At 44.8% G+C, this 107,701-nt stretch overlaps 5 protein-coding genes and 1 pseudogene across 16 annotated transcripts in view; 4 read left to right on the top strand and 2 right to left on the bottom strand.

Moving 5' to 3' along the window:
• The first annotated feature begins 7,936 nt into the window (after nucleotides 1–7,936).
• RAD54L (RAD54 like) lies at nucleotides 7,937–33,584 on the top strand. Of its 2 annotated transcripts, XM_058717546.1 has the most exons (18): nucleotides 7,937–8,737; nucleotides 8,843–8,929; nucleotides 10,181–10,300; nucleotides 15,908–15,968; nucleotides 16,690–16,825; nucleotides 17,272–17,341; nucleotides 17,441–17,729; nucleotides 17,934–18,058; nucleotides 23,387–23,537; nucleotides 26,685–26,811; nucleotides 28,019–28,093; nucleotides 28,225–28,355; nucleotides 28,889–28,999; nucleotides 29,151–29,274; nucleotides 29,624–29,702; nucleotides 30,005–30,184; nucleotides 32,918–33,081; nucleotides 33,178–33,584. In XM_058717546.1, exons 1-18 carry the CDS (start codon nucleotides 8,735–8,737, stop codon nucleotides 33,386–33,388), a joined length of 2,244 nt encoding a protein of 747 aa, XP_058573529.1. In that variant the 5' UTR covers nucleotides 7,937–8,734; the 3' UTR covers nucleotides 33,389–33,584. The 2 variants fall into 2 exon arrangements, with proteins under 2 accessions (XP_058573529.1, XP_058573530.1); XM_058717547.1 differs by lacking the exons at nucleotides 7,937–8,737; nucleotides 8,843–8,929; nucleotides 16,690–16,825 and having other exon boundaries at nucleotides 10,285–10,300.
• Nucleotides 33,507–53,201, bottom strand: LRRC41 (leucine rich repeat containing 41). 2 transcript variants are annotated; one of them, XM_058717543.1, is made up of 10 exons: nucleotides 52,782–53,201; nucleotides 48,612–48,698; nucleotides 47,643–47,713; nucleotides 39,049–40,192; nucleotides 36,124–36,384; nucleotides 35,443–35,607; nucleotides 35,255–35,353; nucleotides 34,595–34,717; nucleotides 34,298–34,373; nucleotides 33,507–34,204 (listed from the first exon to the last, which is right to left on the bottom strand). In XM_058717543.1, the coding sequence occupies exons 1-10, from the start codon at nucleotides 52,978–52,980 to the stop codon at nucleotides 33,985–33,987; spliced, it is 2,445 nt and encodes an 814-aa protein (XP_058573526.1). In that variant the 5' UTR covers nucleotides 52,981–53,201; the 3' UTR covers nucleotides 33,507–33,984. The 2 variants fall into 2 exon arrangements, with proteins under 2 accessions (XP_058573526.1, XP_058573528.1); XM_058717545.1 differs by lacking the exon at nucleotides 52,782–53,201 and adding an exon at nucleotides 51,572–52,375.
• A 117-nt stretch (nucleotides 53,202–53,318) lies between these two features.
• Nucleotides 53,319–61,218, top strand: LOC131504792 (cytochrome b-c1 complex subunit 6, mitochondrial). 2 transcript variants are annotated; one of them, XM_058717549.1, is made up of 5 exons: nucleotides 53,365–53,477; nucleotides 57,024–57,050; nucleotides 57,535–57,682; nucleotides 57,790–57,951; nucleotides 61,003–61,218. In XM_058717549.1, the coding sequence occupies exons 3-5, from the start codon at nucleotides 57,620–57,622 to the stop codon at nucleotides 61,033–61,035; spliced, it is 258 nt and encodes an 85-aa protein (XP_058573532.1). In that variant the 5' UTR covers nucleotides 53,365–53,477; nucleotides 57,024–57,050; nucleotides 57,535–57,619; the 3' UTR covers nucleotides 61,036–61,218. The 2 variants fall into 2 exon arrangements, with proteins under 2 accessions (XP_058573531.1, XP_058573532.1); XM_058717548.1 differs by lacking the exon at nucleotides 57,535–57,682 and having other exon boundaries at nucleotides 53,319–53,477.
• Nucleotides 61,219–73,376: 12,158 nt separating this feature from the next.
• NSUN4 (NOP2/Sun RNA methyltransferase 4) lies at nucleotides 73,377–89,318 on the top strand. Of its 9 annotated transcripts, none has more exons than XM_058717540.1 (7): nucleotides 73,533–73,631; nucleotides 77,179–77,315; nucleotides 77,851–78,194; nucleotides 82,399–82,553; nucleotides 85,782–85,942; nucleotides 87,126–87,250; nucleotides 87,838–89,318. In XM_058717540.1, exons 3-7 carry the CDS (start codon nucleotides 77,905–77,907, stop codon nucleotides 88,112–88,114), a joined length of 1,008 nt encoding a protein of 335 aa, XP_058573523.1. In that variant the 5' UTR covers nucleotides 73,533–73,631; nucleotides 77,179–77,315; nucleotides 77,851–77,904; the 3' UTR covers nucleotides 88,115–89,318. The 9 variants fall into 9 exon arrangements, with proteins under 9 accessions (XP_058573518.1, XP_058573523.1, XP_058573517.1 ...); XM_058717538.1 differs by lacking the exon at nucleotides 73,533–73,631 and adding an exon at nucleotides 74,629–74,743 and having other exon boundaries at nucleotides 76,495–77,315; XM_058717537.1 differs by lacking the exon at nucleotides 73,533–73,631 and adding an exon at nucleotides 74,632–74,743 and having other exon boundaries at nucleotides 76,291–77,315.
• Nucleotides 89,319–102,212: 12,894 nt separating this feature from the next.
• Nucleotides 102,213–107,701, top strand: part of FAAH (fatty acid amide hydrolase) — a 20,603-nt gene continuing 15,114 nt past the window's right edge. The window contains exon 1 of the mRNA XM_058717532.1: nucleotides 102,213–102,698. Coding sequence (XP_058573515.1) covers nucleotides 102,504–102,698 — 195 coding nt within the window. The 5' untranslated portion in view covers nucleotides 102,213–102,503. The remainder of the gene's footprint in view (nucleotides 102,699–107,701) is intronic.
• On the bottom strand, nucleotides 106,696–107,523 carry LOC131503678 (large ribosomal subunit protein eL8-like; annotated as a pseudogene).

The following is a 107,701-nucleotide window of genomic DNA, read 5'->3' as shown; positions in this document are numbered from 1 at the left end:
ACTGGGGGAGGGGCAGAGAGAACGGAGAGAGGATCCCAAGCGGGCTCTGCACTGTCAGCTTGGAGCCTGATGCAGGGATTGAACTCACAAACCATGAGATCCTAAGCCAAAATCCAGAGTCAGACACTTAACTGACTGAGCCACCCAGGCACCCCTTGGGGAGGTTTTTATTAACTGACTTGTGAGTCACATTTCCTGTTTCTTTATATGTTTACTATTTTTTGTTGGATGCTGGGCACTAGGAATGATATGTTTTAGAATTCTGAATTCTGTTATGTTCCTTTGAAGAATGGTTTTTGTTTTATCAGGAAGCTAACGTGGCTAGACTTTGACTCCAAATTTTGTCTCCAGCAGTGGACAAAAGCTGAAATCCTCACCCCGTCTGAAATGTTGAGAGAATTAAAAACATTTGACAGACATGAAGTGAGCAAATGCTGATGGAAAGGTGGCACTGATAGACTTGCTTGACACAGGATTGCAAGAAACCTTCAATTTGTAAAAAACCCAGTATTTACCAAGTGCAGTAAAGTGTAGCTCAATAAAATGAGGTATGCCTATGTAGTTGGAGACTTTAATACCATTCTCTAACAGAACTAGACAGAAAATGGGCAAAAATATTAGAAATAATAATATTGTCAACTAACAGGATCTAATGGACATGGCATAACAATCCACCAAACAACATTGAAATATACGTTATTTTAGGGGCACACACTGAACATATACCAAGACATGTCCTGGGCCATAAAACAAATTTCAATAACAAAAAAAAATTGAAATCATATTGAGTGTATTCTCTAGTCATGGTGGAATCACTAGAAATCAGTAACAGATAACAAAATTTATTAATACTTGGAACTAAACACATTTCTAAATAATCTATTGGCCAAAGAGGAAGTTTCAAGGAAAAAAATATATTGAATGGAATGAAAATGAAAATACAAAATATCAAAATTTGTGGGACACGGCTACAGCAGTGTGGAGAGGGAAAGTTATGGCATACATTAAAATGTTTTTTAAGTAGGCTCCATGCCCAATGTGGGGCTTGAACTCGTGATCCCTAGATCAAGAGTCACATGCTTTACTGCCTGAGCCATCCAGGTACTCCTGGATACATTAGAAAAGAGGAAAAGTCTCAAATCAATACACTTCTACCTCAAGCATCTAGAAAAAGAAGAGCAAAATAACCCAATGAAGGCAGAAGTAAGAAATAATAAAGACAAGAACAGAAAACAGTATAGTTGAAAACTGATTAACAGGTCTTAATTTATAAAGGTGACTGATAATACAGAGAAGTCAATGCCACTAAAAGAAAAGTTTAATGTTACTATTCATAATTCCCATAGAACAAGAAGCACAGCTCATCATTTAGGACCATGGGGGGAAGCACCAGTGTCAATCAGAGGCAGAAAGGAGCAAAGGGAAGGAATAGGCCATAGTCTTCACTGGAGTTTCCATGGAAATGTAGGGCACGTTGGGGTAAATAGTTAAGGATTGGTTAATTTGAATAATTCTGGTGGGCTCTAGGGCATAAGAGCTGCCTCTGGTTGTCTGGTACCTGGCCCCAGTTGATTTAGGGTAGGGCAAATATTGGTTTGATGTGTGGTTAAATAAAGGAAGTGGTTGGGGGTATAGACTTGGGATTACGGTTTGTAATATGATTTTCACATGCCTGTGAAAGCTGGATTGCAGAGGCGATGTAAACTTTGGTCATTAGTTTGGCCCTGTGATTAAAGGGTGCCAAAAAAACAAATGCAGAATCTAAGTAAACACAGAACAAAAACAGAAATAGAGAAAATCAATTAAACAAAGAGTTGGTTCTTTGAAAAGATCAATAAAATTGATAAATCTCCAGCAAGACTTATGAAGAACAAAAAGAGAAGACACAAATTAATAATATTAGGGATGAAACAGGGAATATCACTATACACCCTGTAGACATAAAAAACACAGTAAGGGTATACCACAAACAACTCTACACACATAAAGTCAACAACTTAAACAAAATGGACCAATTCCTCGAAAAATACAAACTACCACAATTTATTCAATGTGAAATAGAGAATTTGAATAGTCCCTGGTGCGCCTGGGTGGTTCAGTTGGTTGAGCATCCAACTTCGGCTCAGGTCATGATTTCACAGTCCGTGGGTTCAAGCTCCCCATTGGGCTTTGCACTGATAGTACAGAGCCTGCTTCAGAATCTCTGTGTCCCTCTCTCTCTGCTCTTCCCCTGCTCATGCTCTCTCTCTCTCTCTCTCAAAAATAAACATTAAAAAAATTAATTGAGTAATCCAATAACTATTAAGGAAATTTAGTTCATAACTTAAAAACTCGCGTAAAAGAAATCCCCAGGTACAGATGGTTTCACTAAAGAATTCCACCAAACATTTAAAGAAGAATTAACACCAATTCTACACAATTTCTTCTACAAAATAGAAGAGAAGGGAACAGTTCTCAATTCATTTTATAAAGTTAGTATTACCCTTATACCAAAACCAGACAAAAACAGTACAAAAAAAGACACACCACAGACTCATATCCTTCATGAATATAGATGTAAAAGTCCTTAAGAAAATATTAGCAAATAGAATTCAATAATATATAAAAAGAATTTTACATTATGACAGAATTGATTTCAGGGATGCAAGTCCAGTTCAATATTCGAAAATCACCATATTAACAGTTTAAAAAGAAAAATCACGATTGTATTAATTAACACAGAAAAAGAACTTGACAAAGTTCAAAAGCCATTCATTATAAAACCTCAAATAGGAATAGAGGGGTACTTTTCAACTTGTTAAAAAGCATCAACAAAAACATAATGGTCAAAGATTGTTTTAAGTTGGGAACAAGACAAGGATGTCTTCTTTGACCACTCTTACTCAACATGGTGCTGGAAGTTCTAAGCCAGTGCAATAAGGCCAGAAAAGGAACTAAAAGGCATACACACTAGAAAGAGAAATAAAACTGTCCCTGTGTGTAGATGACAAGATTGTCCATGTGAAAATCCCAAGGAATCTACAAAAAACCTAGAACAAGTAAGTTCATCAAGGTCACAGAATATAAAATAAACACAAAAAACCAACTGCATTTTGGGGCACCTGGCTGGCTCAACTGGTAGAGAATGCAACTCTTGATCTTGGGGTTGTGAGTTTGAGCCCCACATTGGGTGTAGAGATTACTTTTAAAAAAGTTAGGGTGCCTGGGTGGTTCAATTGGTTGAGTGTCCAACTCTGGATCTCAGCTCAGGTCTTGATCTCAGAGTCATGAGTTTAAAGCCCATGCTGGGCATGGAACCTACTTAAAAAAAAAAAGAAAAAAGTCAATATACTAGCTATGCCCACATAGCTACTGAAAATAAAAATATAATATTGTTTACAATTAAGAGAAAAAAGAAAGAAATACTTAGGTGTAAATGTGAAAAAACATGTACAAGGTGTGTGTATACTGAAAATGACACAATGCTGATGAATGAAAAAAAGAACATCTGTATAAACGGAGAGATATACCTTGTTCGTGGATTAGTAGCTTCAACCCAGTAAAGATGTCAATTCTCCACAAACTGATACATGGATTTAATTAAATTCCTATCAAAATCATAGCAAGATTTTTTTGTAAACATTGACAAGACTATTTTCAAATTTATATGGAAAGGCAAAGGAACTAGAATAGCCGACATAGCTTTGAAAAAGAAAATAAAATGAGAGGAAGAAATCTACTCAGTTTCAATACTTACATACACCTACAGTAATGAAGACTGTGAAGGGGTACCTGGGTGGCTTAGTCAGTTGAGCGTCCGACTTCGGCTCAGGTCATGATCTTGCACTTGGTGAGTTTGAGCCCTGTGTCAGGCTCTGTGTTGACAGCTTGGAGCCTGGAGCCTGCTTCAGATTATGTGTCTCCCTCTCTGTCTGCCCCTCCCCCGCTCATACTCTGTCTCTCAAAAATGAATAAACGTTAAAAAAAAAATTAAAGGGGCGCCTGGGTGGCGCAGTCGGTTAAGCGTCCGACTTCAGCCAGGTCACGATCTCGCGGTCCATGAGTTCGAGCCCCGCGTCAGGCTCTGGGCTGATGGCTCGGAGCCTGGAGCCTGTTTCCGCTTCTGTGTCTCCCTCTCTCTCTGCCCCTCCCCCGTTCATGCTCTGTCTCTCTCTGTCCCAAAAATAAATAAAAAATGTTGAAAAAAAAAAAAATTAAAAAAAAAAAAAGACTGTACAGTGTTGGTGGAGGGTTAGACACATAGATCAATGGAATGGAATAAAGATCCCAGAAACATACCACACAAATATCCACAATTGATTTGTGGCAAAGGGGCAAAAGCAACTCAGTGGAGGAAAGATAGACTTTTCTTTTTTTTTAATTTTTAAATGTTTATTATTTTTGAGAGACAGAGAGCAAGCAGGGAAGGGGCAGAGAAAGAGGGAGACATAGAATCGGAAGCAGGCTCCATCCAGGCTCTGAGCTGCCAGCACAGAGCCCGATGTGCCCCAGACTTTTCTTTCTTTAAAAAAAAAAAGGGGGGCGCCTGGGTGGCTCAGTCGGTTAAGCAGCCGACTTCGGCTCAGGTCATGATTTCACGGTCCGTGAGTTCGAGCCTCGCTTCGAGCTCTGTGCTGACAGATCAGAGCATGGAGCCTGTTTCAGATTCTGTGTCTCCCTCTCTCTGACCCTCCCCTGTTCATGCTCTGTCTCTCTCTCTCAAAAATAAATAAACGTTGGGGCGCCTGGGTAGCTCAGTCGGTTAAGCGTCCGACTTCGGCTCGGGTCATGATCTTGCAGTCTGTGAGTTCGAGCCCCGCGTCGGGCTCTGTGCTGACAGCTCAGAGCCTGGAGCCTGCTTCACATTCTGTGTCTCCCTCTCTCTCTGCCCCCTCCCTGCTCATGCTGTGTCTCTCTCTGTCTCAAAAATAAATAAACATTAAAAAAAAATAATAATAAATAAATAAATAAATAAACGTTAAAAAAATTAATTAATTAAAAAAATGTTTTTTAATGCTTATTTATTTTTGAGAGAGATAGAGCGCGAGCAGGGGAGGGCAGAGAGAGAGGGAGACATAGAATCCGAAGCAGGTTCCGGGCTCTGAGCCATGTGCACAGAGCCCAACATGGGGCCTGAACACACGAATCACGAGACATGATCAGAGCTGAAGTCAGATGCTTAACCGACTGAACCACCCAGGCACCCCAAGACAGACTTTTTAACAAATGGTTATTGAAGTAAATTTCTAGGCCCAAGTTGGAGCCAATCCTGCCCAGGGTGCCAGATCAGCAAACAGAAACTTAGATAACTTTCATGTCCCTGTAAATGCTCTGCTTGACCAGAAACACAGTACATCCACTCAGCCAATCTCTAAACACCAAGCCAACTCTGGGCTCTATACTTATTTCCTTGTTCCTTCCCACCCCAAATAAGTTTCACTATGTTACCCCAGCCAATCAGATATTTTATATTTTTCTCTTCCTTGTTCTTTAGTCTTTATCCTATAAATGCTTCCTGCCTTCTGTCCCATTTCACAGTTCTCCAAATGGAGACTGTCCACTTCATGAAGTATTAAATTAAGTTTGTTTGTATCACCTAAATCGTCTTCTTTAATGATTTTTTTTTTTTTTAACATGGTACTGGAGCAATTGAACATCCATAGGCAAAACAGTGGATTTGTACCTAAATGTTACGTTATAAAAAAGCAATTCAAAGTGGATTACATATTTGAATGTAAAATATAAAACTATAAAACCTTTAGGAAAAACATAGGAGAAAAATCTATGGTTAGATCTAGGGTTAGACAAAATGTTCTCAGACTTAACACCAAAATCATGATCCATAAAAGGAAAAATTGATAAATTATACTGTGTCAAAGTTAAAAATGCTTGTTCTGTGATAGATTCTGTTAAGAGGATTAAAAAAAAAAAGCTACAGAATGGGAGAAAATACTTGCAAACCACATATCTGACAAAGGACTAGAACATATAAAACATGCTCAAAACACAACATTAAAAAACAAAGAATCCAATTAGAAAATGGGCAAAACATATGAGATATTTCACTGAAGAGGATATACGGATGTCAAATAAGCCCATGTAAAGATGTTCAATATTATGAGCAATTAGGGAAATGCAAATTAAAATCACAAGATATTACTTCACACCTATCAGAATCGCTAAAGTAAAAAATAATAACAGGGTGCCTGGATGGCTCAGTCGCTTAAGCCACCCACTCTTGATTTCTGTCCAGGTCATGATCTCATGGTTAGTGGGTTTAAGCCCCTCATTGGGGGTCTGTTGACAGCGTGGAACCCTCTTGGGATCTTGTCTTGAGATTCCCTTTCTCTCTCAAAATGAATAAATAAATTTAAAACAAATCAGTAAAGGGGTACCTGGGTGACCGAATCGGTTGAGCTTCCAACTCTTCCGCTGGAGTAATGATCTCTTAGTTCATGGGTTTGAACCCCAGATCTGGCTCTGTGCTAATGGTGCAGAGCCTGCTTGGGATTCTCTCTCTCTCTCCCTCTCTCTGCCCCTCTCCCATGTGCATGCGTTCCCTCTCAAAATAAATAAATAAACTTTAAAAAATCAGTGAGTAAAACATTATTGCCCTCCACCGCCCAAATAGTAAAATTATCATCAGAGGCAGATTTACCATCAAGCTAAAGGTAAGCTTAGACCCTTAGACTCCTGTCTGCATAGCCTCTGGGAGTGCTGGAAGTTACTAGAGATTTGTAACCAGTGTTCTAACTAGGAAGAAACCAGACTGCAACAGGAAGCATTTCTAATTGCCTAAAGAGGTTTCAGAAGAAAGGGACCCACATTTCCAAGATTCCATAATTGGGTATTTTTTCCTTTATTCTCAGTAAATATTAATATGTGTACCTAATTTTAACGTGTGCCTAATTTTAGAGGGTCTCAACAAGTACTTACAAAAGCTTTAGGCCCCACAAAACCTGGCTCTGACCCTCCTTAGCATGGTGGCTAAGAACAATGACTCTGGAGCCACACACTACGTATGTGGCTTTAGACAAGTTACTGGTTTCTCCGCACCTGTTTTCTTCACCTATAAAATGGGGGCAATAATAAACCTATCTCATAGTAATGAGCATTAATTGAATTATATGTAAGAAGCTTGGAAGTGCTTGTAGTAAATGTTATGTATACCCTTATTATAATTAGTGAGTACCTAGGTTGTGCCTGGCACTGTGTTTTTATTTACTTTTAAAGATGTTATTTTATTTATTTTTAAAGTAGGCTCCACACCCACCCACACTCCGGGGATCGAACTGAACCCGGAGATGGAGTCTCACACTCCACCAAAAGAGACCGCCAGGCGCCCTCTGTGTTGAGTACTTTCAACACTAATTTACTTAATTCTCAGAATAAGATACAGAACATAGTATCTTCTCAGGGGAAGATACTAATAGAAAAAAAAAAAAAAGAAAGAAAAAAAAAGATACTAATAGAATGCACATTTTAGATGTGCAGAAACTGAAGTTTTGAGAGATTGAATCATTAAGTCTCTGGGATCAGGCCTGATTCCAAGAACCACACTTCCACCAACTTGATTTTGCCTAGCAAAGAAACAGCTTCCTTCAAGAAACCCCGGACCAAACAAATTACTTCCCCTGAGGGCTCTATCACTGCGGAGTAGACCTGGTGATAGGTAGTCCCGGCCGAGTGACTATCCCCATCCAGAGAGTGGGCGAGATCTGATTCCGACCCTGGACCACAACTCCAGGTCCAGCACCGGGGAAGTGCAGACACGTGCCGTCTTTCATAATACCCAGCCTTCTGCCGACAGGGGGCAACTCCTCCGCAGTCCAGTCTGATGCAAATGTCACTTTATTTGCCTGCAAGCCCCGCTTGCTCCGCCCACCTCGCCCAACTGCGCACTTCACTGTTGGCCCCGCCCGTCATCCCTAAGTCCCACCTCCTAGCAGGTCGGTTTAGTCGGCTCTCCGGAGGAGTCTCGGCCCATCGGTGACCACAGCACTAGGCCCACCCCCTTCCTGGGGCCGCGAGCGCCGAACTCCTCGAACGCAGCCAATGGGTGATGCGGCGGCAGCACCGCGGGAGGTTCGATTCACTGGGCCTGGCGCGTCCGGAGAGTCGCGGCGGCTGTTAACGCGCGCTTTGCGAAGAGGGAAGTTAAGCCGGACTCCCTGGGCCCGGATTTACTTCTGCGGCTCTTTCCAGCTCTTCCTGGGATTCCCCTCCCAAGCCTGGGTGTTTTACTTGTTCTGCCTGGACCCCTGCTCGACCTCCCCTAGTCCTGGCCTGGCTTCCGCGCTCCAGACCTGGGAAAAACCCCTCCGCACTCGAGCGCCTAGCCCTCCCCAGGCCTCAGCTTTTCACCCCAGCCCCTTTCCCCTGGCCTGTGATTACTTTTCCCCCTCAACTACTGCCTGCCATCACGTCCGCTTGGACCATTATCCCAACTCTGCCGAATCTGGCACTCCCATCTGCCTCCTCCCTCTATCCCAGACTTTTGCTCACCTTTCCTTGGATACTTCCTCTTTGGCCTGCTCTCCCGCCTTGGCTAACTGGCGACCGACACTCTCACAGTTTGGGCTCAAACTCCAGCCCCTGGCTGGATTCCCTCCATCCACACGCCCTCTTTAATTAGCTCATGCTTTCAATAATACAGCAGCCCGCTTTAATCCGCCCTGCTTCTGCATTCTCAGCTGTTGGGTGCCTTTGATATTTGGCTGATGGGTACTTGACATTTTATGATCCTGAGTCCAGGATGGTAAGTATGGGCATAAGGGAGACTGTGGGGAGCCTTGTGTCTGGGTCTAGTGGACTCAGGCTGCAGGATCTCTGGAGATGCTCAGTTTGCATTTTCCCCTTACAGAGGAAGAGCTTAGCTCCTAGCCAGTTGGCCAAGAGAAAACCGGAAGGCAGACCTGGTGATGAGGAAGATTGGCAGCCTAGGACAGTGGTGAGTACTCTACCCCACAGGGGTATAGGACAGGTGGGATGCAGGACTCTTTGGACAGAAAGGAATCCTGGACTTGGTTTCTGGGGTTACACGGAATGAAGCTGGTCACCTCCAGAAACCTCTTCGGTAAACTTTTAATGAGTGCTTACTTTGCATCATGAGGCATTGAACAAGATAAAATCTTTGTTCTCAAGGTGCTTACTAAAAGCTAACATAGCCTCAATTTTTCTGATAGAAAAGGATATTTCAAAGCCAAAGAGTTGGGCTTGGGTTGGGCCTTTTGGCTTCCTTGGGGGAAAAAATGGCTCCCCATTAGCAACTAGCTGCCTGCTTTTTTTTCCTCTTTGTCCCCTGCCCAATATCACAGAATAGTAGAATACTATAGGGCCTGCCTTAGGGTCCTGAGCTCACTTGGGCTTAGATCAGAGGAGTGGTGCCCTTCTGGTCCCTCCTAATACTCAAGTACAGTTTGATTTTGGTCTGGGTCCTGTGCTCTGTTGCCTGCTTTTGAGGCTTTCTGGGGTTGGCTGTGGGCAGGACCTATATAAATAAAAATCAACAGGATAATGTAGCATGTATTTCAGAGATAGAGAGGAGTTAAAGAAGGGCTTGGCCACTGGAACTTTGGAGGAAGGGATTAGCTAAGGAAGGTCTAGAAGACAATTTTGGGCAGGGGCTGTATGTGAGAGGGGAAGAGACCCGGTGTTTGTTTCAGGTGTGTCTCGTAGGATCATTGAAAGTTCAAGTACTTTTGGCAAGCTGCTACAGGCTTGCCTGATAGTTCCATGGGGTCTTGCTCTGTAGTTGCACCATTGCTGGTGTGTAGGAGGCTCCTCTACCTGTGAGGGACAAGGCTGCCCCTTGTTACTCACATGGGTCTCAGACTTGAATTTGGGGCGGCACTTCGTTGCAGCTGGGTCATAAATGTTTGCGGCTGGTTGCTACTAAAAAATGCTTTCAGTGCTAGTGTCCTCACTGCCTTGGTGTGGGCTGACTGGCTCACTTCATTCACTTCATCCAGTACCCTTCTTCAGATTGGACAAATTCTGTAACGTCATTAACCTAAGGTTTTCTCACCTGCTAAATGAGTATAATAAATATTTATCATAGGATTACTGTGAAGATGATACACGATAATACATGTAAAGAGTTTAGCACAGTGCCTGGCATTTAATAAGTGTGTTAAATGTAGTTGTCATTTTGGTAAACTCTGTGGTCTTCCAGATTTCACCTTTCCCAATACTCTTCTAGACTCCCAAGAAACAGAAATCCAACAGTGGGACCCAGAGCAAAGAGTGTTTCCTGTCGCCTTTTCGGAAACCTTTGACTCAACTAACGAATCGACCACCCAGTCTGGACAGTAGTCAACATGTAAGTCAGAATTGCTACCTGCTGGTAAATGTGTGTGCCCTGTGGGGGCACCTTTCTTGCTTTGTCTAGGGAGGCTTCTACTGTGGGTCCACCCACAGCCTCGAGGGCCTGGAAGAGTCCTGGCCTCTTGCCTTCTGAGATATGTTCCTGACTTGGAATCTCCCCTTGTTTAGAGCTATTTGGGCACCAGATCTCAGGTGGCTCAGATTCCTGAGGAAAGGGAAGGCCATGGCAGGGTATTGGAACCACGATCCCCATGCCAGCTCAGTCTCTCACTCAGCCTAACTTACAGGTTTCACGTGTTTCCTATAGTAAAATCAAATGTAATCTTTACTATGACAGGTTCTGGACATTATCTCATGTAACTCATTTTTTAAGATGAGGAAACAGTCTCAGAGGGATTAAATAATGTGTCCCAAATTACAATTGCAGAGTAGTCAGAGCTGCTTAGTTTCACCAAAGCTTTTTCCACCAAACTTTCTGAGGACTGTTGTATTGAGCTCTGGCCTGGACCTCCAAAAATGTTTGGAATTTCTTAAGTGAATAAGTAATAAAGGTGTCTTTTATTATTCATAAAAAACCCTTTCAGCTACACCTGAGTTTATGTTAATGAGATTTCATTTGTAAAGTGCCTAACCTTGATGGCTGCTTGCTAAGGGAACCAACCCACCAGTGGCCAATGTTTAATCAGTCATGCCTATGTAATGAAGCCTCCATAAAACCCCAAACGGTCATGGTTTGGAGAGCTTACGAATAGGTGAACAGGAACTCATCCATGTGCCAGGAAGTGGCACATCCCAAACTCCAGAGGGACAGAAGCTCCTGTGTGCAGGACCCTTCCAGACCTTGCTCTATATCTTCTGGCTGTTCATATCCTTTATTTTATTAAAAACATTTTTTTTAACGTTTGCTTATTTTTGAGAGAGTGTGCTCACACGAGCCGTGGAGGGGCAGAGAGAGAGAGAGGGAGACACAGAATCCAAAGCAGGCTCCAGGCTCTGAGCTGTCAGCACAGAGCTCGTCTCGGGGCTCAAACTCACGAACTGAACCATGAGACCATGACCTGAGCGGAAGTTGGATGCTTAACCAACTGAGCCACCCAGACGCCCCTGTTCATGTCCTTTAATAGCCTTTGTGATAAACTGGTAATCTAATGGGTAAACTTAGTTCCTGAGTTCTGTGAGCCACTCTAGAAAATGAATTAAACTCCAGGAGGGGGCTGGGACCCTCTGATCTAGAGCTTGTTGGTCAGAAGCACAGGGAGCAACCTGGGTTTCGGATTGGTGTCTAAAGTGGTGGGGAGAGGCAGGCTTGTGAGACTGAGCCCTAACGTGTGGGATCTGATGCTATCTCCAGGTAGGTAGTGTCAGAAATGAGTTAAATTATAGGACACCCAGGTGGTGCTGAATAATTTCTTGTATATAGAAAACACATCTGGTGTCAAGTGAAGTACTGTGGTAGAATGGGGGAGACATACAGGAGTGTGTTTTTCCTTTACAGGGACGTTTTGGAGGAAAAATGGGAATATATAGTGGACATTAGTTATTTGTGCGTTCAGCAAACATTTTAAAACATATGCATATAACATGTGAGATAAAAAAACACCTGTGAACCCGCCATCCTGCACTAAAACATCAAAGTCATAATCCCTTTTCCCATCCTGAGAGGTAACCCCTATCCTGAATTATCTTCATCATCCCTTGCTTTTGTGATAGTTATGTGTATATAATTCACTAAATAATACATTGTTTAATGGTTTACTGAGCCGTTAAAAATGGTGTGTAGTTCTCTGGGACTTTTTTTTTTTTTCTTTTAATTTTTAAAAATTTTTAAATATTTTTTTTTAATTTAGATTCAAGTTAGTTAACGTATAGTATTGGTTTCAGGAGTAGAATTTAGTGATTCATCACTTACATGCAACACCCAGTGCTCGTCCCAAAAAGTGCCCTCTTTAATGCCCATCACCCATTTAGTCCATCCCCCCACCCAGCACCCAGCCAGCAACCCTCAGTTCTCTAGTTTTAACAGTCTCTTACGGTTTGCCTCCCTGTCTGTTTTAATCTTATTTTTCCTTCTCTTCCTATGGGACTCTTCATTCAGGATTCATTCAAGTTGTCCTATGTAAGCATATGACATAAGTGCAGGTGTAGTGGGAGTATACAACAGGCGTCTAACCACCTGGAGGTTGGTGAAGACTTGAATCTGAGGGGTAGGACGATTAGGTTGAGTCCTCAAGGATATGAGGAGTCAGCCAGGTGAAGAGAGTGGGGAGTGTTCTAGGTGTGTTCTAAAGGCAAAAGTGCCTCAGGCCCAGAAAAATCTTACAGTGCAGCCCTGGGGATGAGCACTTAGATGTGATGTGTTTTGAAGTCTGATAGGATATCTAGGTTTGGGGATAGTTGCAAGTATAGGTAGGTGTGGAGCCTAAGAGGAAGCTGGGGACTGGGAATAGATTTGGGATCCTTAGCATAGAGATGATACTTGACACCTCCAAAGTGTATTGGAGTGTCACAGTGAGTGTGCATTCAGGAGCTGAGAGACAAACCCTGAGCCCTGAGAAACACTGACTTTTAAGGGGGTTAAGCAGAGAAAGAAGAGCTTATTAGGGGGCTGAGCATGAGGTTTTAGGTCCTGACCTAGAGGTCAGAATAGTAGGAGAGTGGTGTCATGGAATTCAAAGGCAGAGAATATTTGAGAAGAAGGAGTGGCCAGCTTTGTCTTCTACCAACATAAGGATAGGGACATGTCCACTGGAATTAAGGTCATGTAGGCCATTGGTGATCTTGGCCAGTCATTTCAGAGGAGTAGAAATGGCAGAAGATACGAAGAGTGGAAGATTAGAAAAGGGAGGCAGACAATTTGTAGCAGTTTGAAAGGGAGGAGATAAGAGGTCAAAGGAATTTTTGTTTTTAAGATAGTTAAGCATGTTTTGAACGCTGGTGGGAAAGTGGTAGTAGAGAGGGAGAGGCTGAGATACAGGAAAGATCTAGCAGAACTGATTGAGTGAATCTCTCTGGAAGAGGGAAGCTTTGACCTTGGTGGGAAGGAGGGATACTCTTCCTCTTCTATCAGAAGGAAGGGATGGTGTGAATTTTCAGTAACTAAATAAAGTGAGAGCATGCTCTCTCCCCTGCCTCTGTCAGTCTTACCAGACCAGATTTTCTGAAGCAGGCCATTGCAAGTCTTACAGGCTGTACCCTCGTGTTTTTGGCCAGGGATGCTCATGCTAGGGATGCTCATGCTAGTTGTACAAACTTGCAGTTCTCCCTGCGGACTCTATGGTTACTGGGTTTTATTGAAAGTCTTGCTTTTCAAATCTGTGCATAAGTTTTTGGCTACCCTGAGCCTCAAATCTAGCCTTCTGTATTGAACATATTGAAAAGAAGATTTCAGTTTTTTGGGGGTGCCTGGCTGGCCCAGTCAGTGGAGTGTGAGAATCTTAATATTGGGGTTGTAGTTTCATGCCCCACATTGGGACATTGAGTGTAGAGATTACTTTTAAAAAATCTTTTTTATTTCATGTCATGTCATGTCATGTCATGTCATGTCATGTCATTTCTTCTTAGGGGGAGGTGCAAGTGAGTGAGGGGCAGAAAGAGAGAATCCCACAAGGGGCAGAGAGAGGGAGAGAAGCAGGGCTTGTGCTCACCCAAAGTGGGGCTCATGCTCACCCGAAGCGGGGCTTGAGCTCACCCATTGTGGGACTTAAAAAAATTCTTAGAGGAGTCTGGGTGGCTCAGTTGGTTAAGCATCTAACTTCGACTCAGGTCATGATCTCGCAGTTTGTGGGTTCAAGCCCCATGTTAGGTTCGGTGCTGACAGCTCAGAGCCTAGAGCCTGCTTTGGATTCTGTGTCTCTCCTCTCTCTGCCCCTCCCCTGCTTGCACTCTGGCTCTCAAAAATAAATGTAAAAAAAAATAAATAATTTTTAAAAAATCTTTGAAAAAATTCAGTTTTAGAATTGAAGCTAAATTAGAAAGGAAAGTAGAGTCCATCTCCTTTCTTTTCCTCTCCTTTGAAGAGTAACTTTTTGATAGCATTGTTCATATATGTTTCTCATTATCATTGCTATTCATAATTATAATAAGCATAGTCAATATGCTTATTATAGTCAATAAAAGATTTTATTCAGCTGCAAAGAAATATGCAATTAACAGAGAATTTGGGCCTTCCTCCAACCTTCCCTTGTCATGTTATTTAATGTGATGAAGTTCAGTTCTCCACATTCTTTTTCTATCTTCCAGTAGATTGTCAAATGTGTTCATTACATTTTTCCTATTTAAAGTACACTGAGTTTCTAGAAATTTATGATCAGTATAGCAGTGGGTCAGAATAAAAAGGTAAAAAATTTCAGGGCAAGACAGGTGTGCTTTTTTCCCTATTAAACCTTTTTGTTTGAGGGGAGTATTTTTCATTATTTCTTTTTCCACTAATGTATTACCCATTAAAACTACTGTGAGGGGTTCTGTTTTTTCTCTTTGCTATCTTGGGTTTTAGCTCTTGCTTTGTTGAGGTTCACAGGCCATTGTAATTCCCCAGAGGGCTCAGGGACATTACACACACACACACACACACACACACACACACCCACACACACACACACACACACACACACACACACACACACCCACCCACCCCAGAACTTTAATGGGAGTTGTCAGAGTTGGCTCAGGGGCTGGTGCTATGGACTCCCCTACCTTCTCTCCTGCCCCAGCCTGACGTGGGTCTTGAACTCATGAACTGTGAGATCACCACCTCAGCCTAAACCAAGAGTTGGATGCTTAACCAACTGAGCCACCCAGGCACCCCTCTGGTATTTTCTCCTTAAGGTGCTGCACCCTAGGGAATATTTAATTGTCCTCACTGACATGGCCTTTCATGAGCGAATGGGTCTAAGCCTTGTGGTTGATTGAGGTTGGTTACTTGCCAGTGGCACTCTCCTCTCCCTGAGTATTTGTGGAATCTTATGTAAAGTCTCAAAGATGAAAGCTGTTGTATAAAACCTAATAACCTAATAAGGAACACATGTCCTTATGTTTTTTTTTTTCTTTTAAGTTTTTATTTATTTTAAGAGAGAGCACATGCATGTAATCTGGGTAGAGACAGACAGAAAATCCCAAGCAGGCCCTGTGCTGACCAGGGGTAGGGTGGGGTGGGGGAGCTCAGTCTTATGGACCATGAGATCATGACTTGAGCCGAAATCCAGAGTCGGACGCTTAGGTGCTCAGGTGCCTAGGTGGCTCAGTTGGTTAAGCTTCAGACTTCAGCTTAGGTCATGATCTCCTGGTCCTTGAGTTCCAGCCTGCATCAGGCTCTCTGCTGACAACTCAGAGCCTGGAGCCTGCTTTGGATTCTGTGTCTCTCTCTCTGCCCTTTCCCCATGTGCACTGTCTCTCAAAATAAATAAGCATTAAAAAAGTCAGACGCTTAACTAACTGAGCCACCCATATGCCCCTCCTTATGTTCTAAATGCATCTGAGTGAGATGTAATCAAAATATAATACTCTGAATGTATTTATTATCTTTAAATTTTAGACTGCATTTGTAGAAATATTATCCCCAAACCTCACCAATCAGTCCTGAATCCCTGTTTCTTTTTCTTTTTAGGAAGCCTTTATTCGAAGCATTTTGTCAAAACCTTTTAAAATTCCCATTCCAAATTATCAAGGTAAAAATAGAGACTTTTCTATCTTTTGAATCAATCATGTGCAAATGTATGATGAAATGAATAGAGGAAAACCTCTCCTTCTGTAATACATGCTTACTTTGGAATTGAAGATGCCAGCCCAGTGGTGTCTGTGTATGGAATGGCTACAGAGGCTTGCATGAAGGCTGTATTTGATAGTTTGAGCAAGGGCTGCCACACCTGACTGCCCCTCATCTCCTTGGTGGGGATGTGCCTGTGCTCAGGAATCTCCTGGTGGGCCCAGGTGGTTGACGGGCCCAGGCTTCATTCAGTCTGAGTAATTTCAGTAGCATCTTGTGTCTGAGGTTGGCTGTGTCTGAGACCTGGGTTCTACAGCGTTTTCCCTGACCTTTGTAGAGCATATTATTGTGCTAAAACTGGGACTGGAGAGGGAGGAGGCCAACTTTCAAGAGCCCTCCATCTTGAAAGGCCCTTTGGGTTCCACACCTTTCTAGGATTGACTTGAGATGAACAAGACCCAACCCTCCAGAAGTTTATAGTTAAATGGAAGAAACAAAATGGGGAAAAACTGATCTGAAGCAGGTTGGGATAATGGTTAGGTAGAGGTGCCCCGCTGGGTTTGGAGAGGTTCTGGGAGAGAGAAGGTCATATGCAAGCTTAAAGGTCATATGAAAGATAGGTATTTAAGCTAGGCGTGCTGATCTCAATATAGAGCCCCAGGTGACAGATTGTTGGTTTCTAGGTCCTCTGGGCTCTCGTGCATTGGGCCTCAAAAGGGCTGGGGTCCGCCGGGCCCTCCATGACCCCTTGGAAGAAGGTGCCTTGGTTCTGTATGAGCCTCCCCCTCTGAGCGCCCACGACCAGCTGAAGCTTGACAAGTATGTGCATTGGTATTTCTTGAACAGGTTTGGTTTTCTGTTAAGTGCACATACCTGGGAGGGCAGAGGGAATTTTGGTGTGACTTTTTTTTTTTTTCCCCCTTGGGATTGGCATGCTTTCAGAGTGCTGTCATGACCACTGCATCATCTAGAGAGTGGGTAGGTGGGGAAGGAGAGTGTGTGGGGAAGAGCTTGTGGGCATGTCCAGTTGGTGGGGGTTCCTCACCCTTCCTGCCAAGCTTGCTCAAGGGAGCAGGAGGGATTGATGAGCCCTCTCCTCACCTTCTAACTCCTGGAGCAAAATTTTGCTATGGTTTGATTATCAGGCTAAGAAGGTCTTCTCTTAGGCAGCTGCCTCTGGCCTCTGGATCAGCAGGACACAACTTCCTGAGGGTGTGGCCTTGCACATGTCTGAGCACTATATTTTCTTTGCTGTGTTTTCTCAGGGAAAAACTCCCTGTCCATGTGGTTGTTGATCCCATTCTCAGTAAGGTCTTACGGCCCCATCAGAGAGAGGTAAGGGGAGCTGGGGTAAAGAGGTATGGGATGGGAGGCTGTCATCCCTGGGGCTGCAGCAGTGTGGATCAAAGTGGCCTGAATGCTGTTGTTCCCCAGGGAGTAAAGTTTCTGTGGGAGTGTGTCACCAGTCGGCGCATCCCTGGCAGCCACGGCTGTATCATGGCTGATGAGATGGGTCTGGGCAAGACGCTGCAGTGCATCACGTTGATGTGGACGCTTTTGCGCCAGAGTCCAGAGTGCAAACCGGAAATTGACAAGGCAGTGGTGGTGTCACCCTCCAGCCTAGTGAAGAACTGGTACAATGAAGTTGGGAAATGGCTTGCAGGGAGGATCCAACCTCTGGCCATTGATGGAGGCTCTAAGGACGAGATAGACCAAAAACTGGGTATGGAGCCTAACTCTTCCATAGAGCTTGCTCGCTTCTTGTGTGTATGCTCACTGATGGCCAGCAGGTTGAGGGCACTGAGGGGGTGGAAGAGAATTCCATGGAAAATAATTGAAGTAGTTTCAGGCTAAATTAAAGAACCGTGAAACTTTTTTTGTTTAAGGTATTCTAAGATTTGTTCCCTTGACCTGTTTTCTGTTGTAGAAGGATTCATGAACCAGCGTGGAGCCCGAGTGCCTTCTCCCATCCTTATCATTTCCTATGAGACATTCCGCCTTCATGTTGGAATCCTTCAGAAAGGGAATGTTGGACTGGTCATCTGTGATGAGGTACTTGCCTCTCAGCAGTCTGGGTGGTAGGAGGAAGTGTTGAAATCTCCTAATAACTGCCATCCAAAGGCTGTGCCAGTCACCAGGGAATATTAAGGACAGAGCTTGTTGCCTTAGAGGACGCAAGTGCGAGGGAGAGCCTTTGATACCAGCCTGCCAAAAGGGATTAAGCAGTGCTTGGAACTTGAGGAGGGTGAGGTACTGTGGGCTGTTTGATTGCTTCCAGTCAGTATTCTTAGACTGAAGAAGGACTTTGAAGGATGAGAGAGATTTGGATAGGTGGAGACAGACTGTGTAGTGTTTAAGGGAACAGGTTCTGGAGTCAGACTAGTTTTGTTTGTTTGTTTGTTTTTTAATATTTATTTTTGAGAGAGAGAGAGACATGGAGTGTGAGTGGGGGGAGGGGCAGAGAGAGAGAGGGAGACACAGAATCTGAAGTGGGCTCCAGACTCTGAGGGGTCAGCACAGAGCCTGATGTGGGGCTCCAGCCCACAAGCTGTGAGATCATGACCTGAGCCAAAGTCAGACACTTAACCGGCTGAGCCATCCAGGCACCCCAAGAGTCAGACTTGTTTTCAAATTCTAGCTCTTCTGCTTACCAGTAAAATGACATCGGACAAGTTACTTAACCACCCGAGCCTTTATTTTCACATCAGTAAAATGGGCTTATAATATTTGTTTCATGGGTTATTGTGAGGGTTAAATGAGGTAAATGAGGGAAAGGTCTTACCAAGTGCCTGGTATGTCCTAAGACTTTGGTAAAGGTCATAGAACTCTGTTTTTTATTCTAGGCTGGGGGAATGCATATGAACAGAAGCACAGAGGTAGGAAAGTCCAGTGTGGACAGTCCATACACCTTACACCAGTCCATATTGACTCGCTGGGACAGAGGGAAATATGGCAGTAGTTACTTACTAGCCTTTTCCACCACTATGCATGAATGGTGGTAATGATGCTACTACTTAGAAAGGAATGAGGGTGGTGGGAGCTTCCCAGTATAAAGAATTTTCCAGGGGCACCTGGGTAGCTCATTCAGTTAAGAGTCCAACTCTTGGTTTCCGCTCAGGTCATGATCTCATGGTTTGTGGGTTTGAGCCCCACGTTGGGCTCTGCGCTGACAGTGCAGAGCCTGCTTAAGATTCTCTCTCTCCCTCTCTCTGCCCCTCGCCCCTGCTCGCGCTTTCAAGGTCTCTCTCAAAATAAACTTAAAATATGAATTTTCCAGGTTTTCAGGGTGCTTGGCTACCCTGAGGCTGCTACCATTATTTGTACCTCTTGGGAAGAATTAAGGCCACCTTGCACACCCCTGGGTCTTTAGTGGAGATGTGGCTGAAAGACTTGGCCCCCATTTGTCAACTGATTGGGAAGCTTGACTGTGCTCTGGGAATTGTAGGTTATTAGCTCAGTATCCGAGGGACTTTTGGGACAGGACAGAGAAGAAAGGCTTACTTTTGGGATGCCATGCTTGCTACTTATAAGCTCTTTCCCAATTAGGCTTTTTCCTTAATAAAGAGTTAGTCATTGTTGGGCAAGTGTGCCAACTTCTGATACCTTGATGGGCTGTTCTTGTAAGAGTAAAGGATATAGGAGGTTGAGGTAGGGTATATGTGTGATAAACCCTATGAAGCTCAGGGTCCTAGCCCATCTGGATTTTATTCTGCTCTGTAGTGTTTCTTTTCTTTCTCATTCTCTCTTGTTTTCTGAGCTGACTCTGCAGGGCAGAAGGGACCAGGCTGCTGCTTGTCACACTTAGCATCCTGGCCTGCCTTTTTACTCATCTACCTTTTATTTGTCAGCAGTTTGTCAATTGTCAGAGACCTGAGGAAGCCAGTCCTGGAAGACTGCCTACTCTAGGAGGAGTTTGTCGTGTTCATACCCACAACTTCCTTCTAGCTGATGGGTCTTTCTGGAACACAGAAGTGCTGCGTAATAACTCTGTGTACAAAATCTTTGATCCCTCACAGTAACCTGAGCTAGGCAGGGCAAGTCAGAAGACATGGGGTCAGCCTTGGTGTTGCCACTTGTAAGCACAATGCAGAAGAGACTGCTCAGAGACTCAATGACTTCTGTACAGTGGATGGCACAGGGTATACCTGAAAGGGACACGATCCTGATCAAGAGAGATCTATGGAAGCATTTTGGAAAGTGTATGAATAGGTGAGGGATCGACATCATTGTCATCTCCGTTTTGGAGGTTAGGAGTGCAGTGACTTGCCTAGGGTTTCCCCTGTGAGGACCTAGTGAGCTGGGACTTGAATTCAGGCCTGGGGTTTTAAGACCGGGCTCTTATCCCTTACTGCCTTGGATATAATCCAAAATGTGGTATAGGAAGCTTGGCTTAGGTATGGAAAGACTGGCCCTTTTGTCTTTAAAAAGGATAAACGGAGAACTCTGCCAGAATAGAAATTCAGCAGCAGCTTATTAATAAGAGCTCTGACAGCTTTTCATCTGGCCAAATATTTGATTTGCTGAGATGCCAGAGTTTGGGTCTTATTTTTATTATTTTTTTAAAATTTTATTTTTAAGCAATCTCTAACACGGGAGCTCAAACTGAGGACTCTGAGATCAAGAAGAGTAGCATACTCTTCCGACTGAGCCAGCCAGGCAACCCAGAGAGTTTGGGTTTTAAATCTGTGGGTGATGGTAGGAGGAGCTGGGTCTGGAGCTGGGGTGTTCCCATAGGGAGCTGGTATTGGCTTTCACTTCCACAGAGACCCACAGGGATAGTGTGTCAGCCCAGTTCATTTGTTGGATTATTTATTAAGTGCCTGTCATGCATCAGGCCCTGGGAATCCCATTGATATCTGCCCTCAGGGAGCTTCAGTTTAGAGGGACCCAATTGTTGACCCCTATTTCCCTAGGGTATTTTTTGGGTTTTTCTGTTTGTTAAAAAAAATTTTTTTTTAATGTTTATTTTTGAGAGAGAGAGAGACAGAGCACAAGCAGGAGAAGGGCAGAGAGAGAGGGAGACAAGAATCCAACGCAGGCTCCAGGCTCTGAGCTGTCAGCACAGAGCCCTACGTGGGTCTTGAACTCAAGAACCGCAAGATCATGACATAAGCCAAAGTTTAACGTTTAACTGACTGAGCCACCCAGGTGCCCTTCCCTGGGGTCTTTTGGGGAATTTCCTCACAAGCTTCAAGTTTTATTTCCCTCTTTGACTCCAAAGTCTCAGCCTTCTGTTTTCAGGACTAGTGCTTGGAGTCTCTAATCATTTTTTATTTTTTTGTTTGTTTTGGATGTCTTAAAAATTATTTTAATTGAAATGTAATTGACATGACATTGTATTAGTCTTAGGTATACAACATCCAGTCATTTTTTTTTTTTTTTTAACGTTTATTTTTATTTTTGAGATAGAGAGACGGAGCATGAATGGGGGAGGGTCAGAGAGAGGGAGACACAGAATCCGAAACAGGCTCCAGGCTCTGAGCTGTCAGCACAGAGCCCGACGCGGGGCTCGAACTCACGGACCGCGAGATCATGACCTGAGCCGAAGTCGGCCGCTTAACCGACTAAGCCACCCAGGCGCCCCCATCCAGTCGTTTTTAAAGATTTAAAATTCTATGTCTAATTCTTCTTTAATAGCAACGTTGGTTATTCTTTCATTTAACAAACATTTACTGAGCAGTTCTCTGTGGGGGACTCTGTCATGTACACCAAGTTATATAAAGGCAAATCTGACATGGTCTCTGTTTTAAGAAGTTCCTGTCTAGGTGAGGAGATTGAGTACATACAGTAGAGTATGATTAGTACTCTGTGTAGCAGTAGACGAGAGGCAGAGTAGTACAGTGCCCAGATTTTGGAATCACACAGACCTGAGTTCAAATCCTAGTTCTGCTACTTCCTTAAAAAATTTTTTTTTAATGTTTATTCATTTTTGAAAGACAGAGAGCACAAGCAGGGGTGAGGCAGAGAGGGAGGGGGCACAGAATCCGAAGCAGGCTGCAGGCTCCGAGCTGCCAGCACAGAGCCCGACGTGGGGCTCGAACTTATGAACCGCGAGATCATGACCTGAGCCGAAGTCAGACACTCCACCGACTGAGCCACCCAGGCACCCCCTAGTTCTGCTACTTTTTACCAGTGTGGGATTTTGGTGTGTTCACCTTTCTGAACTTCATTTTCTCTAAAATAGGTATTACAATTCCCACTCATCTAATTGTTATCTGGATTATAGAAGAGAATATACAGGAAGTGCTGCTTATTAGTCCAGTGCCTGGCACTTGGAAAAGATTTAGTAAACAGCTATTATATACAGAGTGCCATAGGAGCATGGAAGTGGGAGACACCAACAGCTTGGGGTCAGTGAGGAGGGCTTTGCATCGGAGGTGACATTCAGGAATTTGCCTGTGGGAGAGAATTCTGGGCAGAGGAATGGCATGGGCAAAGAGACCTAAGGAACTCCAACATTAGGAGTGAGGAGGAGTTATGGCTTCCTGGACTAAGACGAGCTGTGAAGACTTGTCACAGAAGTTAGCTGGGGTCTTGCTGAGAAGTGCTAAACTAATGAGCTTGGACTTGATCCTAGACACAGGAGGGTCAGTAGAGGGTCTGTGTTTAATTTCATCGTACAAGGCTATCCAGAGGGAGCATGCTGACTTGTTTGTCCATTCTTTCATTGGTGGTTGCATTTGGGGCTGAAATGGGGACTGTGGATAGAACGGGCACAGGCTTGATCTTGCCCATGTGGTTCTTGGGGAAAGAGGGAAGATGATAGGGTCCTTTACCACTTCCTTGAAAAGGGCTTAAAAGAGAGAAGTAACAGGGTGTGTATGAAGGATGGGTGACGAATTGGGGACGAGATACAAAAGGAGGAAGAGAGGCTCTTAGGATTCTGCAGGGAGCGGGAAGGAGGAGCCTGGGCCAAGTCCAGAGGGACTTGGACTCTGACAACCCAGACATGGCCTGTAAACCAATCCAGAAAGCATCTGGCTCAGGAGGTGTTCTGGGTTGGTTTGGCTAGTGGGAAGGGAGGATTCCCTGAAAGCATGGGTCACTAATGTGGCTGAATGTCTCTGAAGAGGATAGGCAGGCTGCTAGGGCTCTGGAGGTTAGGGCAGGGAAAAGGAGGTGAGGTAATAATCCAGGGAATAGTTCTTTTATGGATGTAACACGAGTGGTCTGGAAACTGAAGGTCTATCTCTTGAACATGACATTTCTCCGTAAGCAAGAGGTAGGTTCTCATTCTTGCTGTGCCCTGCCCAGTTCCTAAGGCCCTAGAACCTGTAATGTTTGATTCCTCTTTCCTCTTTTCCTGTCTACACAAGACTTTGCTATCATTAGGGATGCCTTATCATGCCCAGGCCTAAATGAGAATTAATTTCCTTGCAGGGACACAGACTTAAGAACTCTGAGAATCAGACTTACCAGGCCCTGGACAGCTTGAACACCAGCCGGCGGGTGCTTATCTCTGGGACCCCCATCCAGAATGATCTCCTTGAGTATTTCAGCTTGGTACATTTTGTTAATTCGGGCATTCTAGGTAAGATTCCAGCCTTGTCTGCTACATTGGAGAGGAGCCTTGCCTTGGCCTTGGGAGTATAACTCTAGCTGAAGAGAGAAAGGAGAGAATGCTAGTTATAACATGTGGGTCACTAGTCACTCTTGTAGGAAGGCTTCTCTTGTCAGGGAGTAGCAAAGCCATTGGGAGACCGTGGTTCTGCTGAACAGCTCAGCAAGGACCACTGTAGCCATTTTTCCAGTACAGAGGTAGCAGGGGCTGTGCACAGTATGGTGTCACTATGAGCTGGGGGTGGAAACACTACCCCTAGGCATTTTTGCTCATTGCATTGTAGCTGCCTCATGAGAGCTTTGGCCTCAGAACAGACTGTCTTGGGCTGTTTTGTTTTGTTTTAAACTACTTTTTAGTGTACAGTTCAGTGTCCTGAAATATACTTACATTGTTGTGCAAATATCACCACCATCCATCTCCAGAACTTTTTTCATCTTTCAGAACTGAAACTCTACCCATTAAATAATAACTCCCCATGTCCCATCCTCCCTCACCTCCCAGCCTCTGGAAACCACAGGTGGACAGTTCTTGCGCTTAAATATCTATGGGAGGATGTCTTAGTGCCACCTCAACTTGCTGTTGCTCAGGAAGATGGCTTTAAGCAAGAACCAGCTAAGCAGTAGAATTTTCATGTGAACACATTTGTGTAACCACTATCAGATCAATTACTGCCACCATCTCAGCAGCACCCACTTCTAATCATTATTCTCACCTTTTCCCCCAAAAATCTCTTCTGACTCAAGATTGGTTTGTCCTATTTTTGAACTTTTGTAAATGGAATAATACAGTATTCCTTGGCATCTAGTTTCTTTTTGTTCATTATGTTTGTGAGATCAATCCATGTTGTGCAGTAGTTTGTTTTCTTGTTTGTGTATTTCATTTTCATGAATATACCAGGCTTTATCTGTTCTGTTGGACAGTTGAGTTTCCAGTTTTTTATTCTTTTGAATAATGATGTAAACATTTTTGTACATGTCTTTACCTGAGCATAGTATGCATTTCTGTTGTGTACATATGCATTCTCTGTCCTATGAGTGGAATTTCTGGGGTATGCATGTGTTTAGTTAATGTGTTATGCATGTATTCAGCTCTAGTAGATACTCTGGCTTTCTTTCCAAAGTGTGCCAGAAGTGTATGAGAATTCTAGTGTCTCTACATGAGGGGTCAGTAAATTTTTTCTTAAAGGGATAGGTAGTATTTTAGGTTTGCAGGCCTGTCTCTGTTACAACTACTCAATTCATACTGTAGTATGAAAGCAGCCATAAAGTATAAATGAATGGGCATGGTTGTGTTCTAATAAAACTTTATTTACAGAAACATGTGGCTGACCCATGGCTGTAGTTAGCTCACCTCTACTCTAGACCATGACTAATATTTATCTTAAGAAAAATTTTTTCTGCCCTCCCTGCCCTCACCATGGACTTGTCAGGGCACTGATGAGCCGAACTTCAGGGCCACATGGGGGCCAGTCTGTGATGCACTCTGAGGGGAGGGGCCTCGTGCCTGCATTGAACCCGGTGAGGGCCCTGGCGGCTGACGCGTTTGTCTCCTGTTTGTAAAGCTCAGGTGTCTCTCGAGTCGTTGCACCAGGCAAGGAGAAAAATTAAAGATTTGGGGTCCCCCCCCAATTTTTTTTTAATTTTAGTAATTCTAGTGGGTGTTTACTGATACCTTATTGTGTTTACCTGATGTTTAATAAAGTTGAATACCTTTTAATATGTTTATTGGCCATTTAGAGATCTCATATGTGAGATAACCTGCCCTTTTTATTCCTGGCCAAAAGAAAACTCTGTACCCATTAAACAAGTATTCCCTATCTCTCCTTAACCTCAAACTCTGGCAACCACCAATCTTCTTTCTATCTCTATGAATTTGTCTATTCTGGACAGTTCATATAAATGGAATTCTACAATATGTTACCTTTTGTGTTGATTTCTTTTACTTAGTATAATATTTCAGCTGCATTGTAGCACGTATCATACATGCTACTTCATCTCTTATGAGCAGCATATAGATGGGCTTTAAAAAAAAAAAAAAGCCCGGTCTGACAATTGTATGGTCTTTTAATTGGATTATTTGGTCCATTTATATATAATGTAATTAGTTATATATTTGAGTTTTAACCTATTTGGCCTTTCAAGTCTCCACTGCTTTGGTTAGCTTTCTGATCCTTTCAAACAGAAATTGCCTATAATTTGTTCAGCTTTGTTCTTGGCAGGAAGGTGGTCTGTAACAAAGCAGTCTGTCATTATTGGCAGTGGGATAATCATTCTGTTTTTTTTTTTTTTTTTTAATTAAAAATTTTAATACAGTTCTAATCAGTGTGCCAGGTTCATTTCAGCTCCTTCACTGCCAGACCTGGGGGTAGGGATTGCTTCAGTTTCTCTGCTTTTTTTTTTTTTTTTTTTTTTTTTTTGTGATGACCAAGCTGCATGAAACTTTCACCTTCACATTATCCTTATGTTTTCCTTATGTTTTCAATTTTTTTAAGAAGGAAGTTGATATAGTATTTTTTTTTGTTTTGTTTTTTGTTTATTTTTGAGAGAGTGCCAGAGGGGCAAAGAGGGAGACACGGACTCTGAAGGAGGCTCCAGGCTCTGAGCTGTCCACACAGAGTCCCATGAAGGGCTTGAACCCCTGAACCATGAGATCATGACCTGAGCTGAAGTTGGAAGCTTAACCAACTGAGCCATCCAGGCACCCTTTTTTTTTTTTTTCCCTTAAGAAAGAGAATCCCATGAGGGGCAGAGAGGGAGAGGGAGAGAGAGAGAAGCAGGGTTTGAGCTCACCCAAAGTGGCACTCGAGTTCACCTAATGTAGAACTCAAACTCACAAACTGTGACATCATGACCTGAGCTGAAGTCAGGTGCTTAATGACTGAGTCACCCAAGCGCCCTTACGTTTCTTGATCTTGGCAGATTTGGCATCCTTTCATTTGGCTGTGAGCAAAAAGTCCTTGATTTCTTCAATTTTGTGAGGCCTGGCTAGGAGGGGTGCAGGGGAACACATGGCAAAAAGAGCAAGTGGCTAGAAGTGGGATGTAAAAGAGCGAGACTCCACTTTTTTTTTTTTTTTTTTTAATGTAGTACTTTATTTTTCCCTTCTCTCTTGTCTTAGGAACTGCCCATGAGTTCAAGAAGCATTTTGAGTTGCCAATTTTGAAGAGTCGAGATGCAGCTGCCAGTGAGGCTGACAGGCAGCTAGGAGAAGAGCGGCTACGGGAGCTCACCAGCATTGTGAATAGGTAATGGCGGGGTGGGTGCTGGGCTAGGCAGCAGCACCTTTTTTTTTTTTTTAAAGTGTTTATTTTGAGAGAGAGAGAGGGAGAGACAGAATCCCAGGCAGGTTCTGCATTGTCAGCACAGAGCCCAACGCGGGGCTCAGACTCATGAACCATGAGATCATGACCTGGGCCAAGACCGAGAGTTGGACACTTAACCTACTGAGCCACCCAGGTGCCCCAGCAGCACCTTTCTTTGGGATTTTCCCCCAAGTTAGGTCATCAGAATTGCCTACTAAACTATCCAAGTCCAATCCTTTGGTGCTTTGGCCCATGAGGCTGGGAAGGGAGTGGGATCTGTGCCCTGACTATAGCCACTGAATAAATGGAGAGGTCTTGCAAGCCAAGTTCCTGCTTTCTTCCTGGCCTGGGCCCTGTGGTCTGGCTTTGGGCTGCTTAGCATCCTGCTGAGGAAGCTCTTCTCTCATGCTGGTCTCCCTGAACAGAATATCCCTTGGAGCATTGTTAATACTTCAGAAGCTTCCTGTCAGTCAGTCTTAGACCTAAAGCACCAGGCTTCCCTTCTCAGACCCCATAGTCTTCTGTGACAGGTAGAAATAGATCTGACTGATGGGTGTGGCTCCCAGACTAAGAGGGCTTTTCCATAGGGTCCACATAATCCAAAAGGCAAGTACATTCTAGATTCCCTGTTGTAGGTAATACACTTGATTTATATCCTGGAGTCCCGCCCTCTCTCCCTCCCAATTTTTGATGGCAGGAAGGAGAGTCACTATATTCTTAGGAGCTGCTCCTTAGGTGTCTGATCCCTGTCCTTCCTGGTCGGCCAGGAGGTATGGGCTTAATTTCATTGAACCTTGGGCCATGTGGTATTTGGGCAAGTGCAAGTAGAAACTCCTCTAAGGACTTGGTGGTTTGCAGCTTCCTTCTCCTGTCTGAGCACTAGGCTTAATGGAAGATCTTGGCCTTCTCTTGAAGACTAGCTAAACTTTTGAAGAGGAAGAGTTGTCACTGTAAGCTAGACTGTTCGAAAGAGTCTCTTTTCCCATGACTGAGACCCTGATAAAGATTTCTTTGCCATAGAGCTGATGTGTCTCTGACATTTGATTCTACAAAAGAGACAGTCTTTTGGGTTCTTTGGGTGGTAGCTTTTATTCTAGTAGTTAGCAGGGCATTTTTACCAGCCTTTTGCCTTTTTATCTTCTCTCCCCAGGTGCCTGATACGGAGGACCTCTGATATCCTTTCTAAATATCTGCCTGTGAAAATTGAGCAGGTGGTTTGTTGTAGGTACTGAACTCAACTGAGGGATGTAGAGTGTGTAAAAACTCAGCCCTTGAGGCATGGCTGGGCTCTCACAGTATTCTTAGGGCAGAGGTGTCGTCCAGCCTTTCCCACTAACCCAGCTACCCTTTTTTCAGGCTGACATCCCTTCAGACTGAGTTATACAAGAAGTTTCTGAGACAGGCCAAGCCAGCAGAAGAGTTGCGTGAGGGCAAGATGAGTGTGTCTTCCCTTTCTTCCATCACCTTGCTAAAGAAGCTTTGTAATCGTGAGTTGGGTCCATGTCCTGGGGTCCCCTGAGAGAGTAAGCAAGGAAGGCTAGGCTCCTGTAAGGTCCAGCCACCTTGACCAAAACTTGTCTAGAGTCCTCATAAAGGCCACCTGTGATTCCAGCCCTCCCCAAGGCATGAACCCTACATTTTGTACTCCGTACCAGAACCTTTGCTTTGGAAAATTTTGCTTACCCTTTGCCCAGCCCATGCTTGATGCTTGGGAGTATATGGGACTTGTGAGTATATGGGAGTATGCATGCACACCTGTGCATATAGGATGTTGGACAGGAGGAAAAATAACAAATCTTGCCCTCTGTGGTGTAGTTCCCTTCTTGCTGGGAGAACACACTAGTAAGCAAGGTGGTCCTAGATGGAACTGTCTGCAAACTGGGAATTGGGACCTGGTAAGTCTGGCGCTGAGGAAGGTCTGCTGGGTAGGCTTCTAGAGGAGATTCCAATGAGCATCGAAGTGGAAACTGGAAAGCACTGTAGCTGGCATTTTGGGTTTTGTTTTTGTTGTTGTTTTCAGATCCAGCTCTAATCTATGACAAGTGTGTGGAAGAGGAGGGTGGCTTTGAAGGTGCCTTGGAAATATTCCCCCCTGGTTATAGCTCCAAGGCTCTAGAGCCCCAGCTATCAGGTAAGCCAGTCTTTGGGCTCCTCTGGGAGGAAAGGTGGGAAATTGTCTCTTTGTGCTAGATGTATCCTTGCCTCAAGGCATGATATCGAAAGTAAGAATACTGGGCCATGGGGATGGCCTGTTGGGAGCTAATGGTTGATGATTTCCCCAGGTAAGATGCTGGTCCTTGATTACATTCTGGCAGTGACCCGAAGCCGCAGCAGTGACAAAGTAGTGCTGGTGTCCAATTACACTCAGACATTGGACCTCTTTGAGAAGCTCTGCCGGGCCCGAAGGTAGGGAAGAGTCAAATCAGTTTGCCAAAGGAGTGCCTCCCCTACCGTCCCCCTAGGAAGAGTAGATGGTAGGTGTTCTGATTGGTGGATATGGGCAAGAAATGGGTGCAGGGGGGACTTCCCAGAAAATATGTTCTTTTACTGTGATGATCCTGTCTCCATCTCCAAGCAGAATAGCCCCTGGCCCTTCAGGTACTTCCAGAGGACTAGCCCTTAGTCCCCTGCCTCTCCCTTTGGGAGTTTAGGCCCTCAGGCTCTACATGTGTAGCCTCAAGCCTGGTTAGTTCAAGTCCTTCAGTAGCAAGCCTCTGCTTCCTTCTTGGGTTTTGATGTTTGAATTCCCCTTCAGGTACTTGTATGTCCGCTTGGATGGCACAATGTCCATTAAGAAGCGAGCCAAGATTGTAGAGCGCTTCAACAATCCATTGGTAAATGTACAGCCCCTGTTTCCATACTACCAATGCAGTAACATCAGAATCACTGGTTGATAGAGAAACTAGATGGGTGCTCTGCTTTAGGGTCTCTCTCTCTCTCTGTCTCCCTCCGCCCTTGGTGGGTGTGGTGGAATTAGCCTGGTTGGTGATGGTGGGGCTGGGAAATTGGTAGGCAAATTGGTGGTCCTCACAGCATAAGAGTACAGATGTATGAGAGAGAGAACTGTTGGCTGGACTGAATAGGATTCCAGTTCAGGCTGCAAGAGGTTCTTTTCTCCTGCTTCCTTTCTTTCCAGAGCCCTGACTTTGTCTTCATGCTGAGCAGCAAAGCTGGGGGTTGTGGCCTCAATCTCATTGGAGCAAACCGACTGGTCATGTTTGACCCTGACTGGAACCCAGCTAATGATGAACAAGCCATGGCCCGGGTCTGGCGTGATGGTCAAAAGAAGACCTGCTACATCTATCGCCTGCTGTCTGTAAGGATGGTGACAGTGGTCAGAGTAGGGGTGGGTCATGAAAAAGACCTTTAGGACCATCTTGGGTTTTTTCTCAGTACCTGTTTTGCCTCTGCCTCTAGCAGTGGCCAATCTATGGGCTTAGCCAGACCCTTGTATTTTTCTGTTCTTTCTCCCTCTCTCCACCCCATTCCTTCAAAACCTATGCCTCCTGATACCTGTTCAGTGGTTGACAAACTCCCCTGTGGCCTCATCTCTTCACAGGACACCTGCTTTCCCTCATACTTTGATTTCTACTGTGCACTTGACTTGTAATCTTCTCATACTCCATGTGTCCCCTGGGACTAAGAAGTAGTATTGGCATTCTCCCAAGTTCTCAGTGATCAATCATACAGACTGTAGTTCTCTTTTAAAGCTCATGTTCTCTGACTTGACTACTCTCTTTTCTTCCTTGTCACTGTCATCTACCCTATGCTAGTTTCCTAATTCATTGATGACTTTGGATACCAGCCTAGTCTAGTCCTTCATTTCTTCCCCAAATTCAGTTATCATCTTGACTTCAAGGACTATGCAGTTATCTAGCACTCCGGCTTCCATGTTTCCTTGACCTCATCTCTAATGACCAGTTCAACTCCTTCCCATTTAGTTACTCCCAAGGCCACACTCTGGAACTTTAGTAATACCAAAACTATACACAGTACCCAAAACTATCATTCTATTCTCAACTTCCTGTCCTTCCAGTTTTCTCGTATCTCCTATATCTGCTTTAGCCTAAATGTCCCTAGTACCTCACCTTTCCCCCAGTCTGGCTTCACTTCTCTTTGTTTGGCCTGATTCCTACTGTGCATCCTTTCAGTCACTCTTTCTGTAATACTCCAGTTGGATCACTACAACTGTTCTCAAGTTCTGCACCAGATAAAATTTGCGGGTGTAGATTAGCACTACCACAAATTCACATATTCCATTTTGGGCTGGGCTGTATCTTGTTTCTTTCAACAGCCACTTCAAGCCTTCACCACTTCCCTCAAGTTTCTTACCTAACCCTGTCTCTCATTCTTTTTGCAGAGACCTTGTCTTCTGCTTCACAGAAAAAAATGTAGGCTACCAGGCTTGAGTTCTCTTACCTGTCTTTTGTGTATCTCTAGACCTGCTCTTCCCTTCCCATCTCAGAGGAAGATAATTTCCTTTTTTGAGCTTCATCATTCCAGCTCTGCCCTGGATTGTTTTCCTTCTTTCTTAGTTGATTAAGGTCTCTCTTATTTACCTAAGTCTATAAACATGCTGAGGTAGCTCTCACCATTTAACTCTCTGTCCTATTGTAGCCACTACCTTGGGTTACTTTCCATGTGTTCACCGTCACATTTTTCCAAAGCCTACAGATTAACTTCACTTCCTCATCTTCTATTCACTCTTCAGACCGCTTTTGAACTTGCTTTTGAATGTAATATTGGCTTCCTAATTGCCAGAACAAGAAACTCTTGATTTTTCCTCTGTGTATCTGACACTGTTGACTACTAGTCTTTAAAATTCTATTCTCTTTGGAAATTCCACTCTGGTTTTCCTATCTGTGTGATTACCTACACTCATTATATTGACAAATCTCTAAATGTTTAGCCAAGATCTCTTACCTGAGTTTTAGACCCATATTTCCATCACCTATTGTACATTTCCGCTTGTATGTCTCATGAACACTTTAGATGCAAGGTGACTAAATTCATTTCCTTTCTGAATTTTGTCATTTAATGGCTCCATTATCCAACGAACCCAAATCTGGGTATCATCCTACTGGACCATTCCCTGTCTCCTAACAACAAATCACTATTTGTCTTCTGGCAATTTCCTTATCTAACCTTCCTCTTTACCCTGTGCTAAAGTCACAGTTCTCTTTCACTTGGATACTGCAGCAGCTTCCTAATGCTTTACCTTTGGTCTTAACCTGTTCTTCACATATTGCTTCCAGAATGAACTTTCCAAAAATCCTGATTTTGCTTTTCATCACTTGCAGGATAAGGCCAAGCTCTTTCAGCCTGGCATCCATATTTCTCCAGTATGGCCTCTGCTGACTTACTCAGTCCCAGCTTTTACTATACTCCCACCATCCTCAAGACAGGCTCAACTCAGTCCTCCAGTAGGCCAGGCTTATGCCTTTGTCCTATGTGGGGCCTACGAGCTTTCCTTCTCTCTTCCCTTGTAAACCATCTATTCATTTTTTATGATTCAACTCAAGGATCATCTTTACTTCAAGCTTTTCATCACTTTCCCCCTCTACTACCCCTCTTGTGGGCCCTTGGGAATCCTATGCAGGTTTCTGTTATTGTGCCAATTAGTTTATGTGTCTCTCCCAGAAGCCTAGGAGTTCAGGAATAAGGATCATATTTAATTCTTCTTTGTATCCTAGTGTTGGCACAGAGCCAGGCATAGGATACCCAAATGATATTTGTTGAGTGTGAGAGGCCTGGGCTTGGTGTGGAGGTCTGGTGAAGCTGCTGCAAACCTCAGCTCACTCTGAAAGAATTTAGCCAAGACATGAAACCCTCCATTCGTACAGAAAATATCCTGGGTGAGCAGTGGCTACAAGTCATGTTCCCAAGAGACAGACTGAGAAAATGGGCTCAGCTGATGTGTTGCTATAGGACTTTTACTTCTCATTCATTTCCCCTTCTCTTGGGTGGCTATAGTTTCAACCCCTGGGTATTCCTGCCCCCTATGTTTGGGAATGACTTAGCTGTACATCCTTGGGCACCCCCACCCCAGGCAGGAACCATTGAGGAGAAGATCTTTCAGCGCCAGAGCCACAAGAAGGCACTGAGCAGCTGTGTGGTGGATGAGGAACAGGATGTGGAGCGGCACTTCTCTCTCGGCGAGTTGAAGGAGCTGTTTACCCTGGATGAGGCTAGCCTCAGTGACACACATGACAGGTGGGTGGGGTGCCCTTGCTGGCCATTACTTCTGAACTCCCTGCACAGCATGGAGACGGGCTCTATAGTTACCACGGCTCTGTCCTCTGCCCCCAGGTTGCGCTGCTGCCGCTGTGTCAACAATCACCAGGTCCGGCCACCCCCTGATGGTTCTGACTGCACCTCAGACCTGGCTCAGTGGAACCATAACACTGATAAACGGGGGCTTAAGGATGAGGTACTCCAGGCCGCCTGGGATGCTGCCTCCACAGCCATCACGTTCGTCTTCCACCAGCAGTCTCATGAGGAGCAGCGGGGTCTCCACTGATAACCAGCTGGTCTGGGTGTAGCTGTTAGAGGAAGGAGACAGGGAAAGGGGGCTCCTTGCCCCATAGGACCCTACTGAATTTTGTTCTCTGGGACAAAAATCATCAAGGAGGGCTGCATGATGTTTGCCCAAAGTTTATTTTATAAGAAAAACTTTTTTGGTTAAAAAAAAGAAAGGAATAAAGGTATGAAAGGGACTGAGGCTTGGGAGCAGCATGGTGAGCCCAGCAGAGAAGAGGCCTGGTAGTGGACACTCCTGTACTTCTCTAAAGCCTGGGTACCTGCTTGAGGAAGGAAAGCAGGAACCTCAGGCAGGGGGAGAGGAGCTGTCCTCAGTGACTGATGAGCACTGTAACCTGGCCCAGGGTTCCAAGAGTAGTGGGTAAGGGGCCCAAAGGCTCTAAACCCAGTTGTGAGAGTGCCTTTGCTGAGCCCAGCAAGACCTCCAGGACCTCAGTGCAAGGGAAGAAGGAAAAAGAGGAAAAAAGGTTGCAGAAAGAGAAAGACAGAATTGGTGTTTGGGAGTTCTGGGCAGCCCATGTCTCAGCCCCTGCAAGCTGATGGTGCTGAGCATGGGCCTGTGAAGCATGGGCCCCATCACATGGTGCTGACATAATCTGCGAAGGCCTGGGATGAGTCCCACGAGTCGCTAACCACGTGACAAGTGGCCCGGAGCCGCCGAATGGCTTCCCTGGCTGTGACTGCATCCTGGTCCAGCCAGTTCTGGAAGAGGCGCAGGTGACCAAAGGCTCCACGGCCCCAGCGCTCCAGCCGCTTGGCGAACTCCAGAAGACCATCTGGCTTGATGCAGTTGGAACTGGTAGGGGTGAGATGATTAGACACCCAGGAAACAATCCCTAGTCTATATCCTTAGAGCTCCATCCCTTGTCCCTTCCTCCTCCCCATGTACCTGATGTCCAGCTGACACAGAGAGGAGGATGAATCCTCTGAGAAAACATCTGCCAGGGCCAGCAAGCCAGCATTCCCTGGGGAGAAGGGGAGAAATGTCTAATCACCCAAGAACAGGGAACATGGGTATCCCAACCCATTTCTGGTGGGGAGAAGCCCAGCCTCCAAAAGCCCCAGCACACAACTATATTCCAACCCCCATGTTCCCAGTGGAGAGGCCTATGCCTTCCTCCACTGAATTTTGAGGTCAAAGGACTGGCTCCTTCACCCCTGTCCCTTCCCAGGGCCCTGCCCCCACCCAGGCGGTTCCCTGGCAGCCGGAGGCCCTTCAGTGTGGAGTTGCCCTTCATAGCAGCAACCATCTCAGGCAGAAACTGGGCCGGGCGCTTCTCAAACAGACGGCAGAAGGAGAAGGTAATCTCTGTCAAGAGAAATTAGAATGAATTCTGATGGCTAACATTAGGACTTGTTGCTGCCCCTCCTGCCCCAGTTGGCCTTAGCAAGGGGTCTGAACATTTTATAGAGGCCCAGAAAGAGAAAGGAATTTGTCCAAGACCCAAGCAAGACTGGAACTAAATCAGATTTAAACCAGAGACTGAACCCAGAGGTTCACCCTAGAGAGGTCCTCTGTGTGGACAGTTCTCCATTCACTTCTTTTCCCTCTATCCATTGCTTGCCCTCTATGCAGGGGTGGGGATTAGGGACAAGAGTATGAGGGGAACCTGACAGCATATTTACCCTTCCCCACCACCATTATTTCTGTTGGCCACTGAAAGGTAAGAAAAACTTGAGTAATTTTCCCATGTTAAGTATAGGAGGAGTTGAATTTGGGTCCTTTTAGAAGGAAGATGATGCAGTTTCTATAACTTATAGTTGAGGATATAAGGCCAAGAAAAGAACAGTGGCAGAGCCACAATGAGGACCCAGCAATGCCCCAGGTTCTGAATGATGAATTTACCTTGAAGAGTCAGATTCTGTAGCAAAAAGAGCACCTCACTCTGACAGTCAGCCAGATTCATGTCGTGGAAGCTCAGCCTCTTCAGGGCTAGGTTGTACTCTGCATGGGGGTAGAGGCCATGGGCCTTAGCTTTCCCAAAGAATAACAGGGTCTCTTACCCTCCCTTTATCATTCTAGCTGGGTCCTACCTTTGAGTGTCTGTAACACAAGCCCAAAATCTTGGGGAGAGGCAAAGGTAGCACTATCCAGAGACAGCTGCTGCAGAGAACCTGAGGCCTTCAGTACAGAGCAGAGCAGTGGGGCTGGTTGGGCTCCCCGTGGAAATCCCATCTCCAGCTGTTCCAGGCAGTTTTCTGGATATGATAGGGAGAAAAGATTCCAGTGGGCCATCTCTCTTCTATTCTCAGAGCAGGTCCCATCCTGTCCTTTAGAGGCTCACTGAAAAATCTTGTTTACTTGTCATTAAGTGCCTGCTATAACACTAGGTTCTGGGAAGAGAGTACTAGGAGATTTAGTCCTTGTTCTCCTGGAGCTTTTAGTCCAGGAAGACTAGACTATTCAGACAAGCAAACAGGAGTGTGCAAGAGTGGTGAGCTAGGAAACAGGATCCAAGGGGACATACAGAAGGGGGACCTAGACCCCTTTTCTGGAGACTTATCTGCCATGGTCACTTTCTATTGGGCTTGTAGTGGTTTGGGCCCTGTCCAGCCCATGGTCATCTTTAACAGCAGGCTCTAAAGAGGGAATGGATTTCAGATAAGCCAGGAATGAGTGTTGCTAGGTCTGGATTAGGTCTTCCCACCTTTTCCACACAAATGCACCTGCACATTTGTGTGAACACATGCACACGCACACGCACAGTGCTTCACCTGGTATCTCCTCATCCCCAATTATGTGGCTAGGGGGCCCTGCATTCCCTGGCACGGCAGGGTTGTCCCTCTGGCTGGGGTGGTCAACACGAATAGAAAGGACCCGCAGCAGGGGCAGGGCTCGCACAATGGCACGTGTCAGCTCCAGGATGGGCAGTGGTGAGAACAGATCACTGAGATGCAGGGCACGGAGGCGGCATCCAGCCTGGCCTGACAGGGCCCGCAGACTGTCCAGCAGGCGGAAGATGTTAGAGCCCAGGCCTATGGCAGGAAAGAGGTTAGGTCAGTCATGTGGGAGTGTCAGCAAGAATAACATTCAGAGACCACTCCAGATATTTCTGTTGATGACCACCAATTTTCTTGAGCTTCCGATCAGATTACTTAAAAATCATTTGTCTCAACTATTCATCGTCTTGCTTTTTTCCTCAGGTAACCAGCAAACTGATGTCTACTGTACTGGGCCATGCCCTCAAGCATCAGTCAGGGCAGTCACAAAATAAGAGGATGTGGTGGGGCATACTGTGCTGCCAGCTAAATGACAGGCCCAGAGGGCAGCAGAAATCTCTGGACTTTTCTTATAGGTCACGTGGAACATTTGAAATCTAAGGGGAGTGGCAATGACTCAATAGGGAATACTTTAAAAGATTAATTAGGTGGGAATAGAGCAGAAAAGGATAACCACATCCCACAAAAGGGAACAGGATGCAGGAGGGTTAGAGCAGATGCTTAATGCCACAAAGCAAATAATTTCTTGGAACCTACTTATCTCCCCTTGGACTGAGAAGGCCCCTGTTGATCCATTTCAACTAAACCTCACCCAGCACCTAGTAAATACTTTTTTTGTGTGTTTTTGCTAGACAGTAGCCAGCAACAGCTCTTGCTCCTGCCTATGTAGGCTGATTAACAACAAAAATGTGTGAGGGGAACTGGAGAAGTTGAGTATTGTAGAAGCACAAAGGATGGGTACTTAGCACCCAGTCCAGCTTCCCTCAGTAAAAACTTTACAGCTGAGTTGTAAAGAACACAAAGGAGACAGGCTAAAAGGAGGGACGGGAGGGACTGGCAGGGAGAACTCAGTATATATAAAAGCCTGAAGGAGGAAGAGTGGCAGCTTCCAAGAACTGAAAATATTCACTGTGGCTGCTGTGTAAAGTATGGGGGGGTGAGGGTTCAAGATGCCACTATGAAGGTAAGCAGGAGTGAGAACACAAATGACCTGTAAGTAAATTAAGTATGGTGACAGGAAACCATTCAAGGGTTTTTAAATGAATGACCTTTTCATTAAACAAACAAAAAAACTTGGGCTGCAGTGTAGACTGTGAATTGTATGGTGAGTATGAAGTCAGGAGGAACTACTGAAATGATGAATCCAGGTGAGAAGTAATCATGGCTCAAATTAAGGATGTGGAGATAGAGAAGTAAGTGGATTTGAGAGATCATAAAGATATGTGGTGCAAAAGAAAGAACCCAGCTTTCTTTTGGGCAGCTGAGTCAGCTGTGAGGTCACTGACAGAACAGAGCTATCAGGGGAGAAGATGCATTCAGGCTGCGGGGCTTGTGGTTTATGAAGTGACATCTAGTAGTCGGCTGGCTAAATAGTTCTGGAGTTTAGGAGAAGGATCTGGGCCAGTGTCCTAGATTGGGGAATCTTCAGCATAGTTGGCCTTTCAAACTACAAGAATGGACAGAATTGTTCAGGAAGCATGTATAAAGTGGCAGAGCTCTGAGAAACTCTGGACATTAAGATATGAGAGGTAATGTCCAGGGAGGGAGAAGAGAAAAATAGATTTTGAGATAGTGGAAATGAGAATATTTGATGAAGACTACTTCATAGCAGCAAATGCTGCCGAAAATTAATGTGAGAGGAGGACTAAAACATATGTATTGGACTTAGCAACAGGGAGGACCTTGGAGAAGGAAGGCAGCATTAAGGAGTGGTGAAAACCTTGGATTCGGGAAGCCGGTTGCCTCCTGGCTCAGTGAGGTTATCTTGGGCAAGCCACTTGACCTCATAGGGTTGGTGTAAGGATTCAATTCATATAGTGCTTAAATTATGCCAGATACATACTAAGCAATATATAAAAGTTCTTATTACTAAGGCATCTGAGAAACAAGCTTTCCTAAGAAGGCAAGAAGGTATGGATCCAGAAAACAGGTAAAAGAGTTAGTCTTAGATAGGATGGCCATCTCTTCCATTGTGATGGAGAAAAGGATGAGTGTAGATGTAGGAGAGTTTATAGGTTGGTTAACAATAAGTTGAAGTTCATGTGTGATGGCTTCTATTTTCTCTGAAGGAGGTGAAGTCATCTGCTAAGAAAGGAAAAGGGAGGATTTGGAAGTAGTAGGAATGGGAGCTAATGTTACAAACAGGATTCATATAAGGATGATGACTGAATATACAGTAGCACTGGTCTGCACAGTTGTGATTTTCTCCATCAAGTGCTCAGCATCCTAAGTAGATTGATGGATTTACCCAGAGTTGAAGTTTGGCTCGCTGGGCACAGCCAGGTGGGTAAGAACTGAGGACTGCTTTACAGGTTGCTGGTCTGATAAAAATGTGGTCTACACCTTGTCTGTATAGCTGCTTTGATATGAGTGGTGGGACCCAACCTTAGACTTGGTGGGCCTGCATACACTATACTGTTCCCACAATATGGGAATTGCCTACCATATCTAAAATGTACCCATTCTTAAGGTTCTCACTGCCTCTCAGGAACTCCTTCCAACTCTAAAGCCTATAAACCTCATGTTCTTCCCTAGCATTGAAAGTCTGCCACTGTTTCATGTATGTGCCTTCTGCCCCACTCTGACGCAGGCTGGGCCACATCTCCAGCTCCTCGATCGCATTCCCTATTCCCCTCTGCAGGATTGGGCACACAGATGGTGCTGCTGTGAGACCCATCTCTGCCCCTGCAGGGCACTCACCATTATAGGAGAGTGTGAGGCTCTCCAGAGACACCCAGGAGCTCAGCAGGTGGCACAGTGTCAGAGCCGCCTCTGTGGAGAGCGGAACTGTGAATAGCTCCAAGGTGGAAATGCTTCGGAATCGCTGGGAGGCCTCCAGTGCTGGAAGCCCCAGGCAGCTGGGATCTGATCCATCCAAAGCTCCACAAGCCACTTCCCCGATCTCCATCTCTTCCCCATCCTCCTTCTCACCAGCCACAATGAAAACAAAGTCATACAGGTCTTCAGACTCCGCTCCAGACCCCTGACGGGTGCGAGCACCCTTCTTCCCTGCAGCTCGCTTAAAACGCTTTAGGGGCTTAGGCTGTGGGGCTGAGCTAGCTGGAGCCCGTTTGGATGAGGATGTGGAAGAGGAAGCAGAGGCAGAGGAGGTGGTGGCTGGAGCAGAGGGTGGCCGCTTGGTGCCAGGAGCCTCGTAGGAGGTTGCTGGAGGGTGCAGATCCCTCTTAGGGTCTGTCCCACCTGCTATCAGGCTCTCCTGTGTGCTCCGGCGTGTTACCCGGGTAGCAGGTGCAGCTCTGGCCGTCTGCTTGGCTTCATTCTTCCGCCGGGAGGCCATCAGGGCTGCAGCACATCGCTCAGCAGCATCCCTGCGAGGCCGGCGTGAGCCCAACAGGAGGGACCCTTCATCTCGGGATGGGGCCCGGCCTCGGGAGGCTTCTCCACAGAGGCGGCAAGGTGGACCACCAGGGCCTGGCTGCCAGAAGCCAGCACTCATGGTGAGGATGAGGATGAAAAGGGCTGACTCAGGCACAGGCCAGGAGTACAGCGACACCTGGCTGACAGCCCCATGGTGAATAAGCTGATGCAACAGCTGCCGAAGAGACTGCTGAGCAGCCACATCAGAGAACAGCAGGTGGCGGAACTTGAGGGTGTGCAGGGAACTGGCCAGGGTCTCCAGAACCCTGCGGTTGGGCTCAGCCACCAGCTCAGTCGCACCCTGCAGCATATTGCAGATGGTCAGCTGTCGGACGTGGCGGGAGCTATGCAGAAGAGGTGAGAAGCGCTGGTCACAGAGACGCCTGTCAGAAGATACATCAATGGTCCCACGTAGAACATGGGAAAAAAAGGCCTCCATAAACTTGGCTCGCCAACAGGTCACACTCTGAAAGCAGAGAACATGCCAGACAGCTGTGATACTAAGGGCTACCCACTGAACCATCATTTCCCCAAGTTCCTCTGTTCCAATAGCTATTTGATGAGTCAGGCAACATTCTAAATAATTTATACAAATTAATCTTCACATCTTTGAGGCATATATTAGTTATCCCCATTTTACAGGTAGGAAAAATAAGGCACAAAAGTTGTTACTGCCTGTGGTTACACAGGTAAATAGTAGAATCAAGATCTGAACCCAGGAAATTTGGTTCCAGAGATTATTTTGTTATAGTGACTGCCATTCAAGTGAAACATTCACTCCTGTAGTTTCTTCCATGTTTGTTTCTAGAACCTGACCCCAACTTTCCACTCTTACCACTACCACATTTGTTCAGACCCTTACCCCCTCACACCTGACCATTAGCTTCCTGATTACTTCCCCATCTCATTTTCTCCTTCTCAAACTTTTATACACAAGTCCACTGGATTCGTCTTTGTAAAACATGCCTGACTACATTCTGCCTTAAAACCCTCAGAATCTTTCCATTGCTCAGAGTTAATCTGAAGTTCCTTAGCCTGGGAGGGAAAGCCCTGTACAATGTGGCCTCTAAGATTTATCTCTCACATCTTGCTCACGTGAATGTTTTGTTCTGGACAAACTGATCACCTTATTGACCGAGACCTGCCTTCTACATGCTTTTCCTACATCTGCCAGAAATGCTCTTCATTGCCAGACCAAATAGGCTTCCTGAGAAGACCTACTAACATTTCACTTTTTTAAAAAAATAATTTTTTAAATGTTTATTTTTGAGAGAGAGGGAGGGAGACACAGAATCCGAAGCAGGTTCCAGGCTCTGAGTGGTCAGCAGAGCCCAATGCAGGGCTTGAACCCACAGACTGTGAGATCATGACCTGAGCCAAAGTCGGATGCTTAACTGACTGAGCCAATCAGGTGCCCCAACATTTTACTCTTCTTGAGGTTATTCATCTCAGTGTCTCTGTGTGCCCCCTTTTACCCCTCCCCTGCCTCTCTTGTGGGACTCTTCTGATAATCTGACTACTCAGGTGTTAGACATTGGTAACATTGTCTCATGGTGTTGTCTCTGCACATGTTTTATCCCAACCAGATGAAAAATTCCTGGAGATCAAGGTCCAAATCCTAGATTTGGATTCTCCAAGGCAATAGTTACTGGCTTTGATGCACATGAGATTTTATCAGACTATTCTGGTACATTTAGAAGATCTCTGAATGCAGGTGTTTCTTAACCTTTGGTGCACATCAAGATTTACTGTGGAGCTTTTGTTTCTCCAAAATTCATGTCAGCTACCCAGAGTTGGTGATCCTCTTATGTTATATCTGCAGTAAGGCCCATAAAAATTTTTTTTTAATATTTATTTTTGAGAGAGAGGGAGGGAGGGAGAAAGACAATCTAAAGGAGGCACCAGGCTCTGAGCTGTCAGGCACAGAGCCTGATGCAGGGTTCGAACTTACAAACCACGAGATGGTGACCTGAGCCGAAGTCAGATGCTTAACTGACTGAGCCACCAAGGCCTGTGCATCTTTATTTTTTAAACTTCCCCCAGATGATTCTGATATATATCAGAGGTCAGCATTTACTGCTACCTACCCTCCCCACCCCCAAAAGGGCACACAGCCTTCCTTAAGTTCCCATTCTCTCCTAAGGTGCAGTAGAAAGTCTGCTGACTTTGATACAAGTGTTATCTCTGCCACTATACTCTGGACCTCTTCAATCTCTTCATCTGTAAAAGGTGGATAATATCACTTGTTTCACAGGTTTGTTGTGAAGATCAAATGAGACCATGCAAGTCAAAGCACTTTGTAAACTGTAAAATACAAAATGTTACTTCTGTTACTGCTAATGCTAATAGCCCAGATGGGCAATGTGAAATGAACTTGATGGAGGCAGAGCCTGTTAAGCAGGGTGCTTATTCAGCCTGAAGCAAAGGCAGTAGGGGCCTGAGGTTCCCCAAGACTAAAAAGGCACTTCTCTTTGGTATTTGCCCTGCCTCTATGCATTCGCTCATACCACAGTCACCCTCAACTTATATCTGAGGTTCTTGGCAGGAGTTGGGCCCCTATTCTTAGGCAAAAGTGTCATTCCCTTGGCCCTGGCCATTCCCTATGACACTGCCTGCTGTGGTAATAATTGGGAATGATTTCTTCGTGTTTGAGCTAATTGCATGGCAGCAACAAGGGGGAAGGACCTCTCACCAGCAATAATGTAGGGGCATTATGGGACCAGGAAAAAATACCTGACAACCAAATCTCCACTCAGCCTACAGTAGAAGCAGAGCGGGTATTCCTGAATCCTATCTCTAACACTTTTCCTACACATTTGCTGGCCTATGCTCACAGCCTTGGAAAACACCTGCAGGTAACCTAGCAAGGCTTTAACTTCACAAGTGAGACAGTCAAGGCCTAAAATATGGACAAAAACGTGAACCAAGATATTGTGGCTGTTTCTGACCAGGAGGCACATGTAATATGTAGTTTTGGTAACTAAATATTAGTGTTCCCCTCTCCCCACATTTTATTGGTTGATGAAGACAGTGGGAGAATATTTGAAACTGGAACACCCAGACATGTGGTAACTGCTGTGAGAACAGCATGACATAGTGAATAGGAGCAGGCACTCCAGAGCCAAATTGCCTCAACTTGAATCCTAGGTCTACCATTCACTAACTATAACCTCAGACAGTAACTTCACCTCTATCTGCCTCAGTTTCATCATCTATAAAGTGAGGAAGGTAACTAAACCTGCCTACATCATAGAGTTGTGAGGATTAGATGAGTAAAGTTAGTTATGACAATTATGTCAATTAATTATGAGCAGACAGCAGTTCACTGCGTTTTATTCCATCACCACCTTTTAGAAGAATCTCTGCTAAAATTTCAAAGTTGAGGGGTGCCTGGGTGGCTCAGTTGGTTAAGCATGACTTCAGCTCAGGTCATGATCTCATGGTTCATGGGTTTGAGCCCCGCATCAAGCTCTGTGCTGACAGCTCAAGGCCTGGAGCCTGCCTTGGATTCTGTGTCTCCCTCCCTCTCTCTGCCCCTCCCCTGTTCACTTTCTGTCTCTCAAAAATAAACATTAATTTTTTTAATTTCAAAACTGAAAACAAGCTAAGAGATCTAGTTCAAGCCATTCATTGTGTGAACTTATACATTATCGAATACAAAATGATTTAAACACATTCTTTTGGGGGTGCCTGGGTGGCTCAGTTGGTTAAGTTTACGACACTTGATCACAGCTCAGGTCATTATCTCAAGGTTGTAGGATGGAGCCCTGCATTGGGTTTCATGCCGGGTATGGAACCTGCTTAAGATTCTCTCTCCCTCTGCCCCCGTCCCTCACCGCTTGTGCATGTGTGCACACAGTCTATCAAAAAATAAAATAAATAAAATTGGGGCGCCTGACTGGTTCAGTCGGTTAAGCGTGGGACTTGATTTTGGCTCAGGTCATGATCTCATGGTTCATGAGTTTGAGCCCTGCATTGCGTTCTGCACTGGCGGTGCGGAGCCTGCTTGGGAGTCTTTCTCTCCTCTCTGAGCCTTCCCTGCTCATGTTCTCTCTTTCAAAATAAACTCAATAAATTTAAAGATAAGAGATTGTTTTTTTAATTTTTTTTTAACGTTTATTCACTTTTGAGAGACAGAGAGTGAGAGTGGGGGAGGGGCAGAGAGAGGGAAACACAGGATCCGAAGCAGGCTCCAGGCTCTGAGCTGTCAGCCCAGAGCCCGCCCGATGTGGGGCTCGAACTTACAAGCTATGAGATCATGACCTGAGCCGAAGTTGGATGCCCAACCGACTGAGCCACCCAGGCGCCCCAAAAATAAAAGATTTAAACACATTCTTTTGGAGGCACCTAGGTGGCTCAGTCAAGGTTAAGTGATAAGACTCTTGTTTTCAGCTCAGGTCATGATCTCACAGTTCATGAGTTTGAGCCTCACGCTATCAGTGCAGAGCCTGCTTGGGATTCTCTGTCTCAAAAATAAATAAACATTAAAAAAAAAAACCACACACATTCTTTCAGGCAAGAGTAGGGGAAATAAGGCACCACCAAAGAGGTAAAATAACATTTGTCTACCAACACAGTCCTTGGCCCATCCACAGGCCGGTGGCTTAGGCACCAGTTGGGGAGGAAGAAGTGTGTGTACAAACTAGAGAAAGCTAAATATTTTCTTGTACTAAACAGAGCCAGCAAATGTTCACAAACTATTGTCCACTATTTTTCTGACAACAGAAATATTATTTGCGGAGAGATAAAATCTGTAAACCAACTCTTTGGAATGTATATGTAAATGTGAATAGCTATAATTGTTTTTTTTTTTTTAATTTTTAAACATTTATTATTTTCTTTTTTTTGAGAGAGTGCAAGTGGGGAGGGACAGAGAGGGAGACACAGAATCTAAAGCAGGCTCCAGGCTCCGAGCTGTCAGCACAGAGCCCGATGCGGGACTCGAACCCACAAACCGCAAGATCATTACCTGAGCTGAAGTTGGACACTTAACCGACTGAGCCACCCAGGGGCCCCATATAGCTATAATTGTTTTTATAACATTGAGACAATTTTGAACAATTTCAAATTCTGGGCTTTTTAAACATTATACCACCGTGTCATTACATTTTACCACCATGTATTTAAATGTTTTTAGAACATGACTTTGTTAATATTTTGAAAATTTGGATGTACTACATTCAATAATTCATGCATTATTGAAGAAATTATTTCCAGGTTTTGATATTAAGTTGCTGCGATGAACATCTTGAAATAAATCTTCATGAGTATCTCAACTTTTATGTACTATAAATTCTAAGAAATAGAATTTCTAGTCTAAGAATATTTTAAAGACTCTTGACAATTATCACCAGATTGCCCACCAAGACAGTTATGTAACATTTCTGCTCCCACCAATACCATATTAAAATGCAAGTTTCACCCACCCCTGGAATTATCTTTTAAAACAAACCAAAACAAGACTTCACTAATTTAAGAGTTATAAGTTTATTTTCCCATTTTTTATTATTGAGATTGAATAGTTTTCACTTTATTGGAGATTTTTGTATATTTTGTGACTTGTCCCTATCTTTACATACTCTACTGGAATAGCTTGTCTTTGTCTTATTCTCTGTATCTTCTTGTCTTACAAATGTTGTTGCAAACATTCTTTCCTAGTTTATGTACCTTTAAATTGTGTTTATTGTATTGGCATTTATTGTCCATACTTTTTTTTTTTGGTTCTGCCCATTTAATAATTAACACTCTCCATCCTGAGATTAGATAACCAGTCACCTTTATTCTTGTTTAGTTGTTTTATGCTTTTACTTTTTACAGTTTAATCTTTAGTTCCATATAGAAATTATTTGAGTATATTGTAAAATGAGGCTCTAACTTGATTTTTTCCAAATAGTGAACCAGTAACTAGAGAATCATTTACTGAATAATCCTTCATTTCCCCATTGCCTTGTCTCCAGAATATCAGATCTCTTAATACACATAAAGTACTGCACAATTTGAAATTCTATTTCTTTATAAGCAATCAGGGACCATGGCTATCTTGTTCACCACTGTATACTTAGAACCTAGTATAGTGCCTGGAATTGAGCAGGCACTTATTAAGTGTTTCTGAATTATGAGGTTAAGGTTACTGTCATGCAAAACTGGGAAACAAAAAGAGGCACCCTTTGAAATGGATATGATCCAAGTCAGGACCTCTGTCTAGGTAACTGTTAGGCCACCAAGCCTGGGGTTTCCTTAATGTTCTGAAATGCTCTGAGACAAGAAAAGATAACAAACATATATTCTTTACCAGGAAGCTTGAGATAATGTTGGGAAAAAAAGCGTATTCTAAGTGAAAGATATTACAATCTCCATCAACTGCGAGTCAACCATACTGCTTGGGAAACACTAGGCCACAGTGACTCTCATGCTTCTTTAAAGGTTTCAGGAAGCTGTTACTGTTTTCAAATCTTGCATCTACTTCTCCTCATGAGGCCTAATTCCTGTATATAGTGCCTGAAGATTTTGTTGGGCCTTAGCATTGTCTCACTGAACTTCAAGAGTTGCATCCAGATCTGGAAGTAGAAAAGCTGAAGGATATGGAGCTGAATGTTACTGAACCCAGTGCATCCCCAGAAATTAAATCTCCAATTCCTGATAAGAGCTTGTTTTCTTATCACTTGGCCTCACCCACCAGTTCAAATACTACTTCCCAAGAAACACTTTCATGCTCCCTTCTCCCTCAACCTTCTTGTTACTATCACACCACTTATCCTCCCATGCATAATGTATTTCTTTGCAGACTTCCTGCTAAACATGAAGTTCCTGAAGATTAGGGACTGTGTCTGTACTTCCAATATCTAACATAAGACCTGGCATGTGGGAAGTTTTAGTAATGTTTATTGAACTCAATCTGTTCTGTCACCTAGTTATGGAGCAGCAAAAGAAATTCTGGTTAAAAGAGAGATCCAGTGAGTTATATCTGAACCAACACATAATAGAACTGCAGGGCTACAAGAAGCCCTAAAAGTCATCTTATCCAACCTCTCTTACAATGCTGAATTTCTTCTATAATATCTTTGTGTCAGGTAGTTATCTAGACTCTATTTGAACACTTAGTGATGGGAAGCTTATTACCTCTGGAATTAGCTTGTTTCATCACCAATAAGTTCAGGGTTTAAAAGTTCTACAATCACTTTGGCAAAAATTTATCCTCCTTTAGCTTCTACCCATACAAGTCTATTAATTCCTCTTTTATATAATAATCATTCAAATATTTCAAGACAGTTCATGTTCCCCAAGTCTTCTTTTTTTCAGGAAAAACATCTCCAGTGTTCCAAGTGTGACTCACATGATGTGGCCTTGACTTCTTTCTCCATACTCCAAGGGTAGCCTGACCACTGCAAAGCCAGGCAGGTCTATCATCCCCCTTGTCCTTTAGCATATGTTATAGTTACATTAATTCACACAGCTCAGGGTATAGTCATTGTATGAATTACTTTAGCACACTGTTGACCAAACCCCCTTACTCATTTTTATACAAGTTGCTAAGCCAGGCCCCTCCACCTCTTTCCCTGAGGTCATGCAATTGGAATTTTTTAGATTCAAGTGAGGAATTGGTTTATTCTGTTAAATTTTATCTTGTTAGGTTTGACCACTGCTCCAGCCCTGTCAAGACCTCTACGAATCTGGGTTCTGCCTTCCATTATGATCACTACCTTCCTCTGTTTTGTGTTAACCTATAAACACGGTGAGCAATCAAGCCAGTGACAAATGCCAAATGGAAAGAACCTTGTGACAAGACATCAGAGCCCTCCTCCCAAATTCATTCCAACCCTGTGTCTGCACTTTACCAGTACCCAGCTTGTGTTTGTAAGCTATTCCTGCTTTCAATGTGCAAAGTCAGGCCAGAGTTCTACCTGGTGCTAACTTACTTCCAAACTGGAAGGCCTTGTCTTCATTAGCTCATCCCATAGTCGGCGCCAGATGGCTTGAGTGGAGAGGCCTGGGGGGAGAAATATCACTTTTATTTGGCTGCTCTTTGGCCACCATGAGTGCAGTACATCAGCCTTTATTGTTGCCTTCTCTGGATTCACAGGAGCAATATGGCAGACTAGTAAAGAGCACTGGCTCTAAAGACAGACTGCCTGGGTTTAAATATCAGCCAACCACACTCTAGCTGTGTGACTTTGGGTAAGTTTACTTCATTTTTCTGTACCTCAGTTACCTTATCTGTAAAACATAGTTAATAATAGTTATTTCATAGAGTTGTTGAAAAGATTAAATGTGTTTCTCCAAGTAAAGTGCCTAGGAGAGTGCAAGCACATCAGGATTAGATAAATGCTGGCTATTAAAAGATCTGTCTAGGGGTGCCTGGGTGGCTCAGTCGGTTAAGCGGCCGACTTCAGCTCAGGTCATGATCTCACGGTCTGTGAGTTCAAGCCCCACGTCGGGCTCTGTGCTGACAGCTCAGAGCCTGGAGCCTGTTTCGGATTCTGTGTCTCCCTCTATCTCTGACCCTCCCCTGTCCATGCTCTGTCTCTCTCTGTCTCAAAAATAAATAAACGTTAAAAAAAAAAATTAAAAAAAAAAAAAGATCTGTCTAATGAGTGGTTTGGGAAACAGCAAGGTAAAATAGAAAAATTAAGATTCAGAAGATCTGGGTTTTAGTCTGACTTAGCTATTAATTGTGGTGTGCCTATGGTTTCACTTTCATTAGTATAATTGGGATCATTTATTTGCTTTGTGTTTCACTGGACACTGTAAGGAATCTGGTAAGAAAGCAGGTGTGAGGGTACTTTTGAAAAGCATGAGTTCTACACAGGTATCAGGTGTAATATTTACCAGAACATTATGGTGCCTGGCTTATAATCACTGAATGAGAAAGAGAGAAAGACACTCACCTTTCTTGAGGGCAGTTTCCTCAATCCTCTCCAAGTAATATATATTGAGCAGAGGTAAGATGCTTTGAAGTATTGGGCCTGGGAGAGCTACAAAAAAAAAAACCCACAAAATTTATTTTTTTCTCCTAGGGTTCCAAGCATTATTTATCCTATTGGAAAGGAAAACAGAAGGACAGACTTCTCATTTGGCAAATGGAACCTCCAGTAGCTAACCTAAGTCTAATTCAAACTCTAATCCACTTATCTTTAGCCACTTAGTTAGCACCTGGAATTTCAGGGACATGCACATCTTCAAGGGTGAGATAATAAAGCAAGCTGATATACTCATTTAGGAGCTGGTCAGTTCATTTCTGCCCAAGCATAATGAAACATTCTGCATTTGAAAGGTCCTATTGAGGGGCACCAGGGTGACCTAGTTGGTTAGGTAACTGAGTCTTGATTTCAGCTAGGGTCATGATCTCACAATTTGTGGGTATGAGCCCTGCATCAGGTTCTGTGCTGGCGGCTCAGAGCCTGCTTGGGATTCTCTCTCCCTCTCTCTCTCTGTCCCTCCTCTGCTCTCTCTCACAACAAATAAACTCAAAAAAAAAAAAAAAAAAAGATAAAAAGGGGTGCCTGGGTGGCTCAGTCGATTAAGTGTCCGACTCTTGATTTTAGCTCAGGTCATGATCTAGCAGTTTGTGAGGTCGAGCCCCGCATCAGGCTCTGCACTGACAGTGTGGAGCCTGCTTAGGATTCTCTCTCTCTCCACCCTTCCCCTGATCTCGCTTTCTCAAAATAAATAAACTTTAAAAAAAAAAAAAGATAAAAATACAAAACAAATAAAAATTCCTATTGAATATGTGTGATAAAAATGTCCAACATAATCTGGGCCGTACTAACTTTTCCAGCTCCCTGCTTTGCCTCCTATGCTTTATCCATGCTAAATTACTTTTACATTTATTTAACGTGTCACGCTATTTTTTGTCTCTGTGCCTTTGTCATGCTGCTCTCTACTAGGAATGTCCTTGCCATTTTCATCATATTAACTATTCATCTTCCAAGTATCATGTGCCTTTTATCAAGCCTTTTCTGAATCCCCTTCCCACTCTTCCAGGTTGGTGATTCCCATCCTTTGGGCCCCTACTATATTCTGAACTAGTACTTTCCGGTGAACAATAGAAATAATCCAGCCCTAACTCTAAATTCAACATATCATAAAAACAAAACTTGCTCTTGCTGATGTGTAGAGCCGAAAGGCTTTACAGTATTATGGCTAAACAGTTTAGTCTCTAGAGTTGGACCAAACTGAGTGAAATTCTGATTCTATTACTTAGGAATCCTTGGGCAAATTAACATCTTTAAGACTCAGTTTTATCAATTTTAAAATGGAAGTAATAATAACTACCTCATAATATTGCTATAAAAATTAAAGAAGATCATACCTGTAATCTTTTTAAGACCATTCCTGGCCATAATAAGCTCACTAAATGTTGTCTATTTTTATCCTTATCCTGTCAATACCATCTCTGTCCTGCCAAGAACAGTCTAAGATCTTAGAGTATACCATATCTAAGTAAAATCTTTCAAAACTTCTAGGATCTCCCTTTATCTTTACTTGTGGAATAAGTGAATCTTGATGTCCACAGTCTAGTACAATTCTTTGTACATAGTACTCAGTGTACTTGCTGAATGAAAGTATTAATTCCCTAAGCTATTACATTAACGTAAGTTCTCTATTGCATTCAAGCTCCATATCCTGGCATTCAAGGTATAACATACCTATTCTACTTGTTTCCTCACTGTATCCTTTCCTGCTGCCTCTACTCACTTTACCCTTCTCTCTCCCTACACAAAGCAATGCTAGTCCACTGCCTCCAGGAAGCCTTTCTTGGCTGTTAGCCCACACTGAGACCTTCCTCCAAAGCAGCACTTCTTCCCAGGCCTCTTACTTGGCCCTCCTAAGAGGCCTAACCTGATTCAGCTTTTTCTGTGTGACTATTTACCTAGGCTAGGCCCATAGGAGCTCGTCCTCCTCTGTCTCTCCAATCTGCTCTGTTTAGCCATCCCCTCTCACAGCCATAGGGATTCTCATCCCCTATTATCCACAAACTCCTCTCTTCCTTTCTCCATTCTTCTTAAGCCAGGCTCTTCCTTGCTTCTTTCCAGCCTCTACCTTTACTGCCTCCTCTTCCCAACTTGGGGCCTCTATACCCAGTCCTCTTCCCTCCTAGCCAAGTTTAGCATTCTAGAAGCTCCAGGCTGATAGAGCCAATCCTCTCTCTGCCTTCTTCCAGGCAGACTCTTCAGGACTCTTCTGAGCCCCCTGCCCAGCTCCACTGAGACTTCACCTATTCCCCATGGGTCAGCCTGACCCTTCTCCTCTCATCTGTTGGCACAGGGCCTCCACAACCCCTCCCCCCATCAGCTTGAGGACTCTAACAGTCTTCCCCACTACAGGAAGACACTTGGGCCTCCTCAGGATCGCTGCCCCACCCCCACCTCACCAAGGGCCTTCCCACATCCCTAGGCCTTCTTTAACCACTCTCCACAGCCTTGGGCCTTATTCCTGGAGGCCCAACCCGTCAAACTCCAGGGCCCTTTCTTCACAGCCATCTCCTCAAAGTGCAACTCAAACTCAGAATCCCAGGACCTCAAGCCTTCACTTCTGACCTTACCAGGGCCTTCCTCCTGGCAAAGGCACTACCACCACTCCCGAGGCCTTCTCCAGAACCTCACCCCCCCCACCCCTTCAAGGCCTGGGGGCCTCCTCTTCTCTCCTGCCACTCCCTCCGGGTTCCCTGGGCCCTGGGCCTGGCCTGGATCTCCTCACCCAGCTTCGGCCGGGCCTCTGGACCCCACCCCCTCACACCACCAGTCTGTCAGGCCCAAGGCCTCCCTCATCCCCGTGCGGCCAGGCCTACCCCCCCCCCCCCCCCCCCCCGCCCCGGGGCCCTCACTCTGCCGTCTATCACTCTCACCATCAGTGTTCGCCAGGCCGACCCGAGTTTTTCCTCACCAGCTGCCAGGCTGGGGCCGGCGGGGCCCACCCCAAAGCCCGGCCTCCGCGTGCGCATCCGGCTGCGGGCCTTCTCTCCTGCGTTACCTGACCCGCGCCGGGCCGCCCTACTCCCAGGCCCACCAGCCCGGCTGGTCGGTTTGCCCTTCCCGGCCCCTCGGCCCAGGGCCGCGGGCCGCCCGCCTTGGCCGCTCAGCCTGGGCACCCTCAGCCCGGAGCCGGGCCGTCGGTCCCGGCAGCTTTCGAACTTTCGGGCCCGGTGCCTCCTTTGGCTCCGACTCAGCCCAAGGCCTCCTAGCTGCGACGCGCCCCCTCCCAACCGGGATCCCCGGGCCGTCGCCCCGCCTGGGGCCTCCCTGGCCCTTCCCGCCTGTCCGTCATTCGAGCCTCCCTAGATTGCTGACCCGCTCCCGGCCTCCCTTCACCCGCTCGGGCCCTTCCTCCGCTCAGGCCAGTCCGAGTGGCCTCCGGCGTTCCCTGCCCTGCCCGTCAGTCAGTCCTGCGCTGAAGCAATTGGGCACCCGAGGCCTCGGTCGTCAGTGCGTTCCCCTCAGCCCTGGGTCGTCGGACAGGCCTCGGCGCCCCAAGCCTTCGGCATCTCCCCCAGCCCCTCGCTCTCCATTCCACTGGGCTGCCCTGGCCCGTCAGCCTGGCCTCGGGAGTCTCAGCACCCGCGGTCCGTCAAGCAGACACCGGAGGCCCCGCGCGTCAGTCAGGTTAGGTGGCCCCGGGCCTGGCCTCCTTGCCTTAGGCCGGGCCTCCCAACCTCGGCCCCCGCCCCCAAGCGGCAGGGCCATCTCTTCCCGTCGGTTCGACATCCGAGACTCCCCAGCCCGGCCCGTCTCGAGCGTCAGTTCGGTGCCCACGGCCGGTCCGTCACTCCAGCCTCTGTCGTCCGGGCCCTGCCTGCTTGGCCCCAGACCGGGCCTCCTGCCCTCGCCCCCCGCGCCCCCCTAGCCAGGCCGCGGTGCAGGTCCACCTGCCGATTTGGTCCCTGCTTTTACTCTGCCTAGTCCAGTCAGTCACGGAATTCGTGCTCCGACCCGACGGTGCGGCTTCCAGTACCCCGGGCCGGGCCTTGCCCCAGGCCTCCCGGCCTCGCCCCCCGCGCCCCCCGGCCGCTGGGCCGCCTCCGCTCGTTGCCAGAGGTAGCCCCTCACCCCGCGACTTACCCCACACCCCGCTCTCCAGAACCCCCATATGGGCGCTCACCGCCCGCCCGCACAGCTCGAACAGGGCGGGGGGAGCGCTGGGGCCCGAGGCCGAGCTCTTCGCTGGCGCCGCCTCCCGGGACGTGGCCTCCATGGTCGTTGCCGCCGCTACCTCACAGAACCAGCAACTCCGGGCGCGCCAGGCCTCGGGCGCCGCCATCTTGGGGAGGTGCGCGATCCCGAGAGTGGCACCCTCGCGCCGCCATCTTGAAAAGGTCAGCAGTTAGGACGGTTTCATCAGCGATGTGGGGAAGACTGGGAACTGCGCTAAAGGAACGTCGACTCAATGCGCATTCTTACCAAGTCTCTTAGAAGCCAATACTTTACATAAATTCGTATATCAATGTATGTGGCTCTGGCGCGATCAAGGGGATATTTCTTAGCAAATCCTCCTTAGGCACGAATACTAGCTCCCCCTATCCCCTGCCTGTGGACGGTAGTATATGCCAATCCGAGCGTGTGTTCGCGACTACGACGAGTCTGCCGCACTTCCGGCCAGATCGCCGGATATCCGCTGAGTGACCCTTACAAGTCCTTCTTGATCCTGAAGTGGAATAGGTGCCGCTGTTGCTGCTGGTGTTGAATTCAGGACCGTAGCGGAACATGGGGCTGGAGGACGAGCGAAAGATGCTGACTGGGTCCGGAGATCCCAAAGAGGTAAGGCAAGGCGACCGACTCGGGCTTCTTCACTGCCCTGAGGCTCAAGACCAAGCCCGCCAAAATACACGCGGGGCCCTGTTGGCCTTGGATTCGCCCCTGGAGTTTGCACAGTCGGGATTTACTGGTTCCCTCGACCCAGCCCCCAGAATTCGTCGATTCATCTTGGGCTAGTAGATGACTAGCTTTTCTCTGGACCTTGGTTTCCCCATCTTGTGAAAGCGGTGACGGTTTAACGAGAGCGAAAATACTGTGTCGCCTAAACTTTTGTAAAAATAGTATCTGTGTTTTTAGTCAATCAGGTGTTCTGAGATCCTGGTTTGACAAGGTCAGGGAGCAAGCAGACCAACCCTAGCGCTTCCCTCCGCTCAGGTCAGGAATCCTGCTACATCTTCTGTTGAGGTTCCGGAGATCTGGCCTTATGCTAGTTTCTGTGAAGAAGGGGTTTCTTTTTCTTTGGTGGGGTTGGGAGTGGGAGGTATATTTGGGGACGGTGTAGGAGTGTGCAGTATAATTCTGTGAGGATGGAAGAGGGAGCTCTTTCCCAGAGGAAGAATTCCAACCTAGTAATTTATTGACAGCTTACTATTCCATTCCAAGTTCTTTATATGTACTCATTCCTTTAAGCCACCCCATAGTCCTATGAGGTAAGTATTAGGTACTATTCCTGTTGTCATTTTACAGGTGAGGAAGCTAGCATAGAGAGGTTACACATCTTTTCTAAGGACCACACCTAAGAAATCATGGAGCGAGGAATTGAACCCAAGCCACATGGTTCCAGAGCCAAGACTTAGCCACAGTGCTGTACAGCTTTAGAGAAGCCAGCTAACTTTTGGTTTTCAGTCACATTTCCTATCCTTTGCTTTGTTCTCTAGTCACTTCTGGGCAGCTGTTCTGGGTTTATGGATTCAGAGTAGTTGGAAACTAGTTGATCCCATGATTTTTCTTAGTCTTATTTTCAGGAAGAGGACCAGAAAGAAATGGAGCTTGCCTCAGGAAGTTCAGCAGGAAGTATACCAGAAAGTTCAGTAGAGCTCACCACAGCAGCAGATGAGAGAAAGTAGTCAGTTTTTTTTTGTTTGTTTGTTTGTTTGTTTTAATTATGAAAACTGAGGTCTTTTATGAAGAACCTATCTATACCTTTTGGACAATAAATCTTTTTATCTAGTGTGACCTTGGTTTTTGTCATTGACTGGAAATTTTATATGAAGTAGTCCCATTTTCAGACTTGTATTTGGATTTGTTTTTCCAAAACATGCTGTGATACTTCTGCTACAAAATCATCAAAATGGTCAACGTAGTAGCATTGCTAATAGGGAAACGATACAAAGGTCTTGCTTCTGGGATACAAATTTCAGGTTTCTAACTCCGGCAGGTTAGGATTTCAATTTAGTGGGTGGGAGGATTTTTTTGTTTTTGTTTTTGTTTTTAATTTTTTTTTAACGTTTATTTATTTTTGAGACAGAGACAGAGCATGAACGGGGGAGGGGCAGAGAGAGAGGGAGACACAGAATCTGAAACAGGCTCCAGGTTCTGAGCTGTCAGCACAGAGCCCGACGCGGGGCTCGAACTCACGGACTGCGAGATCATGACCTGAGCCAAAGTCGGCTGCTTAACCGACTGAGCCACCCAGGCGCTCCTTGTTTTTGTTTTTGAGAGAATAAGTGAGTGAGCTGGGGAGGGGCAGAGAAAGAGGGAGAGAGAGAATCCCAAGCAGGCTCTGCACTGTCAGCACAGAGCCTGTCGTGAGGCTCAAGCCCAAAAACAGTGAGATCATGACCTGAGCTGAAACCAAGAGTTGGGATGTTCAACCGACTGAGTCACCCAGGTGCCCCTGGAAAAACTTTTTCAGTATGAATTTTTTTTAAGAGCAAGGTTAAGAAACCTTAATGAAAAACTGGAATTTGACATCCTAAAAATCATCTTCATGTTTAGAAGAGATCTTTGCTAATTGTGAGAATAAATAGCCTGGGTTGAACCTGCCTTACCCTTCCCAGCTTTCATTAGAATGAAGCCAATTGTGTTGGAATTTTGAAAACATAATGAAGGATTGCTAAGCTAATTTGTTATGGGTTTTTTGTTTTTTTTTAAATCTTCGTATATACCTTTTCTTTCCCTTCCCCAAATGTGGACATGTGCATTCACAGGAAGGCAAACCTTAATTTAGACAGGTTGAGATACTGTAGTTCAGACTCTGCTATGCCTGAGATTTAAGCCTATGCTGATGCTCCCACAGGGAATCTTTTACATTATTTGTAAAAGTTTACATTATTTGTAAATTTGAGGTTGTGTCCCTGAATCAGAAGTAAATAGGTTAGGGCGTGGTTCCAAGTTTGTGAATGGACTACTCTAGACTTTTGATGCACTTAACACTGATAGTTTACTTAGAGTCCTGAGGGTTCAGCAAGCCAAATGCAGTAACTGGAAAGCATTGGCTATAGAAGAGTTTAGGTTTGGACATTTTCATATTCCCAGTTCAAGTTCAGTGTCTAGAAAAAATGTTTTCCTCCTAATTTCATTTGGGATGTAAGGATGAAATTAAGCTATTTTTGGTGCTAGTAGGACCAAACAAACCAGAATTCCAAACAAAATACTTTAAGTTATATAGGTTCCATGTGAACATCAGCTTGAATCTGTTTCAGAAAATGTCTAATTAGGGGTGTCTGCCTGGCTCAGGCTGTAGAGCATGCGACTTTTTTTTTAAACCTTGGGGTGGTGAGTTTAAGCCCCACTGGGTGTAGAGCTCACTTAAAAAAATGTCTAATTAGTGTTTGTTATTTCTAAACTGGGAGCCCTTTAAGGGGCTGTTGTGATTAATCAGATTACAGATAAGTACTTTAGAGGCTTTAGAGTGTCCTGCACACTTTAGGTTGTTGCTAATTAAAGTGAGATAGTGTGTCCTTGTTGCAGTGTACTCAGGGTTTGTTTTAATTAGGTATGGTAAGGTTACAGGCATGGAGACAACTGTTTTTGAAAGAAGAGTTTGTATGGGTTCCAAGAGAAGGGGGGAAGGCCACACCACCCAGGGCCATATGGGAAAGTGCCTGGACCAGCGGAGAGAGCAAGGGAAACCAGACTTTTGGTTTCTGAGGGAAAGAATGGGTGAGGCAAGATAGTCAAGCTCTGGCAAGGTTAGGATTAGATAGTTTGAATAATTTCCTTGGGTTCTGGGCTATAGAGGTGGTCTCCAGTTGTTTGGTACTTGACTCTAAGGTGATTAGGGCAGGGACAATAACAGGTTTAGTGTAGGAGAGTTAGATAAAGGAGGTAGTTGGTAATAAGGGTTTTGGATTGGTTGGTTTACATATGAAAGATGTGTCCATAAAGCAAGTTGCTGCATAGAAATTAGCCAGCCCTGGGAGGGGCTTTCTCTCCTGGATTAGTAACGTAGCAATGCCCTACAATGTCAAAGCATCATAAAATACAGAAAATTTTAAAAAACACAATTAATACAATGCTTATCCTCAGTAATTACAACAATCGGTATGATTGGGAATATGTATTTCCTAAATTGCTGCTGACATTAATTTTGTTTTCCTTTTTTAGGAGGAAGAGGAGGAGGAGGAATTAGTGGTAAGAGCCGTCTCAGGTTTGGAACTACCTCAGTAAAAGAAAATTTGAGCTTTGTGAAACTCTTAAGGGCATTTTAAGGCGTCTTTACTTGACACCTTGGAAAAGATGGAAGTGGAAAAGGCCTTTAATCCTTCCTGTGCTGTGGAGTGTTTGGGGGGTGGTGTGGGCCTGGGAAACAGTCTTTTCTGGGTTTGGGGCTTTAGTCATGGCGTCAGGGAGCAGAGCAGCATGTTGAGGACCTAGTACTCAATTACCTGCTATTTGTGGTTTAATAAAGAATTCTGGAAGGAACTCTTCTTATATAGTCCTTCTCCATGTTAACATTGCCTATTTAGCTGGACAGCTGGGGTTGCATAGGCCTGGCTGTCAGATGAGGAGAATTCAAATTCACAGACATTACATATCCCAAAATGCTATGTTAACAAGGCCTCCTATAGATCTACTTCAAGTTTGGCTAGGTTTCCTTTACCACCTTGTTTTTCAGATAGGACTGAGGCTTTCAGTGCATACTGGCAACCTTGGAAGGCAGGAATGTGAAACTTTCCCCTACTACTTAGCATCAGAATTGAATGGGAGACCCCATTCTGCCATTTCTGGAGGCAGTGTGGCTCTGCCAGCTGGCCTTCTGCACGGTAATTCAGAGGCAGCACCTTGGTTTGGTGGTTGTATTAATCAAAGCGGATGGTTGTGGGTCTCCTCCTATAACCCCATTTTGGTTCCCTCTGTGTTTCTCCTTCAGGATCCTCTAACAACGGTGAGAGAGCAATGCGAGCAGCTGGAGAAATGTGTAAAGGCTCGGGAGCGGCTAGAGCTCTGTGATGAGCGCGTATCCTCCAGGTCAAAGACAGAGGAGGATTGCACAGAGGAGCTCTTTGACTTCCTGCATGCAAGGGACCATTGTGTAAGTCATCCTAAAGTCAGGAAGGGGGAAACTTATAGTGGCCAGGCAGACTTGGTGCTGACAGCCTTTCCATCCTAGGACAGTTCCGTCAATAAGCATTTACTTATTGGCCCAATATATGTCAGGTCCAGTTCTGAGCACTTTACATAAATAGTCTTTATCTAATTCTGTTTTCACTGGAGATATGGGGTCGTTATCCCCATTTTGCAGATAAGAAACTGAGGCTTAAAGAAGAGAAATGATGTCCCAACTTGGATTGGGAATCCAGTAAGAAAGCTGGATTTTGTATCTTTAAGTAACAGGCTATTTTAAAATAATTGATATCCTTGGGGCGCCTGGGTAGCTCGATCACTTAAGCGTCAGCTTTGGCTCATGTCATGATCTCATGGTTCGTGAGTTTGAGCCCTGTATCGGGCTCTCTGCTGTTGGCACAGAGCCCACTTCAGATCCTCTGTCCCCTTCTCTCTCTGCCCCTCTTCCACTCAGTGCATGGGTGCATGCATGGGTGTATGTGCGTGCATGCGCGCAGTCTCTCTCAAAAATAAACATTAAAAAAATTTTTTTTAAATAATAATTTATATCCTTCAGTGTGTCTTATACATAGCAGTTGGTCCAAAAAGTTTTCTTTCTTTTTATTTATTTGTTTATTTTTAAGTTTATTTATTCTGAGAGAGAGAAGGGTGGGGGGAGGGGGCAGAGAGAGACAGAATCCCAGGCAGGAGATCATGAGCCAAAATCAAGAGTCAGGCACTCAACAGACTGAGCCATCCAGGTGCCCCTTACTTTTTTTAAAAATTTTTAAAATTTGTATTTGACTCTTTTACATGTAAGAGTAAGGTATTTTAAATAAATTACAGAGGAGGCAAAAGTTGGATATGATTGGTTACATTAAAACTGATTGGTTAATAAGCATATGAAAAGGTGCTTAATACTTTTACCCCTCAGAGAAATACAGATCAAAACCATGAGATACCAGTTCATACCTACTAGGATGGCTATAATCAAAAAGATAGGGAGAAATGGGTGAAGGGGGTCAAAAAGTAAAAAGGAGAAAATAAATGATATTTGCCCCCATGAAAAAGTTAATGATCTCCATTCAACCAATTTTATGCTTCAACAATCCAATATTTGTGTTTTAATTCTGTAATATACACTGGAAATACACAAATGTACACATGTACCCCCATTAAACACATTGTGATAATCAAGGAAAGTATTTTATGAATACATAAAAATCTAACTGAAATCATACTGGCTAGAGATAACCATGTTTTCTTGTATATACTATCAGATTTTTAAATAAAAATGGCATCGTAGATACATTTACATATAAAATATGAATAGAGGCATTTCTTTTTCAACATAATTTTAGTGGAAAGAAGCAAAATTTATATATAAAATATGTGTCTGTAATTCTCCGTATCATGAAAGAAATAGATTGGTGTTGGTGAAATGTGGAGAAATTGGAAACCTCATACACTAGTAATGGGGATATAGATTGGTATAGCCCTATAGATAAATGGTCTGGCAGTTCTTCAAAAAGTTAGAGTTAATATGATCCAGTAATTCCACTCCTACCTATATACTCAAGAGAAATGAAAACATGTCTATATAAAAGGTTGTACGCAAATACTCACAGAAGCGTTATTCATAATAGGCAGAAAGTAGAAACGATATATATCAACTGATACATAAATAAAATGTAATATATCTGTATAATGGGATATTATTTGACAGTAAAAAGAAATCACATACTTTACTCAAAAATGTAAATTCTACCATATGATCTAGCAGTTCCACTTCTGGTTGTATACCCTAAAGAATTGAGACTGTTCAAGGACTCAAACAGATTAGTACATGAATGGTCACAGCACTCATAGTAACTAAAAGGTGGATGCAGCCCAAATGTCCATTGTGGTATATGCATACAATGAAATTGTTCAGTCCTAAAAAGGAAAGAAACTCTGACATGCTACAACATATATGAACCTTGAAGACATGCTAAGTAAAATAAACCTATCACAAAAAGACAAATAGGTCATTCCACTTACTAGGTACCTAGAGTAGTCAAATTCATAGACAGAAAGTAGAATGGTGGTTGTCGGGGGAAATGGGGAATTCCTTAATAGGTACATAGTTTTAGTTTGGGAAATTGAAAAAAAAATTGGAGATTGATAATTGCTAGACAGTAAATTACTTAAGGCCACAGAAATGTAGAGTTAAAAATCATTAAAATGGGGGTGCTTGGCTGGCTCATTCAGTGGAGTGTGCAACTCTTGGTCTCGGGGGTTGTGATTTCAAGCTCCATGACTTTAAAAAAAAATAGTTAAAATGGTAAATTGTATATTATTTAAATACTTTTATGAGCCAAGCACTGGGCTGAGATCTGGGGATGAGATAGGCATGGTCCTTTCCTTCACCAAATTGAGCCAGCATAGAAGACAAGTAGAGTAGTAAACTCTCTTGGGTGTAGCCTTTTCAGGATGGCCTTCACTGATCCTCCTGTTTAAAGCTGCTAGCCCTCCCTGCCTTTTTATTTTCCTCAGAGCATTCCTATCAGAAGTTAATCTTATATGTATTTTATAATTCTGTCATTGTGTAAGTTCCTTAAGAGACAGAGGTATTACCTGGTTTACCATTGTAGCTTACTCAGCATCTAGAACAGTACCTGGCATATAGTAGATATTATATATAAACATTTGTTGAGTTAATAAACACTGTGATATGGGACGTATAAGTTTCTGTGGGGAAGACAGAGGAGAGACACATTTGTGTGGGGATAGGAGTTTGTTTAGAGAAGGCTTACAAGAAATTACATGTAAACTTAAGTTCTAAAGGAAAAATAAAGGATGAAAAAAGTGGGAAAGAGTTCCAGGTAGAAGGGAGATAGTATTCAAGTAACTAGGGAGTTCACTAGGGCTCAAGAGGGGTGTGGGTGTATGGAACGCTGTGGAGAGACAAGAAGCAGTATTGTTCCAGGTCATGAAGGACCTTGTAAGCCAGGATATTAAAGCCGCCGTTTGATGACATCCTTTTCTTTCCCCCATGTAGGTGGCCCACAAACTCTTTAACAGCTTGAAATAAATGTGCAGACTTCACCCCAGCCTTCATGACCTGGTCATCAGGATACTTTCTTATGGTTTTGACCATGCCATTTGTTTATTTGTGTAACTGTAAGTTCATGTGAACCTCATGGATTTTAGCTAGGCAGGTAGCTTCTATGTAATTAGCAGTGATTCCTCTTAATAAAGGCCAGTGATCTGCAGACCTGCTGCCTCTTGTCCTTTTTTTAAATTTAATTTGAAAATTTCAAACATAAGACTAGGTAGAACAATAATCAACTCCCGTGTACCCATCGCCTAGCAAGTATGCATCTCTTAATGATACAAAATTTACCTTGATGCCATTATCACAGTTAACATGAACAGGGATGGCTCAATTTCATCGAATGCTGAGTCCATGTGAAATTCTCTCTTACAAGCGTCTTTTGACAGTTTTTGGTCTCAGTATTCAACAAGGTTGCTTTTTTAAAATACACAAATTATGGGGCCCCTGGGTGGCCTAATCAGTTAAGCATCTGACTCTTGATCTCAGCTTGGGTCTTGATTTCAGGGTCATGAGTTCAAGCCCTGCATTGGGCTCCACGCTGAGCATGGAGCCTACTTAAGAAATAATATACATAACATACACACATATTTTAAAAAGGAGTGAGGAGATAATAAGTTTGTGAGGGGAAAGGTAGTGGATTCCAAGAAGGATGAAAAAAGGGCACCTGGGTAGGCAGTGCTGGCAATGGGAAATTGGTTACATACATATGAGTAGAAGACATCTAGTAAGTTAGTATATTGAAGGTAATAAGTGCTAGCAGAGAATGAGTTGCAAATAGGAAGAAACCAGAAGGAATTGAACAGTGTTGAGGTATTTATGATCTAAATAAATACAGATTTCAATGTAAGTAAATACAGATGCCAGTGTATAAACATGTAGGGGATACATATTTCTTTAGCTCAGCCCACAAAGAGGGCTTTATTCCCCAATAAAAGGAACCAGGGTTCCTTGGAGGAATGGGTGATTCCAGAGCTGGGAAAGTACAAGACATTTGTTTGTTCCAGAAAGAAGGAAATGCTCAAAGAACAATAGGGACATGTCAAGTACACAAAAGCAACTAGCCAAATCCAGAACAATTTGAGCATCAAAATATATAATGATAGTACTGGGTTGTAACTCAATTGAATAAAATAATACAGGAATCCAAGCTAATAAAAATAAGTGAATCAATTAAAGGTTAGGTGAGGGGGGCACCTGGGTGGCTCAGATAGTTAAGTGTCTGACTTTGGCTTAGGTCATGAGCCAAACAGCCTGCCTGGGATTCTCTCTCCTCTCTTTCTGCTCTTCCCCCACCTGCATGTGTGCTCTCTCCCTTTCAAAATGAATAAATAAACCTAAAAAAAAAAAAAAAAGTAAGGAAGGTGATACATATTACAAAAGGAGAATGTACAAACTGTAGCTTAAATGAAAGCTGGTATCCCCACTAAGGAGACACATGACTGTAGGCAGCAATGAGAAGAACACAGCATCACTGATTCCTGCAAAAAATAGATAAGCTGAATCTAACCAGATAAATAAAACGGAGGGACATTCTATAAAACTAGACATCGTACAAAGTAATCCTCATTTGTATCAAGATGGTAAAAGTCAAGGAAAAACTGAAGAACTGCTCCAGATAAAAGGAAACTAAAGAGACAAGACAATTGAGTGCAACATGTGATTTCAAACTGGATCCTTTTGTTATTAAGGACATTATTGGGGCAACTGGTATCTATTCTGTATTGTCCAATATGGTAGCCACTAGCCATAGATGGCTACTGAACACTTGAAATGTGGTTGAGGTATTGAGGTTTTAAATTTATTATTATTTTTTAATTTCTTTTTAATATTTTTGAGAGAGAGAGAGCATGAGCAGGGGAGGAACAGAGAGAGAGGGAGACACAGAATCCGAAGCAGGCTCCAGGCTCTGAGCTGTCAGCACAGAGCCCAACATGGGGCTCGGACCCCCGAACGGTGAAATCAGACCTGAACCAAAGTCGGATGCCCAACCAACTGAGCCACCCAGGTGCCTCTAAATTTATTTAATTGCAATTAAATTTGAATTAATTTATGTTCAAATTGCCACGTGTGTCTAGTGGTTACCATATTAGACAGCAGAGGTCTAGGCATTGCAAATTGAACCACCTGAGTGCTGAGGGAAGCTGGCGCTGTAGATGTTGGAAAACTGCTCCAACTGCATAAGCTGTTGCTATGTGGGAATACACAGCCAGTGTTGCCAGACCACTTGGTAAGGAGCCAGAAATCCAAGTTTTATGTTAGCTCTCCCAATTTTTTATTTTTTCCTGTCCCCATCTCCCAATTTTTAAATGTGGACAACTAACTTCTTAAAAGCATTAGGCCAAATAACACACATCTATGGGCTGGCTTTGGCTCACTAGTTTGCAACCTCTGGTTGCAAATGAAAAAGACAATATGCAGATAGTTATATATGGATAGAAAGTGAACCATGGCAAAAATGAGTACCTTGTGCTTCAGAAGTAATTGATACTCAGTATAGCCAGCAAGGCTACAGAAAGCTTCATAGATGAAAATATGGCAGTGGAGCTTCTGAGAATCTGAAGGATTATGTTTGCAAAAATGGGGCAAAGGGCCACTTGAACCTAGAAGCTCTTTCAACCTGTTGTCCTAGCTACAGGGACGGCCAGCATTTCCCAGCCATTTCTGACTTAGAACCCATTTCATGGTGATGTATAATCTCACAAAATACCTTTAAAAATAGTGGGATTGTATTTGTTGTACGTAATCTGATTATTTTCAAACAGCTCATTAAAATTCAAACATATAGGGGGGCGCCTGGGTGGCGCAGTCGGTTAAGCGTCCGACTTCAGCCAGGTCACGATCTCGCGGTCCGTGAGTTCGAGCCCCGCGTCAGGCTCTGGGCTGATGGCTCCGAGCCTGGAGCCTGTTTCCGATTCTGTGTCTCCCTCTCTCTCTGCCCCTCCCCCGTTCATGCTCTGTCTCTCTCTGTCCCAAAAATAAATAAAAAACGTTGAAAAAAGAAATTAAAAAAAAAATTCAAACATATAGGAAAGCTGAAGTTTTACAGGGAACATTTCCAAACTCATCACTCAGATTTCAGTGAATGGTTAGTAATGTGTTATTAGTTTTATCATAGAGAGGAGGAATTACCCAGAGAAAAAGCTCCAGAATTCTGCCTAGAGGATTCTTGAGTCTGTTGCTGAATATTTAAAAAAAAAATTTTTTTTTTTTTAACGTTTATTTATTTTTGAGACAGAGAGAGACAGAGCATGAACGGGGAAGGGTCAGAGAGAGGGAGACACAGAATCTGAAGCAGGCTCCAGGCTCTGAGCTGTCAGCACAGAGCCCGATGCGGGGCTCGAACTCATGGACCGTGAGATCATGACCTGAGCCGAAGTCGGCCGCTTAACCGACTGAGCCACCCAGGCGCCCCTCTGTTGCTGAATATTAAGCTGCAATTGAATAGGGCAACACTCTGTGTAGCCAGGCAAAGAACTACTGGGTACCTATAAATTGACTAATTCCCAAAGTTAACAGAGGGCTGGGAGTTGTTTGAGTTTTGGCGAGCTAATGTGGGGAATTCCTATTAAACTTGTTGAACACCTGGAGCATTGACTCCGGAAGTGGACGCTTCAGCAGTAGGGCTAAAGCTAGCCCTAGAAAGAGGATACTGAAGATAGGCTATACCACATCTTAAAAAGGAGCCTTGAAAGGATTAGACTGATTCACAAAAAACCTGACTGCCTGCTGGAACAAAGTCCAAGACATTTTAAAAGAAGACAACAAAATCTAGCTTCAACAATGTAAATTTTGCAATACCAAGCATTCAATAAAAAATTGCTAGACATGCACAAAAACAGGCAAATGTGACCAGGAGAAAGATAGTCAATAAAAACAGACACATGATGATAAGATGAGAAAATAGTAGACAAGGACTTTGAAAGAGCTACAAATATGCCCAAGAATTTAAGGGAAATGAACATAATGAGAGAAGTGCAACATATAAAATAAATCAAATAGAATTTCTTGAGCTTATAAGTGTAATATCTGAAATTTAAACTTCACTGGACAAGACTGACACAAGATTATACAGTGAAGGAAAAAAAAAAGTGTATGTGTACTGGTATGCTCTTCAAGACCCAGCAACTGAAACTATAAAAACTGAAGCACAAGAGGAAAAAAAAAACACTAAAAATAAATGAACAAGGAAAAAGTAAACTGAGACAACATCACATGGTCAGAAGAGAGAGAAAGTGAAAGATGGGAAGAGAGAAAAACAAATTTTGGGGGGTGGTGGGGAATACCATATTATTTTATTTGAAGGAATGTTATAAATGAAAAAACTTAAGTAGATGTTTTGGAACAGAAAAAAAATGGAAACAATAATGGTTGAAATTTTACAAATTTAATGAAAATTATAAATTCATAGTTCCCAGAAGCTCAACAGATTCTAATCAGTATAAACAGAAAGGAAATCACACCAAGTCACCTATTCTCAAATTGCTGAAAACCAGTGATAAAGTGAAAATCTCAAAAAGAAAACATGCATTACATACAGAGGCACAATGGTAAGAATTACTACCCACTTCTCCTAAGAAAAATCATCTTTAAAGCTTTGAAAGGGGCGCCTGGTGGCTCAGTTGGTTTCAGCTCAGGTCATGACCCCAGGGTTGTGGGATTGAGCCCCACATCGGGCTTTGCACTGACTGTGGAGCCTGCTTGATATTCTTTCTCTCTTCCTCTGCCCCTCTCCCTGCTCCCCCACTCACATGTTCTCTCTCTCTAAAAAATAAAGTGTTGAAAGAGATGTTTATCCTTAAATTCTGTATCAAGTGAAAATACCCTTAAATGAAAACAAAATAAGGATGTTTTAAACAAACAAAACAGAATTCATTGTCAGCAGACTTGGATTCTACAAGAAATATTAAAGATAGTTCAGGAAAAAATAAAATAAAAAATAAAATAAAATAAAATAAAATAAATAAATAAATAAATAAAAATAAAGATAGTTCAGGAAAAATAAAATGCTAAATGGAAACTTTGATCTACACAAAGAAACAAACAGTCCCAGAAATGGTAAATAAATATTAAATAGAATAGATATTCTATCTCATTTAAAAAATTTATTTAAAAGATAGCTTACAGGGGTGCCTGGGTGGCTCAGTCGATTAAGTGTCCAACTTAGCTCAGGTCATGATCTCACAGTTTGTGAGTTCAAGCCCCATATCGGGCTTCCTGCTGTCAGCACTGAACCTGCTTTGGATCCTCTGTCTCTGCTCCCCTCCACCCCCACCCCACTTTCTCTTTCTCAAAAATAAACATTAAAAAAAATTTTTTTTTAAAGATAGCTTACAATGAAAAGAACACATTAAGTAGAAAGAAATTATAAAGAGTAGAAATCTATGAAATAGAAAAGAAAGGAGGGGTGCCTGGGTGCCTCAGTCAGTTAAGCATCCAACTCTTGATTATGGCTCAGGTCATGATCTCACATTTGTGAGTTCAAAGCCTGAAACAGGCTCTGCACTGACAATACAGAGCCTACTGGGATTCTGTCTCCCTTTCTCTCTGCCCCTCCCCTGCTCTCTCTCTCTCTCTCTCTCTCTCTCTCTCTCTCTCAAAAATAAAGAAATAAACTTTAAAAAAAAAAGAGAGAAAAGAAAGTAGAAAACCCATAAAACCAAAACCTGGTTCTTTGTAAAATTCAACAAAATAAACCTGTAGTTAGGCTGACAAAAGTACCCAAGAGAGAAGACACAAATTACCAGTATCAGTGATGAGAGAGGGGACATTATTATAGATCCTACAAACCGGGTCAGCAGCCTTTTTCTGTAAACATTCAGACAGTAAATATTTTTGGATTTGTGGGACATATGATCTCTTGAGCAACGATTCATCTCTATTAGAGCCACAGTAAATGAAAGGTGGCTGTGTAAAAATAAAACAGTATTTGAAAAATTGGCTGAGGCTGAGTTTGGTTTGTGGCTATAGTTGATGCCCCTTGCTACAAACACTAAAAGGGTAATAAGCGGATATTCTGAACAACTTTATGTGAAGAAAACTGGCAACCTATGTGAAACAAATTCTTTAAAAAACTCAAATTGTTAAAACTGCTATTGGAAAATTCAAATAGCCCTATATCAGGGTTTCTCAAATTTTAGTAGTACTTACATTTTGGACTAGATAATTTTTTGTGTGGGGGATAAGGTTTTCAGCAGTATCCCTGGCTTCTGCCCACTAGATGCCAGAAACACCATATAGTTATAATAACCCCGAATATCTCCAGATGTTACCAAATGTTCCCTGGGGAAGGGATATCATCTCTGGTTGAATATAACTGCCCTATGTCAATGAAAGAAACTGAATTCACAATTAAAAACCTTCCTTTCCACCTTACCCTGTACACCCTCCCCCCCAAAAACAAACAAACAACAACAACAACAAAAACAAAAACAAAGCCACCCAAACACCCAACTCTACGTGGCTTCACTGGTGAATTCTATCCATAATTTAAGGAAGAAATAATACCAGTCCTATAAAAATTCTTTCAGAAAATAGGAGTGAAGGGAAAAAAAATAGGAGTAAAGGATGCTTTCCAAATTCATTTTATGAATCCAGCATTACCTGGATATCAAAATCAAGCAAAGATATTACAGAAAGAGAAAATTTCAGGCCAATATTCTCTGTGAACACAGATGTAAAAATATAACAATATATAAAAAGAATAATGATACATCATGAACTAGTATGTCTTTTTATAGGAATGCAAAGTTGGTTCATCATTTGATAATCAGGCAATATAACTCATCATATTAACAATACAGCAGAAAAATCATATGATCATCTCAATAGATACAGGAAAAGCATTTGAAGAAAATCAACAACCATTCATAATTTAAAAAAAAAAAAATCTCAGCAAACTAAGAAAGAGAAATTTCTCAATCTAGTAAACGACATCTGTTTTTTTAAAAAAAAAACCTATATAACATCATATATAATGATGAAATACTGAGTGATTTCCCCCAAGAATGGGAACAAGGCAATCTACTACTACCACCTGTATTCAATGGTGTGCTGTAAGTCATAAACAGTAAAATAAGGCAAAGGAAAACAAAAGGCATACAGATTGGAAAGAAGTAAAAATGTCTTTATAAAAAACATGACCTCGTGCACAGAAAAAGTGAAAATAGTTCCAAAAAGTTACCGAAACATAATTTAATTTAGCAAGGTCTCAGGATGTAAGATCAACAGACAAAAATCAATTGTATTTTAATAACTAGCATTCTCTTGAAAAATGAACAAAGTAAACCTGTCACTGTCAATTCAAACAATTGATAGTACCAGTCGCCAAAGATAAAAATTGAGCTAACTTTAGGGACACCCGGGGTGGCTCAGTCAGTTAAGTATCTGACTCAGCTCAGGTTATGATCTTGTGCTTCATGAGTTCGGGCCCTGCATCGGGATCTGATGTCAGCAGGGAACCTGCTTCAGATCCTCTGTCCCTCTCTCTCTCTGCCACTCCCCCCTCACACTCTCTCTCTCTCTCTCAAAAAAAAAACAAAAACAAAAACAAAAACAAAACATTAAAAAGAAAAAAGAGAGAGACAGAAAACGAGCAGGGAAGGGGCAGAGAGATAGACACAGAATCTGAAGTGGGCTCCAGGCTCCAAGCTGACAGCACAGAGCCTGATGCGGGGCTTGAACTCACAAACTGCGAGATCAGGACCTGAGCTGAAGTTGGAATCCTAACCGACTGAGCCACCCAGGTGACCCCAAAAAACATTTAAAAAAAATTTTTGCCTTCAAGCAAAATTAGCATTTTGAGAGGCACCTGGCTGGCTCAGTCGGTGGAGTGTGACTCTTGATCTCAGGGTTGTGGGTTTGCAAACCATGCCGGGTGTAGAGATGAAAGAAAGAAAAAAGAAAAGAAAAAGAAAAAGGAAAAGGAAAAGAAAAAGAAAAAAAAAAGAAAAGAAAAAAAAGAAAGAAAGAAAGAAAGAGGTGTCTGGGTGGCTCAGTTGGTTAAGCATCGGACTTCGGCCCAGGTCATGATCTCGTGGTTTGTGAATTCAAGCCCTGCATCAGGCTCTGCTGACAGCTGATAGTGCACAGCCTGCTTTGGATCCTCTCCATCCCTCTCTCTGCCCCTTCCTCACTCTATCTCAAAAATAAATAAACATTTATAACTAACTAATTAACTAAATAACTAAATAAATAAAATTAGGATTTTGAAAAAAACTGGTACCCATTATTGTGAGCTTAAAAGTTTTCCTAACATTTAAAGTTTTCGATGAGATCAGTAGTGATATTAACAAATACGATTTTTGATGTTGTATAATGAATGTGAAAGCATTTGTAAGATCTGCATAACTCAGTGACCCTGATAATTTCCAAATAACCACTGTATGATGTGACAAATCACGCTTAGGCAAAAGAGTCATTTTAACTACAAGATAGATCAATGGATCTCAATGTAACAGAGTATGAGAAGTTCTAGATATGGTTTCAGATTCCACACTGCTATCAACTTTTTTTTTTTTTTAATATTCATTTAGTTTTGGGAGAGTGTAAGCTGTGGAGGGGCAGAGAGAGGGGGACAGAGGATCCAAAGCAGGATCTGCACTGACAGGCTGAGAGCAGCCAGCCCAGTGTGGGGCTTGAACTCACCAACCCTGAGATCACCACCTGAGTGGAAGTCGGATGTTCAACCAACCAACTGAGCCACCCAGGTGCCCCTGCTACTGACTTTTTTTCCCCTGCTACTAACTTTTAAGAAAACTACCACTTGGGGCGCCTGGGTGGCGCAGTCGGTTAAGCGTCCGACTTCAGCCAGGTCACGATCTCGCGGTCCGTGAGTTTGAGCCCCGCGTCAGGCTCTGGGCTGATGGCTCGGAGCCTGAAGCCTGTTTCCGATTCTGTGTCTCCCTCTCTCTCTGCCCCTCCCCCGTTCATGCTCTGTCTCTCTCTGTCCCAAAAATAAATAAATAAATAAATAAAAAACGTTGAAAAAAAGAAAACTACCACTTGTCCAATTTTGAGATAGTACCAAAGAACATCCAGTATATATGTCCTATATATATATACATATATATATGTAAATATTAAAATACTCCTCTTTTCTAACCACCTATCTGTGTGAGACTGGATTTTCTATATATACTTAAACAACATATAACTATTTTTTCATAAAGATACCTATATTATCATGCAATGGGTTTATTGTTATTTTTAATGAGTAAATATTTAAAATATTTTGTTTTAATTTCTAATCCAGCAAATATTGATAGCAAATAAAAAGCTTAATAATTCTTAAGTTTTAAGAGTGTAAAGTGTCTCAAGACCCAAAGGTTTGAGAATAATTGATCTACTCCAACCCTCTCTCTCTTGATTCCCTATTTTATAGATGGGTAAACTGAGGCTTGGAGTTGGAAAGGACCCATCACAGGTCTGTGATGTGGTTGTGGTCCTGACACTCCACATTCGGTTTAAATCTGTGAGAAGAGGTGTGCTGGGATAACTCCTATTTAGTGTATTCAATCTCTCTTCACTGGATCCTTATCTGGATTTAAATGTCATGAGATTTTTTTTTTTTTAAGACTTTTCTCTGGGCACCTGGGTGGCTAAGTCAGTTAAGCATCCAACTTCGGCTCAGGTCATCTCGCGGTTCATGAGTTCGAGCCCTGCATTGGGTTCTGTGCTGATAGACCAGAGCCTGGAGCCTACTTTGGATTTTGTGTCTCCCTCTCTCTCTGCCCCTCCACCACTCTCTCTCAAGAATAAATAAACATTAAAAAAAAATTTTTTTAATAAAACAAAAAAGGCTTTTCTCTATGCACACATCTCCCTCCATCTTACAACTGCTAGGTCCCTGTTACAAACTTCTTTCTCATCTTTCACTCACTCATTCAATGACTATTTACTGAGCGCCAACTATGTACCATATACAGCTCTAGGTGCTGATAATCTAACAATGAATTAAACAAAATCCTTGATTTGATTTTTAAAATCTTACATTCTGGTGAAGGGTCAGAAAATTGGTCCAGAACTTGTAAATGGGCAGAAGAGAATTACTGGGTGCTCTTTCATTGTAGTGCTAGAGTATACCTTTGATTGACTTTATATTGACTAGGCTATTGCATAACTTTGTAGGGGTAAAGGTTAGCTTGTAAAAAACCAATGGCAAATGCAAATTACTCCTATCCATAGTAATGCAAATGGATTTTGATCAGTAGAGATGGAATTGATTTCCATCTGGTATAAGTGATAATCCCAAACATTATAGTTTATTACTGAAGATTTTAATGTTTTTGCAACTATCAGCAAATTCATTTCAGCATTCCTTTGACTGATAATCTAAATATCTGAAACTCAAATTCTCATTTGCACAAGTCTTACCATCTAACTGGTTCCCTCATTATTTAGGATAATAATGGAGGAGTAGTTTATTATGATGAATAAAATCTTTGGCCTGCGCTCACTTTATCTTTGTGTAAGAATTATGTTTCCCACCTTTTGCAAATTGTAATTTAGCAGACTATATGAAAAAATACATAAGTTATAAGAATAAAGGCAGGTTAAGAGGACAGTTATTAACTGGTGGTGTAGCATGTACTAGTTTAGATAGATAGGGCCAATCAATCAATTCTCTCTTAATTGCAAGTGGAATCAATCCTTTTCCTTTTTAAAAAAATGTTTATTTATTTTACTTGTGTGTGTGTGTGTGTGTGTGTGTGTGTGTGTGTGTGTGTGAGAGAGAGAGAGAGAGAGAGAGAGAGATCACCAGCGGGGGAGGAGAAGAGAGAGGAAGACAGAGAATCCCAAGGGGGCTCCACACTGCCAGCGCAGAGCCAGATGTGGGGCTCGAACGCACAAACCGTGAGATCCGGGAATCCTTTTCTATCTTCCTTGGCACCACACTAACCCAGAACTGTCTTCTCTCATCTGATCTACCTCTCATAATCCTACCTACTCCGGTCATCAACTGTCAGATGATTTTTCTTTTTTTGGTGATAAACACAAGATTCTATTTGTGATATTTAAAGTTTTGGTAACTCCTCCTGCCCTGTAAATGTGGAAATAAAGGTGTATGTTTCTCAGTGGAATTTTACAACCCACATCAAGAAGAATATAGTTTGAGCAAAGGTCAAAAATTCCCTCATTCATACGTAGCCTTGGCAGTTCACAATCCATAAAATACTGGAAAAGCTCAAAGTGCTACAAGGTTCTTCACTACTTCTAATTTTCTATGGTAGTGAAGAGATAGTTTGTTGTCTTAAAATTCACACTTGCTTCATCATTCCTGTAACTTCAGTAAAAATGTACCCAAACTTCCTGCCTTCTGAAAGTGATAGGACTTTTTGATGGGAGTTTGAAATGGTGGCTGATTACTTTTGAATACTTAAGCTCCACTGGCTGACAGCTCACATCTGTACTTCTGATCCACTGCCTAGAGATCAGAGGTCCCCACCAGCCCCTCCTTGGCTCTGTTAACTTGCTGGAGCAGCTCACATATTTCGGGAAACCCATTACTCACTAGATCACTGGCCTATTATAAAAGTATGTAACTCAGGTACGGTCAGATGGAGATGCACATAGGGAAAGACAGGGCGCTTCCGTGCTCTCTCCCAGCACCTCCGTGTATTCACCAACCAGTAAGCTCCCAGATGATCATTTTAAAAACACTTATCTGAGGGGACACCTGGGTGGCTCAGTCGGTTAAGCGACTGTCTCTTGGTCTCTTGATTTCGGCTCACGGCTCACGGTTGGTGAGATCTCAAGCCCCGTGTGGGGCTTCACGCTGTCAGCGCCAGAGCCTACTTGGGATTCTCTTTTTGTCCCTCTCTCTGCCCCTCCCTCATGATCTCTTTCAAAATAAATAAACTTTAAAAAACAAAACAAAACAAAACCCACCTATCTGATCACGTCCTTCCCTTCTACCGTCTCCCTATGAGGGGGTCAAGTTTTGTGGGACCTACAGCTTACAGAATCCGAGAGGTCCTCTTCAAGAAAAACTACAAAATTAGGTACAGGGTCTTGCAAGGGGCACTGCAAACGGCAAGTTCTGAAATTTCAAGCTTGGTTACCTTCAGTATAAATCTGCCTCTGCCCACAAATCTGACCTCATTTTTCTCTACCTCAGGATCTTTCCTCGTGCAACTTCTGCCTAGAAGGCCCTTCCCGCCCCCATTTGCCTACTGCCACCTCCCGGTTTTCTCTGATCCCCCAGCTGGGTTAGGAGCCTTTACGGAATCTCTCCCAATGCTCCAAGCACCCAGGCAGAGACGCCATTCCGTGCGAATGGTTGCTCTTTCCCAGAACCCACAGAAAATCCCTGGAGGAGCGGGGCTCGGTTTGCACCTGGGCTGTAAAGGTGTGCTGAGCCCCGAACCTGAGGCCGCAGGAATTCCCTCCTGTTCTCGTCCAGAGTGGCGCCCCCACCTCCCCGGAACCCGCGGGTCGGCCCTTGCGGTTCCGGGCGGAATGACTCGGCGGTGCACGCTGATATGGCTGCGCTGGTAGTGAGGGGTGTGCCGGGCGTGCTGAAGCGTGCGCACTTCGCGACCATCCCGCGGAGACATCGACATAAGAAGAAATGGGTAAGGTCCAGCCGCTGGCCCACGAGGAAACAGTGACAGCGGCCTTTTGCCGCCGCCCCTCGGGAAACTTCTCTAGCCCTGCCACCTCCCGCCACTGTCGGATAGGTTCACTACTCCAGCCCCTCCGGAAGGCCCTTAGCCTCTTTTCCCCGCCCCTCAGGGGCCGTCTCTAGGCTCCTCCCTCTCGCATCTGTTACGTCATCGCCTCTATCTGCCCTGTTGCTTCGTCACAAATCTTCGGCTGTTTTAGTATGTCCGCTGTACCCCGACTCCGCCCCCCTAAGTTACGCCATCACCTCCGCCCTCATTCTTTCAGTTATGTCACCACCACGTGTTCCCCTGCTGTTGGTTACTTTCCCCTTGGCGCCCACTATCCCTTACACTTCCCTTCCTCCCTCTTCCCCGCCCTCCCCTTCTTTCCTACCCCGCCCCCCTTCATCCCTCCCTGCATGACCTCGTCTCCGCCTTTCCTCCTAGAACTTTCGGCCCGGCCGCCCTCACCCCTCGAAAAATGTCTTAGCGACAACCCCATCCTTCCTGGGTCTCCGCCGCCCACTGGGAAAGGATTCAACCCTGTCCTCACCCTCGAGGTGCCTCTGGCGTCCAGGCAAGGTTACAGCGATCACCCTGCCCACACTTCTGGCCTTTCCCCAGACCCAGGCAAAGGATGCAGCGACTCTCCTCACCCCCTGGAATCTCCTCACCTCTCCAGAGACCCTTTCTCTGGCCTCAGCTGTAGCCCTGGAATTTCTTCCATAACCGCCACGCCCGCCTCCCTACCCCCTCCGGTTCCCTCCCCGCCCCCACCGCCCCCACCGCCCCCTTCGCCCCCTTCCCCACCTCCACAGCCTCCCCTGCGCCCTGGGAGATGTTCTTTTGAACCCTGTTATCCACTCTTTGGAAGGCCTTACTGCCGTGAGCCTATTATCTCGGGTTCGCCCCCTTCGAGCCCTTGTTTTGACCGGCGCAGCCTTCTGGGGTCACCCTCTGTTCGCCCACGGAGCCCTTATTGCAGCTGGATCAGTCCCCTGAGAACACCGCATCCCTGTCCCCGAAGCCCTTACACTGACCAGCAGACTTACCTGTGTTACTGTGGATACCCTTCAGCCCTGGTAACCAGCCCTGTGACTTCCCCTCCTCTTCCTCATCGGCCCTCAGGAACCAGCCCAGTGACTTCTCCCACCCTCCCTCATGCGCCATTGGAAACTGGCCCAGTGACTCCACCTTCTGTCACTCATCAGCACCCAGGAACAGATCCCATGATTTCACCTTCCATCGGTCCTGGGTCCCAGGGAACTTGCCCCATCATGTCACCTTCTCTTACTCATAGGCCCCTGAGAACTACCCTCATTATGTCACCTCCTCTTGCTCACCGGCCCATGGAAACTAGACTTATAGCTTCCCCACTCCTTTCTCACAAGGTTTTGGAAACTGGGATCTCCCCTCTGCTCTCTCCCTGGTCCTCAGGGAGAAGTTATAATGACCCTCCTCTTTCTCCAGCATCTTCCCCACCCACTGGCAGCTTTTACCATGTCCACCTTAAGCCTCCAGACTCTTGTGAGCCTAAACCACAGCTTGACCTGCCCCTTAGGAAAAATTTCTGTGGCTCCCCACTTTCTTCTCAGGCAGGTACATCTGGCTCTCCCAGCTCACCTCAGGAGAGCTCTTATCACTGTTCTCATTTTTCTCCAGAGGCCCATGTACCTGCCCCCGGTAGCCCTTATTGTGCCATCCGCCTATCCCCTAAGAGTACTGGTTCTCTTTGCTCACCCCCGTCCCAGGCTCCCATAAAGCCTTGCTTGGAGTCAATTTTAACCTGGGAGACTAGTGGGAACTCTTACCTCTTGGTAGAGTCAGGCACCCCGATTTCTTGTGCCCCCTGTGCTCCCTGTCCTCCCTGTCCTCCTTGTCCTCCTTGTCCCCCTTGTCCCCCCTGTCCCCAGGAACCACCTCTTCCCCTCTCCTCTTGCTGTCCTTATACTGTCGTCTCCTTCCCTTCACCCCTGGACAACCAGTTTATATCTCCATCCCAGTCACCCCCCTGCGGAAGCTGTAATGAACCCCCTCTCCCTACCCCAGTTTGCCCCCAAGTGAAGTCCCCCAAATCCTCAGAGTTAAAACAACCATGTGCTCTCCACAGATGTCGCTCCCTGGTCATCCCTCTCCAGCACACTCCTTTTGACCAGCCCAGGGCCCCTAAGGCCAGCGCCTCCCCTCCACCACCGTCCCACCCTTCTGGTCCTTCTTGTATGGTGACATCCATTACCACTTGCTCAAATCCCTGCCCCAAAGAAATTCCCCAAGGAACTACCTTACCTACTGTGATCCCTAGGACCCTCAAACCTGTTATCCCCACTTGTCTTCCCCTTCGCCTTCCTTTTGGTACTGTCTCACCCAATAGTTATGCTCAGAGCAGCCCCCATGGATTCTCCATAGGACCCCCATGCAGTACCCATATATATTCTGTGGTTTCCTCGACCCCTGATCCCTGCCCACTCCTTGCTTCCCTCAATCAATCCATTTGCCCCTCTCAGTGTCATAAACTGCCCATGGTGCCCCCCTGTGGCATCTATAGCACTTCCAGGGGCCCAGCCCAACCTTATCGCCAGCCTGTGGCACCTCCTTGTTCCACCCACATCTATTCTTTTATCCCTTTGAGAACACCCTTTGATCCTCAAAGTTTACCCATTGGCCCCCAAACCCGGTGCCACCCCGATACTATGCCCTGTGGCTTCCACGTCTACTCTGTGGCTCCTCGAGTCTCCTGCAAAGAGTGCCCCCAGGTACCCTTCAGCTGTCCTTTGCCTTCATCCAAGACTTCCAGCTGTAGCACTAATGTCAGCCGTAGCTTAACTGTTATTAGTGAATGCCAGAGCAGTGCCAGCCAGAGCAAGAGTTCCCGCCAAAGCAGAAGTCAGAGCCAGAATGAGAATACCCACCACCCCTGCAGAAGTCGAAGTCAGAGCAAGAGTCTCCATCCTCACAGAAGTCAGAGTCGGAACAAGAGTCCTAGTCGAAAGAGAAGTCGGAGCCGGAGCAATAGTTCCCACCAAAGCATAAATCAGGATAAGAGCGAGTGTCATAGCAGAAATCAGGGCCAGAGTGAGAGCTCTCCATGTAGCAAAAGTCAGGGCCAAATCAAGAGTGGCCTCCATGGCAAAAGTCGGAGCCGAAGCAAGAGTTCCTGCCATGGCAAAAGGCAAGGCAAGAGCAAGAGTCCCTCCCACAGCAGGAGCCGGAGCAAGAGTCCCTGTCCCAGCAAAAGTCGAGGCCAGAGTGAGAGTCCCCACCATAGCAGAAGTCATGGTGGGAGCAAGAGTCCTCGCCATAGCAAGAAATGAGGGCCAGAGGAAGAGTTCTGACCAAATCAAAAATGCAGACCAGAGCAAAATTCATAGACAATAACAGGACTGCCAGCCATAGCAAGCGCCCAGCTGTGGCAACGCGGATCAACCTGAGGACTCCTCAGCTGAGGTCTTCATTTTCCTCGTAATCTGTGTTTATGCTCTGCAAGGTTGACTCATGTCTCTCTCTGCTACCCCCATAGAAGTCCCCATTTTGGCTCACACCTCAAGGTTTCTGTGAGCTCCCTTTATCCCATGTTCCTGGGGTATAAGAACTCCCCGAATGACCCTCAACCCTGTGATTCTGAGCATTATGGTGTCAGCCACTGCATGCCATTAGGTAAGTTACCTTATACCTGTCCATCGAATGTGGAGGGTTGATATTTTTTTGTATCCCATCGAGCTATCTGTTGTGGTGCTCACATAAGCTAGGACACCAGGAAATGCTTTAGAAGATGGAAGGACTGTTCAGAGAGAAAGCGTCTTTTGTTTTTAAGGCTGAAGCTTCCCGGGGCCTTCATAGATTCTTCCAACCTTCGGTAGGCCCCCCTCAAGAGTCCTATCCTGAGCTGCCATTTTCTTAAGTTCTTCTTACTCCCAGGCCTGAGGGAGTGCCCCGCACCTTTCTTGGTGACCCCACCTGCTGTTGTGAGAGCTACAGCTTGTTTTCTCTCACAACACTGAGATAGAAGGGCCGACTTCCTACTACTTTTCTCTCTCACACTTCTCTTCTGGCTGGCAGAGGTAGGATGCAAAGGCAGGAGTGGGCACTAGCTGGAACCATATTGGCTGCAGGGCTCTGAGGTATTGGTGAGGTTAGGTGGGAGGGGAGAGGCAAGGCTGGAAGACCAATAAGGCTGTTCTTTTCCTTTTAGGCTGCCACAGAGCCCAAATTTCCTGCCACTCAACTGGCTCTGCAGAATTTTGACATGACCTACAGTGTGCAATTTGGTGATCTTTGGCCATCCATCCGGGTCAGTCTCCTTTCAGAGCAGAAGTATGGTGCACTGGTCAATAACTTTGCTGCCTGGGATCATGTGAGTGGAAAGCTGGAGAAGTTGAGTGCCAGGGACTTTGTGAATGACTCCATCTCCCATGGGGAACTGGAGCTTGAGAGTGGCCAAACTGCAACTCCATCCCTAGCCTCTGGGACCTGCAGCCCGAACCTTCGATGCTTCACTTTCGCCAGAGGGGATGTCAGCCGGTTCCCCCCTGCCAGGTAGGATCTGGAGTCATGGCTAGGGCCATCCTGAGTGTCTACAGGAAGTAGACAGCAGGAGACCCAGCTTTTGTCCCATTTAATGAGGATCCTAATATTGCTAATATTTACTGAGTGCTTATACATGCTAGGCATTTTTCTAAGTGTTGTGTGTGCATTATCCATGATCTCCTTTTGTTCTGTCAACAGCACTCTGAGGTAGGTAATATTATTGTTCCTCTTTTATATTTGAGGAGACTGAGGTGCAGAGAAGTTACTTGCTTGCTTTAGGTTCCTTGGATAGCAGGTGATGCAGCTAGGACTTAGACCCAGGCAGTTTGACCCCAAAATCTGCACTTTGAACCTGCTCTTCTCCGCTACCTCCCATCGAAGAGTGCTCTAACTTGAGCACTTAACACCCTCCACAGTTAAAGTGTGTATTATTTATAAGGGCTTTCTCATTTTGCCCTCACAGCCACCCATCCAAGTGAGTGGGACAGGTAAGCTCATGGTACCAAAGAACAAGTGGGACTTGCTAGGGACACCAAGTACCAGAGGGGCGTGGTGGTGAGGGGACTCCTGGTCTTCTGATCCAGTGCTCAGATTTATATATAAAGTTGGATGAAAAAGACTCTTGCGATCAAATGCTGTGTTGTGCTTTAGAAACTGAGAAAACGAGAGCTCAATGTTAGTTGTAGGATATGGGAATTGATCTTTGAGGGACTGATTCGCTCATTCAGTAAATAATTATTGTCTACCAAATGCCAGGCCTTCTTAAGTGCCTGGGTTACAGGTGCAAAAGCCCTCATTGACCTTACAGTCTAGTGAGGAAGATAAGTATTGAGAAACTATTTACAATTGTGACAAGTGCCACAAAAGAAAAGTACAAGGTGCTATGAGGTATTATAACTAGGAGATCTAACGCAGTCTTTTCTGAGGAAGTGAAATTTAAGCTTAGACCTGAAAATGAGTAGAAATTACAGCTGGTGGCATGCGGATAGTGACAGGCCAAAAAAGCTGGCAGGAGCCAAATTTTGAAAGTCTAAGCCATGAGGGATTTTGGACTTTTTCTCTAAAAGGAAGAGGGAGCCATGAAAAGTGTTAAGGTGGGGAATGACATAACCAGATTTGAATTTTTGAGATATTTTTCTGGCTGCTGTGTGGAAAACAAATTGAAGAGGGGTGAGGCTATGTATCAAATATGAAATAGGGAAGTAAATTAGGAAGCTTTTGCAATAGCTCTGGCTGCTGGCTTGAGGGAGGGCTACATGCTTAGTAAAGCTAGAAGGTAAGGCTGGAAGAGTATGTGGGGGGCCATGTATGGGAATCTTGAATGCCAGGAGCTTATAGGTTGGGAGAAGGGGAATTTTCTGATGGCCCAGGGTTGCTTATAAATGGTTGGACCTGCCAGGGCTGAATGGCTTCAGACGATGCACTCTTTAGTACATATTGCTGTAAATTGCCAAGATCTGTTCTAGAGAACTGGTGGAAAGGGTTTCTAAGTAGGGGAAAGGCAATAATGCACAGTGGTTATAAGCATGGGCTTTGGAGTCAAGAAAACCTAGATTTGGATTCTAGCTTCATTACTTATTGGACATTAGCTTTGAATAACTGACGCTTGGTTTCCTTTCCTGGAAAATAATCTGGAAAATGATGGTACTGATACTATAACTCATTGTGTGGCAGCTGCTATTCTAAGCACTTGACTTCTATTAGTTCCTTTCATTTTCACAATAATCCTATATGGCATGTACTCTTATTGCAGATGAGGAAACTGATGCACAGAGAAATTGAGTCATTTGCTAAAGGCACACAATTGTTGAGCACCTGGGCTGGATTTGAGATGCAGCCAGTGTGACTCTGGATCCTGGGTTCTGCTGCATCACAGGGCTGTGGTGAGGCCTGAATGGAGTGATGTATACGAGACACCTAGTGTAGTACCTGTGGTAGAGCACTCCTAAACAGTATCTCTTACTGTCTGTGTCATTCTCATCGAAGTTATGCTTCAGGAGGATCACTGTAATAAATTGGGGTGGGAGGAAGATAGATTGGGGCAGGATTAGAGACCGGTTTGGAGGCATTGGTCTTAGGCAGAACCATAGACTAAGCAGGGTTTCCTAAGTTGCCTACGGTGCTTGGCTTCTATTCAGTGAAGTTTGGGTTTCCTTCTCATCTTGATAGGCTCCCTATAAATCAAGGGAATCTTAACCTCTCAGGAGGTCAAGGATGTATTTAGGGAGTCCAGGAACCTCCTGAAATTGTCTGAAAAACTGTTGTGCTTTTTGTTGTTGTTGTTGTTGTTGTTGAAAAGAGGGACTGTAGCTTTCAGCAGATTCTCAAAACTGTCTGAACCAAAAAAAGGTTAAGTGACACTTCCAAAGGAAGGAACTGGATGAGAATGAGTTTTGTAGACCAGTGCTGGTTGATTCTCTTTTGCAGGGGCAATGGGCACACAGCTTCAGGGACAATCCAGGCATGATTCGATTTTGAAAGTATCCTATTATAGTCTGAGCCTGTCTGCGAAGGTGTTACAACCTCAAGACCGGGGATTATAGCTTTTGTAGCAAACCCTCAGTGCTGCTATGTCTCATGTCTCATCACATTTTTCTCCCAGAGCCTTCCTGTCAGGGCAGCAAAGGTCAGCTTTCTGTCTTCTTGAGTCTGTCCCCAATGGCTGAGCTGTGTCTCAGGCAGGGGAATGGCTTATGACAACTGGCCTGGGAGTGACCATTAGGTTGTTGTCTGTCGTCCCTCTCTCTACCCACATGGATCCTGCCTGTCTTCATGCCTCATTGGCTCTCACTTGGACTTTCATCACAGCCTCATCACTGGTGTCTGTTTCTAATGTGTTCTTTCTAGCCTACCTAGCTTTCTAAAACTCTATTTAGGTGATCATGTCATTTTCTTTACAAACTGGTAACTGCCTCCAGGTTACAGTCCAAACTCCTTAGCATAGGGTCCTAGGCTTTCTACAACCTGGCCTCTACCTGCTTTTCAACCTCAATCTCCTCCACTTTGTATTTCTGCTGCTGAAGATTTCTCATTGTTTCTGAAAGGAGGTATGAGTTTGCATGCTTCTGTGCCTTCGCTTGGTCTTTTCTCTTCTCTTGGAATGCTCCTGTTTCTTCCTCCATCCCTCCCTTTTTTCACCTAATAGGGCCTGTTTCTTCATCAGGCCTGACTCAGGTAACTGTGAGAGGGACAAGTGATGGCGCTCTTCTCTGAACCCAGAAAGCATTTTGTATCTTAATATGTAACCCAATAAGACTGAGCTCCTATTGTATGCAAGGTGGTGTTTCAGGTGCTGAGGTTATTCCAGTGAACAAACAAAGTCTCTGTCTTTATTCTAAAGAGGGAGGAGGAGGAGAGTACACACACACACCCCTGTACATATAAAGTGAACAATAAGTGCCTTAAAGAAAAGTAGTGTCACATAGAGAGATAGGAAGTGATGGGAGTGGGGGAGGGGTGCTGTTTTATTTTTATTTATTTTTTAAGTTTTATTTTATTCTTTTAAAATTTATTTTGAGAGAGATAGGGAGCAAGTGGGGGAGGGACAGAGAGAGAGAGAATCCCAAGCAGGCTCCTCACTGACAGCGCAGAGCCCGATGTGGGGCTCAAACCCACAGATGGTGAGATCGTGACCTGAGCTGAAGAGTCAGACGCTTAACCAACTGAGCTACCCAGGTACCCCTATGTATTTTTTAAATGTTTATTTATTTTTGAGAGAGAGAGAGAGAGAGAGAGCATGCGTGTGCCCATACGTGAGTGAGCAGGGGAGGGGCAGAGAGAGGGGGACAGAATCTGAAGCAGGCTCTGGGCTGACAGCAGTGAGCCTGATGCTGGGCTCAAACTCAGGAACCGTGAGATCATGACCTGAGCGGAAGTTGGTTGCTTAACCGACTAAGCCATCCAGGCGCCCCTGAAGATTTTAATTTTAAGTAATCTCTGCACCCAATGTGGGGCTCAAACCAACAACCCTGTGATCAAGCATTGCATGCTCCACCAGCTGAGCCAGTCAGGTGCCCCTTGATCTGTGTTTTAAATGGGTCACTCTGCCTGCTGTGTGGATGAATGAGTGAGTGAATAAGTGAGTGTGGGTCTGAGAAATGAGTTTTTGGTGAGTAGAACTCAGTAACCCCCGAGGGCATGGACTTGGTGGCCTTGACTTCCAGTGGGTCTCCTGACTTGGAGTTGGACTATAAGGTGGTCTCCTCTCTTGTAGGCTTGGCAGCCTGGGTGTCATGGACTACTACCTGATGGATGCTGCTTCCTTGCTGCCTGTCTTGGCCCTTGGCCTGCAGTCTGGTGACACTGTGCTTGACTTATGTGCGGCCCCTGGGGGAAAGACACTAGCACTGCTTCAGACTGGCTGTTGCCGTAAGTCAGAGGGCTGGTGTCTTGGGCAGTGAGGGCTCCCTACCTCACCCAGTCAGGGGCATACCGAATCTGATGGGATTTCAGGTCTCAAGGTCAGAGTATACTCAAGGAGTATACTCAAGGAGTATAGTGCTTGCTTGCTAAGGTGGAGTATTTGTGTTTGCAGCTGTCTCTCCTCTCTCTCTGTGTCAGTTGGCCAAAGAAGATTGCTGAGCAGAGCAAGGTCTCTGGAGGCAGACTAAAGTGGGGCCCTGACCAATCTATATCTGACACTTTTACTGCTCTGTATCTGTTTACTTTGTCTCTAAGTTCCATTTCCTTAGTCTGCCAGCTAAAGCAATAAGATCTGGCTGCAGCCACCCTTTATAGCTTTATGTCATTCTTCCTCAGACTTTATATGCTTCAGCCACATCCTGCTACTCTCTGTTTCTTGAATAAGCCTCCATCTTTTGCTCATGTTCCATTTTCTCTCTAGAATACCCTCCATCCTATCCTAGCTGGCCTGCTTATATCCTTTTAGCTTTCAAGTCCCAGCTCAAGTGTGCCACCTCCTGGAAAGTCTTCCCTCATGACCTCTAGGGGCTGGTTGCAAAGTGATGCCTCTGTCTCCTATGCTCCCTTACCATGGGCAGTATCCTAGCAACTGTTAGCACATTAGCCTTGCATCAGAGCTTTACCGGGTATGCATCTTCTCCCTCTTCAAGATTATGAATTCCCTGGGGATAGGCCCAAGTCTAATCGCAGTAGTGCAGCCACCAGCCTGGGCTATGTGTACCATAAGAGTTCACTTCAGCCATCTACTGGCTGACATCCTGCCTTAAAATAGGCAACACTTTTGCCTTGGGGATTTGAGAAATACCCAGAGCAGGACTGTGGTTTTTCCACTTCCCCTGCCAGTTTTCTCTTGCCTTGTGCCCTAGCCTTTTTGTTGGACCTGGGCCCTTCTCTTCAGTTCTTGTCAGCCAACTTGCATAGTTTGGGTTAGCTTCCAGTCGTGTCGTAGACCCTATGGGTGATTGAGCAAGGTTGCACATTTGATCTTACCTCCTGGAAGTGCAGAGGGAGAGGAGAAAAAGTGTTGATATGGTTTAATGACTCCAGTTCAGGAGATCCCAGCCTCTGTGCTGGGCTGTGCTGATCTGACTGACTGCTGTAGGAATCCATCAGAAAGGGGATGAATGAGGTAGGGTTACTTGGAAGAAGAGGAACTTGAACTAAGAGGCGGGAGAAGGGCCAAGGATAAGTAACTGAGAGTCGCTTTTCTAAGGTGTACTAAATTACCAGCACCTTACCCCCATCCTGGCCCCTCACCAAAGTGAGTCCTTGATTCCAGTCAACAAAGGCAATTTCGAGTTTACCTAGTCTAGCCCTCATATTTTACAGAGGAGGAAATTGAGTCCTGAAGAGATGAAATAACTTAACTTTTACCTGAGTTGGAGATAGAGCCAGAACTGGAACCCAGCTTTTTCTGTTCTTAGTTCCTGGCCTTCTGCAAATTTCTCCTGAGCAGAGAATCCAATTTTTACTTCTTTGAGTGCCCTCAAAAATTGGGACTCTATGTGTTTGTGGGAACACTAAGCTTGTTCATGGGAGTGACCAGTCCCAGTGGATAAGGTATGTACTCTCTAGTTCTTCACTGCAGCTCCTGCCTCCTTTTCATTCCTTGACTCTGAGGCCAGGTATCAGTCATCATTTGTTATCAAGCTTACAGTAATATTTTTTTCTTATAGGAGATCTAAGAACAAAGTAATTAAGCTCTTTCTTTTTCTTTTTTAATTTTATTTATTTATTTTGAGAAAGAGAGAAAGAGCACGAGCGGGGAGGGGCAGAGAGAGAGGGAGAGACAGGATCCCAAGCAGGCTCCGTGGTGTCAGCACAGAGCCCAACATGGGGCTTGAACTCACGAACCATGAGATCATGACCTCAGCTGAAACCAAGAGTTGGATGCTTAACCGACTGAGCCACCCAGGTGCCCCACAGTGAGCTCTTTTTTGTTTTGTTTTGTTTTAATTTTTTTTTAACTTTTATTTATTTTTGAGACAGAGAGAGACAGAGCATGAACGGGGGAGGGTCAGAGAGAGAGGGAGACACAGAATCCGAAACAGGCTCCAAGCTCTGAGCTGTCAGCACAGAGCCCGACGTGGGGCTCAAACTCACGGACCGCGAGATCATGCCCTGAGCCGAAGTTGGCCGCTTAACCGACTGGGCCACCCAGGTGCCCCAGTGAGCTCTTTTTTGAATTCGCACCTGTCACAAAAGGGAAAGTGAAAGACAGATGGTAAGTTAATTAGGATTAGGTTTGGTCATATAAAACAGAAAATCAACAAATTGGCTTAAAGAAGTTTATTTCTGTCTTACATAAGAGAACTGGGATATCAGCAGTCGGGGCTGGTATGGAGTCTACACAGTCTTAGGGAGTTGGGCTCCTTTATTCTTTTTGCAACCTATTTTATTTCTGGCTTCCATCGTCAGGATTGCCTCATGGCTTAAGATGGCTCCTAGAACTCCAGTTATCACATTCAAGTTCAAGACAGGAAGAAAAGATTGGGTAAAAGGGGCACATCTAATTGCATTAACTTCTTTTGAACATCTCCCCAGAAATCCCACACGATAATTATGCCTATAACTCATTGACCAAAACTTAGCCATATAGTCATACTTAGTTATAAAAGGAGGCTGGGAAATGGGGCACATCGCTCCCCTCTACCTCAAATAAAACTGGAGTTCTATTAATAAGGAATGGGAAGAGAATATATTTTTGGTAAATAATGTATAGCATCTGCCAAAGATGTAGAGAGAGACACGTGATTCAAGAAAAGTAGGGGAGAGCATATTTGTTTAGAAATATTCATACTTGGTCTGCTTTATTTATTTACATATCCTTTCTGGCTGGTGTAGGTGTTTGCCTTTGCAACTCCTGCTCTCGAGTGTCTAGGACTGTGCCATGCACATAGTAAACGTTTCTTCTCCACTTGCCCCTGCCCCTGCCCCTGCCCCTGGGGCCTGCATTGATTGGCTGTGCCTGAGAATTGGTCTGATTCTCCATCAGCACCATTGCTGGTGTGATGTTTTGTTGGGCGATGGGTTTGAGGTTTCTTTATTCTCACAGGCATTTTAATGTCCAGACTACCCACAGCTATCTATAGATTGGTGCAATCCCTATCAAGTTTCCGATGGTATTTGTTTTTCAGAATTAGAAAAACAATGCTAAAATTTATATTCCCACAGGCAATCTCGCTGCCAATGATCTGTCCACTTCTCGAACAGTCAGACTACAGAAGGTTCTTCACAGCTATGTGCCTCAAGATATCAGGGATAGGAATCGAGTTCGAGTCACCTCATGGGATGGCAGGAAGTGGGGAGAACTGGAGGGGGACACCTATGACCGGGTAAGTGATTCCTGACCTGAGACATCGAGCTAGTCGAATCTGGCCTTCCCATCTCAGCTGCAGACCCTGAGTGAGTAAGATCCAGCCCTCCATATTTGGGGATGTAGGGCCATTTCTGGACCTCGCCAGCTCTCTGTGTGTGATTGAGAGAACACAGCCTTCTTCACAGTCATCAGTAGTGTCTTCATTGGAGACAATTAACAGGAAAGAGTTTGAACCTGACTGAGTGGGAAAAGGGTTATTTCTCAAGTAAAATTCACAGCTCTCTTCCATAGATGAATTTTTTTTTTTTGGAAACATAATTATAGGACTTTTTCTTTTGTTTTAATTTTTGTTTTTGTCTCTTGTGCCTAGCACAGAGTATAGGCTCTTAGTAAATGAATGGATGATTTTATATTTCTTACTTTAAAACTTTCCATATTGGATATGATGTTTCAGCATAAAATAATTTTGAATCCTGATCCTGTTATTCAGTATATTAGCTACCTTCTGGGCATTGTATCATTTTGTAAATTGGATATTTCATTCAAATAGCCAAGGACAGAGTCCTAAACCATGAAGGGCACCTGGCTGGCTCAGTCAGTAGAGCATACAACTCTCTAATGTTGTTGTTGTTGTTGTTTTTTTTTTTTAATTTATTTTTGAGACAGAGAGAGCAGGAGCATGAGAGGGGCAGAGAGAGAGGGAGACATAGAATCTGAAACAGGCTCCAGGCTCTGTGCTGACAGCACAGAGCCCAACACGGGGCTCGAACTCACGAACTGTGAGATCATGACTTGAGCCGAAGTCAGATGCTTAAGCAACTGAGCCACCCAGGCACCCCAAGAGCATGCAACTCTTGATCTCAGGGTTGTAGGTATGAGCCCCATGTTGGATGTAGTTATTACTTAAAATCTCTAAAAAAAGGGAAAGCCTTCTTTCTAGGTTGATATCAATTATTTAATTATGGTTACTTAGGTATTGGCTTTGGTTTTTTGACTAGCCATGAGTATACCTAAATATACTCTTTTCCCACTCATTATTTCCCAGTTGTCTACCAGGTTAAAGTGAGAAGCTTTGTCAGGTACTCTGCAATGGAAGGATGGGCAGAGGGAGCACTGAGTGAAACCTCTCAGGGCAAGGGCCTAAGGGAGAGGAGCCAGTAAGGAGCTCTAACACAGTACCCTTTAACACTTGTGGGTAGGTGCTGGTGGATGTGCCCTGTACCACAGACCGCCACTCCCTTCATGAGGAGGAGAACAACATCTTTCAGCGGTCGAGGAAGAAGGAGCGGCAGATGTTGCCTATGCTTCAGATGCAGCTGCTCGCGTGAGTAACAGATTTATAAAAACTGAGGACTTTGTGCCACAGTGCTCCAGGGGACCAGTCACTTGGGGAACTGCGAGCTCTTGCCAACACCATCACCCACAGAAGGGTCTTCTGATTGAGGAACTTCCAGATATGATAGGATGGCCTTTCTCTGGAACACACAAACCCTATGTGGTAGGACACACATAGCAGGGTGGGCGGCACAGATTCATTTACGTTATCTTACCTCCACGCTAGTCTCAGTCCCAGTGAGTGGCACAAGTTTGAAAGCTTGAAAAAAGTTACTGAAGTCAAGACTCGGTAGGGCTGGTAAGGATTCAGTGCACAGCTAGCACCAGGGTTTGGCCCATAACCAGAGTCAGAGTTCAGGGGATTGCTTCCAGAGGAGAGCCCATGGAGTAAGGTTGGGTTGCTGCTCTCTTTCGAGAATGACTTTTCTGGTGGTATCTTTGGGGGAGAGACTTCAGAAGCTAACACAGCTGCGCAGCCCACAGTAGACTCCACTGTGCATGCTTCTAGCTCCTCCTGTTGTCCTTCTGCTTCTGGGAAGCTCAGTAGTCACTGATTTTCTCTCTTTCTGGTTTCAGGGCTGGACTCCTTGCCACCAAACCAGGAGGCCACGTTGTCTATTCCACCTGCTCACTCTCGCATTTACAGAATGAGTATGTGGTGCAAGGCACCATCGAGTTCCTGGCCAATCAATACAGCATCAAGGTTCAGGTGGAAGACCTGAGTCACTTCCGAAAGCTTTTCATGGACACATTTTCTTTCTTCCCATCCTGCCAGGTTGGGGAACTGGTAATCCCAAACCTCTTGGCCAATTTTGGGCCTATGTACTTTTGCAAAATGTGTAGGCTGACATAGCATCACCCGGTTCCCAAAGTCCTGGGGTAGGAAGGTAAAGGGTATACTTCCATAGAGGCACCAGAAACCAAGACCAGTGGCAAAGATGCACTCTGGGTCCTATCTCCATCATGTTGAAGTCTTTGTGTAGACAATTCTCAGCATTAGAAAGTAGGAGTTTTTCTGTCCTACTGTCCAATTATGGAGCATCAGCAGGTTTCTCACTCACTTATTGTACCCCCTTCCCCCATTTCTAAGCCTGTGCTAAAGGTTCCTGCCCGATTAGGGGCTTAGGAGGAAGAGGAGCCAGTGAGCAGGCCCACACTTTAAGCTGTAAACTTGGGGAGAAGCATTTAGCCAATAAAATTATTTAAGTTCCATAGAGCTGGGGCTGTAGTTGGGGCCTCATGTCAGTCCAAGTACTGTTAGTTCCATTTGTACCAGCTGCTGCTACTGAGCACTAGCTCCTAGGGGTCCAAAGCCCAGGAACTCAGCCTGGTTACAGACCTCTGGTTACAGAGCACCTCTCCCATTTGAAGTGAGTTCTGTGTGATCAGTCTTCAGCAGCCAATGGGCCCAAACAAGCCTCCCTAATTTCTTCAGATGACCCATGATCTAATTTAAGGAACAAGCAACTAAAAACGTTAAGCCAATGCATGATAATCTGCTTACTTATACCGAGAAAGCTCTCCCGAGCTGCACAATGGAAGCCACTCCTCCTGCTGTCCACAGCACTGCTGCCCAAGGTGGCTGGGGAAGCTGCTTCTGCCACAGGGCTGTGCTCCTCTTCTGTGTGTTTCTCCCATTGTTCATTCATCTAGCAAGTGTTCCTTGAGCTCCTGTGTGACAGCTCAGCCAGGGAGCTGTTGGAGGTGTAGCAGTTGGGACTGTGGGAGGTGAGACCTCCTCATCCTTCTTCATGCAGCTCTCCTTTTGCTTTCTGAGCACCTCAGCAGCTCCTAGTATCTTCTTCTGTTATGCTTTTGTTTTGTTTTTCTTGTTCCTGGTCTGTGGCCAAGCTCTGGTTTCCATTGTTCGGCCCACCCCCAAATCCCTGAGCTCTTCCCCAGTGTCACAGGGCCTCATCTTCCAGAGTGTATGAAGTTTGGGTCGATATTACATCACTGCTGACTGCATGCTAGTTATGTTGTTTTTGTAACTTTAACGTAAAGAAGGTAATCCTTTAATGGCATGGATATTAAAAGTTGCTTGGTCACTTGCAAAATATTGCTTTTTTTAATTAAAAATTTTTTTTCCTGAAAAACTGGTTCTTGTGCAGAAAAGGGAGCATAATTTCAGAATACTTATGTTCCTGGTCCTTCCCACTTTCGTTATCCCTCTTCTTCCTCTTTTTGTCACTCATTTTGTTCTTTATGCCTTTCCTGCTAATTCTTGTTTGGGTATTAGAGGTGTCAGCTGAGAAGGATTTTAGATAAGGTTAAGCCCTCTCTTTTCTTGGGATTTGCATTGTAACTGAGGGCCCTGGAAGATCTTCCAGACTCAAAATCAAGTGAAGCTAGGAAGATGGAGCTCGAGGGAGTAGGACCTTAATTAGTCTCCATATATGGTATGTGGTCCCTGTCTGCTATTTACTCTGCACTCAGTATTGGCTGAGCCTGGGAGGCCTCAGGTGCCTAGGCTTCTGCCCTGCCTCCTGGGTATCCAGCCTGGTGCTAACTAAATGCTAAGCAGTGATAATTCAAGAAGAGAGGGCCTCTTGCTCCGGGAGTCCCAATCAAATTGATGATAGACTGACCCAAATAGAAAAAGCAGAGAACTACTTTGGAAAAAAGTTTGATTATCTCCTATAATTGAATATTTACTTGCCCTCCAGCCCAGTTATCTCAATACTAGGGATAAATCAAGAGAAACTCATACATGTATAATAGCAGACTTGTATAAGAATGTTTATAGCAAGCCCAAAAGGAAACCCAAATGCCCATGAGCAATGGAGTGGAAAAATAAATTAGAATATTCACACAATGGAATATTATATGGCTGTCAAAACATGAACCACAGTGACACATAACAATATGAACGAATCTTTACAATAAAATATTAAATGAAAATGTTTAGTCCCAAAAGATTAAATGTAGCATCATGCCCTTTTTAAAAAAAAGAAAACTGAGGGGCTTCAGTTTGATTTAGTTGATTCGGTCAGTTGAGCATCTGACTTGATTTTGGCTCAGGTCATGATCCCAGGGTTGTGGGATCGAGCTCTGCATCAGGCTCCGTGCTGAGGGTGGAGTCTGCTTGGGATTCTTTCTCTCCCCCTCTGTCCCTCTCTCTGGCTCATGTTCTCTCTCTTCCTCTTTCAAAAATAAAATTAAAAAATTAAAAATAAATTTAAAAACTTATAAAAATTTGTTATAATTTACATACAATATAATTGATCAATTTTCAATGTACTATTTAATGAATTTTGATAATCATATAATATAATCACCATCACCATCAAAATAGAGAAAATAATTCTATCTTCTAAAAAGTTTGCTTGTGCTCCTTTGCACTCAATCCCCTCCCCCTTCCTTGGCCCCAGGAAATCACTGATCTGCTTTTGTCACTATCTGCAAAACATATAGTTTTGTCTATTCTAGAATTTCCAATGTGGCATTTAAATGCTGAAGCTCCCCTGATGATTCCCAGGGTCACTTTCTTTACTGATGGTTTACAATTGGCCTAACTGGTTACATGTATCTGGCTTGATTACATGGCCAGAGTAGTATAAAAACCCTTCCCGTGAACTTCTCATTTGAGCTCTCCCAAAGGCAAGGTTCCTTACACAGATCATGGTGATTCAAACATCCTTGTTAGTACTTGGTATTATAAGTTTTAAACTGTATTCTAGTGGGTTTGTCTGAGTATCTCATTGTGGTTTTAATTTGCATCTCTCCCATGTTATTAGAGTTAAATACAACTAAGAATTTAAAAACATTTTTAAAGAACATATATACAATAAAACTATGTAAAAAGAAGTACAGAATGGTTCTCACTGTGGGATTCAAGATAATGATTCCCACAGGTAAGGTGGATACGATAGAGCTGGAGGGACCATATAGTTCCATTATTGTCAACTAAATTGGTTAAAAGCTATGCATAAAAGTGTTGTGTGGGGCACCTGGGTGGCTCAGTCGGTTAAGTGTCCAACTTCAGCTCAGGTCATGATCTTGCAGTCCGTGAGTTCAAGCCTCATGTCAGGCTCTGTGCTGACAGCTCGGAGCCCAGAGCTTGCTTCAGATTCTCCCTATCTCTCTGCCCCTACCCTGCTCATACTCTGTCTCTCTCTCTCTCAAAATAAATAAGTGTTAAAAAAAGTGTGTTGTACATGATAAAAATGGTAAAAGCAGTCATGCAAAAGGATTATGATTAATCCAATGTTGTGCACAAGATGGCCAAAAATAGGAGGGAGTACAGAACCAAGCTCGCAAACTATAAGAGTGCCAAATGTGACTTGATATGGGTTGTGGGAGATATCTAGAGACCAAGAAGCTTAGTGATGTTGCCTCAGTCTTGCTTGTGAGTTCTTTCTGTGTGACATAAAACAGCCCATCCTTGTCAGGGGGCCATAAATGTTGGGGCAGCTGTAGGTTACATTAGAGAGATAGCTTGGGTCTGTGGTTTTCATCTTGTTGGGGGCAGGGGTCATAAATCTATCTGAGAGACTGGTAAAAACTTTGGCATTCTCAGGGGAAACACACATTTTGCACATAATCCCAGGGGGTTGGGCATTCCCCAAAGACCATCCATAAACCCTAAGTTAAAAACTTAGTTTTTAAGTTAAAAGTTAAAAACCTTTGAGAAAAAAAAGTTAAAAACCAAAATCCAATTTTGGATTAGAAGGTCTCAGGATTTGATGGGGCACCTGGGTGGCTCAGTTGGTTAAGCATCCCAACTTCAGCTTAGGTCATGATCTCACAGTTTGTGGGTTCAAGCTCTCCATCAGGTCCTGTGCTGACAGCTCAGAGCCTGGAGACTGCTTCGGATTCTGTGTCTCCCTCTCTCTCTCTCTCCATCCCTCCCCCACTTGTGCCCTCTCTCCCTCTCTCTCAACAGGAAATAAATAAGCATTAAAAAATTATTTAAAAAAAAGAAGGTCTCAGAACTTGAGGGTTTTTAGAAGAGGATGGGGGGGGGGGGGCGGCAAGCAGAGCCCCAGTGGCTAACTCAAATCACTCTTTCTCCCGCCAACCTGCTTTTCTTCCCATCTGCATTCCTCATCTCCAAACATAGCACCAACATGGGCCCTGCTGCCCAAGCCAGGAACTGCAGTTACCCTTGATGCCTAATTCATAATAGCAGTGACAGTAATCACTTTTGCATTTCGAACAGTTATCTGTCCCAGGCTGATGCTAAGCATTGTTTTTTTTTTTTTTTCCCCCAACGTTTTTAATTTATTTTTGGGACAGAGAGAGACAGAGCATGAACGGGGGAAGGGCAGAGAGAGAGGGAGACACAGAATCGGAAACAGGCTCCAGGCTCCGAGCCATCAACCCAGAGCCTGACGCGGGGCTCGAACTCACGGACCGCAAGATCGTGACCTGGCTGAAGTCGGATGCTTAACCGACTGCGCCACCCAGGCGCCCCAAAGCATTGTTTTATAGGCATCATTGTTTCTTATCCTCACAAACCCCCTGAGAGGTACTCTTTTTAGTTCCATTTTATAGATAAGGAAACAAGCTTAGACCACTTAAGAAACTTTCCAAAAATTACACATAATCTAAAGTTTCTTTCCTGATCCCTCTATAGCAGACTGAGTTGCTCCTTCCTCTCTGCTTTCCCAGCCCTCTATATATACTATGAATGTAGTTCCTCCCATGTTTGTTTTCTCTCCTCAACCCATCCCTAGATTAGGAATTACTAGGGGTAGGAAGCCAGTATGCATCTTTGCATCCCTAATCCAGAATGCTTGATATATAATTAGGTAGCACACATCGAGTATCTGTTGGGTGCTAGGCCCAATCCTAGATACTAGAGAGAGTGGTGAACAAAACAAGGTCCTTTTTCTCATGGAATATATAATCTACTGGGCAAGCTAGGCAAGTAATTACAAACGAATTTCAACTGAATGATAAGTGAGCAAAGTACTGAGAGAAGTGTAGAGTATCTTCACCCAGGAGACCCAACCTAGCCTGGAGGAAGAGAGGTTTAAACAGACCCGAGGATGAGGAGGAGTGAGCTAGGCAGCGGGGATGTGGGGCATGAGCAAGAGAACAGGTCATGTGACTGTGAAGCTCCTGAGGCAAGAGAGGGTGTATTCCAGGACCTGAAAGAGGTCTAGTGTGCTGAAATCTAGTAGGAGGGGATGGCTGTGAAATACGAGGTCAGAGAAGCAGGTGTAAGCCAACTGCACCAGGGCCTTGCAGGCCACTTGAAGGAGTGGGTATTTTATCCTGAGGAATTGGAAGCCGTTGCAGGATTTTTAAGCCAGAAAATGATCTGATCAAATTTCCATGGGCCTCCTGCTGGGAATTTGATTATCAGTAGTATTTGCAGAATGAGGAAATTAGATAACTGGCTTAAAAAAAAAAAAAAAAACCTCTTCTGAAGGTCAGTCCCATCCTTAAGCTTACTCAGCCTTCATGTCTCAGAGTAATGGGAATTGTTGAATGTCAAGCTGCTCAGACCACATTTTGAGGTGACATGTTAGGAGGTACACTGGCAAATGGGTAGAGCCTGAGGAGGGTGGCCAGGATAGAGAGGAAACTGAAAGCCTCAGCCTGGGAAAAGGAATTGAGGGAATTGAGGGTATTAATCCAGGAGAGGGGAAGGCCGAGGGAGGAGAGATGCCATTTCTAAATAGGACTGTTCTGAAGCAGAGTGTGCAGAGGTGTTTTGAGTATCCCCAGGGGGCTGAGCTGGGACCAGTGGAAGGAATCTGTAGTGGGCCAGGTTGCAGATCAACATAAGAGACCTTTAAACTAGTGTTTTCTGAACTACGGTTCACAACACTGATTCATTAATGGTCATGAAGTCAGTTCTGTGGGTGTGGTGGGACTTTTCATAGACGCCCTTGGAGGAGTTGCCTTCCCCACTCCTTCTGCAAGTAGGCATGGCCATGTGACTTGCTTTATGAAATATTAGCAGAAATGGTGTTTTTCTTCCACATTTCTGGATGGAAGCTTTGAATGTGAGCATCTGATCTGCCATGTCATTCCTGCTACAGTGGTCGTGGGAACATTTGTTGAGATGGAACCTGCATCAGCTTGAGTGCTCAAGCGACTGTGTTGAACAGAGCCCCCCATGGACCTGAATTAGACATGTGGTGAGAGTGAAAAATAGCTGTGGTTGTGTTAAGCCACTGAGAGTTTGTGTTGTTCCTGAAGTATAACTTAGTCTATCTTGACTATGGCCATAGGTATAGGCCAGCTTTTATTATTTATTATTTTTTAAAATATGCTGGGCATGGAGCCCAACATGGGCCTTGAACTCACGACCCCTGAGATCAAGACCTGAGCTGTGATCAAGAGTCAGACACTTAACCAACTGAGCCACCCAGGTATGCCAACCAGCTCCTCATTTTTAATGAAAGAGAATACAGTAGAAAATATCAAATTCACAGCAATCTATAGTGACAGACAGCAGATCAGTGGTTGCCTGGGTGGGTTAGGAGGAGAATAAGATTGGGGAGCAAAGATAGAAAGAATAGATAAAATACGAGAGGGACTTGGAAGGATCAATGATGATAATGTGCTCTAAACTGGGGAGTGTGGTGAACTCAATCATCTGTACCTGTGGGAATGAATGAAAGACTAAACATTAGTTACTAAAGGTGCTGGTGGTGTGCATTTCCTACTGAGTTGGGTAGGATTGCCTGCCAGGAGGCCTTTCCCCTGATCCAGAGGGCTGACTGGTCAGGAGAAGGAGTATGACCAAGAAGTGGGCAGGTAATTTAGGACTCCTACAAAATCACTGTCCTCTTCTCTCCCCAACCCCCTTTTTGTCTGTTTAGGGGATCAGAGTCACTCACTCCCTTTCTGTTCTGTTCCTTTCAAACCCTGATGCCCTTTATGGTTGCCCTTCCCAGACCGGGCCACTTTATTTATAGAGTATTTCACCACACTTGAACCTGGACTGTTATGTTATTGAGGGGGCAGGGGGCAGGAAAAGCCCCAGAGTTGCAGCAGTTCCAAGCAGTACTCTGTGTATTCCCATGACTGTCGTCAGGGCCATTCCTGCTTGGATCTTCCCCAGAGCTCTCTCTGGTGTCTTTAACAGCTTCTCCTTTTCCTTCAGTTTGATATCACCTGCTTTCTATCTTCTAAGAATTTTACTTTTTTATTCCTGGTTTGCCAAAAGCTCATGTTTATCTTTTAAAAGAATTTTTCTTCTGTTATTTTAATGGAGAAGGTAAATGCATGTACTTTATGTGCCATCTGGAACCCGAGGCCTCTGAGTTGGGTCTTGAAGGATGAACAGAAGTTTGTGAGGCATTGTGTGTTGCAGGGTGTGGGTGGTTAGAGGAAGAGTATGGAGGAACACTGAGCATTAGAAGACAAGGGAATAGCATGTTCAAAGGCACAGGACATCACTGGGGCCTAAGGTGTCTGAGGAAGGCTAAGAAGTTAGTTAGGACCTTCCTTCATACTTGTGCTTATTCCAACAGCCTGGCAGAACCATCAGATACTGAGTTTTACCCTATCCATATGTTCATCCAGCTCACAGAACCAAATGTGGGCATCTGCTAAAACTGTGGGTTCTCTCTCTCGTAGATGCCCCTGTTTGTGAAGGAAGCTCTAAGCAGGTTGTTGCCTTAGGCAAGAAGCCAGGGTGTTGATAGCTACATGTCTAGGCTGCCAGCATAGTGACATCAGAGTCATTGCAGACAACAGCCCTGTACCTTCTGATTTCAAGGGCATTCACTTTGGTAGACTCAGGAATTGCACAGGTTCCCACAAGAGCCAAGAGCAAGAGCCAAGTGAGAGGAAGTAAGAGACCTCTTGGCATTGTTCTGAGGTTCAGCGCAGCCAGCCCTGGAAACTGGGCGGGGGGGGGGGGTATCCTGGGAAGAGAGAAGGACCAGAGTCCTCTGAGGGAAACCCAGGTGGACACATTTGTTTTAGACACAAGGAAATTCAATCCATCTTTAGTCAAAATTTTGAATGTCCCTTAAAGGGATCCCGATCTGCTTTACAAAAGCTATCTTCACGGGGTGCCTATGTGGCTCAGTTGGTTAAGTGTTGGATTTTGGCTCAGGTCATGATCTCATGGTTTGTAGGTTTGAGCCCCACATTGAGCTCTCTGCTGTCAGCACAGAGCCCACTTTGGATCCGCTGTCTTCCTTTCTCTCTGCCCCTCCCCCGCTCATTCTGTCTGTCTGTCTCTCTCTCTCAAGATAAACTTGAAAAAAAAAAGCCATCTTCACTTTGCAGAATGATTCCCCAGATGAGCTTTAACATAGATTTATGTTAGGATTTGATTTACATGCAACCTACCAAGAATATGCCCTCTGTGAAATAAGAGGTAAATGTATAATAATGGCCTACCAGTGCTTCTCAAGAAGGGACTCATGTGCTTTTCTGCATGCCTGGTTTTCAAAAACTGGTTTGTCATCCTCGAGATGTCTCCCACACTATCTTGGAGAGAAAGCTTATGGCATGTGGGCTGACTCCACACTCATGCTGATGTCACCAGACACAAGTGAAAAATATGCAGCTTTCAGGATCAAAATAAAACGTTCCCCTAGGAAAATTGCTACTGCTGTGGCTCATTTCTAGTCACATTCTTTTATTATTTTATTTTATACAGCCTTTGCTAGATGTCAGGCACTGTTCTGAACACGTGACTAACATGAACTCATTTAATCCTCCTAACCAATGAGGTAGTCCAATATCCCCATTTTACAGATGGGGAAACTCAAATGCACAATGGTAAAGAAACTTACCCCACAGTTTCCAATAAATTTAGGAGGGAGAAAGCATAGCGTTTTGTGTATATCCAAAGAGTGCATGGGTTAAAACAAGTTGACAAAAACAGAAATAAGATGATGTGTGGTTGATGTGTTTCCAAGCTAATGAATGGGAACTTTTAATAACAGTTCTAAAGTCTAGATGTCTGTGTCCATATTACAGAGGCAGCAGTGAGTCTCAAAGATCCAGGTTTGATTCACAGTTGGGCCCCCCCAATGGTTATGCAGCACTAAGCAAGTCACTGGTTGTGGGCCTCGGTTATCCATCTGGGCAATGGGGATCAGGAGGTATATCAGTCAGCTATTGCTATGTGACGAATTGCCCTCAAAATTAGTGGTTAAACAGCATTTGTTGTTCTGAGTCTACCAGTTGGTTGGTGGCTCTGCTGAGCTAAGCTGGGCTTGGCTAGGCTCATGCATGTATCTGCATGTAGGTGACCCTGCTTATCTTGGCTGGGTGCTCTCCCCTGTGTGAGGGCCTGAACAGGGACAACTGGCCTGAGTAGGTTCCCCCGCACATGGCCTTATCCTCTAGCTTGGACTTGTTCTCTTGGCAGTGGCGGGATACCAGAAAAGAGAGAAAATTCTCTTGCAGCCTAGGCTCAGACTAGCACAGCATTCCTTGCACAAATGTAAACCCAGGTTTACGAGGGTAAGGAAAGAGATTCCACCTACTGAAGGGAGGAGGTACAAAGTTATTTTGCAAAAAGCACAGATCTAGAAAGGGGTGTAGTACTGGGATCATTTATGTAGTAAGCTTACCACAGGAGATGGACTCCTCTAACTTAGAAGAGAGTGTAGGGGTAGTGGGGGTCTTTAAAGTGGTAGGGAGGCCCAGACAACTAATGTCAAAGACCTGACAGTGCTTTGAGAATTATAAAGCACCCCATGATTAGTACGTCTGAGATTGGTATCCTACCTCACCTGTGGGAGCGGGAGTTCCTTGAAGCAGGGTTGCGTCCCTCTCTTGCCCACCCCTTCAGTACTGAGGCAAGTTTCACAAGTGAAAGCAAATGGAGAAGCAGAGAAGTTACTGGCAACCGGGGCACACTCTGTTCTCACCCTCAGAACCAAAGACAGACTTCAAACCTTCTGGAATCTGAGAAGCTCCCTTCACTTTTGCAAGCTCTCCTTCCCCTTCTTGCAACCCTGCCCCCACCTCCAAGGGAGTGAGGCAGGGAATTACCTGTCTTCCTGACAACTGAGCACACACAAGGGTGAGTTGCTCAAGGTTGCCAACTAATGGGGGAGGGACACACTGACCCTGCTCAGGGAACCCACCTGAGGGACCAAGGGACTGACACTGACAGCTGAGTGCAGGTACTTGCTGTTCTGGCTCACGGATGGTATGGTGTTGACTGACTTACAGATGCCTTTTGGATAACACAGCTGGAGACTTGGAAACCCATCCCCCACTTGGGATCCTCGAATCTCCCTGCTCTTCCATTCCATGGCCTCCGCCTCCCGCTCCTCCACACTGCCTTTCCCAAAAACTGGTAGGACTGCATCACATTTCTGCTTACTAATGAACTAATGTTTATTGAACTCTTACAATGGGCGATGGGCTGGGTGCTGTTCTAAGCTCTTTCCTTGATTTAACTCATTTAATCTGCTCAATTCTGTAAGGTGGTTACTATTTTTATTCCCCATTTTGTCGATGAGGCAACTAAGGCACAAGAGGTTAAAGTGACTTATTCAAGGTGATATCGTAAGCAAGTGGCAAACAGGATTTGAACTCAAGCAGTCTGGTTCCTGAGCTTGGGCTTCTCAGGCCAGAAAACCCCTCTCTCTCTTTTTTTAAATAAATAGTAACAATAATATAATGATTAACATGCATGGAATCCTTACTATATGCTAGGTCCTGTTCTGTTACATGCATTAACTCATTTGATTCGTATAATAGTACTAGAGAATGGGGGGGGTACCTTTATTGTCCTCATTTTACAGGTGAGGAAACTGGGGCACAGTCACACCACAAGGATGGGTTGCCAGACACTCTAGCTCCAGAGCCAAGCTTTATATACCTCTGAACTATCTGATTCCCCAAGGGCTGTTCAGCACAAGGGCCCAGCATCCAAAGGCTCTTTGGGTTTATGCAGTATGATCTCTGCTTTTTCCACCAAAGTATATCTTTTGTCTCTTGGCCTATGCATGTTTTTTCCTTCCCAACCAAACCTTGAGCCCCACAAGGCCAGATCTGAGGTCTGGTAGTTGCCTCACTTTCTCCAGCTCACCTCAAGAGGCCTATCATATAAGTAGCAGGGGCTGGTGGCAGTCTGTTGAACTGAACCACAGAATGTCAGAAGGTGAAGGGATGATCTCTCAGAGGAATGAAGTGGTCACCCACCATGACCTATGCATTCGACTTGGTCCAGAACTTACTGCCGTGGCTTCCAGACCCCACCAGATCCTTCAGATCCTTTCTGTAAATTAAATCCTGCTTAATATGCCCCCAGGAGGCTAGTACTTAGAGAAACCAACATCACAGCAAAGAAATACAAATGAAGATTTTGTTAATGGAGTTCCTAAATTAACACATTTTAGCTTGGGGTACCTGGGTGGCTCAGTCAGTTAAGTGTCCCACTCTTGATTTCAGCTCAAGTCATGATTTTGAGGTTTGTGAGTTGGAGCCCTGCATCAGGCTCCATGTTGACAGTGTGGAGCCTGCTTGGGATTTTCTCTCTCTCTCTCTCTCACAAATAACTTAAAAAATGAAACAAAGAAGCCCTGCAAATTTTGGTCCAATTCACAGCAGGTTATAAACTTGGTGATTAAACCTCAGAATGGCCTTAGTTTCCCCATAACTATAGTCTTTTTTTATAATTAAAAATTTTTTAAATATTCAGTTATTTTTGAGAGAGAGAGCACGTGCGAACGTGAGGGGGGGGGGGGGGGCAGAAAGTGAGGGGAACAGAGGATCCAAAGCGGGCCATTCACTGACAGCAGACAGCCAGACGTGGGGCTCCAACCAATGAACCATGAGATCATAACCTGAGCTGAAGTCTGACACTCAACCAACTGAGCCACCCAGTCGCCCTCCTGCCATAACTATAATCTTAATTTCTCCTTTGTGAGAGGGAGTGTATGTCGGAAAGAATGCTTCTCACCTTACAAAAGGGAAAGAAACTTGAGTTACCTGAGGTCACCCAGAAAGCGAAGGGTTGAGTCAAGGAATAGAATCCCTTTATTCCATCAGGAGATGGGGTGAGATGACCTTGCAAGACCTATTTCAGATTGGGGTTTCCATCATCCTGCATTGTCAGTTCTCTTAGGGAAACTGAGGTCCAGGAAAACTTACAAAAAGGGCCATGAGTGCTAAGTAAGAACTCAGCAGCACTCAACTGGGATTGAAGACTTAGAAACACAAGGCTATGAATGCCTCCAGAATATGCTCAAGAGCCTGACAGTGATTTACAAGACCCTCAGGTCTGGATTCTTCCAATATCATTTGTGAGAACTAATAAAAGGAAACTTCATTTATTATTTTATTTTTAAGTAAACTCTACACCAAATAAGGGGCTCAAATTCACAACCCCTAAGATCAAGAGTCCCACGCTGTAGCAACTGAGCCAGCTAGGTGGCCCAGGAAACCTCATTTAAAGTGGAGTCAAAGGGGTGGCTGGGTGGCTCAGTTCATTAAGCATCTGACTCTTGATTTCAGCTCAGGTCATGATCTCATGGTTCATGAGTTTGAGCCCTAAGTTGGGCTCCATGCTGACAATGCAAAGGGGGTGGTGGTGCCACTGCTTGGGATTCTCTCTCTGCCCCTCCCCCCACTCATGCTCTCTGTTGCTGTCTCTCAAAATAAATGAATAAACTTAAAAAAAAAAAGTGGAGTCAGAAGGAAGAGTTCTCATGCCCTATCACTCCCCAACTGCAGACCCAACAGGAAGGGACACACCTTATAAAATTTTATTACCCAGCTGAGGAAAAAGGGTTTTTTTTCTCCCTAGCAGCTGCCCAGCCAATGAGACAATGCCACAATTCAGCCAATGAAAAGCCACTATATTTTGAACTCTCAGTTTACTTCAATGGACTTTTTGTTTCTAATAGCCCCTCCTAACTTCCTCCTTTCCTCTGTAAAAGAACTTCCTCTCCTTTGTTTCCTAGACTTGCCTGTGGTTTTTGCCAGGCTTAGTTGTCAGGAGTTGCAACTCTCTGCTATTCCAGAATACACCACTTTGCTGTTAAAATAACTGATAGTTTTCATTTTAAGGTTAACACATCTAGGCTTTTTACAGGTGGGCCTTTCATTCAGTCAGACATTTCCGCAGGGCCTACTACGTGCTAGGCACCAGTAATAAAGGACCTCACACACTGCTCACAATTATGTGAGGTAGGCATTATAACCACCCCCCCCTTTTACAGGTTAAGGCGGCATTATAACCACCCCCCTTTTACAGTTTAAGGCACAGGTTCAGAGAAGTAAACACAGAACTGGAGTAACAGCGGAGTGTTTCAGCAGGCGCCATTTCCAGCCACAAAGCACTTTCCCACACCACATCCCACAGTTTCACTTCCAGGGGCAGTAATGGTAGTACTGCTTGATGGTTAAGAGCAATGGTTTGAGATTAGAGCTGAGTTTCAGTCCCCACTCAGCCATGTGTGTGACCACAGAAGTCACTTAACCCCTCTTGTCCTCAGTTACCTGACCTAGAAAATAAGGTTAATAAAAATGCCTTCCTCATAGGTCTGTTGGGAGGACAAATGACATAAAACACATAAACAGAAAGTCCTATGATAGAGGCCTGGATAGGAGTATTTTGTTTGTGTATCTAACCCCCCACCCCATCCCCTCTTTGGAAGAGTGCCAGGTCCCCAGACTCCTGGTCAGGTGTTCCTTCTGCTCTCTGGATGTAAAATCCAGGAGGGCCCATGACTGGAGAAGGGGAGGTGGCCGAGCAAAAGGACAAGTGATCAATGATCTGGCCATTAAGAGTCTTGAGTGAGAGACATGTGGTCCCTGATTTGGGGAAAGGGAGGGGGCGGCAGGTGGGCTCCCCAGGGAAACTTCCTGTGCCCCTGGAAGCTCTGAGGGTGGGAGAGGTGAGCATCCTGGGAGGGTCTCCAAGAAAGATGCGACTGAACTGTTTGCGGGGGGGTTAATCAGGTCCTCGAGTCCAATCGGTAGCTGCTCTCGTCCTCTTGGCCGGCTTTTCCCCGCAGAGGGCTCTTGCCGGCCGCGTCTTCCGGGAAGCTGGGGCCGTGAGGTGCGCTGGGCGTAGGCTTACCGAGGACGCGCGCGGAACACGGTTGCCCCTCGCGCCCTTCCCGGCCGGGTGCGGGAGAACGCGAGGAGTGACCCTAAACCTGTCGCCGGGCTTCACCTTGACGGTTGCGCACCATCCGCCTCTGGCCCGTGGGCCAGCGGCCGCGCGTCCTCCAACCCCCTTTCCCGCAGAGGGGGCGCGGGATCCTAGGCCGATCCAGGCCGGGTTTTGCGGCGGCATGCGCGTGTGATGATCCCTCGTCTGCCGTTCTCTGCACAGTTGGCGGCGGGAGATCATGGTGCTGGACGAACTGTGGGCCGAGCTCCCTGGCGCCTCCGTGGCTGCCCTGGCCTGCTGCTTCGTTGCAGCGGCCGTGGCCCTGCGCTGGTCAAGTCGTCGGCCGGCGCGGGACGCGGGGGCCAGGGCACGACGCAAACAGCGGGCGGCTCTGGAGACCATGGATAAGTCGGCGCAGCGCTTCCGCCTCCAGGTGACCGCTCGGGTCCCGTGGTGTGTGTGGGGAGGCACAGGGTGGGGTATCCCTAGCAGCATTTTCAGCCGCACTGGCGCGCGGAGGGCCGCGCAGGTTTTACGTTCGGAACCTCTCTTTGCCCTAATACATTCCATACTCTTTCTGAGGTAGAGCCGAGGGGAGGCTGGGAGACCAAAGGCCATCGCCGCACTGGGTCAAAGAGAGAGGAACTTTGCTCGGTGCCAAAGAATTTCAAGACTTTCATTTATTTATTTTTTAAAAAATATTATTATTGAGAGACAGAGAGACAGAGTATGAACATGGGAGGGGCAGAGAGAGGGGGAGACACTGAATCTGAAGCAGGCTTCAGGCTCTGAGCTGTCAGCACAGAGCCCCAAGGGGGGCTTGAACTCACAAACTGAGCCCAAGTCGGACGCCCAACCGACTGAGCCACCCAGGTGCCCCTCAAGACTTTTAGAAAGCTAAAATGCAAGCATGAGAACCAATATGATGCTCAGGTTAAGACTTTGTAATCACAGAGTCATGGCCAAGGGAATCCGGAAAGCTCATAGTTTAAAGTCATTGATTTGTGCGTGATGATACTAAGAGAGAGCCAGAAAAGGACTTGCCCAAGTGCAAAGGGGGCTGGGCTGGAATAGAAGTCTCCCCAGCTCCTGCTCTAACCCCTTACAGGCCCCTTTCCTTAAGCAAGTGTAATTCCAGCCCTCCCCTGGGTGATCTGTCAACAAGGTTTTCTCATTCTGGTTCAGCTCAGTGTGTGCATAGGTGCTGGGGAGGGGCCTAGAAGACGAGGCTTTCACTCAAGGTGTTTGAGACGCTGGACCCAGTTAGAAGTCAAAATGATAAATTCTGGGAGAAGTTCTTATGTACTGTGAGAGGAAAAACTTGCCACGATTGTTTGTGAGGCTTTGTGTTTGATAGGATTCAGATCTGGCAGGTGGGAAAGCATTCCAGGTGACTGGGGACACAGCAGGTGTCAGGAGGATGTGCCTAGGTGGGAGTCAGGGAGGGAGTCACAGAAAATTGCTTTTAGCAGATGCTGTGATTTTAGAGTTGGGTGCAGAGCTGGAACTAGAACCTACACACCCAGTGGTACTCTCCAGCCTCATTCCAGTGGAGGAGAGCAGGGAGGGGATATTAAGCAGGGAGACCAGGCCTTAGGATGCCGGGCCCAGGGTGCAGCCTTGATCACGGTGTCTTTTAGCCGGTATGGATTTACTCCACACCATTTCTGGGCCAGGATATATCATATTTATTTATTTGTTGAAATAAATATGTATCTGGTTCCAGCCTCTATTCCTCAAGCTTGCTGAAAAGCCCACCATCAGTCAGTTTTTAGATGTTCAGTCCACACTGGCCATTGACCCTACTACCTGAGCACAAGTTCTTCACTGCCTAAGTCCTCCTTCTCTGGCTGAGTTCCAAGGTGCCCCACTCAGGGATCCTTGCAGTGACACCCGGCTCACCCTGGAGACCCTCAGCTGCTCCTGAGGCCCGAGTTCTTTAGCAATAGCCTGAACTGCAGCCAGCCGGCAAGAACTGTGCGGGGGCAGCTTCAGCAGTCTGCCCACTGTTCCTGCCTATTGAACTCCCCTCCCAGTCACAAGACACCCACCTGCTGGCAGGGGTGCGATGTGGTAGAAGGGTAGGTCTTCCTCACTTCAGCTCCAAACACCAGCATCTATACAGGTCCCCTCTGGAGCAACCGCCTTTCATTATTTTTTTAGAACCAGATCTTCCAGGGGCACCTGGGTGGCTCAGTCAGTTAAGGGTCAGACTCTTGATTTCAGCTCAGGTCATGATCTCCTGGTTTGTGGGATCGAGCCCCGCATCGGCCTCTGTGCTGATAGTGCGGAGCCTGCTTGGGACTCTCTCCTTCTCTCTATGCTCCTCCCCTGCTTGTTCTCTGTCTCTCGAAATAAATAAATAAACATTAAAAAAAAGAGAGAATAACCAAAATTTCCAGGGTAGAGGTTATGGGCCTGAAATACAAAAAGCTGTTTACATACCCTTGCCGGGGCAAGAGAGCCTGGCTCTTCCAGGTGGGTAAACAGCGACTGTGTTTTCCAGTGACTGTGATTTTCCAGTGACTGTGGAGGAGAAAAGGAGAAGTATCTCAGGAGTCTTATTTGAGCAGTCAGCAAGGGTCTTGATAACAGTAACTCTGAAAGGCCTTGGGGGCAGTTAAGAAGTAGGTGGTTTAGCTGAACTCAATCCCTTGGAACCTTGGGACGAGCTCCTTCCTCTCTTCTGCCCCTAAGGTGCCTTTCTGCTTGGCTCTGGAGTCTCTGGATGATGGGAATGTGGGTTTTGAGGCTGTATAAGCAGCCTTTCTTCTGGGGCTTTTTCAGGCCTGCCCCGAATAGTAAGGGGCAGTGAGGTAAGCAGGGCCCTGGGCAGGCCCCAGGGGAATACAGCAGCAGGTAGTACAGCTCCAGCCTGATAGACTCCTGACAAAGCTAGCTGGGAGCCTAGATACCACCAGTGTTCCCAGGCATTGCTGGAGGAGGGGGAATCCTAATCACCTCCAGAATCATCACAAAATGGTTCACCTCTCTCGACTATAGAGCAACTGGAGAGGGAGGCCTGTTTCTGGTAACTCTGTTGACCACGTGAGGCTTAACCTGTAACGACTCTTTGCCCACTTTTTTCCCACCCTGCCCCCTGAATGAGTGTCAATATCCTTTCTAGACTGAATAGAAGAACTACCATCAATAGAGTCTCATGGCTGGAAAAGATAAGCCAGAACACCTGCTCATGCCTCTGTGCCTTTGCACTTGTGGTCTTACCCCAAAACAAATTTCTTAACAACCCCTTTTGCCAGAATTCCACTGGTCTTAACAAATGCCACTTCCTTCAACTGGATCTGATGTGTGGTTCCATCTCCTGGCCTTCTCCAAGCCCAGCTTGAAACCTGACTTTAAAACAAAATGATTCAGTAGATGAGTTGAGGGTGAATGTAGTTTTTGTTGAGACCACTATCGGTGGCCTGTGTGACCAAATGGAAAAGATATCTTGAAATAGAACAAAGGTGATAAAAACCATGAGGGAAACTAAAAAAGACATGGAGGATAATGTAGGACAGCTGAAATTAGGACAGTCGGGGACTCAAGGAGAGACAGCTGGAGGAGGGGCAGTGATTCAATGATAGCTATAGTATCCCTCCCTTGAGAAAGAATATGCTACTAGGTGGCCGAATGCTTAGTTACAACTTATTTGTACACTTCCCTGCGTTCTCCATACAAATTTAATTTCCCCTGTGTTTGTAGACTGGCCTCCTGGAGGTGCAGACTTTCTTTGGTGTCTTGTGAAAGAAAAAATGTCTCAGCTGCCTGATAACTAGTTGAAGATTTAAAAATAGCTGTTAGCGGTGCTGTCATCAGCTGTCAACATGGAAGAACATAGGACAGAATTAAAATTTGTGCTAATTTTTTTAAAAATGGAGAGAACCTGCTGATAGCTTCAAGCTGAGGCTCACAGGGACTTCGTGGCACCTTGTAGCAAGGTGGGAAATGGTGGTGACCACACTCTCAGTGGCAAGTCTCCTAGTGTGGTGGGCTCTCAGCTAATTTTTACTTTCTTCCCCATACTCTTAGGCATTTTTTTTTCTATAATGAGCACACTTATGTAATCAGGAAAAAAAATAAAGCAATCTTGCTATTTTCAACTCGAAGCGAGAAAGGCAAGGTGTAGTAAGTACTGTGTATATAACATAGTCCTTTTGTACAAAAATAGAATATATGAAAACAATTAAATACATGGTGAGCTTTTCATAAACTTTTTTTTCCCTGTGAGTTTTCATTAGAAACCATTAACTATGGTTTCCTTTTCAGAGAGGGACTGGGCAGGGTGGTCCCAGGGGTAGGGTGAATGTTCATTTTCATTTTGTGTATGTATGTATATATATATATATATATTTTTTTTTTTTTTTTTTTTTCTGGCTGAAAGAGAACTTTTTGTTACTTTTAAATGTACAGAAAACTACAGCATCTACTTAGCCCAGTTTGGTGGCCAGTGCTTTAGCCTTTGTCTTTTCTAGCCTGGCAATGCGAGCCACCGACTCTGGACCCAGGACGTTGCCTCCCAAGTGGCAGTGGATCTCATCATATCTGTCATTGTAATTGGTCCCGATGGCTTCCACCAGCTTAGTCAGAGCTCCTCTGTCTTCCAAGTTAACCTGTGTGAGGGTGACAGTGGTGCAGGTCTTCCTGTGGACCAGATGCCCCACCTGGCCTTCCCCTTGATGATGCAGTGGGGAACTCCCATCTTACAACACAGGGCAGGCAGGAAGACAACCAGCTGAATGGGATCCACATCATGTGCCATCACTACCAGCTGAATCGTCTTGTTTTCCGCCAAGATGGTGACACATGAACCCCCGCTCGAAGGACAGGCGGCCTCTTAGTGGGGACATCCCCTTTGCCGGCAGCTTTCTTCTCAGCCTGGACCAACAATCTCTGCTTCTTTTCTTGCTTTGTCTCTGGTCTGTACCTGTGGGCCAGCTTGAGCATCTGAGGAGCTGTTTGGCAGTCTAAGGCCTGGGTGAACTGGTTAATTGCAGGGGGCAATTTTAGACGCTTGTAGAGTAGTCTTTTGCCACTACAGCTGGATGTAGTGGGGCCATTTGACAAAGCAGGTGAGGTCCCTTTTGGACTGGATGTCCTGTCTGATCCCAAAATTCTTGGGCTTTTTCTCAAACGGGATTGACCACCTTCTCGGCCTCCTGCTTCTTCAGAACAGTAGGGGCTGGGGCCACCTTCTTCCCCTTGGCCTTTTTTCCTTTTGGTATCTTGGATGGCTGGAAGAGAGAGAGCGCTTTCATTTTGTATATGTTTTTAAAACGTGTATCACCAGGGATTATCTAGTGTATGTGGGGAGAGATCACAGCAGTTTGCACATGCTGTTCTTACTGTCTGGAGCATTCTTTGTCCTCACCCCTCTTTGCCAGGCCAACTATACTCTACCTTTCACCTGAGTATCACTTTTCAATAAAGCCTTCC

Source organism: Neofelis nebulosa, chromosome 2 (assembly GCF_028018385.1).
Source record: "Neofelis nebulosa isolate mNeoNeb1 chromosome 2, mNeoNeb1.pri, whole genome shotgun sequence".
In the NCBI taxonomy this organism is placed as follows: Eukaryota; Metazoa; Chordata; class Mammalia; order Carnivora; family Felidae; genus Neofelis; species Neofelis nebulosa.
Note: the sequence above shows the minus strand (reverse complement) of the source record. Positions and strands in the feature narration are given on the sequence as shown.

Excerpts from the sequence above, each read along its gene's own strand:
- RAD54L (XM_058717546.1), top strand. Across the intron at positions 28,094-28,224 it reads GAGCAGGTGGTTTGTTGTAG|GCTGACATCCCTTCAGACTG; the intron begins GTACTGAACTCA and ends CCCTTTTTTCAG. Across the intron at positions 30,185-32,917 it reads ACATCTATCGCCTGCTGTCT|GCAGGAACCATTGAGGAGAA; the intron begins GTAAGGATGGTG and ends CCCCCACCCCAG.
- NSUN4 (XM_058717533.1), top strand. The coding sequence starts at position 73,883 with ATGTCCGCTGTACCCCGACTCCGCCCCCCTAAGTTACGCCATCACCTC. Across the intron at positions 74,744-77,850 it reads GTGGATACCCTTCAGCCCTG|GCTGCCACAGAGCCCAAATT; the intron begins GTAACCAGCCCT and ends TTTTCCTTTTAG. Across the intron at positions 78,195-82,398 it reads AGCCGGTTCCCCCCTGCCAG|GCTTGGCAGCCTGGGTGTCA; the intron begins GTAGGATCTGGA and ends CCTCTCTTGTAG.
- LOC131504792 (XM_058717548.1), top strand. The coding sequence starts at position 53,424 with ATGGGGCTGGAGGACGAGCGAAAGATGCTGACTGGGTCCGGAGATCCC. Across the intron at positions 57,051-57,789 it reads AGGAGGAGGAGGAATTAGTG|GATCCTCTAACAACGGTGAG; the intron begins GTAAGAGCCGTC and ends TTTCTCCTTCAG. Across the intron at positions 57,952-61,002 it reads TGCATGCAAGGGACCATTGT|GTGGCCCACAAACTCTTTAA; the intron begins GTAAGTCATCCT and ends TCCCCCATGTAG.
- LRRC41 (XM_058717543.1), bottom strand. The coding sequence starts at position 52,980 with ATGGCGGCGCCCGAGGCCTGGCGCGCCCGGAGTTGCTGGTTCTGTGAG. Across the intron at positions 34,374-34,594 it reads GCTGCCAGGGAACCGCCTGG|GGAATGCTGGCTTGCTGGCC; the intron begins GTGGGGGCAGGG and ends CCTTCTCCCCAG. Across the intron at positions 34,205-34,297 it reads CTGTGTCAGCTGGACATCAG|TTCCAACTGCATCAAGCCAG; the intron begins GTACATGGGGAG and ends CACCCCTACCAG.